Genomic DNA, 106,430 nt, shown 5'->3' with positions numbered 1-106,430 from the left:
CCTCTTGTTATGAAGGCCAGCAATGTATTAGCCTTCTTCACTACCTGCTGTACCTGCATGCTTACCTTCATTGACTGGTGTACAAGAACACCCAGATCTCTTTGTACTGCCCCTTTACCTAAATTGATTCTATTTAGGTAGTAATCTGCCTTCCTGTTCTTGCCACCAAAGTGGATAACCATACATTTATCCACATTAAACTGCATCTGCCATGCATCTGACCACTCACCTAACCTGTCCAGGTCACCCTGTAATCTCCTAACATCCTCCTCACATTTCACCCTGCCACCCAGCTTAGTATCATCAGCAAATTTGCTAATGTTATTACTAATACCATCTTCTATATCTGGGGGTTCAGGTGCATAATTCTTTGAAGTTTGCATCACACATAGATAGGGTGATTAAGAGGCATTAGCATGCTTGCTTTCATTGCTGGGGCCTTTGAGTATAGGAGTTGGGACGTTATGTTGACATTGTATAGGATGTTGGTGAGGCCTCTTCTGGAGTACTATGTCCAGTTATAGGAAAGATATTATTAAGGTGGAGAGGGTTTGGAAGAGATTTATCAGAATATTGCTGGAAATGGAGGGTATTCTAATCCAATTTAGTCCCATTTGCCAGCACTTGACCCATATCCCTCTGAATCCTTCCTATTCGTGTCCCCATCCTGATGCCTTTTAAATGTTGTAATTGTTCCAGCCTCCACCGTTTCCTCTGGCAGCTCATTCCACACAAGCATCACCCTCTGCTCCTTGGATCCCTTTTAAATTTATCCCCTGTCACCCTCAACTTATGCCCTCTAGTTCTGGACTCCCCCACCGCAGGGAACTGTCCTCGTCTATTTACCCTTTTCATACCCCTCATGATTTTATAAACCTCTATAAGGTCACCCCTCAGCCTCCGCTGCTAGAGGAAAAACAGTCCCAGCCTATTCAGCCTCTCCCTACAGCTCAAATCCTCCAACAATCTTGCACATCTTTTCTGAACCCTTTCAATTTCACAACATCCTTCCTATAGGAGGAAGACCAGAATTGCACACATTATTCCAAAAATGGCCTAACTAATGTCCTGTACATTGCAACACGACCTGCCAACTCCTATACACAGTGCTCTGACCAACAAAGGCAAGCATGCTAATGCCTTCTTCATTATCCTATCTAGCTGGAACTCCACTTTCAAGGAATTATGAACTTGCATTTCAAGGTTTCTTTGTTCAACAACACTCCCTAGGACCTTACCATTAAGCGTATAAGCCCTGCCCTGACTTGCCTTTCCAAAATGCAGCACCTCATGTTTATCTGAATTAAACTCCATCTGCCACTTCACAGCCCATTGGCCCATCTGATCAAGATCCCATTGTACTCTGAGGTAACCTTCTTCGCTGTCCACGACATCTCCAATTTTGATGTCATCTGCAAACTTACTAACTGTACATCCTATGTTCACATCAAAATAATTTCTAAAAATGATGAAAAGCAGTGGATCCAGCACCGATCCTTGTGGCACTCCACTGTCACGGGCCTCCAGCCTGAAAAAGGGCTTTCTAATGAAGGGCTTTTGCCAGAAACGTTGATTTTTCCTGGTCCTCGGATGCTGCCTGATCTGCTGTGCTTTTCTAGCACCACTCTAATCTTGACTCTAATCTCAAGCATCTGCAATACCCATTTCTGCCTCCAGCCTGAAAGGCAACCCTGCACTACCACCCTCTCTCTTCTATCTTTGAGCCAGTTCTGTATCCAAATGGCTAGTTCTCCATGTATTCCATGAGATCTAACCTTGCTAACCAGTCTCCCATGGGGAACCTTGTCGAACACCTTACTGAAGTCCATATGGATCACGTCCACCGCTCTGTCCTCATCAATCCTCATTGTTACTTCTGTAAAAAAAACTCAACCAAATTTGTGAGACATGATTTCCCATGCACAGAACAATGTTGACTATCCCTAATCAGACCTTGCCTTTCCAAATTCATTTAAATCCTGTCCCTCAGGATTCTGTCCAACAACTTGCCCACCACCAATATCAGGCTCACCAGTCTATAGTTCCCTGGCTTGTCCTTAACAGCTTTCTTAAGTAGTGGCACCACGTCAGCCAACCTCCAGTCTTCCGCCACCTCACCTGTGACTGTCGATGGTACAAATATCTCAGCAAGGGGCCCAGCAATTACTTCCCTAGCTTCTCATAGAGTTCTAGAATATACCTGATCTTGTCATGTGTACTCAAGTACAAAAGTACAGGAGTACAATGAAAAGTGTACAATGTTGCCATACAAGGCCCCATCTTAGGTAAAAGTATTAGGTACAGAACCTTAAGAACAGGGTAGGAAGAAAGAAGAAAGTTAAATGTTAAACATTGCAGTTATTATACTATAGTGTAAAACATATAAAGCACGGTTAAAAGTTACACATTGCAGACCTTCTTAGTTTTAAGTTGAAAATAACAAAATAAAGTTGAAAGTGCAAACTTTGCAGCCTTTCTTAAGTGCTTAGCCATGGAGGGACTGCACATCAAGGAATTACCTGGAGACTGGAAGTCCATGCTGAGACCACGCTGAGTTGAAAGACCACTATATACTGCTGAAAAACTACAATGCTTGGCTGAGAGATTGCCACACTGGGCTGAGAGACCACCACACCGGGCTGAGAGATTGCCACACTGGGCTGAGAGACCACCACACCGGGCTGAGAGCTTGCCACACTGGGCTGAGAGACCACCACACCGGGCTGAGAGATCTCCATGCCAGGCCGAGAGTCTACCGTGCCAGGCTGAAAGTCTGCCATGCCAAGCCATCTATTTATCCTGCGTACTTCTGTTAGATTTCTATGTGTGCACAATGATGACCACATTAATATTGATCCACTATCGTTCTTCCCAAGAGTGCACATGGGTGCTGCAAACAGCATTTCAGAGTTCTACAGTCACCCACATCACGTGGAAAAATGGGTTCTAAGGAGCCAAATTATACTGATCAAGTGCCTTATTAGCCTTTCCAGATGCAAGAGAATTTAATTGCTACACGAATGTTCCTAATATTTTCTCTTTGACCGGAATGAAATTATGTTTATCATAGTCAGCTAAACACTCCTGTGAAAAGTTCACTGTTTCATCAAAAATTACCGAAGCATGTGTTTGCAACCAAAATTTGATGAATGGAAGAATACAAATCCCCATGGCCCCAAAAGCAAAAGGTTTTATCACTTTTTCTATGTAAATTTTATATCTCTTTAAGCTTTCCATATGTTAGTGTTTTTTGTTGGCATAACTGTTATTTGAAATCTGCGATAATTATGAGCTTATCATCATAATCACTTAAACGTAATATTGTCTGAAAACAATCCATCACTGAGATAGACCTGGTTCTATTCGAACCATTGTAGATCATTGTAGATTCAGCCATCGAGCTGGTAATATACTCAGACCTCTGAAATGGATAGTTATGAGTTCAAGGCTCTCTCCAGGTCTTCAGCACATCCTATCTGCAGTATTGAGGAAATGCAGTAGTGCCAATGTCAGAAGAGCCACCTTTCAACAAAGTGTTAAGCCCTCTCAGGTGATCATAAAAGATCCAATGGCACTATTTCAGAGAAGAGCCTGAGAACTATCACTGGTCAATAGTTATGTTCAATCAACTTTAAAAAGCTGACTGTCTGATCATTATCACATAGCTGTTTGTGGGAGCATACTGTGCCCATGTTGGTATTGTGTTTCCTGCAATACAGCAATGACTATGGTTCATAAATACTTCATTGACCGTAAAGCACTTTGGGATGTTGTGAGGTTATGTAAGGTGCTATATAAATGCAAGTAATTTCCTTTACAATATGTTGTTGACAGTCACTTTTTCACGTAATCTTCAGGTGCCACCTTCTCATAATGTATACTTTAACCATTCATGACATCAGCATAGGACTGGTTTTCATGACAACTAATAATATCAAGTCCGCCATTTTCACATTGACCACCAAAATGATCCTCTTCAATTCTCTAACATATACATTAATTCTGCCTCAAATTGATCGGCTTCCCCAGCTGTAATATCAGGCAGAACCAAAAAGTGCAGAATTCTGGCGTACGCCTCCACCTCAACGGAATGTTGCAGCTTCTCTCCTCATTGAATCACATACTTGCCTGTTGCTGCTGCATGTACACCAAGCACAGCCAGAATTCTGTCTGTGCCTGGTAGCTACCACAAAAAAAGTCAATCATTTGTTGATTGCTTTCATATTTCACAGTGAAAGCACTTCTTGTACATATTATCATCTCCGCTTCTCCTTCTCAGCTGCCTTACACATCCGCAAAACTCTATAATAGAAGCATACACTTACTCATTTAAATTCTTTCATGAAGAATGAGATGGGTCCTAACTGCTGAGAGAAGACCAGAACTTTCAGCCTTTATTTCAGCACATCTCTAGACTGGAGTGGAAACCCTGCTGATTCTATATGTTGGCAGCAGAAGGAGCAGCTGGTGACCACCTACAACAGGCTGTCTGCCTATTATTCTTACCACTTCAGTTTTCACTTGGAAACCATTACAACCTGGTAGAGTAATTCCACACTGGTATCACCTGGTGGGCACAATGTATTTTGCCCCATAGTCTGTCAAGCAACATTTGAAAAACAATTCAAATATGTAACCAATTCCTTTCTTCCTTAAGAGTGGGAAGGTTTAAATAAATAAAAAAAATGGGCTAGTGGCATCCACTTCTACCTTACCCCATCCTGATTGGAATGTCCACTATCTATGATTTGCCACACTGGTTGTCCATTATCTGGTATTTGGGGTGGCAGAAATTTTCTCCAGTTAAATATGAGAAGACAAAAGCTATTCTGTTCAGATTCTGCGACAAACTCCATTCCTTGGTCACCTGTTACATTTCCCTCACTTAAAACATCCTGAGTCTGAATCAGACTACTCCATTCAGAAACTCAATATCTATTTTGAGCAGAATGCCTGAACACATAGCCTTCTCCATCACCAAGATCTGCATTATCTATGCCTGTTATAACCTGCTATCATCACTTTAACTTATCTACCACAGAGGTCCTCATCTTTGTCTTTGTTACCTTTAAAAACTATTCAAATGCTTTCATGACTAGGTTCTCATCTTGTACCTTCCAAAAATATGTGCTCATCCAAGACTCAGCCTGCACTTCTGAAGTTGCAGCGGTTTCTATTTACAATTACCCTTGTGGTCAATGACCTATATTACCATTCAATTTTTTAAATACTGTATATTTAAAATTCTCATTCTTATGTTTAAATACATCCAGCATGTTTCTCCACTGTAATTTATACTCTTGCTACTGCTTTCCAAGAGCTCTGTGTATCTCCAATTCTTGTTTCTTTTTGTGCTAGTTTTCTCCAGCTTCCTTTGATCCAGCATCAGTGTCCATTCCTTCAGTTGTCTCAGTCCCAAACTGTGAAACATCTACACCCCCCCAAACCTCAATCTTATTTTCCTTCTTTAGGTCGTTGCTTAACACCAGCCTCTATAACCAAACATACGTTCATTTTTTCTGAGTAGTCCCTACCTGATTTGGTATCAACATTTTTCTGATGATGTTCCTGTTGAGTGTTTTGAAATGATTTATTGTGCTAAATGTATAAGGACCTGAAGCATTTTTTCCTTCCAGCAGTCATGTGATTGTAGTTTGGTGTGGAAAGAGTGTGCCAAAATTTCTGGCACTTCCACTGCGACATTGAGGAGGAAATCAAGAGCTTGTTCAAGGGTTTCACTCTTGATTCGGGGGTTATGGGTCTGTTTTGCACATCATCCCACCACCCTGGCATCTCCAGATTTCACCATACCATCTATTCTCACAGCAACATCAAGCTTTTCCCCTTTTTCATTTATCAAGGCCTTTAGCTCCTCCAGCTCCCTCCCTGGAAATTCCTCATTGCTTTGCTGAGGGGTTGGGGTTGTGTAGGGTAGAGCAGATCACAATGGAAACTCTCTATGGCAGATACTACGGTACTCCTCCTGAGAATTCCAGCTCAGGCTGTCGAATCTCATCTTTAGAAATTGCTGAAGGGGAACAAATGCACTTGAATTCTGATATCTGTGAGTGATTGAGGATCTAAGAGTCATTGACAGCTTCCTGAAAAGTCAGTACACATCTGAAGGATTTATTTAGTGTGCTCATATACCCACCCCACTTTGAGTAGACTAAAAGCCTTTTCAGTTTATGAAGGCTGATGGATGATGCCAGAGGGTTATTAGCCCAGAATTTAGGCAAATAAATGTCCCCTATAGCTGTGGAGGTCCAGCAATGATAGCAAAACTCCCAGCTTTGGCTGTCTGGCTCTCAGGATCTGTGATGAAACACACAAAATCATTGACTCCTCTAATGGACTTTGGTGACCTTCCTGGTGTATTTGAGGGTGGCTGACTGTGAGGTGCCCATGTTTCCAGTGGAACCTTGGAGTGGTCCAGTGATGTAGAAATTCACCACTGCAGTGACTTTTAAAAATACTGCCATCGGATTACCTCCCAGTCCACTGAGAGGTGGGTCCTCCTGAAGCAGCTGAGAAAGGTGAGTAGCAATATCCCTTGACATTCTGAACCACATAGCCTCCATGACATTTGCAGTTATTTCTATCTCTGGTATATTCAATAAAATGGCAATGCTCAGTAACTGACTCCTGATTGCATAAAGGAAATTGTGGACATAAGACAAAGGTCTGGCAAGCACAATCATAATGTGCCCCTCCTGATCTGAGACATTTTGTCCTTTGGAGAGCCTCATACTTTGCATCAACTACACCCTGGTCCCTACACACCCACTGTTTGCCTGTACTTCAGAGCCATCTTCATGTTGTCACCGCTATGTCTCTGGGCATTCCCACATTGACTCTGGAGTGAAGCCATCAGTCTGCACCCTCCTCTACATATTTTTGACCTTGCCTTCATCAACCTTGAATTTCATTACAACAGCCTCTTTATTGACCCTCATGTTTCTTTCCAGCCCCTTTAGTTCACTGGAGAGTTGCCTTCAACATTACCTATTGGTGTCCAGCACTTTGGCCTTGCTTTCCTTCCCATTTCCTTGATGTGCCATCCTTTATCAATAAACTTCCATCATCGTTGATCTACCCTCTGCTATCCCCGACTCTCAGAAACTCACGAGTAACCTGGATCCCCATTCCTGATAAAGGGCTTTTGTCCGAAATGTCGGTTTTCCTGCTCCTCGGATGCTGCCTGTGCTTTTCCAGCACCACTCTAATCTTGACTCTGACCTCCAATATCTGCAGTCCTCACTTTCTCCTGGATCTCAATCCTGCCAATCATGTTTTACTTCCCATCTGTAGATATTCATCTTCCATAGAAAACATTGAAACATATAATATAGAAGCAGGAATAGGCTATTCTGCCTTTTGGGCCTGCTCTGCCATTCAATATGATCAAGATTGATCATCCAACTTAGTATCCTGTTCCAACCTTCTCATCACATCCTTTTATCCCTTTACCTCTAAGAACCGAATCTGACCATATCTAATATGAAAACATGCAATGGTTCAGCCTCAACTGATTTGCCATGACCCATCTGCCCACTACCAGCAAACCAAACTTTCACTGCCAAAAGCCAATATCAATGCATCAATATCTCCTCTCCCAAAGTCCAACGAAGCTTCCCATGAAAGAAAAGCAGCTACTACTCAATCCAAATCCACCAGGCAAACGATTTCACTTGCTGTCCACCACCTTCTAATCATGAATCTGAGAGCACATGTTTTTGGTTCACTGGAGAGTTACTTGCAAAGTTGCCATGTAATCTGGTGATATTATGTTTTCATGAGCACATGTGAAATGTTAATGAATTAAAAATAGGCTCCCACTGCTTGTTGTTGGTGAGCTTGATCTGCCTTCAATGTACCTCAATCTTAATTCCTTGCTTTCATCCCAACCTCATAAAGCTGACAATTTGCCTTCTATACATTTAACTCCACCAGCCCATCCCGTTTGTTTTCCTGCTGCCAGATTTTAAAACAGTTTTATATTTATAATATCTAATATAAATTATAGGCTAACTAGTCTACAGAGGACCAAACTGAGGAGCAGTATTTTCTCGTTCCTATTATTTCTCTGAAAACTCATATCGGAAGTCAGCTCAATGTAGATAAGCTGTCTAGAACCTTACCAAAGTAGCCATTCATTAGATACTTGACAATCAGTAACCACAGCCAATTTGATCAAGGAATATTTTTAATCAAAGTATGATTCTGTTCTCATGTTATGCTCACATATATGCACTTCCTATTATTTTCTATCGTGATCTGATTTTTTTCTTAATCCAAGTTCACAAAGGTCAATTGTAAGACTCAAGCTATTGACCTGAATGAAATCAGGGGTGAAATATAAAATTTCCTAGTGTGCACTGCTGTAACTGGCAGCATCATCAGCCTGTTAGCCATCAGGGAAACTCAATTCTGATTCTACTCATTGTGATAGAGAAGGAACGTTGAATTAATATTCTGGTGACATGCCAAATGTTCCATAAATCATCTTTCATTGCCAGAAAGGAAGATTGTCAAAGAACAAAATTAATATACGTGCAAACAAGTTACCCCAGAAGCTGTTATTCAGAAATGTGAACAAAGGGGACCAAATTACATTGCCATTGTGAAACGTTTCACTGAGCTTTAGGCAAATACAAGCATACATGTAGAATTTCACTCAACAGCCTTTGACTGCATCTGAAAAAGCAATAGGTGGTCCACAAAATCTGGCAAGAATTCTGCCCACACAGGTCATCTGAATGCCACATATTTGCACTTGCATAAGATGTAGAAGGTGGGTGCTGATATAGGCAAATGGATTACACATATTTTTTCATACCAACAGATGCATAACTCTATCTGCATGCATATGGCTATAAGCAGCAACAGTGAGTGTACAAGTAGGTAATATATTAAAGTCAAAGCCTTTGTAAGGAAGACTGCTGGCAATATAGGGTATGAAGGCACAATGAGTGGGGACCAAGAGACTGGAATGACCCTTCACAATTATGGTAATTACCTTCCTTTTGTTTTCATTCTTTACTTCTTTATTCATTTGCTCATTCATTTTGTAACATACAAATAGAAACTGTAATACAACAACTTTACTGAAGGAGGAGATAAGCCAAATAGATAGTATCAGTAACATACCTCATCACACTGTTTGATTATCTTTAACTGGGAAGGGAGGAGCACTTTGTGTGTTGCAGCTGGTAAAGTACAACTGAGAGGAGCAAGGGGAATTAAAAGGTGAAGTCTTTTGGACAGAGAATTAGCTTAAGGGCTTTAGCAGCTGTTGACCCCAGAGCTTTTGAGGTCACAGACTTGCCCTCAAGTTGGTAGGTCAGCATCAGCAGTGACTTTTCAATAAGTTTGGAGACAACTGTCCAACTATGGAGGAATCCGCAACCCCTGCCTGATCCCCTCCTCCACCACTTTTGTTGTTTCCCCACTCTCCCTCTGCCGCTTACCTTTCCTCCTGCCTCTGTTGGCTGCTGCCTTAGGCTGATTCTGCTTGTGGCTTTTTCTACCAATGTCATGGCAAGACCTCATTTACAGCAAGCATAACAATCAATTTGGACACTTTAGTCAATCTGTCCTATGGTATACCCTCAGTTCATTCCAAGAATCTAAATTTTTACTTCAGAGTGCCAATGGCTTGCTCTATCAAGATTCTGGTATCAGCTTGCCCCATTAATTAAGTTCATACCACACAACACCAGAAGGAGCCTATTCAGTCCATTGAATTCATGCCAGGTCTCTGTAGAGCATCTAATCAGGCATATCGCCTCACTGTGTTCATGTAGGCCTGCAAATTCCTTAATTGGATGAAGATTTTCCTACTATATAGTAAGAACACAGCTGTGAGTCTATGCATGTAGTGTTATATTTTTGAGATTGATTGGCCCCTATACACTACTTGCCAGTGCTCTCATCTTGTCTTCAGTGTCTTGGGAAGCCTTCAAAACTTGAGGATATTTTGTTAAAACAAAATTGAAATATTATTCTAATCAAGCAGTTACCATATGTTAATAGGTAACTTTTCTCTCTCAAGGAGATCACATGCAAACAACCTGCCAGCCCAGTTTGAATTGCTGAATTGAAACTACCTTCTCAGCATATTCACATTTTCACCAAATGTAACTATCCACTAAGGTATTTGTACCTGAATGACTCAACTGTGCACTGCAACCCTGAAGATCTTGCAGAGATTTTGCGATACTGCCTTAGAGTGGCATGAACGTTCAGTCCACTTTTATTTTCTGAACTAGATAGTAATCTTTGTCCACGAGTGATTTACAGAATGAACAAGGGCTATGTAAAGTTCAGCGGCAGTTTCGATAAGTAATCATTGCCATTACAAATGTGTTTGAACATAAATAGGGACAATTCTTTGCCTCAGTACACATCCACTGATACACATCCCCTATTTATTCCAGGATGTCAAAACTCTGGAGGTATAAAGGTGAGTCTTAAGCGAATATCTAAATTGAAAACACATTTGCCTGGCATGTTATATGTGCATACCTTTCCCTCCAACTTGTCCAAAAATGGGCAAATACATCTTCAAATTGGAAGGAAAATTTGCAATGCCAGCCAATGGTGCTTAACTATAGGAAATTGTGCGTTTAATAATGTGGTGGAAATAACTAAACAGCAAAGAGCACAAAATGAATGAGAAATATAAATATGAAGTACAAAACAAATCCACTCATAGAATAAAGATCCAACATAATGGAATGGAACTTTCACGCTGTGTCAATTTTTATACTTGCTGAGCATTTGAAGTGCTTTCCGGTGAGCAGGATAAACATATTCCTGTGGCATAAATAAGGTGGGTTTCTCATAAAGTATATAGGTACTTTGTGCGGGAAACATTTCCAGAGTGCATTTTGCCATATTCTGCACAAAGAACACATGGCATTAGTAAGTACTTTGTAAACTCTTAATTTGTATCAGGTTAAATATTTCGATTTTTATGTTAGCATCAAGGATTAAACGAATATATTTTGTTAACCAGTGCTCCTACATATCCCTCAGATTCTCTGAGATTAGAAAATAACTATCCAACGCCCTAACCCCACTAAGTATTCATTTGCCCAAATGATTGCAAAGGGAAAACAAAGCACTATCATAAATTTTCTTTTGAACTGAAAATTATGGAAGAGAATTCCATTGGTATGGAAAATTGTAATATCTTAATTGAGTGACAAAAAGCCCTTCAGCAGGTCAAATCACCCAACAGCAATATTCAAGAAGCCTCATTCAGCCTGGTTATATATTACATTTGCTGACACCTTGAAGCAATGATTATCCAGAACACAGAGCGGTTATCCAGAATGTCATGGGAAAATCAATGGACCATGGTGACCTTACCAAACACCTCAACAAAATATGAGAATCATTTTTTAAAAAATGTTAACGAATTATTTTCTTCAAGTAAAATGAAGTGGGTAAAACTTTAGCCCATGGTTTCCTGCCATTAGTTGTAATATTAACAATACTGTTCAAGCTTTGTTGAATCAATGTGCCCACATTAGCAGGATGACCGTGCCTAATTCTCCTCTATGCACGTGATTGTAAATTCCGAATCGACTGTTCATTCAGATATTGTCACTAACAACAAAGCCCCCTGTAATAACGGGGCATGAGGGGATATCTTAAAATAAACTGTGTGCAACTGGACTTCATCACGGAAAATATGGAGACTGCCTGAAGTGAGAATGCAGAGCGCGTCTGTGTGAGGGAGAAAAAAAGGCTTCGACAGTCCGACTGTGAAACGAAAGATGAAGGCAGTCAGTGTGTGGTGGCTGTGTGTTGATGTGTTGTTTGCTCATTGCAGAGGCTCAGCCCGATCGATGCTCATTGATTGTCCCTGACGAGCTGCTCCAGTTTCCAACCAATGTCAGCGTGTCTCCGGCTCGCCAGGATGGGGAGAAATGAAATTAAAGAAAATCTCTGCCGCTCTGGCAGCGTCGTTTCCACACACTTCACTTGGCAGTGTGCCAAATGCGAGGAGAAGCACATCGAAAAGGTGGACTGGTAATCTGCATTAAGGATCAGAAACGCTTCAACTGTTCTCCTGAACTCCGAGCCACGCTTTCCACACACTGGGAATGCTTCACTGGCCTTCCTGCTAAACAGATTGATGGAATGAAATGTTCCCAAAGATGGTGTTTCTTAAAATCAGGGAAAAAAAAACTCATTTCTGGACAAACTTCTCCCGCTAGTTTTTTTTTTGTTTAAACATTTGAGCGATTCTGCAAAACTGAATTACATGTTTGGAGGCGCGGTTCGAACCGAGTAAAATTGTTTCCACTGGCTGCGTCGGATTACGTGTCAGTTCAAAAGGTTGGGTCTTCGGTTCACGGAGATCCACTTCGGTTTTTGTGGCAAGCTCCAAAATTGTATGAAATGTATTTGCATGTACTTCCAGAGCGATCTGGGATGTAGAGGAAGGCTTGCAGGAATCGGAAGGTTGTAGTCTTCTCACTTTGTGTTATTGAGTGAGTTTTTGCAAGACCGTTACCTTGTTGCAGAGTTTTGCACGGGATTGTTGTTGCTGCTTTAAAGTGTGATTGTGATCTGGGTCTCTGGGTTTGTTTGATCCTCAGTGCTGCAGCTGTTAGACACTGGCTGCTTCAGCACATCCCTCCCTCTGTTGGATCTGCCTTTGGTAGGTGCGGGGGAATAAAAAAAAAGGCCTGTGTTTGCAAATATGCAGATGTTATCATTGCTGAAATCTTAGTGCGCTGTGGTGGATCAGAGGCAAAAAAAAATGCAATTTTTTGGATGGCCGGTGGGGAAGGAAAGTAGTTGTTTTCTAGCGGATATTGGTTGTATCGTGGCGGTGGTCGCTGTAAACATACGGGTTTCAGCTCATTGTTGGAAATTAAGCAAAAAAAAAGAGAAAGTATTTGATGTGAAAATGTGCACTCTGCTAAGCTTGTAACTCGTTTAGTCTGACGAAGGTGTGTTTACAATTTGAAAAAACAATGTTTGCATCTGCTTCTTTTTCACTTCGTCTCTTTTTTTTCTTTTATTTTCTACCCCCGTAGAGTTTATCGAGGGCAGTGTTTTCCAGCTCCACCTTCTGTTAAGCGAGGCTTTCCTTTCAAATCCGTGTTAATCAAGAAGTTGCGGGTTTTGTCAATGGGGGGAAAAAAGTCTCCGTGCTCGTTTTATTTTCTTCGCCAGAATCACCATGTCTTTCTGAAACTAGTTGTTGGAATGCTGTTGTGGTTCAGTTCTACGGGATAAATAAATTAGCCGGTAGTTTGCTGAACATGAACAGTGCGCGGGATCAAAGCAGAGCTTGCCTAGTGGTTATGCAAAATGTTCTCGGCTTCCTTTTTAATGGACAACCTTTATGTGGATCGAGTGCTATAGCAGCGATCATGTGAAGTTAGCATGAAACGCTTGAAGAAAATTTTGGAATAAGGAAAATAGGATCAGAATGCAATGGATATTTATCCCATATTTCTGAGCAATATTTTATATAACACCTCATTCTTGGAAACAGAAATGGGTAGAATTTCTGACCGGTCTTAGTGGCTTTTTTGGGTCCTTGAATCACGATTGTATGGAGCAGTTGTTAGGTGCGAACAATTGGCAACATGTTAAGATCTGCAAGATAATGAGGTGGATATCACGGTACATTGAAACAGTTGGTCGGTGCGAACAGTTGGTAAAGTGCAGGGGTTTACCAAGTAATTAGGTGCAAAAAAAATACTTATTTTTCCTGGTTCATAAAGCAAAAAAAAAGTTAATACAAAAGTCAAAATTGAGATCCTACATGATGATGTTAATACATATTTTGGTGAGTTACCTGGATTATTTTAGAACCAATTAGGATATTAAATATAACTGTTTTAAGTCATGCCGGGTATCATATATATGTGTTGAAAATTTACCATTAGTTATTACATAGTGTAACATCAAAAAAGAAAACATGTTATAAAGTACTGATTTATGACAGTCTTCAGTGCGTGAGAAAGTAGTTATGCTTCATAGTCCATTGAGCAGACAAGAAAAGTATGACTGGAATGCTGGTCTGCTTAGTTGTTATCAGTTGGCCCAGTAGGAGTGTCATTATTGTCCTCTGGGAAGGAGAAAAAAAGAGAGAAAAAGGAGAGTCCCCATTTCTTTATCTGCCAGATAGTTACGTACTTCATAAAACATTCGATAATACCAAGAGGGAATAGAAGCACACTTGATGGTATCCTTTATCCAGTGATAGTATGGCTTATCAACATCTAGTGGTAGGTGAAGAGTATTTATTTGGCTGAGGTTTCGGAAGACAGTTGGGGCCCATGTGCTCCTCAATGTGAGCCATTGCCTTCAGGAAGGGAGAAACTTGGGAACAAATTGTAATGAATGTTTTTGTATCTCAATAAAATATATTGCAGTTCAGATTTTTGCATCTGGAAGTGTTAATTTTGGCTCACATGAGTAATTCCTTCGCATGTAAAGGCAAAGAATACATGGCAAAAAAACAAAGCAACACCTCTGTGGAGGGGAATGAAGCCTGGCAATAGTGGATCAAATGTTTCATATGTGCAATTCCCAATTTTCCCTTCCATCGATTTCAATCAAAAAGAGTTTGACCTTCACCACCAAAACTAAGATATTCCCATTGTCTTTAAGCAACAGGACAATTGATTATGCCCTGTTCATTTCAGTAACAGTAATAATAGTCTTTAGAACTCATCTCAAAACTATGCATCAATGTCTGGTCTTTAGTTATCTGGAGAACCTTATGCTGCTGTTCTGTAGTGGGCATATGCTTGTTGAATAACTACATATAGTGTGATTAGTGGAACCTGCTTTTGCTCTGTACTAAATCCTTACATTTCAATGTTCCAAGGAGTGGCTAGCCAGAATGGGTAATCATTCGATTTTTGGGTTATAAGTTTAATTTTAAGATAAAAGGTTTTGTTTGGTCAATTGGAAACATGTAATGTAATCTTAACCTTTTTTTATACTGGGAGATGAACAGTCCACACATGTATTTAGTTCATATCAATTAAGATCACATTTATAGTGTCTAATTAATTATACTTGTAAATAAAATATATTGCTGCAATCTTTTAGTTTGCATTGATTTTTACATACCATCTATCCTTTATATACACTTCACTTTACTGTGACTGCACAGACGTCTCTCCCAATAGCTGTGATTCAGCCTTCACTGATCTCCACCACTGATTAGTTCGGTCTGCAGCAGAAGGAACGTAAGGAGGACTCTTACCTCTCATGTTTTTTCACAGGACTCGGGGCTAATGATTCTGGTAGTTCAGTGCTAATACTGGATGAGGCTTTTTTCCTATTTCTAGAGATTTGTTATGGGCCTTACATGACAAGGATACTTAATTACCACTTAACATTAGTGGCTCCACTTTTGGCCCTTTCAAATGAGTATTTTTAAAGAAACAAGGAATATGTTTAGGCAGAGATATCAAGCAGATAATATTGCTGAAGACAAATAGCTGTATTGTGAAGCGTTTTTGGAAAGTGTATGATCAAGTATCTGAATGAAAATAAAGAACGTCTCTAGTGGAAGAGGTACATGTCTAATGATTTAAGTAGTACACTTCCCTAATAGTCCTCCTCCCTTGCTAGATGCAGTCGCCCCTCCTTGACTGTGGTAGCAGTTTCAGTATGAAACCCAATACACTGTCAGAAGAAGCATTATAACAGCTTTTTTTTTCTCCTTGCCTTTATTTGAACTGTTATTCATTTATTAAGTACTGAAGATTACTTTGAAATACAGACACAATTTGAAATTAATTTTGATTGTGTTTCTCAAATGCCTAATGTTTGCTGGAATTTGTTAGGAATATTATTAATTTAAGTGTTTTGGTAAAAGTAGAGAGAATTTTTATTGGTAAAAAATATTTTAAAAGTGTTAACTCTTGATTCCCTTAAATGTCTGTAATTGTTACTTAGAAAATGTTTGAAGGTAGAAGAGAAAACAGTTTTTCCAATCATTAAATCTAGGAATTATCAACAGTGTGCCGATAATACAGTATTTTCTCATTTATTTATCACATGCATGTTGCCCTTTTCTTATTGACGACAATGACTTTGTTAACACTATTTTGTTAAAATTAGTATATTTTAACAGTGCAATCTATCTGTTCAGAAATGTATCAATATTCCAAGTGCCACAGATAAAGTTTCTCTTAAAACTGTCAACATTTTTGTTTATTCATAGAGCTCATTAGTGAGGAAGAAATTGAAAATCCTAGGCTGTTATTTTTAAGCTTAGAGTTATTTATATAATACTGACTTTGTGTTTACAACATAAACGGAGTAACCTGCAGGTAATGGTTTACAGTCAAAAGTATATGACAGATTTTTTTGGTAATTAGTACTTGTTAATTAATATGTAATTATAAATATTGTGAATTGAAAAGATACTATTACAGAAATAAACATGTTGAAATAGCAACACATGACCTGATGTATGATTATTGCAACATTAAAATATTTGTACACTGGTAAAATAACTGTTTAAATTAAAGCGAAGGTGCAGCTTGTAGGCAAGGAAACATTTTAGTTAAATATATGAATCAGTTGTTCTTTTAACATGAGGAGATCAGTAAGTATGTAACTCCTATTTTTACACAACTCTGAGAGGGTGTACACCTGATAGTCCATGCAAACTTGTAGTGAAATGCTAAGGTGATGTTTTTATTTGAGTTCCTTTTTGACTTCAGCCCTGCTTGCCTACCCTGGTCAGGTGAGAGAGTACCATCCAGTGTAGCTCCCTCGCTTCAGCAGACTTGTTTACTCAGTGAGTCTTCACCCCCTACATTGTGTGTGCTTATGTAAAGAAGTGCCTTGGTTCTGAAGGAGCCAAGTTGCTGAGGAAGTTTGTCTTCACTACAGCTTGGGGAGAGAAGTCTACCCCTCCAGGCCCATGTCATCATATTAGTCAGGCCTGTTAACACATATGTTCCATTTTTGCCTGACAAAATTACAATCTTAAATGTAATCCCAGGTGGCTGCCAATGTATTAATGATATGTTAATAAATGGAAAACAGCAACCCAATTTTGAAGATCAGGAAAGCTGTCCAGCCTAAAAGTTGTTGAAAACTTAACAGCAAGACTTTGCCCCAACTTTTACCTGCTAACCAATTAAATTCCCTTACTTGTCCTTCTAAAAGCAGCAGGCAGTTGCATCCATTATTTCAGTTTCTCCCTCTACAAATACTGCCAGATTGTCTGACTATTTGAGCATTTTCTGATCTTATTTCAGACTTCAAACATTGTGTCTTTTTACTTTTGTCATAACTTTACACTTTGATTCAGTTCTAGATTTTCTGCATTAAACATGGAAATCAAATCTTGCCAGATAATTTCTTTAATCAATAGAAGTTGGGAAAAATGTAAAACCAATTTACATCTGAGGAAAAAGGGCTGCATTCGTTAAATCATTTTCTTCAGTCAGTTGCCTCTGTTCTTCAGCCAAGACTTGGGTGACAGCTCAGAGATTTTTTCATAATCTTTTATTTTTCACTGGTCCAACCTGTATGGGTCATTGGCTATTGCATCTTCACTTCTTGTCTCATGACATGACTTGTTTTATATGTATTTAGTGTGTTGTCTGAAGTCAGAAAATAAAATTATGTGTATTGAGTACATGGTAGGCACAAGACCTTTTGCAGAATATGCTTAGTTTTGCTTTGTTTGTTTGTCCTGACTGAAGTAATTAAACATTACAGAAAAAACCTATTCCTGATGTTTGTAGATACCTAATTAGCTGTCCAGGTTGCATATGTTGTCCGTTTATCCATTGTTAATACTGTTAGCACAGTAGACAATTTATTCCTCTTTTCCTCTTTTGAAGACATTAATTTCTGCAATGAGTGATTCTGTAGATCTCAGTCCTTTATCTAAGTGTGTTTTTTTTTAAATGTAAACCTAGATTATAGTTGTTGCAGGGAATGTTCCACCATGGGACATCTACAGAAGACCTGAATCCAACCTCAATCAATGCCCACATTCACATTCTTAACCAGAGAAAAATGATAGCAAGATTTCTGCTCTTGATTGCTGACTTTAATCTCCTTAACTGAATTGTGATTCCTCCTGTAACCAATCAGGCACAGATTGGCTAGTTCAACCAATGCTGTTCTTTAAGACAATTTACTCCTTTAACCAACTGAGACTATGGTGCAATTTTTATGTGGAGCTTGTGAAGAAAATCGTTCCTTTTACTCAACCATGCCAACTTCACAGTAAGACTCACAAAATAGTTTATTTTATGGAGGGAAATGTGTTCTTAAAGTGTTTGGGCGGAGCTAATAACATCTTTGGTGTTCAGGTTGGTGCTTGTTCTTCTTCAGTAGAGAACTGTTAAAGAGAAAATTGAGTATTGTCTGTGTTAACAAAAAGGAAAAATCCACCATGATTTAAACTGGCAAATCCCAGAACACAGCAGAGAAATATGTATGCAAGTTAATAGAAAATAAATATTGTTCTGGTCCAACTTAATAGACAAGTGGAACAATTATTATCGTGGCTCAAAACTTTCTCACCTAATGCTCAATTAAGCAGAAAATTAGAATGTTGCTTTATGCATATAAAAAGAATAGAACAAATGGAGGCAGGATTTTCCTTTCAGTATGATCATATTGTTTCCTGACCTGGACCTGATCCAGCCTCTGGGTGGAGATAGTGAAAACCCCTGATTTTATAGAGAGTGGGATTGGTGGCATGTGAGTGGCTACAGTGTGAGTGAGTTTGAAAGAGTGCTATCCTTATTTAAACCCACTCCAGCAGCTACCCTTGTGGCTGCCATTTCAATCCATTATTTGATGGGTTAAAATGGGGCAGCACTGATGGATACTTGGAACTCAAGCTAGAACTAGTCCTCACTTTGTGGACATAGATTGCATCCATGGTCATCCACAAGATTCTCTAGACTTTGGAACAGTTTTCATGGATCACGCAGTGGTTAATGTAACCCCACTGTTTAAAAGAAGGAGGTAGAGGGAAAACAAAGTTTTTAGACCAGTTAATCTGACATCAGTAGTGGGGACAATATTAGACTTCATTATAAAAGATTTGATAGCAGACTACTTGGAATACGGTGACAGGATTGGACAGGCTCAGCATGGATTTATGAAAGGGAAATCATGTTTGACAAATGTGCTGGAATTGTTCAAGGATGTAACTAATGCAGAAGGAGAAACCAGTGGATATGACTTCTCAGAGCTTTTAGAAGGCTTTTGATAAGAACCCACATTAGACATTAGCATGTAAAATTAAAGCACATGGGACTGGGGGTTGTGTACTGAATGGATAGAGAACTAATGGCAAAGAGGAAACCGAGTGGAAATAAACTGGTAATATTCCGAGTGGCAGGCAGTGACTAGTGAGGTACTGCAGGAATTAGTGATTAGACCCCCAATAGTTCACAATATACAGTAATGATTTAGATGAAGGAACTAAATGTAACAACCCTTAACTTTGTAAATGACATAATACAAGGTGGGAGGGTGAACTGTAAGGAGGATGCAGAGATGCTTCAGTGTGATTTGGACAAATCGACTAAATAGGCAAATGCATGACAGATGAAGTCTACTGCAGATAAATATGAGATTATCCACTTCAATAGCAAATACAGGAAGGCAGATTATTATCAGAATGGCGATAGATTGGGAAAATGGGAGGTGCCATGAAACCTGGGTGTCTTTGTACATCAGTTGCTGTAAGTAATATTGCAGATGTGGCAGGCAGTGAAGAAGGTAGATGATATGTTGGCTTTCATAGCAAGAGAATTCAGCTACAGGAGCTGGCATGTCTTGTACAGGGTCTTCGTGAAACTACACCTGGAGCACTGTGCAGTTTTGGCCTGTTTCTCTGAGGAAAAAATGTTCTAACTGTGGAGGGAGTGCAATAGACCATTTCTTGGGATAGCAGGACTGACATATGAAGAGAGACTGAATCAGTTAGGCCTGTATTTACAGGAAGTTGTGATTTCATAACTACGTCTAAAATTCTAACAGAACTGGACAGGGTAAGCACAGGAAGTGTGTTCCCGATGACCAGGGAGTCTGGAACCAGGGGTCATAGTTTAACGATACTTTTGTAAGCTAATTAGGACTGAGAATGAAATATTTTTTCACCCAGAGAGTGGTGAACCTGTAGAATTCTCTGCCACAGAAGGTGGTTGAGGCCAAAATATTTTGTTTTCCAGAAGGGGTTAGGCATACAGGTCATTCTTCTATAATGTGACAGTTATGTTCCTCTGCAATCTCCTGCTATAGAAAATCATGCTATGTGAAACCACGACTGAAATCACACTGTGGAAGGTTGCGTTATGGAAAACCCAGTACACCTGTTCAGAAAATTTGCATTATACAAACAACGTCCACAGTTTATGTATCACATTATAGCTAATTTGTGCTGATGAAACGCATGTTATAGAGGAACTATTGATAGTTCTTGGGGCTAAAAGGATCCAAGATTATTGAGGAGAAAACAAGGAAAGGGTACCAAGTTGGATGACCAGCCAATACCATACTGAATGGCTGAGCAGGCTCAAAGGGCTGCTCCTATTTTCTATGTTTTCAGACCTATGTGATCTCTTCAGTGAAGGAGCAGCAGGTGGTAGGAGGAGATTAGCCCTCTTAGACCCAGCAGGCCGGATGGAGGCTGCTGCCGCAGTTAGCAGACCATCTGTGGTGCACAGGAACTGAATCAGTTGCAGGAAGAGGTTCAATATCTTTATTCGTTCTGGCACTGAACGTTCAGGACAAACTTTGCAGACACCCTCCTGTAGACAGTCAGGAGCCTGAGATCTAATGCAGCTCCTGAACATGGGAGGTATGTGCAAGAGCCCTTACCATATAAACAAAGCTCAGAACCTTCATGCTGCTGAGATCCTACCAGCATTGATATTTGCAACTTCTCATCTGTATGAGCTGTTGGCATTGGCCAGAGAGGCCAGCAATGCCTTATCTCTTTCTCTTTTGTTCTTTATAGGAGAAAATTGGCACATAATATCCATGAGTGGGCCCAGGTGGGCAGAAATATTCCCTGGCTGTCAACTGGAAAAGGGAACAATGGAGATGCTAGGGCTGCTGGCGAAGAACAAGTTGGGGAAGGTGAGAAGGGCTTTCCTCATTACAGATTCCAATGCATTCATTAAGTGGTGCATTATATCATTTGTCCACCTGACAGTATGTATTGGGAAATATGCACTGTGCAGAGCTTCTGTTCTTGAAGGCTAGCTCTCATGGTTTCTTGTGTCTCCCGTAGGTTCTGACCTGAGGTGCCACAGCAGACTCCTTCACCAAGTCTGGGACAGCCAATGCCAGAGTAGAGCTCAGTCTAAGCACTAACTCATCTCAAAAGTGCACCCTCCACCTGTGCAGGTTCTGGCTCTTTGGAGGTCCTTATATGTGATTACATAACATGGCGCTGGGTGATGAGTGAGCACTTCATGGATGAGCAGGAAAAGGTAAAAGTGGCAGCAATGGGCAGTGCCCCCTTTGGAGGATCGAGGACAAACAAAGCTCTGGTCAGCTGAATGCAGATGCATGACACAGGGAGTTGGAAAGGATGCTACAGTTAGATTAGCTGTAAGAAAGGTACTCCTACAGGTTAGACGTCCCAATGGCAGTGAGCAGACATGGACTCAGTGTTGAGGAATCGATCCAGCTCATGTGTGCCATTGTAGCCAATGGGATTTGACTGTATTAACTCTTCATGGAAAGAGTGACCAATTTCATGGGGAAATCATGTGTGGCAGCATGTGCAGTGCATGCAGGAACTGGTGCATTGATGTTCGTATGCCATGCTTAGGCTCTGATTGGTCTGTGGTTCTAATGGTGGAGAGATACTTGGAGGAAATGCCACTTGTACCTCAGCTGGTGCTCTTCTGTGGTAGTCTGGAGTGCTAGCCAAGAGCTGAGGCTGTCACTGAGGAGAATGAGAGTGCCATCCTCATGGGGCACAATCATCATTGGCCCCCTTGGGTCCTCTGATGGAGTATCCACTTCTCCCTGCAGTCATGTCAGTGCAGTACACAAGAGAAGTGCATTCATTCAAATTCTCCTTCCACACTGCGAGGTCCACATTGGGAATGACTGCCACATGTGTTTCAGCCAATTGAAAAAATCAGTGAGCTGGATGACCCCACCAGATCTAATGCAAAACTGGGAACACTGCAGAGAAGGTGCTGAAAGCAGAGACCAGTATATATTGCAGAGCACCAAGTGGGTTATTGTGCAGTGTTTGCCTTTTTGAACAATGTGTAAATATTGACACATGAAGCCAAATGTGTGTGAGCCTTTTATTAATGATGTTACGTTGAAGGAGGGATAAGGGTCTGTGATTAGTGACATTGAAACTTCTGGACAGATGTGTTTTAATCATTGTTGGTAGGAGTTAAAGTTTCTTGCAGATATGCTCTCATAGGCATCTTAAAGTGAGTTCCATCCAATGTTTGGGTTGGAGGGGTCTCGGCTGACATGTGCCTGGATCAGATGATCCTGAATGCTAATGTTGTCCTGATATCACTTTCAAACCTTGTTTACTTTCCTGTGCAGTCAGGAAATTTCTTCCTTCTCCTCATCCTTCCATCAATGAGCTGTGTCCTTTGAATGTTTCAGTGTCTTCAATCTGGAGAGCTATGTTTGGGGAGCTCAGCAAATCACCACTGTACATGAGGGCTTTACAGGAGTGTACTGTCAGGTACCATCTGACCAGTCCAGGCACTGAGACCACACCTTTAGAATCCACATGGCCTACTGGTTAATGCTTTTGAGATGATGACTTTTAACATCTCAGTTTTGAGTTCTCGAAGAGGGGTGAGTAATCATCTCTTTAACAGATATCTCCTAAATCTATCAGTTGTGTTTTTGGGGTTGAATAAAGAACTAGAGCACCTTGGGCTGCCATTGAGTGAAGTGATCATGGCTGCAGTCAGAAAGGTGAACACTCAGACACAGGAAACTCTTGTTGTGGTCACAGACCGCTTCAACATTGAGACAGTAGAAGACCTTCTATTGATGAATCTCATCAGACATTCAGATAGTGTCTTAATGGTTACTTCGGTGCAATTGATACAGTTCTGCATCTGGGGGAATTCAGAGATGGAAACAGAACGCACTGACCGATTTGGTTTTGAGGTCCAGTTGTCTGGAATTGTATGTACTGCTCAGATTTCTTAAGACAAACGGGCATTTATGAGATCTGCAGCTGATCCTCGGAAGGAGCCAGACCAGATGAGGTTACTGGCCACAGTGACTGGCAGCTTCCAGTGCAGAGCAAGCAGTGCTGTTAGGTGTGAGGTTTTCCACAATAAGGGAACACATTTCTGTGACTATCTGCCTGGAGCGTTGAAGTGTCCTGCAGTGCTGTGTTTTTTTTTGGTTTTCTGCATGTATCTCTGTCTTCAACTTCCTATCTGATGCTGAGGAATGGTCCTCTTTGCCTTCCTATCCCCTGTCATTCTTATCTACCTGCATGATGCCCAGGAGGATGTTGCTTCTTATCAAAGTTAGAGAGTGGCACATCTATTTGGCAGCTGCTGTTTTCTTTTTGTCTGGGTGGCCTCTCAGTTATGTTTGAAAGCCTTGCCCCCTCCTCTTATGCCACCGTGGTTCCAGCCCAGCAACAATCTCATGCACTGCCCAAGTGCTTTCTGATGACTCTTCCTGCACTGTGCCAATACTAAATCTGCCTTTCTACCATTCCAGCTTTCACCTGATTCTCAGAGCTTGCTATAACTGGCTCCCCACTGTTTGTCTGGCTTCATTTACATAGTCTGCCCGAGCAGACAGCTGCTATCAACATCTGAAAACTGTCCTGAATGAGCTTTCAGATGAGCATAACTGCAATTATTGCCAGATTAGGAATGTTCTGGGGACCACCCTCCTACTGCATGGGTGAAACATGCTGGTGATGGAAAACCAGCACATCATTTGATGGCAGTAGTTTCAATCACTATTCAGTTACTTTCCTATTCAGTGCTTTTTATTTGAACAGAATAGAACACTCGAGCATTATTGATGTGCAGAGAAATATATTTTGAAATTTTGCAACCATCAAGAGTGGTGTAGCAAATTTTAAAAGTGCAGTGACTTATATAACTGCTAAATGTTTGAATTTGTTTATATAAGCTTCATACCCTAACTGTAGAGCCACAGCCTCATATTTTAATATATTCATTATATTATCCAAACTGTGGTTTAACCATTAAATAAAAACTTCCAGACAGTCATCAGAAAACTCTCTATCAAGGCAGTAATTGAATCTTAAAAATACGTTTTTCATCTGTTAAAGATAAAATATATTGTTTTTATTCAAATCATGGACAGGTTGTTTGAATATGTTAGCATATTACAAATTTGTCAATCTTCAGATGAATTTTCGGGAGAAAGAATAATAATTTTAATGAAGACTTCCCATGGGAAAGATTGCAAGTTTAAAAAATAATGCAGCTGCCAGCGTTTTAGAAGTTATCCTACTGCATGGAAGTTACCACTGACACTTGGGATTATTTTGAGTAACATTTGTTTGTTACTTACTCGTTGCTTAAACAAAATAAAACTCATCTTAAGCAAAATGAATGATTATTCTCATTCAGTTACTAAAAATATAGTGTGAATGTTTGTTAGGCCTTTTAAATAGACACTGGTTGACTGATATTATTCTGTAGATTTCAATACAGTAATGTAGAATTGTCAACCTTGCTAAAAAGCTACCCTAGTTTTTTTTTATACCCTGTTCTACTGGAGAAAAATTCAAAATTCTAACATATCACATAAAAATTGAAATATGACATCTTGTCCAAATTTATTAACTTTCATGTAGTTCCTGTACTGATCAGGATTCCATGTTGACTGATTTCATTGGATATGTGTGTGTATGGGTGTGTCACTGGCAAGACCAGCATTTATTGCTCACCCCTAATTATCCTTGAACTGAGTGGCTTGGTAAGCCATTTTGGAGGACATTTAACAGTCAGCACCATTACTGTGGATCTGGAGTCACATATAGGTCAGACCAGGTAAGGATAGCAAATTGCATTTCATAAAGGACAGTAATGAACCAGATAAGTCTTTACAGCAATAGCAGTGGTTTCATGGCTGCTGTTAATGAGATTGGCTTTCAATTCCAGCTATTATGTAATGGAGATCAAAGGAGTTGCATCCTTGTTTATTTTTTCTCCATGCTTTGTCAATAAGAATATGGTTTTTGCAATGTCTTTAGCAGAAACAACAATACAAGGTACTTCACAGAAACATAATCATAAAAGGAAATGCAAGTTGAAATGTAGAGGGAAGGAAATATTAGAAGTGACTGAAAAATGAGTTAAAGAAATGGGTTTTCGAAAGGTCCTGAAAGTGAAATGAATATAGGAGAGAATTTAGAAATTAATCTGAAAGCAGAATCCAGAAATAAATTAAGATTTGGCAGTGTGAAGCATGCTGAAGAATAAGGGATTACAGCAAGCACTTTTTCAGAATTTCCTTTAATCAATTATCTTTTCCTCCCTTAAGCAAAAGGAACGATTCTGCTCATTCAGTTACTAAAAAGATAAAGTGTGAATGTGTGATAATAAACACTGATCTATTAATGTATTGTAATTCTGTATGTTGTGGACACAATAATGCAGAATTGTCATCCCTGCTGAAAAACTAGTCAATTCATGTGGTACTAAAGCTAAATAAGTGAATGTCGCCATAGTCCCAGAGGCTGCTTTTTCATGAGAAAAAAATGATTGGCAGTGACTTTAACCTGAAGGTCACCATGCCCCAAGCAAGAGGTGAGATTGCGAAGGTGGGACCCTCATGGTGACCTCAGGTCTTACAGGAATTGAACCATATTGTTGGTATCTCTCTGCATTCCAAACTAACCAAGTAATCCCAAAGCTAAAATTCGTTTTGTGAGACAATAGTTTGTCCATCAAGAGAAAGTAGTCTCTGGATACTTTGAAAACCAGCAGTTCACAACAAGAAAGAGGTTGAAATTGAATTAAGAAGAGCTGCAAATTGGTTACCAAATTCAGGATTCATTATACATTACAACCATTTTGCTTTCCATTAAAGCCAGCTCGGATTGTGTAATGGACAGGGAATGCATTACCAGCTGTGGTGTTCCACTGGCCAAAGTTGGATTTCACTGCCACCTGTTTTCTTTTTCTATGCTAAGGTCTGGGGATGTCCTAATCAAAAAAAAATTAATGATTTATTTTATTTAGGATTGAGATAACAGGAGAAAATCAGCCAGAAATTAAACACATTCCAGCCCTCTTTTGGAATTGGTTTCCTTCCATTTCTCCTGGTGTCACTGGCTCATACAAAGCTATAGCCAGGAAATAGATGACCTGTTCCAAGGCCAGCACCAGTGTATTTGTGAACATGTTGCTGGTTAAACAAAAAGTACTTCCAAAATGCAGTTTTCATTTGCCTCCATTGCCACATGTTGTGGGGAGAAACTAGGCTGTGCCCTGTAACTCAAATAGCAACATGGCTGAAATTGAGAATTCGTGACTGAAGAATTGAGTGTATTTCCCCCTGACTCTCTAAGCCCCTATATTGGTGATCTCAGATTAGATGTATTTATGAAATCTGCACTTAAGTAAAACAAGTAGCTAGTGACAAGCGTTCACGAGTGTCTCCAGCATGAAATGATTGAGTGTCGAATGAGTGCTACAATAGTTGCTTTGAGGTAACAAATGGAGATAGTAGTTGAATATCTTCACAGAAACTTTTCTTAAATTTTTGATTTTGAAATTTAGTTTGTAGCACAGTTATTTGTAATTTAATTTTTTAAACTAATTTCATACAGCATTTGTTGCAAAGTTATAAAAATTTAAATGCATAAATGTGTCAGGAGTTCTGAAATATATGAATTTATAGGATGTTAAAAATGGTCATGAAATTCTGCAATCTCTTTGCATATCATTTCAAAATTATGAAACATTTGGAAAATTATTTTTGTAATGTCTTGTTTTATCTAACAAGTAAGATGACACATTAGTAAAGTTTTTTTTTTAAGATTTGCTGTAAAGGTAAGGCCAAGGATAACTATTTTTTATTTCCTTTATTTAAAGAGCCTCGTCGTCCTTTGGGTAACTGCAGAAGGTTCACAGAGGTTCTCGAATCAGCTGTTCAGTTAGTGAAGATTTGCAACATTTTTCCAGGTGAATTTGGTAACCGAGAGCTGCTTCACATAGATACTTCATAATTTTGGTTTTCAAAATACTTCCGAATCTTTAATGATGTCTAATGCCGGCAAACTTACTGAGCAACAGATCTCTCAGACCATAGATCCTTTGGAAAAAGATAACTCTAAGGATGATGAACTTACTGCTGAATTCGAAAAAAGGAGCAGAAGTGGTATAATAAATGAGCCATTAAGCAAAGTTCTAAAGAAACCTCGTACATCAACTCGCTTTTCTACATTTGGCAGTACTAGCTCAATGATTGGGCAATTGCAGAATGGAAGTATCTTAGTACATGGAAAAGAATCAACTGTTGTTCCAAACAGTACTACCTCAAAGCACAAAAGAGTCTCTCACTTGCTAGACAAATCTGACAGGTCACTGGAAAGCTCATCAGAAATACAGAATGAAGTGCACATTGCTTCTTCAGACCTTCAAAAGCAGGTAGAACCTGAGCACATTTTCCTCTCTAGTGAGCGAGAAGCTGGGATTTCTGACATGGAGGTGGTATCAGCTGCCGAAGCAATCAGCAGTCCTGTTGATCTACCCTTCATGGGTGGAATTCCCTTGAATCCTGGTGTTTTTATTATGACTCCTGCTGGGATATTCATGGCAGATAGTGCACTTCAAATGGCCGGTCTGGTAGAATATCCATTGCAGAATGACCTTGCTTCAGCCATTCATTCTGGGAAAAAGAAGAGAAAGAGATGTGGCATGTGTGAGCCCTGCAGAAGAAGATTAAATTGTGAGGAATGCAGTAGCTGTAGAAATCGCAAAACCGGCCACCAAATTTGCAAACTGCGAAAATGTGAGGAACTTAAAAAAAAGCCAACAGCGGCGTTGGAGGTAAGGGTAACTCGAAAAAGATTTTTGATTAAGTTATTTTCTTTTCCCCCATGTTTGGAAAAAAAAACTGGGTGATTAAATGGTGGTGCTTGAATGATTCACATAGTCATCAATGCATTGAGATTGTTTTTGATATCTCTGCTAATTATACAATAATATTTATTCTATAGAATTTCCCTTTCAGGAGCACAAATTCTGCTTCAGCAAAAATTTCAATGTTTCTGCATTTGTGCAAATGACAATATGTTCTGTTTCTAAAATTGATCCTCAATTGTTGTAAAACCACCCTCTTCTTTTTTAAAAAAAAATATCTGCAGTCTGGACCTTAATTCGCAATTATTGATCCACAGTCACACACGATATTATTAAAAATAACCCCTGAATGTTGTAAATATTTGATCTTTTAAAGATGTGGGTTTTACTGCGACACCACCTGTTGGTTTGTTATAGTGTTATACAGCATGGAAATAGACCCTTCAGTGCAAGTTGTCCATGCCAACCAAATATCCTAATATGATTTAGTCCCATTTGCTAGCATTTGGGCCTTGTCCCTCTAAACCCTTCCTATTCATATACCCATCCAGATGCCTTTTATATGTTGTAATTATATCAACCTCCACCATTTCCTCTGGCAGTTTGTTCCATACACGTACCACCCTCTGCATGAAAAAGTTGCCTCACCTAGGTCCCATTTAAATCTTTCCACTCTCATCTTTTAAACCTGTGCCCTCTAGATTTGGACTCTTCTCCTCTTAGGGGAAAACGACCTTGGCTTCACCCAATCCATGCCCCTTATGATTTAAAACTTCTATAAGGTCATCCTGCATCCTCTAATGTTCCACGACAATGGCCCCAACCTATTCAGCCTCTTCCAATAGCTCATACCCTCTAATCCTGGCAACAAACTTGTAGATCTTTTTCTGAACCCTTTTAAATTTCACAACATCTTTGCTCTGCAGGGGGTGGGGGGGAGACCAGAATTGAATGCAGTCTTGTAAAGGTAGCCTCACCAATGTCCTGTACAGCCACAACATGACATCCCAACTCCTATTCTCAATGCACTGACTGATGAAGGCAAGTGTGCCAAAAGCCACCTTCACCATCTTGTCTACCTGTGATTCCACTTTCAAGGAACTATGCACCGGTACCTGCACCCCTAGGTCTCTGTTTGGCATTGCTCCCCAGGACCCTACCATTATCTGTATAAGTCCTGCCCTGGTTTGCCTTGTTGCTACTACATTACTAAACAAAAAGATAGTTAATAGTTTTCTTTTCAATGAACATACCATGTTTTAACTTTTTTTGTATTTGCAAGTGTGTAACTAAAGATTAATTTGATATGTGTAATTCTGTTACTAACAGTGGAAAAAATTAATTCCAAGAACAGAAGAGACATGTAGTATGTTGGGGAAATGTATTTACGATTACAACAAAAAATGGTATGGACGGGAGTAATTTTAAAAACGTTAGCTGGCTTATTAATCTCTGTCTTCAAGGCTTACAATGACTCACATTGCATAGATTTCTGTACCTTGGCATTTTTGTCATTCAAGTTTATGTTTCACTTTTCCATTGGAAACTTAGGTGTTTGGTCTGTATCTTCTAATGACATACTTTCATTTGGATTCTGATCATAAGTAAATAATTATAACTTTTTGACAACAGAATATAACAACTGATGCCTAACATCTATGCTGATACCTCCAATAGGATTGTAGTCAGTGGAACTGAAAGTTGGGATAGGTGTGGAAATGGCACAGTTTTCACTACTGCTTAGAGTCATCTGATCTAATAACAATCTTTTACGAAAGGAATTGTGTCATCCTTACCTAGTTGCCCTATATGTGACTCCAGATCCACAGCACTGTAGCAAACTCTTACCTGTGCTCTGGTATGACATAAGAAACCACACAGTTATGCAAATTGCTCGTGATAAAACATAACAAAAGGACAGACCAATCACCTTTTATACACGGGCATCTGATTTGGATATAGTAAAGGTGCACTTTGCCCAATAGACCCTAGGAAGACTTCCTCACTGATACATGGGAACTTGTACCAAAATTAAGAGATCTGACCTATAGATCAGGCAACAACTTGACAGACAAAAGCAAAATATTTCAGATGCCTGTTGGAAATCTAACATAAACACAGAACATGCTAAAAATACTCCTATCAGGGGAGAGAGAGAAGCAGAATTAATGGGAGATGTTTTGTGATGGAAGATTGAAGAGCTGTTTTATTGACCTGAATCTGCTGAGCAGTGGCTGTCTATAGTGCCAATTTGGTAAGGATTACACCATGCAGCTCTCAGGAACTCTGTCAACGTTGAGTGGAATTGGGGAAAGAGTGGAGGCTCCCTCTTTTTACAGCAGTGACTCTGTTTTTAATATTTAAAGGCCCTTTTTTTTTAATTAATGGAATGCATGAATGTTTGTTAAGTGGATGATGGGAGGGTAGATAGGATAGGCATGTGAGCTGGATAGGTGGGTGAATTAGGTATGAAGTTAGAAGGATGAGGAAATTAGTGAATTGGGGAGTTCGGTTGGGGATATTCAAGTCAAGTTGGATGGTTAGTCAGGGTAGGGAGATGGTATGGTCTAGTCAAGTGAGCGGACTGGTGTTAGTCAGATCTTCACAAGATAGTTGGATCCAGTTAGAAAGAACTAACCATGGGATACTCAAGTGGTTTCAGTGAGGGACTGTAGCCAGGCTGTCACATGGATGTATGTGAGGTTAAGGAGGGTGTGATCAATGGCAGTGGGAAGGTGTTTGAATTATTGAGAGACGGAGGGTATGACTGGGTGTCAGTTATGGCGTTACCTAGGTGTTTGACTAGGACATGGATTTTATTGTGGAGGGTTGGATGACTCCGCCCACTTGAGCTAAAAGCCTCTGGCTGGGAGCCAATAGGGAATCCAGCTGCCCCACAGTGATCTTCTGCCAAGAGGGTCAACCTTCATTGTCTGAGAGTGGAACATTTGCATCTTGGGGATCATAAACCCTATTCTAGAGAGCTGCGAATAATGAATATATAAAATTGTCCAGCAATAGTATCAACAACCTGTGCTCCAGAGCTAACCACGTCCTTAACCAAGCTGTTCCAGTGCAGTTACAACACTGGCATCTAGCCAGCAATGTGAAGAGTTGCCCAGGTATGACCTGTCCATAAAAGGAAAGACAAATGCAACACAGCCAGTTACCACTATCAATTTACACTCAATCAGCAGCAAAACAATGGAAGAGGTCGTAGACAATGCTCAAACATCAACAAAGCTGAGCTCAAGAGGGGAAGTGAGGGCGGCTGCTGTTGACATCAAGGCAGCATTTAAGCAATTATGGTATCAAAGAGACTTAGTGAAACTGATGTCAGTGGGAATCAGAAGAAAGCTCTCTGCTGGGTGGAGCTATACTTAACACAAAGGAAATAGGTGTAGGTGTTAGTCCCAGGGCATCACGACAGGAGTTCCTCAGGGTCATGTCCTAGGTCCATTCATCTTTAGCAGCTTCATCGATGACCTTCCCTCCGTCATAAAATGGGAATGTTGGCTGATGATTGCATGATGTCCAACACCATTCGTGACTCCTCAGATACTGAAGCAGTCCATATTGAAATGAAGTAAGATATGGATAACATCCAGCTTACACTGATTATTGGCAGATAAAATTTACATCATAGAAATGCCAGCCAATGATCTTCTCCAACAAGAAAGAGTCCAACCATTCTCCCCACTCTTTCCCCTCCTCCCCCCCCCCCCCCCCCCCAACTGATGTTTAATAGTGTTATAATCACTGAATCACCCACTATCAACATTTTAAGGGGTTACCATTGACCAGAAACTGTGGCTACAAGAACAGGTCAGAGCCTGTGAAATCTGCAGTAACTCACTTCTTGACAAGTTTTGAAGTGTCAATCATTCACAAAACGCAAGTCAGGAGTATGATGGAATATTCACCATTTTCCTTAATGAGTGCAGCTCCAACCACACTTAATAAAATTGACACGACCTGCATCAAAGAAACATATTCACCATTCACTACCGTTACGGATGGATTGTGGCAACAGTGTGTATCATATAGAAGATACACTGCAGCAATTCACCAACCCTCCTAACCTCTGACTTTGACCTGGTAAGCGGTATAAAGTTAGCTGATATATGGAAATACCACCACCTGACAATTTCTCTTTAACCCACACCCAACCTGATTTGGAACTAATTTGCTGTTCCTTCCATGTCACTGGGTCAACATCCTGGAGCTCCCTCTCTAACAGCACTTTGGCTGTATCTACACCACTTTGAATGCGAGAGTTCAAGAAGGCAGTGCACCACCATCTTCTCAAAGATCATAAATACTGGTCTTTCCAGCAATGCCACATTCTATGAACAAATATTTAAAGAAACACTGAATCATAGCAGTGTCATGGCACTGAAGGATGCTATTTGGCCCATCACAACAGTGCTGTTGGGAATACTGGCAGAACCTGAGAAGGAACAAGGTATCTCATGGTCTTGAAGGAACGTTTGAGCATTTTAAGTGGAATGGGATTGGAGACTCAAGTGAGCTGCAATGGGTCTAGTTTTAGAGGGGGAAGCATGAAGGAGTGCAACCATTTCTGGGCAGAGATGCCCTGGATGGACAATTAAACCTCACTTCCTTCCAACAAATAAAAGTGTGGATGAAAGTGAGTCACCCTTTTCTTGAGGACTGAAAGTTGGCACTTTCCTTTCACCTCCCAACTGCATATGTTAAAGCAACAGATGCAGAATGAGCTTGTCAAATATCTCTATTGTCATTTAATTTTCTCAGCAGGGCTAGGGATGGGTGGGCTGCCTAATGCATTGTTGACTACGTGTCGTAAATGTCAAGGATCAGTGGAAAAATGGTAGCCTGGCCACTTGCTTTATGTGATCACCCTCCACCTCCAAATATGCCGGCGGAATGCTACCAAATTGACTTCCAAGTTTTAGGCTGTCTAGTATTTTCTGGGCAACCATCCAGGTAATTATAGTAATCTTAGAATCAGAGACATTCACATAGGGTCCTGGGCAGAGGGGCAATTGCCTGTCAGAAGTTTAAGCTTTGCAGGTAATTTCCTTGTAAGTTCACACTAAGAAACCTTCTACAAGGTCTTGATGTGCATCTTTCATCATCCGACCGGTGTCCAGTGATTCAGAGGACAGAAGATTTTGGCATACATTGTGTTTCTCTCTCCAAAGGTGCTGCCGGATTTCCTTAACAGTATGGATTAGAGTGGTGCTGGAAAAGGGTCCCAGCTCCCAGCCCTGCCGGGTTGTCACCATCCCTCCAGACCTCCCCCCTCACTGAGGAAGAACGATCAGTCCTCAGCAAAGGACTCACCTTCGCCCCCCTCCGCCCACGCATCAATGAATTTAATACACACCGTGACGTCGAACACATCTTCAGCTGCCTCTGCCTCCGAGCTTACTTTTGCAATCAGGACTCCCACCCATCTTCTGAGGACTCCTTCACCCGGCTCAAACACACTGCATCCACCTGGACACACCGTGCTGGCCTATTACCCACCCTCGACCTCTTCATTTCCAACTGCCGCCGGGACATTAACCACTTCAACCTGTCTACCCCCTCACCCACTCCAACCTCTCACCCTCACAACGTGCAGCCCTCCACTCCCTCTGCTCCAATCCCAACCTCACCATCAAACCAGCAGATAAAGGGGGTGCAGTGGTAGTTTGGCGCACTGACCTCTATACAGCTGAAGCCAGACGCCAACTCGCAGACACCCCCTCCTACCACCCCCTCGACCATGACCCCACCCCCAGTTCTACCTCCTTCCCAAGATCCACAAGCCTGACCACCCTGGCTGACCCATTGTCTCTGCCCCACTGAACTCCTCTTTACCTACATTGACACTGTCCTATCCCCCCTAGTCCAGGAACTCCCCACATAAGTTCGAGATGCCACCCATGCCCTCCACCTCCTCCGAGACTTCCATTTCCCCGGCCCCCAACATCTCATCTTTCCAATCCCTCTACACCTCCATCCACCATGACCAGGGCCTCCAAGCCCTCTGTTTTTTCCTCTCCTGATGTCCCCAACAATACCCTTCCACCGACACTCATTCGTTTGGCTGAACTGGTCCTTGCCCTTTACAATTTCTCTTTCGAATCCTCCCACTTCCTCCAAACTAAAAAGGTAGTCAGGGGCACCCGTATGGGCCCCAACTATGCCTGTCTCTTTGTTGGCTACGTAGAACAGTCCATCTTCCGTAGTTACGCCGGCACCACTCCCCACCTGTTTCTCCGCTACATTGATGACTGCATTGACGCCACCTCGTGCTCCCGCGAGGAGGTTGAGCAATTCATCAACTTCACCAACACATTCTACCCTGACCTTAAATTTACCTGGACCATCTCTGACACCTCCCTCCCCTTCCTGGACCTCTCCATCTCCAATAATGATGACCGACTTGACACCAAAACTTTTTACAAACCCACCGACTCCCACAGCTACCTGAATTACACCTCTTCCCACCCCACCTCCTGAAAAATTGCCATCCTATATTCCCAATTCCTCTGCCTCCGCTGTATCTGCTCCTAGGAGGACTAGTTCCACCACAAAACACACCAGATGGCCTCCTTCTTTAGAGATCGCAATTTCCCTTCCCACGTGGTTAAAGCTGCCCTCCAACACATCTCGTCCACATCCTGCACCTCCGCCATCAGATCCCACCCCTCCAACTGTAACAAGGACAGAACCCCCATGGTGTTCACCTTCCACCCTACCAACCTTCGCATAAACCAAATCATCTGCCAACATTTCCGCCACCTCCAAATGGATCCCACCACCAGGGATATATTTCCCTCCCCACCCCTTTCCGCTTTCCGCAAAGACCATTCCCTCCGTGACTCCCTGGCCAGGTCCACGCCCCCCAACAACCCACCCTCCCATTTTGGCATCTTCCCCTGCCACCACAGGAATTGCAAAAGCTGCACCCACACCTCCTCCCTCACCTCCATCCAAGGCCCCAAAGGAGCCTTCCACATCCAAAGTTTTACCTGCACATCCACCAATATCATTTATTGTATCCATTGCCCCCGATGCGGTCTCCTCTACATTGGGGAGACTGGACGCCTCCTAGCAGAGCGCTTTAGGGAATATCTCTGGGACACCCGCACCAGTCAACCACACCGCCTTGTGGCCTAACATTTCAACTTCCCCTCACACTCCGCCGATGACATGGAAGTCCTGGGCCTACTTCACCGCTGCTCCCTCACCACCTGACGCCTGGAGGAAGAATGCCTCATCTTCCGCCTATCACCTCCATCCCCACCCCCATTCACCTATTGTAGTCTATGCTACTTTCTCCCCACCCCACCCTCCTCTCATTTATCTCTCCACCCTGCAGGCACTCTAGCTCTATTCCTGATGAAGGGCTTTTGCCCGAAACGTCGATTTTCCTGCTCCTCGGATGCTGCCTGACCTGCTGTGCTTTTGCAGCACCACTCTAATCTAGAATCTGGTTTCCAGCATCTGCAGTCATTGTTTTTACCTTAACAGTCTGGCATAGTCATACTCAGAATGACATAACTTTCAGACAATGTCTCAGATTCCTCTGATCACTGGGTCTATCCTGTCCTATCAACACTACAGACTCACTGCAACTGGTGGCCCAATGGTAGACATAGTGAGGGTGGGGACTCCCCAGTGTAGCTGTGTACCTTATGAAGTTCCAATGTATCATATCAAAAATGGACAAGGCAAACTGCCGATTACCACCTATTTCTGTCCCTCAGCCGTTGAATCAATGTTCCATTATGTTGCCAACAACTTTGAAGAAGTGCTGATGACAAGAAAGAAGTAGCGTAACAAGGATGTCAAAGTCCATCATCAAGGGTGGCTCAGTAGTGCTACTGACCAAGCTGGCTGAGTTTGAGGGCAAAAATTGGATCTGTGGCAATTGGTGAGAACCAGAACAAGGGAAGAAAATTGACTTAACCTTGTCCTCATTGATCTACATGTTGCAGATGCATCTATCCATTATAGTTGTGACAGGAGTGACCACTTTGCAATCCTTGTTGAGTCCAAGTTCCATTTTCACACTGCAGGCACTCTTCATTGTGTTGTTTGACACTAACATTATACTAAATAGAATAGATATGAAACAGAACTATTAACCATAAGGCAATTATGCTTCACAGCAATTTCTAAGCCCAGGATATCCCTTACTTCAGCAGTACTGGCAAGCAAGGAGACAAACCTTCATTCAACAATGAGTGTAGAAGATTATGTCAGAGATGGCACTCAGTATTCTTAAAGTTGAGGTTCAGATCTAGCGAAGCATTACGTAAGTGTTAAGCTATAGAAGCAACATGCTTTTTCTTAGTTCAGTGATTGCACAACCATCAAATCAGTAGATCAGAGCAAAGCTTTGCAATTCTGCCACATCTAGTCATGAATTGGCACTGAATGATTAAATAATTAACAGAAAGTGGAGATTGTATGAATATTCACACTCATTATGATGCCAAGGCCTAACACAGCAATGCAATAAACGAAACTGCGAAGTTTGCATTCATCTTTAGCCAGAAATGCTGAATGGATGATCCAACTTTCCCAACTCCTTCGAATCCCACCTTTATCAAAAGTTGATTTTCAATAATTCATTTCATACCACAGGACAGCTAGAAACAGCAAAGACTGTCTAGAGACTGTGATATTTCAACGACTATTGGTCTTCTTGATTTTCTGGCTCAATGTAGTAATTCCACAGCTAGCTATGCCTCTAGCCAAGCTCTTCCAGTACTGTTTGACATTGGTATCTACCTAATGACAAAAAAAATTAGCTAACTTCTATCTGTTTGCAAAAGCAATATTAAATTAACCTAACTCGACTAATTACCACCTCATCTGCCTATTCTCAGCTATCAGCAAAATGGTGGAAAAGATTGTTGACAATCAATTGACCTTTATTAAAAGAATACTTAGTTTGGTTTCTGTCAGGTCCACTCAATCCTGGTCTAATTTCAATTTTAGTCCAAACTGGACAGAAGAGCTGATTTTCATTGGCGATATAAGAGTCATTTCCCCTGGTGTCAAGGCAGCATTTGGTTAAGTATGGTCCCAATGAACTTTATTCCAATGAATTGTATTCAATGGAAATTAGAGTAAAACTCTACTAGTTAGAGTCATCCTCAATATAAAAGAAGATAGTTGAAGTTGTTAGAAGCTAGTCTTCTCAATCTGTGAAAATTACTTTGAAACTTTACTGCAGCAATGTTCTATGCCAGGCAATTTCATAATCTTAATCAATGGCCTTCCATCATTAGGTCAGATGTATTTCCTAATATCAGCGTAGTGTTTAGTTCCATTCAGAACACCACAGACAATAAGAAGCAGTCCATGCTAGCATGAAACAATACCTGAATAACAATGATAAATGGCAACTAGCATTGGTGCTGTGCAAATACCAAGCAATGACCATCTTCAAGAGAGAGTCAACTTGCCCTTTACATTCAATGGTTTGACATTGTTGAATTCCCAATCATCAATATACTAAGGGTCATCGTTGACTAGAAACTTTACAGGATGAGCAATGTGAGTACTGTAGTTACAAAAATAAGTCTGTGTCTTGACATTCTGCAGGAACTAACTTACCTCCTAACTCACCAAATCTTCCTCAGAGTCACAAGTTAGGAGAGTGATGGAATATGTTCCACTTGCCTGGGTGATTACAGCTCCAAGTACATTCATAAAACTCAGCACTATCCAAGGCAAAGCAGCTTGTTTGATCACCCAATCCATCACCTTAGTTTTTCATTCCCTACACCCTCATGCACCATGTCTGTGGCATAACTCATCCAATGGAAGCACTGCAGCAACTTTCTATACCTTCTGTAGCACCTATCAATCCCATAGCCTGTGCAACTTGGAAGGATAAGACACAAGATGAAGTCCACCTTCTGCAAAATCTCTCCAAGTTTCTAAATGCTAATGTTGCTAATGAAGTACATGAATGAAAAAGATTGTTGTCCCCAATGAGTGATAATATTCAGATACAATAATAGTATTTCAGTTAATGCTGTAATAAAGTAATAAGTATTATGAATTACTAATTCACTGTTTTGTAGGTATTATAGCATATTTTTGATAGCATAGCTTAGGGAGTAAGATGATCTTACTAAAAAATTAAAGTAGATGATATGTTGGATTTTGCTAATATTGTTTGCTAATATTGGCAGAATACATTGGAGCAGTGACATGCAGCACTATGCATGATTAGGACAAGGATTGTTTAAATTTCTCCCAATTAGAGGGCTCAGTAGGTTCACTTATAGTGATATTAAATGCAGTAACACTTCCAGAAAAGGAAAAAAATGGGTGAGAAGTGCCTAAGTGTTAAGGATGTGGGAGATAATTTTTGGATGTGTGTCCATGCATATTATTGGCGATGTAATATAACATTCTTGCAAATCAGAGTGTAAAAATATCTGTAAATGCTTTAATGTTTACTCATATGAACATAAATGTTGGTTTTAACACTGTTTTGGATTACAAGTAAATCTTTATTAATGTTTTAATTCCAGTAATTTTTTTGAGATTAGATTAGACTCCCTACAGTATGGAAACAGGCCATTTGGCCCAACCAGTCCACACAGACCCTCTGAAGAGTAACACACCCAGACCGATTCCCCTGCTGTTATTTACCCCTAACTAATGCTCCTAACACAATGGCCAATTCACCTAACCTACACATCATTGGACTGTGGGAGGAAACCGGAACACCCGGAGGAAACCCACATAGACACAGGGAGAATGTGCAAACTCCACACAGTCGTCTGAGGCTGGAATCAAACCTGGGTCCTTGGAACTGTGAGGCTGCAGTGCTAACCACTGTTGAGGAAAATTCTTCATATTTTTCACTGATATCTGTGTTGACTGCAATTCAATAATTGTATGTATGGTAGAATTTCTGCTTGGTTTTGGTCATTAATTTGGATACAGATTATGCCCGACAGTGTGTTACTTTTGAGAATTTCTTCTCCAGTTTCTAATCAAATCTATTTGTATGTCACCCAAATGTAAAATTTACCATGAAACAGCACAATTGGGAAGTATTTAGTTTTATTTTTAAAAAGTTGCTTTAAAACCATTGTTTCATTATTTGAGTGGTAACTTGGTTTAAGTTGATTTAATACAGATGGATATGTGCTAATCACAAATAATCATAATTTTTCATCAATGTTTAGCCATAACTTTTAAATAATCCAATTTTAAATACCTGGTAACGGTTTAAAATATACAGAATAATTTGTTAGCAATAATGTCTACAGTAATCAGTATCTCGTCAACTTAAAAAGGTGGATTTCTAGTCAGAAGCTTAAAAGCTTAATTTCCAGAACCTCCTTGAAAGTTTGGAAACTAATATTTTTTAGCAGAAAGTAGCAATTTTGATAAATTCAGTTTAAAAGCATGGCCAGTTTTGAGGACAAGGTTGGCTTCTGATGCAATCATTTTTAAACTGTTGAAAAATGTTGCAGAAGCTGTTTACACAAATGCAATTGTGCTTGATATTCCGCAATCTTTTGCACTGTTTTGGTTAACTAAGGGTAAATTACACTGACAAAACATCCAGGCCCTTATCACTATTGGTAGAAATTTAGTGGGAGTTGTAGAATCACATAATTATGCCATGCTCAATCAGAGTTTTAAAACAAAAAAAAGAGGTCTTTAAGTGTAATTTTGATATTGGACTAATAGACTGAATAATTCCTCTGATCTATGGAAAGATGCTAATCACTTTATATATAGATTATATCTTTGGGAAATCCTATAATAATTACTCAGTACTCTGCATTCAGAAATTACTATGTTTCATAATCGAGCACTTCCTTGTTTCAAACTGAAATATTATAGTGCTTCTATTATGGCAGTAAAAAAAGGCTAATAATTGTCTCCAAAACTTGTACTGTTGAACCTAATGATATATATGTTAGAGGAGGATGAAACTTTTTAAAAGCAAAAAAAAAAGTCAATTCTGGAGATTTGAAATAAACAGTGAGGGCTGAAAAAAATTCAGCTAGTCTGGCAGTATTTGTGGAGACAGAAGCAGAGTTAATGTTTCGAGTCTGATGTGACTTCTTCAGAAATAAAACTCAATTGTTGTTAAATATGTCATTGTTTTATTTTCAATTGTCATGAGAAGCAACTGAATTTTATTAATGACTGAGTTTAAATACTTTCATAATCCTACCATGTACTATTGTAAGAAAACATTATTTCATATATCACTGTCTAAAATGTAGATTACATTGTGCATTCTTAGAAAATTATTCATTTTCACAAAGCATACCTTCAATGTCTAATTTTGCATCCCGCAAACTGTAAATAGAATCGAATTCTGGTCTTGATAAGTTTATTTCTAATTGTCTTAATTGTAGTAGTTTTGTTTGAACATTTGCTTGGGGCCAGTTTACCTTACGTTAAAAACAACATTGTCAGGCTCTGTCAGTGGCACATTGAGCACCTGAGACAAGGAAACTGAAAACCATCCCTAATCTATGCTGAATTGTGCTGCTGGTAACTGCAACAGCCTTGCTTAGATGTAGGAACTCAAACCTCTGGGATTGTATGTGGCTGGATTTTAAGTAAGATTAAGATCTGCGTTGGTACATCTCATGATTGAATACTCGACCAGCATTCACTGTTAAAATACATGCAGAAATAATAGTCACTTGGACAAGTTGCTAAGGGCAAAGAGAAGTCTGCTCTTGTGGAACCCTTTGGACTCATCTCTTTCAAAATGGGGAGGGGAAAATGTGAAGAAAACATTTTTAATGAGTATTGCTTGCCAGCTGATATCTTTAGCATCCTAAAATTTATGTTCTGTGAAATTTATTATGATTAGGCTTAAATGAAATTATATTTTATTTCATTACATTGGAGAAATGATGTTGTTCATGGTGTGGCACACCATGCCCCAGAAATGTTATTACATTGTTAACTGTATCTTTAATATCTTTTACACTGCAATTAGAAGGGAAAATGTTGAAGTTTATGCAGCAATACGTAAACATCAGATACAGTTTGCTCTGCTATAACGCGGTAGATGTGTTCTTGTGAGACCTCGTGTTATAGGAAATGGAACAATTGAAAAAAAAAACAGGGTTGGGGCAAACCACCACAAATATTAGTAAAAATTAGAACAAAAATTGTAGTTCGCCTGATACAACTGATAGCACAGACTAAGTAAAAGGTAAAATTGTACATTTTAATGAAATAATGCCATAAATTTAACTTCAAGGGGTTTCTGAATTTGCTGAGTTACAGTACTGAATTAAGACAGAGGCTGAGGGTCATCATCAGCATCATCGCCACTTTCAGGTGCAGTGCTGGGTGCACGGTTATGATGAAAGAGAATATTTCGTCCAGAAGTGGATGACTTTGGTTTATTGTCCTCAGACTGTTTCATGAGGGTTGGCTTAAAATAGGCATCTAGTTTTTTTTTGCTGCTTTGCCATTTTTCTTCTTTCATGAAAAAGTTGTTCGTAGGGTGCCAGATAAAACTTTATGCCACAAATTACTCTCCTGCTGCGTTCGGCATTGTAGTCATTGTCTTCTAAGAGCTGCAACTACTTCTCATCTTCCCTCAGATAGAAGACAAAAGAGAAGTGGTAAGTTCTTGTGGTGTGCAACCTGGACCTTTTCTTCTTCATCTCAAACTTCAATTTCCCCCGCAGCAAGGAATTGTTGTAGATCAGTCTCTGCTTCTTCAAATCCCAACTTGCTTTGCAAGAGCGACACAATGTTCTTTGATTGCTCGAAGCTCCTCTGATATTTCAACGCCTTTGAAATCATAAAGAAAATCTTGGAGAAGTTTTCACCAAACTGCCTGCAAGCAGTCCTTACTGACGTCACCCCAGGCCTCCACAATGATGTCAATAATGTTAAAGCTCTTCCAAAATTGAAGAACGCTATCCGGATTATCCACCTCAGTAGCTGCAATCAGCTTCCCAATATGCGCCTGAAATAATAAGCTTTAAAAGCTGCCATTGTACCCTGGTCTGTGGGTTGAATCAGAGAGGTTATTTTCATTGGTAGAAATAGCACTTTGATGTTTTCAGAAAGCTCAGCAATGGTGGGAGGATGGCTTGGTGCATTGTCCAGAATGATGAGAATCTTGAAATCCAAATCTTTTTTCCTGCAATAATTTCTAACAACATCCTTGAAAACATTAACAATAAAGTCATCCAACCTCTTTAACTTGACCTGAAGTAAACATCCTGAAGTTGACTGAAGGTAACCAAGGGTGGAATCGTGTAAAAGCCAATGGGAGCTCATACTTTATAAAAATCGTTCCCCAAGTCACCAATCGCATTACAGTCAAATTGCATTTACGAAATGTGCATTATAGGAAGACAACCTGTACTTTAAGAGTTTTCCTTTGTGGCTAACTTTTCTGACTTTGAATAGCATTTCCACAAGAGGTGTTTCCAGAAGCTTGTGGTAAAAGTGGTGATGAAGGCTCTTCTTAATAAATGGTGAATGGTTTCTATGCAGTTTCCAATAAGATCAACTGTTTTATTTATGGTGAGAATGCTGCAGCATGAATGAATTAATAATACAATATTTTTATGATACATTGGATATGTTTGACTAAATGTTCAACTTTTAAATGTGCATTTAATAGATGCAGAATGCAGCATTTCAGAAAATGAGTCTAATGTTACAATCAAAGCACAAGTACAGTTTGATATCAAAGTATATTTCATTCTCTTGCTTATTGATAATCTGGACTCACCTCTATGAATCAATTCATCATCAGCAGGGAGGAAGAAATAGGCCAGTCTATTTCAACACAGTTTACAGATAACAATTGATATCCATTAGTCTGCTGTTGCCTAAAGAGCAAGCTTCCTATTAAGGCAATTGAAGGCTGGACTGCCAAGGTTCTGGCTTTGTCCTTGACCAAAGTGATATCAGCTTCACACATTGACATCCAGCATAGTGTTTTAATGTGTTTTTAAACAGTATTGTTTGACAAACATTATGAATTTGGAACAACTTAGTCCTAGAATTTAGCGTCCCTCACAGAATATAAATGCCTTCACCAGTGTAGTTTTGTCCCCTATCGAGGGATCACCTTGACAGATTATTACTTGGGTGAGTACAACTTTTATTGTTGCATAACTACCATTACAATTTGAAGAAAATCCCATCAGAAGAAAAGAAGCAGATTATTCATTGTTTTTATAATTCATTTTAATTCCTCTGTGAATTTATCATTTTACAGCTTCACCATGGATTGCAATTATGTTTGACAGTTGAACAATTTATTTCAAACTTCTGGATGTCCTATTAGTAAATCTTTTGTTGGATATGCATAGATAGCAACTAACAAGGATTATTACACCTGACAACTACAGTTGAAACTATATTTAAAAAGAAAAGCTGTTTTGTATCGTACTGTGATGAGTTAACTATTCTACTGTGGTTAGGTGGCATTCCTAGAATGAAGAAAGGAAAATTAGCCTGGATTCTTACTAGCGTCTTCAGATTCAAGTGTGGATGTATAATTATTAGCTTTGGAGAAGGTTGGTGAGCTCAACTGTGATTGCTCCCTCTACTGTAGATACCCACCGACTAAGCTCTTATATGAAGTATTATTGTAATGACAGGGTGCAGGGCTCCTATCTTCAATTTTCATGCCTCTCTCTGATATATAGATACAGATTTCTGCCAGAAAGAAAAGAGGTAACTAGACTGGAAGACTCAAAATAGAAAAAAAAGTATTGCCACAGTACTCTTTTTGGCGGATGTTAACATCCTTTCTTTCAGCAAACAATCATTTTAACAGTTGGAACTCAGAAAAAAGGAATGCAAGTTAGATGAAGGACTGCTTCGCTATCTGGTTTCATACTTGTGACATTGTAACAGGCAAGTCGAAGCTGATCTTCACAGCGCAACTGATGAACAACTCGGGACAAGTCGAGTCTTTGTGGCTTTAATTGGATAGAAGGCCACTAAACGGTGTATAACCTTATGACTGGACATATATATTTAAATCTAGATTTTTTAAAAAATCACAACTCAAAACAAAATATGCTGCACCAAATGTGCTGAAGTAGCATTTTCTTTCTAGTGCAGATATAAGAAAATGATTGGTACAGTCTGTTTTTCAGAATATAGGTGGAAAATGTGATGCTGAGGAGAGTTCTATTTAATTGACAATAGCAGAAATGACACAAAAGATTTGCTGTCCATTATAGAGTATGGGTTCCTATGTACCTCTTGTAAAATCTGAGTGGTTATCCTAAATAGTATAATTAAGCCTAATTTTGTTTTAAAAAAACCACATCCTTAAGGTATTAAACATAACAGAATCTTACTTTACTATGCTGGGGATATTGTATGCAGACTCTTAACAGTTACTACGGATTAGTTGTTATATTAAGTACAATAAAACTTTCCCTTTTCTTCTGTTTTCAGAAAGTGATTCTTCCTTCAGGAGCAGCATTTCGATGGTTCCAGTAGATGTGAGCACGCAATTCCCAGAGTTGTGTCATTAAGTGCAATGTGTCTGCTTGCTTGTATTGTCTCAGGCAAACATTGTTGGCTGAAGTAAATGGACGCACCCTGTGTTTTCTTAGAACCAAAACTCTCTTTCTGCAACTTTCATTCCAATTTTTATGGAGGTGAATTTTATGTTGTAAGAATGAATATCTTTAGTCATTGTACAATGTGTCAGTGCTATTACAACAAATCTGTAAAATGCAGTACCAAGACAAAATGGGCACAGTATGGACAATCAGATTTTATTTGTTTGATGTTGATGTCTGTTGCGTATATTGGAAAGTGCTAGGAGTGTTTAGAAAGTTAATTTTACAGATATCTTTTAAGACTAGTTGACTGAACACACTGTTCTAGACATAGCACAATGGTTAAATTACATGCCTTTTCCAACCTACCTTTATTCAATATTTTAATGCATATTTCCCCAGCTGTCATTGAGTTGATTGTTGTATCATGGCACTCTTGACATTGTAGTCTTGGACACTTAAGTAGGACATTAGAATATAATTTTCATAATTTTGTTTATAAACATTTTTGTAAATTGCTGAAATAACATCACTTCTGCGGTGGCCATTAAGCCACTGGTTTTCATGTAAAATCACCAGCTTCACACCTATTGCATGGTGCATTTCGTAATGATTTGGCTGTTTTTGGCTGTTTTGTGTAGAATATTAGTGTTGTTTCTTTTGTGTGTGTCAAATTTCAATTTGCAGCTCATAATCTTGCATGTGGCACTTGGCATCCTTTAATGATGAGCAGACTGATTTCTGGAAATGCTTTTTAGGGAGGTTAGCTTTTTATAAGCTAGCAAACTTTATGTTGCTTCTAATACAATGATACACGTAAGACCCTTGTTTTAATTGCCTGCCAAAGAAAATCAGTGCCCCAGTAATATCTAGGCATGGAGAATCATTGGACCCCCTTGTTTGTGAAATCTTCCAAACGTAATTGCTGTTGAATCACAAAATATGTCATTTTAATTACACAGTATATTACAGAAACCTTTTAAAGATGAATAAGGAATCAAGGAGCTATACTTGAGAGGAATAGTCAAAATGTTTGTCAGCAAGCAAATACCTTTCCTTTCAGATAAATTTTATTTTGTTCATTAATTTGTATTTTGTTGAAAGATAAACAGAGAGAATTGTATTTATATTTATACAACTTACATTGAAAGGGGAAAAAACTACAGTACTTTGAAACAAATTATGCCCACCTTGGCTATAAGAATACTCACAACTTAATTACACCCCATCAAATTGAGCACTGAATCTTTACTGTACTGCTAGTCCTCTCCACATAAATGTATGTAATAAAACACAGATGCGAAACATAATTTTAAGTAAAATAGCTGATTTAGGGTGTGTTCACACACCTAGTGTAAGATCCAAGTGATCTGTTTTAAGCTTCAAGCAGCTGTCTAATTTTAAGTGTAAATCCAGAGTCGGGGTCCAATCTGACTCATCAACAATGTGGATTTAACAAGTAGTCTCACAGTTGATACCTGTGGAGTGTAGATTCAGTGCAATAAATCCCGAGGACTTTGTAAATCAATTTACCTCAGTTGCAAAGTTTAGAGAGAGATTCCCCTCCTTACTTCCTTGACATTGGAATGACTAATTCTTGTGGGAGAACTCTGGACATGTGACTATTCAGACATGCACTGTTCTCTCTCTTATACAGGACAGTTGATATTTCAGTCAGGTGGAAGCCAAGCAATGTAAGCCAGAAGTGTGAACAAGTGTGCATGCTGTAAACACACCCATTAATGCACGCAATTGTACTGTTTAAGAACTGGAGCCAAAAATTCCTTGATTAAAAAGCACTGATATCAGTAAACATCGCCTTTTTGAAACACTGGTGAGGTTGGTGGATTAAGAGAATCCCTTTGGAAGATAGCACAAAATAGCCAATAACAGAGGGATTACAAAATTGGGCAGAATGGAAAATTGCCTGTTTGATCCATCTCCCAAGAAAAATTGTACCCACAAGAAGTCTCAATGGATGACATCAGTCATCTTTATTTGGTATGTTTAAAATAAAAACAGATCTCTGTCTGACACCCATTACAAATGACTGCTAAGCTGAACTGGTAAAATTAGTACTGATAAGAGCCAGGGTCTAGAAACAACCTGTGATGATCCCAATATGATTACTGTGCCATGTCTAAAATGTATACTTTGTTTTTTTTTAGTTATACTTATTGAATAATATATTGGATACCAAAATATGGTGAAATGTGTTTGTTTCCCAGGAATCACAATGAAGTTTTTAAAGTCCTCAAAAGACTATGAAGAGAGAAATAAAATGATTGTTGTAAAGTCACAATTCTAAGTATGTACATATTTGTCAATGAATCAATATTGGTTCAGGGTGAATCATGATAATGTGCAAGAATATATAGCTTTATGGAAAGGATTCAAACTACTTCAAAATAATCACTGTTTAAGGGCCCTTGGCTGTTTTGTTTCATCTTGAGCACTGATTTTTTTTAATGTTAATTCAGAAAAATGCCTTCCAGATATTGAGAGAGATAGCAATGCAAATGATTTGCAAAGAAACACACAAAATATATGGATATAGTTTTTTTTCCTAGTTATGTAATTAATTTCAGTGTTGTAAACTGGTCTTAAGATTTGTTTGGTATGTTTAAAGCAAAAACAGCAAAAGGAAATGGAACAAATTATATGCATCAGCAATATGGTGTCTCGTCTGTAGCAATTCTGTATACAAATAAACTAAGTACTGTAAAATTTAGGTTTCTCATTTTTGTTTTCATATTGTTTTAAATTCAGTGCTGAATTAGTGAATGCAATATAATGAGTGATAATCATCAAATACTGGTAATAAAAGCAAATAGCCATTGAGTTTAGTATGAATACTGTATGCATGAAAATGGCTGCTTCTTCTGTCTGGCAGTGATCTTGTTAGGGTTGTTTCAGCTCTGGCAAACAACATTACCAGGGTGATAGGGTCTGACATGTTTTTTCCCATAGTTATGCTTTCCTGAAGCATTAAATATTGTTTGCAGTTCTGTAAATGTCTCATGTCACTATGGTTTGCAATTAAACGCCTATTTACAAATTTGTAATAAGGGCTTCTATTACAGAAAGGTCAGGTCAATATACAGTGCCTTTACTTTTTGTCATTTCCTTATTCCACAAAAATAGCTTTATTTTTGGTAGTGGAAAATGAATAACAACATAATTACCACATTCCTAAATAAAAGTTGGTAAGTGATCTTGAAGTAACTGATCTGATAAACACAATACTCTTCTGGCTTCCCCTCAAATTGAATTTCATTGGGGGATATTCTAACTCTACATTCTCACCTATCATGTCTGTGCTCACTGACTTAGTTTGGTTTGTGGTCTGGCCACACTTGTACTTCAAAATTTTCATCCTTGTTTTCCTTATTCCTCCATATTGCTGTAATTCCTAGAACCTGCTGATAGCTCTGTACTTCCCTAATTCTAGCCTCTTTTGTATTTCTGATATTGATTACTGTATCATCGAATGTACCATCAACTACATGAGCTCTAAACTAAGGAAATTCCTCCCTAAACATGTGTCTCTTTAATTCTCCTTATAAGATGTTCTTTACTACGTTAAAAAGTTTTATATAAATGCATTTTGTTATACGTTACTTCAGGCAACATTACTTTAAGTATTACAAAAGGACTTAATTAGCTAAAATGCTTTGGGATGTCCTGAAATTACAAAAGGTGCTATATAAATGAACATTATTATTTTGCACAATATCTGCTTTTCATTTAATTTGTGTGTGATTGTATTTGTGAATCAATTGGATAGAATTTGACACAGCTAGATCAACCAAGCCAATACCTGAGGGTAATGGAATTTCCAATTTATCTATGATCATTTAGTGTCAGTGTAAGGTTTAATAGAACATAATCTAGTCACTTGGTAGTGCAGAATTTGAGTATTGTTGAAGAGAAATGCTGTTGAAACACATCAGGAGAGACACAAGAATACTGTATTTCAAAGGGATGAGAAGAATTTTGCTGAATTGTAGCAATGTGATTCACTGACACTTGCTAGAAGTTACATCTGTTTAGACACACACCCTTTCCCTCTTCAAACTGAAAGAGCATCATCAGGTATTATGCATTTTTCAGTCAAATAGAAGTTTTGGGGGGGGGGCGCAATTGTTGCTGGTGTCATTTATGTAGCCCATTTAATGTAATAAAACAAGCAAAAGTGCTTCACAGGAGCATTAGGAAATATAATACTACCCTGAGTCACATGAAATATTGGAGCAGATTGTAGTGGGTGCTGGTGAAGTGCACTCCCACTTTTTGGGTAAGCGTTATTGAAGTTCAGGTAGGGATGCGGGTTGTATTATGAACAGATGAGAGAATGAGTTTCAAGAACAATAATGGAGAGTAGGTCAAGATTAGCAATTCCTCAAAGAGTCAGCTTTTTAAAAAAGTTTAAATATATCATTAGGGATCACTGTTCTCTGTTACATCTTCCGTGGAAACTACTGGATCAGAGTCATCTTGCCAACTAATCAGTAAATCTTTTTCTCCTGCAGTAGAACTTGCATTTCTCTTTTAAATATAGTGCTTCAGATAACCCCTACAATGATCATGGCAACGACTAATTAGTCGTTGAGTATGAGTTCCCTTGGTAACAGGCAATGGCCTGTCCAGCTGAAACGGAGTCCTTAATAAAACAGACCTAATTTGAAAATAAAAAAGACCCAGCTGGAGTGGGGACCATATCTGTGGACTATCTGCGTCCCTTCCACAGTTAGTATGATTGGGCTGTTACTTAGAAAATGTTATTTCTGGTAAAGAACAAGTAAACATGTAGAATTTATTTTAATTGTATGGGTTGGGAATTGAACATGTGCCTGTGATAGTTGAGTGAGGTGATTTGCAGTAAAAGTTAAAATGAATTGTAATAAGGCTTTTGTTATCATGTGCGTTATGGAATGGAGATCAAGATTTTATATCACCTAGAAACTGGTGAACTTCAGAAAAGAGGGATGAGAGTACAGAAAATTGCGGAATAAGTTCTTGTTCTATGGGGAAATAGAGATGCTAAGAAAGTTTTTATTTAATGATTTATGTAATTCTCAAGAGTTAGATTTTCTGTTCCAGTATGACTGTGCAAAGGTTGGTGAAGAGTTGGTTGACCTTTAAAGAAACTTAGCTTAAAATCACTTGGATCCAATCAGGAATTGAGTATACACTATTTAGGTAAAAACAATGACTGCAGATGCTGGAAACCATATTCTGGATTAGTGGTGCTGGAAGAGCACAGCAGTTCAGGCAGCATCCAAGTGCTGTGCTCTTCCAGCACCACTAATCCAGTGTACACTATTTAGCCAATCCAAGATTGACCATGAACTATTTATGCACTGATAAGCTAATTAAAAATGAGTTGATCAGTCACAGCGGGTTCTGGCTGGCAAGGACTAATACAGGTGTGGAACTTTAATGGTTCAATGTAAAAGAAGGAAAGGAGAACTTCAGTTAACAGATAAGAACAACAGCACTGTCACCAGTCCACCAGTGCTGCGCAATGATGTACTGAAGTGGACTGACTGACCGAAAAACCACTGTGTTTATTGAATATTATTTCTTTTGTGTTTTGATAAATTTAATGAGCCAGACTTATGCAATGTAATTTTACCTTGAATGGATCTTACAATAAATCAGTATCAGTAAACTTTAGATTGGCTCTTTCAAACTCTGTTCTTAACTCTAACTTTAATTGTAAGATCCAAATCAATTAAGGTGTACCCAAAACTCTTAGAAGGTGGCCAGAAGAATAGGTGACTGGATTATTTACTGGGATGAGTTACATCGGTGAAGAAGAGTTTCAGATGGGATGTTCTGAAATAGTTTTCCCCCAGAAATTGTGGAATTTTAACTCCTTTGGCCTAGACAGTTTCCCAATCAGTCAGCCTGATAGATAAAGATTAGCTTCCAAATAGACACGGAAGATGTCTGAGCAGGCTGTAGGACCAGGTAGATCCTAGCAAGAAGGACTAGGAACAGAGGTAATGGGGATGGAGGAGCCTGTCTGATCCCGTAACTGGAAAGTCTACATACGCTCAGGATCTTTTGCTGGAGGGAACCTGATAGTGGCACATTGCTTCAACCTTCAGCTGAAACAAGGCCTGGGAGAGCCCCCGGCCTTCAGGAAAGCCTGCAGAAAAGATTAAATCAAAGACATCCAGCACCATCACCATATTGAAAATGTCAACCCACCTCCTCTAAATGGGTTGACTGACTATTACTTGTTGTATACTTGTAAATCCTGGACATCTAAAGACAGTTTCATGATACATTCAGACATTTTATCCATTTCACCCTCACAACTTAATCCCACAAGCTGATTGGTGTAAAAAAAAATTGAGTTTGGAAAGCCATGAGTAGAGGATCTAACTATAGATACGCTGAACTGGCGCAGCCATGAGTGATTTTATGATGGCGAAAGTGGGTGCAGTTTGTGATGGAGAGGATATAGATTCAGAAACTATGTTCAGGGCCAAGTTGGATGAGGTTGCAAAGTATGGCCAGTGAGGAGATTTTAAAAGTATTTGGGAAGAGGGCATCATAGGTAAGCATTTATTACCCATCCCAAATTGTCCAGAGGGCAGTTAGAAGTCAACCACATTGCTGTGGGTCTGGAGTCACATGTGGGCCAGACTGGGTAAAAATGTCAGATTTCCTTCCTAAAGGACACTACTGAACCATGTTTTACTTTTTAAGGGCCATCGACATTGCTTACATGTTGCCATTAGGCCATCTTTTGAATTTCACCATCTGCCATGGCTGCCGGCAATAGCCTTAGCCTTTGTTTAACCAAAGGACATTTCTACTGGATGGTAATAAAGATGAAATAGAGGAGGGGTCCAAAAATAAAGCCTTGGTGAACTGCAGAGGTCTGGCACAGGGGTGGGAAAAGAACCTATTGCAGGTAATGCACTGGTTATGTTTGAATTGATAATACTGGAACTGGACAAGGGCAACCCCACTTCACTGGATAACAAATTCAAGCCATTGGAGGACGACTGATTTGGTCAACTATTTCAAAGACTGGAGAGTTTGAGTTGGACAAGGCAGCGTCTACCGGGGTATCTGTGACTGATTAGTCTTGTAAGAGGAGAGGTGGTGGGTGTCAATTAGCTTAGTTGGCTGGTTTGCAATACAGAGAGATGCCAACAGAATGGATTTAATTCCTGCAGCGGCTGGGGTTACCATGAAGAAGGCTCATTCTCTACTTCTTTCTTTGCCTGAGGTGTGGTGGCCCTCAGGTTAAACCATCACCCGTCATCTCTCTTTAATGAGAGAGCAGCTCTATGGTCTAGTATGGTAACAGGAGTGAATGCCAGGTTAGAGAACTTCAAACAGGGAAGTAAATGGAGTTGGGAAGTATACATCCTTCAAAGAATTCATAGGGGAAAAAGGTCAGTGATTTGACAGTAGTTTTCAAAGGAACAGGGGTCAAATGAGACATTGATGGGAGTGTTTTGTACAGGAGAGGGACAGTAGTTAAAATAGAACTTTCCAATGCCAAAATCAGTATAGCTGGTATTAAAAGATCAATATGTGTATCAAATCAGCAGTTGACAAGTAAACACAAAGCTTCGGTAGAACTGATTTTTTTGAAGCCTGGCAATCACCAATGACAGACCATAACACCTCAATTTGAGCTCATTTCCAAACGGAGTTAGAAAAGAGCTAAAATTTCACTCCAATCTGATATACACGAAAGGTTTTCTGGACACTCGATACTACAACCTGAGGTGATGCTAATTTGCCCCATTTTGGTGCGTTGCAAGCTATCTTGCCTCAATGCTTAGTTACCGAACTAACCACCCACCCAAAGCTGCTGAGTTTTTTTAAAAGCAGTTTTATATTGAGTCCTAAGCTTTGTAATCATTACTGCAATTATTACTATGTAGTCTCTGCTGGAACTGAACAAAGTTTTCTGCCAGGTCAACCAGCAACAAAGTGGACAGGAGTCAAAAGAAATCAAAATAAATATTTCATTTTAGTTATGAGATCAACAGATCTGGAATGCCAACAGTGCTTTCATCTCCTCTACGTGATCTCATCCTCTGCCCAGGAGATAGTGAGTCCATCAACACAGCCTGGCATCTGACACTCTCTCCACCGTTCAGGTTATGTTTCTGTCACTTTCTTTCTTAGAATGGACAAGATGTCAGCTGGTGGGATTTAATTGAGACCCAAATTATGAATTCGGTTGGGACTTATACAAGGTCGGAAATGGAGGTTGAGTGATGTGAAATTTCTGGATGCTTTGATTGGCAGCTGGTTCCTTGCTGTGGTTCACACTCTCAACCATTTCCCAGAGTGGGAGAGGCATGGCAGCTGCCAATTTGTGAAAGTCAATGAAGGTAATTGATTAGAGGCTAAGTGGACTTTTCCACTTTTAACTGCAGGATCTGTGCTGTGTCCAAACTGCAACAGATATTTTGAGGTGTCAATATGGAGGCAGACCTTGGGTATGGGAGATGGGTCCATATTCCAGGATCTCTTACCTAACTGTAGCTGTGGCCCCCAGCCACCCAGCAAATATCTCCCTTCCATTTCAGTGGTTTGGCAGGTGCGGCCCATTTTAATTTTAAAAAATAACCTATTTTTCTCATCAACCTTTTCAGCAATGTTATTACACACTTCTGGCACTGGAACCTGGGGCCTTCTAGTCTAGGGGTAGGGACACTACCACTGCACCGCAAGAGCACTTGTTCTATGGCTAATTTTATGTTACAACTATATGCTGAGACAATGCCTCAAATTGGAATTTGCAACAACTGGACTTTCAGTACGGGGGAACCACCTCATTGAATGATGAGTGGCCTTCTCGCCAGTGATTTATCAAACATTGAATTGTTACTTCTGATATTGTATGTAGTTGGGACTAGCATTAGTCCCTGACGGCGAGACCTGACCTGAAGCAAAAAGTTCTCCTGCCCAGGTCTCCCTTGCATCCGAATGAGTTTTGTGCAAAACTACTTGGTATTATTGTCGAGAAATATCACTTTTTACTTTGAAGGTATTATGCATATACTGTACCAGATTTTGACCTATTTGCTTGGTTCCATATTTTTTGTCCTTATTTTAAAAAGTAGATTTTCTTTATTGAACACCATTCTGTCCACTAGTAAATGTGTTCCTGTTGTGAGAACAGCCTTCTTCACTACATTTGTCTCAGTTTATTGTTAAGATAGTTTTGACAGGCCTGTCAGAATGATTTAGTGTATTGTCTTTTCATTGTGAAATGCTCTGAATTTCCTTAGGGCTACTAGCCACTGTGCAACTAGGATCTGATTAGTTTTGTTAACGGAGTTCTTGACCAGAAATGTGTGAAATGCTTCTGTCATTGTACTGAAACCTTTCCTGACAATTGTCTATTATGGGAACTGTATAAAGTACATTTATACTCAAAGCAAACTCCAAGCCTATCTATGTCATCATTACGGTTTAGGTTGAGGCCCTATATATTTTACTAATTATTTGTGGGATCCAGACAGGGTCTTACAGAATTGCACTAGTCGCACTCTCCTGACATCACCTTGCTGTCTTACATTTTGACCAGTGATCATTGCTTTCTTGGAGGGTCTATATCTTTACCACAGCTGTTTGGTTGTTAAGAATATTCAAGACATAGATTTTTAATCAGTGAGGGAATGATTAAAGGATAAAGGCAGAAAAGTGGAGTTTAGGATTATCAGGTCAGCCATGATCCTGTTGGAGTAGCAGAGCAGTGTTGATGGGCTAAATAGCCTACTTCTGCTCCAAATATTTTGGTCTTCTGGTCTTGTGTTGAACTGTGTGGCTTATATAGTCTGCAGTCCCATCATAGTTGAATATCTACCAACATATATATTACAAGACCTTTAGAGAATTAAAATTATACTTAGTACAGAGCACTAGTTGGCTTGGTGTGGCCACCTGACTTATCTCTACCATAGTTGCCTTTATGTGTAGTCTACACAGATGCACTTCACTTGTATTATAGTGTCAAAGTGGTGTAGCTGGAAATATTTGGATCTTCAGAGCTGCAACAGAGAAAGTTGCTGAAAGGAACAGCAAGGAGAAAGCAAGCAAACAAAACAATATTCTGCAGTTTTGGGTGAATCAAAATAGTCGTACATTTTCCATTCCATGTTGCTGTAGAAATGAAAGGAGATATGAAACAGAAGTTTTTAACAATTTCAGGCTAAATGAGAACAACCGACTGAAAGAAAGGAAAACATTTCTGCAGAACATCCAGCAGAATGACCAAGGTCAGAGGATAGGATGTAAGTATTTTGAACAGTAACACACAAAAGTAAAAGATAGTCTGGCTAGCATGGAGAAATCAGTGCTCTAATTACAAGAAACTACATTACATTGCACAGAAGTGTTTAGCTGGAAAGAAGCAAAACAAGCCTATAAATATGGCTACTGGAGAGATATCAGCTGATGATTCACTTTACACTATGCAACAGATTGATATCATCATGTCTAAAGGTGAAAAATGGTCTGTGACTGTTCAAGCAATGATAGCAGAAGGAGAACATTAAGAGAACATAAAGTATCAGATAGACACTGCTGCATCATGAGTGTTGCAGGCCTCGGTGAAGTGGCTCAACCTGGCAACTCACAAACAAAACCATCAAAAATAAGATTGAGGCTATTGATGGAATAATACTCAAACCAAGAGGATGAATTAAGCTGAGAGCCAAATGGTAAGGGAAGATGTTAGGCAAAATCCACTAATCTCAGCTTGAAGCAAGTCTAAAACCTGAACTAGCAAGAAAAGATTTGCATTTCCATTACATCATTAACTGTTGAATAGATCTTGGAAGATTACAAAGATATCTTTGCGGGATTTGGATGTTTTACATCTGGAAGTATATCAAGTATGCATTCTACTTGACACTTGCTAGGGAGAATTCCAGCTGCCGTCAAGACTAGCCTGAAAAATAATATAGAAGAGCTGGAAAAGAAGGGAGTAATTAAGACAGTGGCAACTCCTACAAACTGAATTAGCAGTATGGTAGCTGTGAAAAGCATGTGGAATTATGTATAGATCAAAATGATCTCAATAAAGGAGATCTTACTATCCAAGGGTATCAAGTAATTAGGAAGGATAGGCAGGGAGATAGAGGAGGTGGGGTCACATTCCTTAATTAAGGCTGAGATTAGGGTGATAGGAAAAGACAATATATGATCTAAGGAGCAAAATGTTGAATCAATTTGGCTGAAGATCAGGAATAGTAAGGGGAAGAAGTCACTGCTGGAAATAATCTATAGGCCACCCAATAGTAATGCTACAGCTTCACAGGCGATCAATCTAGAAATATCTGATGCATGTAAGAGTGGAACGGCAGTAATCATGGGGGCCTCTAACATGCACATTGATTGGATGAATCGAGGCGGTAGAGGCAGTTTTGAAGTGGAGTTCATCAAACCCAGCCGTGATAACTTTCTTGAACAGCATGTTACCAAACCTACAAGGGAGCGTGCAATCTTAGATCTGGTCCCATGTAATGAGACCGGTAAAATTAATGATGCTGTTGTTAAGGATCCTCTTGGAAAGAGTGATCACAGTATGATTGAATTTCAGATACAAATGGAAGATGAAATAGTACCATCTAAAACCAGGGTGTTATGTTTAAACGAGGGAGACTATAATGGGATGAGGAAGGAGTTGGCTAAATTAGACTGGGAACACAAGTTACATGGTGGAACAATGGAGGAATGGAACAAAGGAATCGGCTAAAGTGTGTCTACTTTAACGCAAGGAGTGTCAGAAATAAGAGTGATGAATTTAGAGCATGGATCAGTACTTGGGACTATGATGTTGTGGCTATGGGGTTTCACAAGGGCAAGAATGGTTGCTAGATGTTCCAGGGTTTAGAACGTTTAAAAAGAACAGGGTACGTGGAAAAAGAGGGGTATAGCATTGCTAATCAGAGAGTGTATCACAACTACAGAAATGAAGATTGTTGAGGAAGGTTTGTCTATTGAGTCAGTATGGGTGGAAGTTAGGAACAGCAAAGGAACAGCCACCTCATTGGGGGTTTTCTACAGACCCCCTAATAGCAGTAGGGAGGTTGAAGAACTCATAGGCAGGCAGAGTTTGGAAAAATACAGATGTAACAAGGTTGTTGTTATAGATGACTTCAACTTCCCCAATATTGACTGGAACCTCCTTAGTGCAGATGGTTTGGATAGAGCCATTTTTGTCAGGTGTGTTCAAGAGGGTTTACTTACTCAGTATGTAGATAGGCCGACAAGGGGTGATGTCATTTTGGATTTGGTGCTCGGCAATGAGCCAGGACAGATGTCAGATCTCGCGGTGGGAGAACACTTTGGTGACAGTGACCACAATTGCCTCACATTTACCATCACCTTAAAGAGGGAAAGGAGCAATTACCAAGGGAAGATATTTAATTGTGGAGAAGGAAATTATGACGCTATCAGACAGGAGTTCGGAAGTACAGATTGGGAACCATTGTTCCACAGAAAAGGCACCGCAGACATGGGGAGACTGTTTGTTTGTTTAAGGAGCAGTTGTTGCGAGTGATGCACAAATTTATTCCTCTGAGACAGGCAAGAAAGGGTAAGATTAAGGAGCCTTGGATGATGAGAACGGAGGAGTTTCTCATAAAAAAGAAGGCAGCAGCTTATGTAAGGTGGAGGAAGGAAGGATCTAGCACAGCTTTAAAGGATTACAGGCTTACTAGAAAGGAGCTCAGAAATGGACTGCGGAGATCTAGGAGGGGGCACGAAAAAGGCTTGGCAGGAAGGATTAGGGAGAACCCAAAGGCATTTTACTCATACGTGAGGAATAAGAGAATGATCAGGGAGAAGGTAGGGATGGTCAGGGATAGCATAACCAACTTGTGTGTGGAGTCTGAGCAGATAGGGAAAGCCCTAAATGAGTTTTTTGCTTTGGTTTTAACTATGGAAAGGGACCTTGTTGTGAATGAGAACTTGAGGAGCTGGGAAACAGGCTTGAACAGATCAAGATTGATGAAGTTGATGTGCTGGAAGGTTTGGCAAACATTAAGATTGATAATTCCCAGAGCCAGGCCAGATTTATCCTCGGTTGCTCAGGGAAGTGAGAAAGGAGGTTGCTAGACCACTGGCGAAGATCTTTGCTTCCTCACTCTCAACGGGAGACATACCAGAAGTTTTGGAGGGAGGCGAATGTTGTACCTCTTTTCAAGAAGGGGAATAGGGAAATTCCTGGCAATTACAGACCAGTCAATCTTACATCTGTGGTCAGCAAGGTTTTGGAAAGAATTGAGGGATAGGGTTTTTGATTATTTGGAAAAGCATAGTGTGATTAAAGGCAGTCAGCATGGCTTTGTGAGGGGCAGGTCATGCCTCAAATCTTATTGAGTACTTTGAGGTGACGAGACAGGTCGATGGTAGAGCAGTGGGTGTGGTGTATCTGGACTTCAGCAAGGCATTTGATAAGATTCCCCATGGTAGGCTCATTCATAAAGTCAGGAGGTATGGATTACAGGGAGATTTATTCATCTCTATTCAGAACTGGTTGGCTTACGGAAGGCAGAGAGTGGTTGTAGATGGAAAATATTTTGCCTGGAGGTCAGTGGTAAGTGGTGTCCCGCAGGGCTCTGTTCTTGGACTTCTGCTCTTTGTAGTTTTTATAAATGACTTGGATGTGGAGGCTGAGGAGGGGTTATTAAATTTGCCAATGACACAAAGGTTGGAGGTGCCGTTGATAGTATTGAGGGCTATTGCAGGCTGCAACATGACATTGATAGGATGCTGAGCTGGGCCGAGAAATGGCAGATGGAGTTCACCCTGGATAAATGCAAAGTGATGCATTTTGGAAGGTCGAACTCGAATGCTGAATACAGGATTAAAGACAGGACTCTTGGCAGTGTGGAGGAACAGAGGGATCTTGGTGTTCAAGTGCATAGATCCTTCAAAGTTGCCATCCAAGTGGATAGGGTTGTTAAGAAAGCATATGGTGTTTTGGCTTTCGTTAACCGGGGATCGAGTTTAAGAGCCGCGAGGTTTTGCAGCAGCTCTACAAGTTCCTTGTGAGACCACACATGGAATATTGTGTCCAGTTCTGGACACAATAGGAAAGATAGGGAGGTTTTGGAGAGGATGCAAAGAAGGTTTGCCAGGATGCTGCCTGGACTGGAAGGCTTCTCTTATGAAGAGAGGTTGACTAAGCTCGAACTTTTCTGTCTGGAGAGAAGGAGGAGAGAGGTGACCTGGTCGAAGTGTACAAGGTAATGAGAGGAATGGATAGAGTCGATAGCCAGAGACCTTTCCCCAGGGCAGAATTTATTGGCATGAGGGGTCATAGTTTGAAGATATTAGGAGGAAGGTGTAGAGGAGATGTCAGAGATAGGTTCTTTACGCAGAGAGTTGGGAACACATGGAATCTGTTGCCAGTGGTGGTGGTGGTGGAAGCAGAGTCATTAGGGACATTTAAGAGACTGCTGGACATGCACTTGGACAGCAGTGAATTGAGGGATGCATAGCTTAGGTTATTTTATTTTAGATTATGAATAATCCTCGGCACAGCATTGTGAAACAGGAAGATTGGGGAAAATTTAAGCAAAGACCCACGAATCAAGCAATAAAGAAAGAAAAGATAGATTATGAATGCAAACTAGCACAGAATATAAAAACATGTAGAAAACGTTTTAAATAGATAGATATATAAAACTGAAAAGGGTGGCTAAAGTAGACGTAGGTCCCTTGCATGATTAGAAAGGGGAATTAATATTGGGTATTGCTGAAACAGCAGAGGCCTTGAATAACTATTTTGTGTCCATCTTCACAGTGGAAGATGTGTCAAACGTGCCAAAGAATGATGTGAGGGATATGATGGGAGGTGAGGACCTCAATCAATTATCACTAAAGGGGTAGTGTTGAGCAAACTTGAAGGTCTAAAGGTAGATAGGTCCCCGATCCTGATGGAATTCTTCCTAGGGTACTGAAAGAAATGGCAGAAGTTATAGTAGATGCTTTAGTGGTAATTTACCAAAACCCATTGGACTCCAGGCAATTCTTGGCAGTTTGGAAGACAGCAAATGTCACACTGCTGTTTAAAAAGGGTGTAGGCAAAAGACAGGTAACTATAGGTCAGTTGGCTTAACATCTGTAGTCGGAAAGATGCTGGAGGTTATCTTTAAAGAAGAAATAGTGAAATACCTGGATTGAAAGAGTTCCATCAGGCAAACGCAACATAGATTCAGGAAGGGAACGTCATGTTGGTAAATTTACTGGAGTTCTTTGAGAATGTAACAAGCGCGGTGGATGGAAGTGAACAGGTCAATGTTGTATACTTGGATTTTTAGAAGGCACTCGATAAGCTGCTGCATAAAAGACTCATCCATAAGATAAGAATGCATGGAGTTGCGGGGAATGAACTAGCATGGATAGATGACTGGTTAGCCAATAGAAATCAGAGAGATTGGATAAATGGGCATTTCTCTGTTTGGAGATCAGTGGTGAGCAGGGTGCTGCAGGGGTCAGTGTTGGGTCCAAACTGTTCATGATATATATATATATACACTTTGGAAGAGGAGACCAAGTGTAACATATCCAAGTTTGCTGATGACACTAAAGTAAGTGGAAAGGCAAACTGCAGAGGATGTGGAGGGCCTGCAGAGAGATTTAGACAGATTAAGTAAGTGGGCAAGGGTCTGGCAGGTGGAGTACAATGCTGGTAAATGTGAAGTTATCCACTTTGGAAATAAAAATAGTAGGTCAGAATATTATTTAAATGGTGAAATATTGCAGCATGCTGTTATGCAGAGGGACTTAAGAGTGCTCAGATATGAATCGCTAAAAGTTGACTTGCAGGTGCAACAGGTAATCAGGAAGGCAAACAAAATATTGCCTTTAATTACTAGAAGGATTGAATTTAAAAGCAGGGAGGTTCTGCTACAATTGTACAAGGTGTTGGTGAGGCTACACTTGCAGTGTTGTGCTCATTTCTTGAGGAAGGATATACTGGCTTTGGAGATGGTGCAGAGGAGGTTCACCAGGTTGATTTTGGAGATGAGGGGGTTACCTTTGAGGGGTTGATCTGCCTGGGACTGTACTCACTAGAATTTAGAATGAGAGGGAATCTTATAGAAACATATAAAATTATGAAACGGGTAGATAAGATAGAGGCGGGCAAGTTGTTTCCGCTGGTGGGTGAGACTAGGATGAGGGGACATGGCCTCAAGATTAGGGGGAGCAGATTTGGGACAGAGATAAGGAGGAACTGCTTTTCCCAGAGAGTAGTGAATCTGTAGAATTCACTGCCCAAGGAAGCAGTAGAGGCAGCTTCATTATATAAATTCAAGACACAGTTGGATGGGTTTTTGCATGGTAGGTGAATTAAGAGTTATGGGGATAATGCAGGTAGGAGGAGTTAAGATGATGTATTGATCAGCCGTCATCTTAATGAATGACAGAGCAGACCTGATGGGCCTACTCCTTCTTCTATTACTGTTATGAAATCTCATGGTAACTCCCATTGAAGAATTTTTGCTGCAACTTGCCAATTTAAAAGGTTTGCTACCCTTAGCTTGAAAAAGTTATTGGCAAGCTAAGCTGGATGAAAGCAAGATGTAGCCAAGTTGTGGAAAGCAACTGACTTGAAAGCAGTGTCATGACTTGTTGGACTTGTGAACTACTTGGTAAAGCTTTTGTATAATTTGTTATCAAAGTATGAAATGCTATGTAAACTAACTATCAAGATTATGCATTGTATTGGGGCAGGGAACAAGTAGCCTTCACTAGATTCAAACAACTAGTGACAATAACACCAGTGCTGAAGTATTAAGTCAATGGGCAAGTCACCTTGTAGTGTAGTGCTAGCAATATAGAATGTTTGAGCAACTGTTGTGCAGCAGGAAAAACAATTTGCATATGTATCCAGGGCATTTATACAGCCAAACGACACTACACTCAGACAGAAAAAGAGGGCCTGTCTTTTGTCTTTGCACATGAGCACTGTAATCAATACCTGTTTGGGAGAGTTAAAATGTCAGCGCAGTCAGACCACAATCACTTCAAAGCACCATTTTCAATCCACTTCTATCTGCTCCTAGAGAACTGCAAAAGGTTCATATTCAGAGGTATCAGCTGGACATAACAAATGAGCAGGAAAAACAGATGTACTTTGCTGACATGCTGTCAGAGCAGTATTCCCCATGAAGAAAGTTGAGGATGCTAAGACCAGAGTGCGCCATAAACCAGATTCAATGAAATGCAGCAGCTCAGCATGCTCATTAATACAGCAGGAAGGTTCCATCTGAAAGATGAGTATCTTGCTCAAATCAAGCCAACCATGCAATAAGATACAACTCTGCAAATTCTACAGGTGTTGGTGACAAAAGTATGGCCTGAAAGCACCAAGGACACACCTGTTGTTAGAACAGAGTTTGGGGCATAAAGAAATGAAGTAGATGCCCAAGGTGGTGCATTGTGCAAATTAATTAGAGCCAAAATCTAAGGAGATGAGAAAAGGAAAAAAAAAGGGCTGAAATACATCCCTGGAAGCCAATCAAAGAATTGAGTCTAATCTGAGGAAGGCAACAGAAGTGCTCCACTGGCCAAACAGGAGCAAAGAGATGAAGGCTCACATGACTCACTGCAGTGCTTCTAATGAATACAGTCAAGCAGGTTAGAGAGCTGCTTAAAACATAGGGCATCCCAGATAGACCATTGATGAAGCTTGGAGTAGACCTTGTCACTCTTACAGGAATTGATTATCTTGTTACTGCTGACTGCTATCTGACTGCTGCGAGTTAGACCAGCTAATATCAATGACCGCTAGTGAGAATGTAGAATGCCTCAAAGCTCACTTCAGTCATTATGTCATTCCACACATTGTAATGAGTGGAAATGTCCTAAAATTTACAAGTGAAAAGGAATGGTCATCCTATAGTCCCCTTCAAATGGGAAGGCAGAGGCAGCAGTGAAATTGTCAAAGAAATCAAGAACGTCCAGCAGAGATTTGTACAAGGCATTCCTTGAGTGGAAAAATAATCTACTGAAGGTGTGGAAGTAATACATTTGCAGTGCACACAAACTGTTCTCCCAATAGCAAAAGCAGTACTGTTGAAGTAACAACAGTTCTGAGTGATAAAGTCAATGTGAAATCAGAAGAAGCCATATTTCACTTTGACTAAACTGTGAATTAATTGCTAGAGTTGAGCGTTGGAGAGCCTGTTGAAGTACAGCAATGTTCTCAACAAAAGTCAGGTGTGTACTACATGTTATCATCATTTGGGAATTTGGATTGTGAAAACAGAAGTAGATAGATTTTGTTTTCAGTTCTGTAAATGTAACTTTTTTTCTTTAGAGTCCACCAAGCCATTTAGAAAAGTAACCTAAAGACACAATGTCTAAGAAAGTGACTCAGTAAGTGCCTAGTCAAATCCTATGAATTTGTTAATTGATGAAATATTTACTTGTTTGAATTTATGTTATACAAAAAAGCAAATTACTGGGGACATTGGTAGTTCAGTTTCAGATCAGTTCAGAAGGATCTGTTTCAAGTTTCTTCCTACCAGAATAATCAGTATTTAAGTTCAGGAGAGAAGTTTGGAGGGTAGTTTGTTAGGATTACAGAATCTCCAGATTGGGGATTTGTAGAAATCTCTTGACTATCAAAACTGAAAAGGAATCCAGGATATTTAAACTTTAAGTCTTAAAACTGTTTCAGCAGCATGGAAAGGAAAACAGGCAGGAGTCAGTTAAGTAGGGATTTAAAGAGTTAATGTTTCTCCTGGACTGAGTATCTGGAAAGGGATATTACTGGGGAAAAGATTTAATCTTTGTTGCTGATTATGATCTTTGCAAATTGACTTACATACACACATTATATATATCATTTGTTTTGGAACAAACTTGTGTTCTTGTGTTAAAAGAATACTGACGACCTTGTGTGGGTATATTTAATGACTAACTACAATAGTAACAAAGTTAAAAATCACAACACCAGGTTATAGTCCAATAGGTTTAACTGGAAGCACTAGCTTTCGGAGCGCTGCTACTTCGGATGATTGTGGAGTATACAATTGTAAGAAACAATTTATAGCAAAAGTTTACGGTGTGATGTAACTGAAATTATACATTGAAAAATACTTTGATTGTTTAAGTCTGCCATCTGTTAGAATGACCATGATAGTTTCACTTCATTTTTATGTAAATCACAAAACTTTAAAAAAAAATTACATTCTCAGGTTAACTGTAGCAATTGGTGTAGGCCAGATAGGATGTTAAGATGTTGAAAGTGCTAGCCCCCTGTGTTATGTTGTCTGTGCCATAATGTTTAGACTGATTCTAATCTAAAAAGTGAGTTAACAGAGTCTTACATTGATTCATGCAGTTTTTGAGCAAAGTACAATGTACTGAGAGAGAGTGTATATGAGGGTTAAGTGGTCTAAGTCTGCGAGAGGTGCATACATGATTGTGGGAGTGTGTGTGTCTGTAGGACTGTGTCTGTGTATAGGTGCGTGCATGTGTGTGTACATATAGTGCAATGGTGGTCACCTGTAGTGTGACAGGAACCCAAGGCTGGCTGAGACACTTAACAAACAATCAAGGTATTTTTCAATATATAATTTCAGTTACATCACACTGTAAACTTTTGCTATAAATTGTGTCTTACAATTGTGTACTCCACAACCACTTGAAGGAGCAGTGCTCCAAAAACTAGTGCTTCCAATTAAACCTGTTGGACTACAACCTGGCGTTGTATGATTTTTAACTTTGTACACCCGAATCCAACACCGGCATCTCCAAATCACAATAGTAACCATTTACAAAAATAAAATCTATCAATTGTGAGGACATTTTCATTTTGAGGTAGATTGGCAAGTTATGAGAGACAGGAAAGGGAGAAGAACAAAGTTCCCAATGTCAATGGCATATTCAAAATCAAGTGTTCTGCTTGTTTTTGAATGCAGGAAAGGAACTGGCAAAATGAATGATTTTAGAAGAGCATTACAACAGGTAATAGCTGAGTGTAAGAAAAGTCCAGTGCCGAGTAGCGAGTTCGAGATGTGACTATCAAAGTAGTAAAAAGGCAGACAGGAAGGTGCACTAAAGAATGTTACGATGGCTTAGAGGGATGGCATGGTGGCTCAGTGGTTAGCATGCTGCCTCACAACACCAGAAACCCAGGTTCAATTTCACCCTCAGGCAATTGTTTGTGTGGAGTTTGCACATTTGCCCTGTGTCTGCATGAGTTTCTGTCGGGTGCTCAGGTTTCGTCCCACAGTCCAAAGGTGTGCAGGTTAGGTGGATTGGCCATGCTAAATTGCCCATAGTGTTAAGGGATGTGTAGGTTAGGTGTGCTATGCAGGTAATGTACGGTTACGGGGATGGGTCTGGGTGGGATACTCTGATAGTAAGTATGGACTTGTTGGGCTGAATGGCCTGTTTCCATACTGTCTGGATTCTAATGAAGACTAGGTAAAATGAAGGCTGTAGAACAGTTTGACAGGAACAATAATCGGAGTCATTTTGCCAGGATGCAGAAACCAGTGTAGATAGGTGACAAAAGTCTTAGTGTGAATGATAATGTAAATTCAAGATTTGCGGAGAGGTTTAACTTTGTGAAGTAGGATATCAGTGGAAAAAAAAAGAATTTAGCATCAAGACAGTGAAAGGAGGAATGGTTTTACAGCATTTTCTAATATCTGAGCTGATCTGAAGAGGATATGTCACCATGCTTGTCCTGTTCACCAGTCTCATTAAATTATCTCTGAAACATGAAATGTTGCAAAAGAAGTCAGTGATCACTATCCCACTCTCAGCATCCAGTCAAGTGTTAGTTTGGCACACCAATTATATTACACAATTTGTGCTGGCAGAAGTCAATTTCAGCTTCACATTGATGCGACCTTTATCGTGTGACTCCTCAGGGCAATGTCATTCAGACTGAATTCTGACAAGCAGAGAGAAAGCAATATTAGTTTGTGATACTGTATTTGAGTAATCATTTGCTTTGTGAATCAGACCCTCTTGAAGCTTTTTAACAGTTGTATTAGTTGCACAATCCTAAGCCAAGGAGTGATCTAGAATTGCCAACATGGTCGCTGGCATTCCTGCAGGTCTGATCATGTGACATTTTGACTGTGAGATGACGTGAATGTGTGACATTTAATCACAAAATCTGAATATCATCGATTGGTTTCCATTATTCTGTAACCATTCAGTTTTTCGTGTCTGTACACACAAACTTCAAGGATTCATTGTTCCAACCAAGCAAAGGGTGTAACACCTTCTTGGGTCTACTTCTGGGAAAACAAAATGTGACAAATAGAAAAATAACACATTTGTTGAAACTTTACATTTTATATTCATCAGGACAATTCACAAGAATACCTATGTAAAGGGAAAACAATATTTACACGGCATGAGAGAAGAATGCTGATCGATTGGCAAGTTGCCTCTGATTCCTGCACCATATTAAAAGACCACAGTGTACTACCCTCACGGGCTCACCATTGCCACAGCATTAGTCCTCAGGACCAAAACTTGGGAAAAGGTCAACAGGCAATATGGCATACACGCCAGGTCTCCCTTCCTCATAAGGAGACAAGGCATTGCCATGTGACACCCAGTTGGTAGAAGAACTACACACAGGCCCTTTAGAAGTCTCTCAGGATACTCCAGAGTTTGCTTGCCTCCCTCTCACCTATGGAACTTGAAGCCAATGATGGTCCACTAGGTTCTGGCAAGAGGATCTCAGACACAAATACCCTAGGATTGCATGTCAAACCCCCAGGCTATTGGGCTCCACCGTTGTGCAGGATACCTCTACATTAGCTACAAAACTATTGTCTACACTTAGATGTAAGAGAGGAAGCAGAAAAAAAAAATCTATTCAGGTCAGTTTGGTGGTATAGGTGAAATTGCATTGGGTATAAATTCTCATGTTTCTGTAAAAGTAATCATTTTGGCCCTAAACCTGTTTATCTGAGTTGTTACATCAAAATCCTGAAATTGCCTCCCGAATGGTGTTGTTGGTCAATCCACAGCAGGAGGACTCTCGAGGTTTATGAAGGCAACTTCCTACAATGGCAACGAGGAATAGGTAATAAATGCTGGCCAGCCAGCAACTTTTTAAAAAGATCTCTATGTAGCCCCACATGTAGCTTCCAGCATGATGTCTAATGTCATGTCTACATGGAATGTAGCATGGATCAATGTTTGGCAGCTACATGTGGAAGCAAGATAAGCAAGGTGTATACAAGGCAATGGGTTCTGCTGACAACATTTCTCCCTGTCCTACAGTATTCCTATTCTTTCCCTGGTGTGTCAAGTGGTGTTATTGTGAATGAGTTCAGAGATGTCTGAGGCAAAGTTCATAATATTACAGGAAGTACCAGTGACCACCTGACACTTTGTTTGTTTGGTGCTATCATTCTGCTGTACTCATTGTAATAGTTACAATCATTTTCCTGTTTTAGACTTGATATAGCCAACCTGCTGTCAGGTATGGAGTAAATCATTTGGGTTTTCATCCTAGAACTCTCTAGTACCCATTCTTCATTTGTCTGAATTGTCATCCATCATCTCTTCGAAATGACTCAATAATCTTTTTGAAGATTTTTGTTCTGGTTCTTCGATAAGTACACAAATTGTTTCCACTTCTCAGTTTTCCCCATTCTGGGCATGCTTTCCTTTGTTTTATTTGCTCACCTTCAAATATTTGCCACTTGTTGTTTAAACCCTAATCTTTCTATTGGCCTTGCTCTGGACTTTTGTTTTTTTTCTTCTTGTTTGGAAAGTCTAGGCTACTGTTTTGAAGAGGACATCTCCAAACTGCTCATCAAAACAGTGCATACATTTGAACTGCTTCTCCATAATGTTGTCAGCCTTGCCTCTCTTATGTCTGTGCCATAGCTATTCAGTTGCAAGCTCAGAGCTTCTGCACACAACTTCTTTGATAGTCAGATCCTTTTCTCATGAGTAGCACTGTCATAGTAAATCTCTTATCAAAAATAGAATTATTTTAGCCATTAAACCAGCTTTCATTTGTCTGAATTCATGTGTTTCTTCAAACCATGTTAATGCAATCATATACCCATCATCAGGCACTTTTTAACATTGAGCTATAATATTGGAACTTATACATTCGCTTGGAGTTCAAAATGACAGATAGCTTTCAAAATTTCTGTAATACGTACTTTTCAGTATTTTCAGTGCGACTTAGGATAGAATACACATTGAAGCAGACTCTTCCTATTGGTGTTACAAGTGTGGCTGTGCTTAGCTGCTCAGGCTTATTAATTAAATCTGTCACGATCTGTCTGTTCTGCACAGCAAAAACAAAGCCAGTTCTGCTTCAGATCATCTTTCATTTTGGCCAGAGTTGGGGGAGGAAATGTTGCAGCCATTGTTAGTTCATCCAATGTTTCAGTTGTGACTTAATTTTGTTTTTTCCCCATTTGGGTTTCAGTGTCCTTTGTCAGTGCAAGCTGCACTCTTGTGTTCCACTTTCAGAAGCAGTGTTTTTATATAGTTCTTAACATTTAATCTCAGTTCCCACTCCTAATACCATGTTCTGTGTTTGTAGGAAAAATGTAGTGTCCTTATTGAAGTGCTTATAAGATGGCTGCTCCCAGTGTACACGGTAGAGGTACCATGATGTCAGCAGACCAGGAAGGACATTTGTACATTTCAAAACAAACACCCTAATTCACTCTAGTTAGGAGGAGGAACAAAGTCCATGGGATGGGCTGCTATAAGGAGTAGATGTCCCACACTGGAGTCTAATGGAGGAGCAGTGCTTCATAGAGTTGAAGCTTGGAGGCAATGACACAGGTGTACACTGTCTGTGTGCAACCTGCAAGAAGAGCAAACTATCTCAGTAAATAATCTCGTGAAGGTCACCACTGCTGTTAATTTTTATGCCGGAGGGAACCATCCAACATCCAAGATGACAGTACAGAAGTCAATAATTAAGCTATCCATTCCTGTGTTAAAGCACAACAGAATCACTTTTTTAAACCACAAAATAAAAGACGTAATTGAGATATTTCCATTAAATACAAGATATTAATGATTGCATGATTCATGCACCAAATCAACAATCCTGTGGCATTCCTAAATCGGGATGGAATATTTATCCACCATCAGGCAAATAATCTTCAATCACTGACAGAGAATAATATGCATCGATACATGCTTCAAGGAGGGTGCATGACGTTTTCAATCTTGTTACAATCTTATAAAGCTTAAAAGTCATATTTGGAACATTTCTTTAATTTGAAAGGAAACTGTGTTAATGGGGTGAAGTTGTAAGTTGTTCATTTTATTTGCAAAGTGGAGAGAATAGTTTGAGTTCACAATGGACCAACTTTAGTCTGGATTTTCTTGGAGTCATGGAGTCTCCATGTCACATGGAAAATGGCAGATGGACCTAAATCCCACAGAAACCATTTTAGCCCATTGGGAACACAGACAGGATGTGACTCCCACGTGTGGGGAACTCACATGCAACAGAGCCATTTATATTCAGTGCCAAGTTCAAACAGTCCCCATGCCTGGTTAGTGAAAAAAATGAAATTGATAGCAATAAACACAGTAAGGTCAGGTGATGTAGAATCTATGTGGGTAGAGTTGAAGAACCACAAAAGGTAAAAAAAAAATTGTAATAGGAATTATCTACATGCCTCTGAACAGTAGTCAGGATTTGGGGCAATAAGATACACCAAGAGGTAGAAAAGGTGTGTAAGAAAGGCAAGGTTATAGTGATCATGGAGGATCTGAAATGCAGGTGGACTGGGAAAATCAGGTTGGTAATGGATCACAAAAAGGAATTTGTGGAATGTCTGCTAGATGGTCTTTTGGGGCATCTTGTGATGGAGCCCACCAGGGAACAGGCAATATTGGATTTAGTGTTGTGCAAGGAGGCAAGGGAGCTTAAGGTGAAGGAACCCTTAGGAGAGGGTGACCATAAGGTGGAATCAGATGTAACAGTATTGAAGTTGAATAAAGACAACTATAGAGGCACGAGGGAGGAGTTGACCAGAATTGACTAGGAGAGGAGCCTAACAGGAAAGACAGTAGAATAGCAATGACAGGAGTTTCTGGGGGTAATCTGGGAGACACAGCAACATTTCATCTGAAGGAAAGGGAGGATGAGGCAACCATGACTGACCAGGGAAGTCAGGGACAACATAATAGCAAAAGAGAAAGCATATAATATGGCAAAGGGCATTGAGATTGAGAAGTCTACAAAGACCAACAGAAGACTATGACAAAAGAAATAAGGAGGGAGAAGATTAAATGAGGGTAAGCTAGCCAGTAATATTAAAAAATACTGCAAGCGTCTCTTTAGATGTATAAAGGGCAAAAGTAGTAAAAGTGGACATTCGGCAGCTAGAAAATTATGCTATAGAAGTAGAAATGGGAAACAGATAAATGGCTGAGGAATTGAATAAATACTTTTTATTTGTCTTCATGATGGAAGACATGAGTGATATCCCAAAAATTCAAAGGAGTCAGCAGGGCAGAGGGGGCAGAGATGTGTATCGTGGCCATCACCAAAGAGAAGGTGCTGGAAAAATTGAAAAGTCAAAAAGTGGATAAATAAACTGGACCAGATGGGCTACACTCGAGTTCTGAAAGAGATAGCTGGAGAGAGATAGTAGAAGCTTTAGTAGTGATCTTTTCGGGATTAGGTAAAAACAAGGACTGCAGATGCTGGAAACCAAAGTCTAGATTAGAGTGGTGCTGGAAAAGCACAGCAGGTCAGGCAGCATCCGAGGAACAGGAAAATTGACGTTTTGGGCAAAAGCCCTTCATCAGAAATAGAGGCAGAGTGCCTGAAGGGTGGAGAGATAAATGAGAGGAGAGTGGGGGTGGGGAGAAAGTAGCATAGAATACAATAGGTGAATGGGGGTGGGAATGAAAGGTGATAGGTCAGAGAGGAGGGTGGAGTGGATAGGTGGAAAGGAAGATAGGCAGGTAGCACAAATCATGGGGACAGTGCTGAGCTGGAAGTTTGGAACTGGGATGAAGTGGGGGAAGCGGAAATGAGGAAACTGTTGAAGTCCACATTGATGCTCTGGGGTTAAAGTGTTCCGAGGCGGAAGATGAGGCGTTCTTCCTCCAGGCGTCGGGTGGTGAGGGAGCGGTGGTGAAGGAGGCCCAGGACATCCATGTCATTGGCTGAGTGGGAGGGGGAGTTGAAATGTTAGGTCACAGGGTGGTGGCGTTGATAGGTGCAGGTGTCCCGGAGATGTTCCCTAAAGCGCTCTGCGAGGAAGCGTCCAGTCTCCCTAATGTAGAGGAGACTGCATCGGGATACAATAAATGATATTGGTGGATGTGCAGGTAAAACTTTGATGGATGTGGAAGACTCCTTTGGCTCCTTGGATGGAGGTGAGGGAGGAGGTGTGGGTGCAGGTTTTGCAATTCCTGCGGTGGCCATAAATAAGGTTCAAGGTCGCAAGAGTGTACCAGCAGGCATGAAGGTGGTTTGAAGTGTGTCTACTTCAATGCCAGGAGCATCCTGAATAGGTGGGTGAACTTGCAGCATGGTTTGATACCTGGGAATTTGTTGTGGCATTTTGCAGACATGACGAGAGCAGGGACAGGAATGCTTGTTGCAGGTTCCAGGGCTTAGATGTTTCATTAAGAACAGGAAAGGTGGTAAAAGAGGGGGAGGTGTGGCATTGTTAGTCAAGGACAGTGTTACAGTGGAAGAAAGGACATTTGGGGACTTGTCTACTGAGGTAGTATGGGCTGAGTATAGAAACAGGAAAGTAGAGATCACCCTGTTGGGAATTTGTTTTTTTAATATGCCTCCAAAAAGTTCCAGGGATGTAAAGGAAAGGATGACAAAGATGATTCTGATAGGAGTGAAAGTAAGTGTAGTTATTATGGGGCTTTAACATTTCCAGTCATTATTTGAAAAGTTATGGTTTGAATACTTTAGATGGGTTAGTTTTTGTCCAATGTGTGCAGGAGGATTTTCTGACAGTATACAGATAGAGCAACAGGAGGCAAGGCCACATTGGATTTGGTACTGGGTAATGAATCAGGCCGGGTGTTAGATTTGGAGGTAGGCGAGCACATTGGTGACAGTGACCACAATTTAGCTACATTTACTTTAGCGATGAAAAGGATAAGTATATATCACAGGGTAAGAGTTATAACTGGGGAAAGGCAGTTATGTGATTAAGCAAGATTTAGGATGTATACGATGGGGAAGAAAACTGCAGGGGATAGGCACAATGGAAGTGTGAAGCTTGTTCAAGGAACAGCTACTTCATGTCCTTGATAAGTATGTACCTGTCAGGCAGGAAGTGTTCGAGCGAGGGGACTGTGGTTTACTAAAGAAGTTGAAATTCTTATCAAAAGGAAGAAGGTGCCTTATGTAAAGATGAGAAGTGAAGGCTCCGTTATGGCACTTTAAAGTTACAAGTTAGGTAGGAAGGACCTAAAGAGAGAGCCAAGAGCAGCCAGGAGGGAATAGGAGATGTCTTTGGCATATAGAATTGCCCTTGATCCTATCTACCTGTGACTCTTTCAAGGAGTTATGAACCTGCACTCCAAGGTCTTTGTTCAACACCACTTAAGTGCATAAGTCCTGCTAAGATCTGCTTTCCAAAATGCAGCACCTCTCATTTATCTAAATTAAACTCCATCTGCCACTCAATCCATTGAGCCATCTGATCAAGATTCCATGTAATCTGAGGTAACCTTCTTAGAGTAGTGAAAATGGCGTTTGGTATGCTTTTTCTCTACTGGTCAGAGTATTGAGTACAGGAGTTGGGAGGTCATCTTGCAGCTGTACAGGACATTGGTTAGGCTGTTTTTGGAATATTGCATGCAATTCTGGTCTCCTTCCTATTGGAAGGACGTTGTGAAACTTGAAAGGGTTCGGAAAAGATTTACAAGGATGTTGCCAGAGTTAGAGGATTTGAGCTATAGGGAGAGGTCGAATAGGCTAGGGCTGTTTTCCATGGAACGTTGGAGGCTGAGGAGTGAGCTTAGATTTATAAAATCATGAGGCATTGATAGGGTAAATAGACAGTCTTTTTCCTGGGGTGGACGAGTCCAGAACTAGAGGCCATAGGTTTAGGGTCAGAGGAGAAAGATATAAAAAGAGACCTAAGGGCAACTTTTTCCACACAGAGGGTGGTGTGTATATGGAATGGGCTGCCAGAGGAAATAGTGGAGGCTAGTACAATTGCAACATTTTGAAATGCATCTGGATGGGTATATGAATAGGAAGGGCTTGGAGAGATATGGGCCAGGTGCTGGCAGGTGGGACTAGATTGGGTTGGGATATCTGGTCCAACTCATCCATGCCAATCAAAGGGTCCAGTTCCATGTTGTACATCTATGACTCTAAAACCCTAAAGCTTTTTATAGACACATCAGGAATAAAAGAATGACTAGAGTAAGATTAGGACCAGTCAAGGAAAGTAGTGGAAGTTGTGTGTAGGAGTCTGAGGAGATAGGAGAAGCACTAAATTAATATTTTTCATCAGCATTCACACAGGATAAAGACAACATTATTAAGAATACTGAGATACAGGCTATTAGACTAGACAGGATAAAGGTTCATAAAGAGGCAATGTTAACAATTCTGGAAAGTGCGAAAATAGAATAGCCCCTTTGGCCAGATAGGATTTATCATCTGATTCTTTGGGAAGCTAGGTAGGAGACAGCAGAGCCTTTGGCTTTGATCTTTACGTCATTATTGTCTACAGGAATAGTGCCAGAAGACTGGAGGATAGCAAATGTTGTCCCCTTGTTCAAGAAGGGGAGTAGAGACAACCCTGGTAATTATAGGCCAGTGAGCCTTACTTTGGTTGTGGGTAAAATGTTGGAAAGGAATATAAGAGTTAGGATTTACATTCATCTAGAAATGAATAATTTGATTAGGGATAGTCATCACGGTTTTGTGAAGGTTTAAAAACCTTCTTAAGTTCTTTTGAGAAGGCGACCAAACAAGTGGATGAGGGTAAAGTGGTTGATGTGGTGTATATGGATTTCAGTAAAAAGCTTGATAAGGCTCCCCATGGCAGACTATTGTAGAAAATATGGAGGTATGGGATTGAGGGTGATTTAGTAGTTTGGATTAAAAATTGGCTAGCTGTAAGAAGGAGAGGTTGTGGTTGATGGGAAATGTTCACCCTGGAGTTCAGTTAGTAGTGATGTACTGCAAGGGTCTGTTTTGGGGTCATTTTTATAAACTACCTGGATGAAGCTGTAGAAGGATAGGTTAGTAAATTTGTGGATGACACTAAGGTCAGTGGAGTTGTGGATAGTCCAGAAGGATGTTGCAGAGGGATTAGACAAGCTGCAGACCTGGGGTGAGAGGTGCCAAATCAAGTTTAATGCCAAAAATGAGGTAATTCACTTTGGAAGGAGTAACAGGAATAAGAATACTGGGTTAATGGCAAGATTCTTGGTGGTGTAGATGAGCAGAAATATCTCAGTGTCAAAGTGCATAGATCCTTGAGAGTTGCCACCTAGGTTGATAGAGTTGTTATTGTGTACAGTGTATTAGCTTTTGTTGGCAGAGGGATTGAGTTTTAGAGCCATGAGATCATGTTGCAGCTTTACAAAGCTCTGGTGCGACTACTCTTGGAATATTGCATATAGTTCTGGTAACTGCAAAAGGATGTGGAAGCATTGGAAAGGGTACAGAGGAGATTTACCAGGATGTTGCCTGGTATGGAAGGAAGATCTTAGAGGAAAGGTTGAGGGACTGGAGGCTGTTTTTGTTAGAGAGAAGGTTAAGAGGTTACTTAGAGACATAGAAGATGATCAGAGGTTTAGATAGTGTTGACAGAGAGAGACCTTTTCCTTAGATGGTGATGGCTAGCATGTGGGGACATAGCTTTATATTGAGGGTGATAGATATAGGACAGATGTCAGAGTTAGGCTCTTTACTCAAGAGTAGTAAATCAGGGAACACCCTGACTGTAACAGTAGTAGACTCGCCAACTATAAAGGCCTTTAAATGGCCATTGGATGATCATTGAATAGCGTAGGTTAGACAGACTTCAGATTGGTTTCATAGGTCGGCACAACATCAGGGCCAAAGGACATGCCCTGCACCATTATGTTCCATGTTCAGGGAAAGTCCCAGATGACTGGAAATTGCTAACATGATACCCCTGTTAAGGGAGTAAGGTAAAAGGAAATTATAGGCTGATGACCTCAGTTGTTGGCAAGATTTTGGAATACATTGTGAAGGATGAGATTTCTGAATACTTTGAAATGCATGGTAAAATAGGGCAAATTCAGCATGTTTCGGAAAGGGGAGGTCATGTCTGACATATCTGTTAGAATTCTTTTGAGTAGGTAATGAACCAATGGATGTTATCCATCTTGACTTCCCAAAGGCTGTTTTAAAAAAAATTCTCAAGGTCAGGTTCGTAGGAGAGTAGTCTGACACAGAACAAACGACCAAGAGGCGAGTCTGCTAGAATATGGGCATTTTATTCCCCGCACCGTCGCCACAACCAACGGGTCTGGCTTATACTCACTACATGTTACCGGAACTGGGAGCCGTCAGTTCTCGTAGAGCGGTTGCCAACAACCCACGCTCGGCGGTTAAACGTAACCCCGGAGCAGACTCACCGAACTGGAGACTTTTCCAGCTGATATACTCTTTTCCAGATATAAACATTCATGTGAACAGCAGAGCAAGGCTAAAAAACACATTCCATTCTGGTTACATACAGATAAGAAGATTCACACGGGGAGGTGTGTAATAAGATTCACACGGGACTAAGCAACACCTCCATTCCGGTTAGATTCACACATGTATTGGGACATAATTTTTAACCGTTTCACCACATTCCACTGCTTGGAATTTTACACCACAAAGGCCTTCCATAAGTTGCTACATAGTAGGCTACTGAGCAAGATAAAGACCAATCATTTTAGAGGCAAGAAGCTAGCATAGATAGAAGATTGGCTGTCTGGCAGAGGGCAGAAAGTGGGGTTAAGAGAATCCTTCTCAGGATTGAAACAGGTGACAAATGGTGTTCTACAAGGGTCAGTATGGAGACCACAGCTTTTCACTTTATACATTAACAATCTAAATTTAGGAACAGAGGGCATTCTGGCTGAGTTGCAAATAATACTAAGATAGGTGGAGACGTGGGTAGTATGAAGACAGCAGGGAGACTGTAGAAAGATTTAGATAGTTAGGAGAGTGGGCAAAGTGGCAGATGATACAATGTGGGCAAGTGTGAGATCATGTACTTTAGAAATAAGAGGAATGAACTATTTTATAAATGAGGAGAAAATTCAGAAGTCTGAAATGTAAAAGGGACTTGGAAGTCCTAGACCAGGTTGCTCTTAAGGTAAACTTGCAGATTGAGTTGGTAGTTATGAAGGCAAATACATTGTTGTCATTCATCTCGAGAGGACTAGAATATAAAAGAGGGATGTACGTCTGAGATTTAAGGTTCTGGTCAGACCACATTTAGAGCACTGAGCACTATTTTGGGCCCCATACCTCAGGAAGAATATACTGGCCCTGGAGCAGGTTGAAAGGAGGTTCATGAGAATGTCGCAGAAATGAAAAATAACATGAGGAAAGTTTGAGGACCCTGGAACTATACTCTATAGAGTTTGGAAGGATGAGGGGGCATCTAATTGAAACTTTGAGAATACTGAATGGACTGGACAGACTGGATGTTAGGAAGATGTTTCTATTGGTGGGAGAGACAGGACCCAAGAGCACAGTCTTTGAGTAAGGGAAGGCCCTTTAGAACAGAGGTAAGGAGAAACATCTTTAGCCAGAGAGTGGTCAGTCTATAGAATTCATTACTGCAGAAGGCTGTGGAGGCCAGGTCATTGACTATATTTAAAACAAAGTTCTTGATGGCCAAGGGGATCAAAGGTTACAGGGGAAAAGTGAAGCAAACTCAATGGGCCAAATGGCCTAATTTCTACTCCTATGTCTTATGGTCTTATTTTCACTGGAGCATGCATGTTTTCCTCCTTTGTGTGAATTATGCATTTTTAGTCTAAGCTAAAATATCCTTGGTGGATAACGTGTGCATAACTGTCAAGCTATCAAGTTATTTAAATACCCCACCCTTTACAATTTTAAAAAAACACCTGTCAGTTAATAAAAATAAAATCTAGTAGTTTCAACTGCTGTTTATAACTTTATCCCCACTTATCATTTACTGCGTAGAGTCCAAGAGAGAGAACTATCCAACTGTTCTTCTCCCTCTTTAGGCTCTATCCCCACCTAATTTTTTTTAGCTTCTCCACCCAACTTATCTTCTGCACATAGCTTCCATCAGATCTGATGAAAGTTCACTGTACCTGAAATGTTAACTCAGATTTCTCTGCACAGATGCTGCCAGACCTGCTCAGCTTTACCAGCTATTTCCTTTTGGTATGTGGTAATAACTGTCCATTTACTTTGATGAAAAAATGATGAGTAGCTAATCAGCATTTCTCATTGGATGAGAGACTAATATTTGACATCATCATGGGAAAATGTGCAATGGAAGCCATAAGGTACAGGTTGCCCTATAAAACTCAGACTGCCTTAGACAGGACAGTAGGGTTTAGTGAAGCCAGAAAAGGAAATGGTCTACTTGGGTTTGCAAACTGCCACAGCTGCACACAAAAGTGACAGGTAGCAGAACCACCTAAGAATTCCAGGAGATTTGTCCTGATGTGCCAGTGGGAAGGAATCAGCAGGACTAACTTTAGTGCTGGTAGTGGAAGTGTTCCAAAAACTAGATCTGGTACCTGGAGGCAGTCAGTTGGAGATACGACTTGGCCAGCAAGAACTATAAAATCATTGCAAGCGGAGAGCAACTTGAGTTAACTGTGGACTTTTTGCACTCTTCACAGAATTATGGTCTCCGCCAGCAATATGTAGTAAGCATAAAAGAAGAATATACTTTTTTATATGTACCTTTGCCTTTTTGTAGTTTAAACTACAAGTTGCCCACAAGAAATAGATACTATCAAGTTTATAAGTCCTTTTTAATAATAAAATCATGGATCCTGAAATCTTGTTACTATTAAATGACTGTTGAAATTTATTTTTAAACATTAGTTGCTATCAGAATTGTAAGATTCTGACATCAAATGTAACAGAACTGTATAAAGGAGAATGTGATTAAATACTGACTGACAAAACATGCCTGATCTGTTAGAGGAGAAAGTGAGGACTGCAGATGCTGGAGATCAGAGCTGAAAAATGTGTTGCTGGAAAAGCGCAGGTCAGGCAGCATCCAAGGAGCAGGAGAATTGACATTTCAGGCTCATGCCCGAAACGTCGATTCTCCTGCTCCTTGGATGCTGCCTGACCTGCTGCACTGATCTATGTTGCCAAGCGTAACATGTCTGAGCATTGTTCCCCCTTGCAATAACTTGCTCTATTGTTAGTGTTTGGTTTCCTTTATTCTGCTGGCCTTGAAAAGTGATTATAGTTGGTCCAGTTTACCATAATGACAGTTCACTTTGAAAAATGCTTCTGTTATTTCAAAATTGCTGATTTTTTTTAAAAGTACAAAACACACAATAGGGCTACATAGCCACAAACAGCAAACTTCTTGAAGGAAGCATGCTAAAGATGATGTACCTGTCTGATTACTCCACATTTCTTGCCTGCAATAGTTGCCAATTTGGAGTTGTAAAATCCCATATTACACAGTTATAAATCTTTCATCACTACATGATGGCTCAAAGTATTCTGCTGCCAGTGAGGTACTTTTAAATCAATGTCAGACACATTATGGCCCAGGAGGCCATTCAGCCCAACATGCATGCATCAGCTGATTAAATAAACATCCCTCCCCCAATCCCAAACACCTGCTTTTTCCTCATCCAGGTATTTTTAAAATTCAAAGCCTTTTTAGATGCCTCACTTGTGTGCTTCCATCTCACATTGAGTGCATTCCTCACCTTCACTAAATTGCTGAGTGAAAAAGATTTTTCCTCACTTCACCTTGCTTCATTTTCAGGTTACTCAAGTTCATGCCATCTTGTTTTTGGTCCTTGAATGAGAACAGTTTCCCCCTATCTATCCAACCCACTCATTTTGAATACCTCAGGATTTCCTCTTTCGACTTCATCAGTCCCAACATTTCAATCTGTCCTCAACTGGAATCATTGTCAACTACTTCTATTCATAAATAGACCAGATCCCTCTGCTCCCATGCCCTATTTAGAAGTGTACTTTTTTGTAGTCTTTCAATGTCCTTCCTACCAGAAATAATTGGACAAGACTCCAGTCACTGAGTCACCCTTTGTTTGGGCACAATCAATCCTCAACTGATAAGGATTCTAATCTCTTAAGAATAAAAATACAGCTAATAAACAGAAAGCAGCAGTTCACAAAAATATATAAAAGGGTAAAGAACAACAAAGCCAAACCCCACCATCCAACCAGTTTTCAGGGAGATGAGGAGAAACCTCAAATCCACTTCCAATCATCACTAAGATAACAGACAAGACTGTGATCAAATCAGAAACTGTGCATAGAACAAATCCAATATAGCTATATTTAAAAGAGACAGACACCCATCCACACCACATACTGGTCACTGCCCTTGATTGGCCTTCCTGCCTTCTGGTCTCTGGCCACCCTGCACACTGATCGACCCTCCCCCAGGCCTGTCAGCAGCCACCCAGCTCCCAGTCACCCTGCATACTGACTGGACTACTCCACACTGCTTTCATATGAACTGGCCGTTGGCCTTCCAGCCACCCTGCATACTGACTGACCCTTTCCCTGGACAGCATTCCTGCTGACTGGCCATCAGCTATCCTGGTCCCAGCCTCCCTGCATACTGACTAGCCTGCCCTATATCAGCTTTCCTGCAAGGACACAATCAGTTGCCTGCATATCGACAGGCTCCTCCTGGCCCACTTTCCTCCAGGTGGGTCATCAACCCATCAGCCCCCAACCAGCCACATACCAACTGCCCTTCCCTGAGGAGCTTTCCTTCGGCTGCCTAGCCCCCAGCCACCCTTTGTACTTAACAGACCGCGCCGCCCCCCCCTCAAGTCATTGACAGTCCAGCTCCTGATCCCCCGAAGGCAGCATCCAACTGAAGGCAGCAAATGCTCACCTCCCAGCATGCACATAAACACAGGTGTTCAGTCTTTACAGAGGCCTAGTCCACCAACAAAGGTCAGGCCTATGCACAGGAACAGCTCATCTGGAAAACCATTTTCTCAAGGGCTCAGCCCAAACACCAAAACAAAAAACAAAACAAAACTGCTAGGGCTAAGACCTGCCACAAAAAAACAACATTGTCCTTTTCTTAAGAGAAAAGAGTAACAGGCTGTAACCAGCCAGAGAAACAACAGTTCCCTAATGAGAACTGAGTTACACCTGAAACACATTGACTGTATAGATCAGGCAGTTTAAACAATCCTCAATAAAAGAACACCAGTTAACAAACTGGCTAAACAATTCAGCTAGTTCAGGAATCAGGTTTCAAAAAAAAGCAGAAACCAGCAGCAGTAACATAGTGTAGCACCAGTCAGCACTCTAAACTGAAGGGACTCCAAATCTCCTGATTTTATTAAACAATAGTTTACAAAACTGTAAACATTAACAGCTGTATACAGAGAATCAGCAGTTTTACAAGGGAGAGGAATGGCAAAGCCAGGCCCCAAACCCCATCATTCAACCAGTTTTCAGGGAAATGAAAACAAGCCTCAAATCCCAGTTTTAATCATTACAAAACAGTAACAATGACATTTGTACATGCAAGACAGTCCAATGACTATGCATACAATACAGACCCCCAGAAACCCAGCAAGTACCCCCATCCCTCCCAACATCTGGCCACTCTAAGGCATCCCCCACCCCTACACACCTTCTAGTTCTGTCTACCCTACATCCCTTCCAGTTCTCAGTCCGCCCCTAACACCTTCTGACCACCTCTAGGACAGCTCATCCTGCTTCCCAATTCCCCCCAGAATAACCCCAGCAGTCAGGATGGCCTACCCACCTTCTGGCTTCCCTAACCACTCTTAGCACCTTCCAGTCACCTCTAGGACAGCCCACCCCAAGTGACTGCACTGAGGACAGACTACCCACCTTCCAGTTCTCAGTCTGCCCCTACATATGATTGAGCTCTCACTCATCCCAATGCACCATCTGGCCAATGGGCCACCCTGACACCTTCCAGCCATCACTTGGCTAGCCCATCCCCAGGACAACAGCATGCAGGCCAGCCCACAAGCCATCTGGATCTCAGCCTCCACCTATGCACTCTGCTCTCAGCCACTCCAATACCTGCCGACCACTTCTAGGACAGCCCATCCTAATTACCCCTTCTCTGAGCACTGTTGTCCTGAATCTCGGCAGAGGCCACACCCCTCCCTGGAGAACTAGACACACTCACAGGAACACAGTACATTATAAACTCAGACTTAGTCCACTCCCAAAGGCAGGATCTACTCCCAAACTCCAGGATGTAGCAAGTGCTCACCTCCCAGCACACACACAGGTGTTCAGTCTTTGCAGAGGCCTAGTTAACAGGTCAGGCCTACCCACAGAAACAGCTCATCTGGTAAGATATTTTCTCACAAGGGCTCAATCCAAACACCAAAACAGTGAAGACACATACAAAAAACAAAAACTAGAGTCTAAGGGCTAAACTCTGCCATAAAATCAGCATAGCCCTTTTCTCAAAGTGGAGAGAAAAGTGGAACTCACAGGCTGTAACCAGCCAGTGAGACAACAGTTCCCTAACAAGGCCTGAACTACACCTGAAACACATTGACTGGGTAAATCAAGCAATTTAGAAATCAGTCCTCAATTTAAAAAAAAAAGTTATCCATTAACAAAACTGGCTTTATAAACCAGCAAAAGTAACACACTGACTGTGGCCCAGCCAGCACAGAGTCAGTCCCCTAAACAAAGGAGATTCTAAATCTTCCGGTTATATTATTTTATTAAACAAATTACAAAAACAGTTTACAACAAACAGCTACATTTACAGCTGCATACAAGAGACAGCAATTTTACAAGGGAGTGGAGCAGCAAAGCCAGGCCCCAAACCCTAGCATTCAAACAGTTTATAGGGACATGAGGACAAACCTCAAATCCCAGTTTCACAAAGATATAAAGAGACAACAGCAATGACAGTTGTACATTAGACAGTACTGTTACATACAAAAGTGCAGACAATACAGACCCAGCAAGCCCCCATCCCTCCCACCTTCCGACCACTCTAAGGCAGGGTTATTTTTTTTATATTATTTTATTAAACAAATTACAAACCAGTTTACAAAAAACATTGACAGCTGTACACGAAAGACAGCAGTTTTACAAGGGAGGGGAGCAGCAAAGATAGGCCCCGAAACCTACCATTCAACCATTTTACAGGGAGATGAGGACAAACCTCAAATCCCAGTTCCACGTGTGACAAGACAGTGACAATGACATTTATACATTAGACAATACCGTTACATACAAAAGTGCAGACAATAGACCCAGCAAACCCCCGCCCCTCCCACCTTCCGACCGCTCTAAGGCAGCCCACCCCTACCCACCTTCCGGTTCTCGGTCCACCCCATGCCCCTTCCAGTTCTCGGTCCGCCCTGACACACCTTTCGACCACCTCTAGGACAGCCCGCCCCAGTACCCGTCCAGGGTGACAGCAGTCAGGACGGCCTACCCACCTTCCGGCTTCACTGACCACCCTCAGCACCTTTCGACCACCTCTGGGGCAGCCCGTCCCCTAATCTTCCGGTTATATATTTTATTAAACAAATTACAAACAATTTACAAAAAACATTTCGACCACCTCTGGGGCAGCCCGTCCCCTAATCTTCCGGTTATATTGTTCAGCCAGGGCTTTCCTGATTGTCCCAGGTTAACAACCCCAAACAAGAACCTCATAATTAATGAGCTCCATCTGGTTTCAATCACTACACGACCCAAATGCATCAGGTCCCCTTTGATGTGAAGGGCAGTGTTTGTCACTGGCCACCCGGGTGTTTTCCTATCTTCCTGGTGGTGGAAATTGAATAAAGATTCGTGCACTTTGTGTCTTTCACTGTGTCTCACACCTGCACACACACACACACACCATGGGTGCTGGGGATAAAATAAGCACTACCGCACTTAGGTAGTGTGGGGGTTAATAAAAGAACAAAAATAAATAAATAAACAGGAGTGCCTCTTTCACTGTGTCTAGAAAATAAAAAAAAATGCATCAAGTCACACAAAATGAAAGCACTAATTTTTATGTAGGAAGTACAACAACCTTTCACAATGGTCGCTCAGTGGTTAGCACTGTTACCTCACAGCACCAGGGTCCTTGGTTTGATTCCAACCTCAGGTGACCGTCTGTTTGGAGTTTGCACATTCTCCCCGTGTCTGCATGGGTTTCCTCCGGGTGCTCCAGTTTCCTCCCACAGTCCAAAAATGTGCAGGTTAAGTGAATTGGCCATGCTTAAATTGTCAATTAGTTGCATTATTCAGAGGGAAAAAAGGTTTGGGTAGGTTACTCTTCGGAGGGTTGGTGTGGACCTGTTGGGCCGAAGGGCCTGTTTTCACTTTGTAGGGAATCTAATCTAAATGGCAAAGTGATAATCTGTTTCTATGATGTCGATTAAGGGATAGATATTGTCCAGGACACTGGGGAGAACATCTGTGCTTTCCTTCAAAATAACAAAGTGGAATCATAATGTTCACTGGAGAGTGAAGATAACACCACAATTTAACTTAAAATCCAAAAACAGAAACTCCACCAATGCACCAGAGTGTCCACTAAGATTTCTGTGCCCAGCTCCTGGTATGGGACTTGTACCCATAATTTTATGACTCAAAAGCATGAGTGTTATTAACTGAGCAGAGGATTACTTCATTGTCTGTGAGTTATGCTCATTTTCAAAATACTATTTTACAATTTTAATGATTACAATTCATTCATTGTGGTGCAATAAAAACAGATTGACGGGGTTAAGTTTGTGATTTAAAAATAAGATAATTCTATAACTAAATACAAACCTGATTTCGAACAACAAGGCCCTAGCTTCATATCCTGACTTCTGTTTTGAGCTATTTGAATATAGCGTCCGAAGATTAGACTCAATTTCAATTAAAGAGAAATATTAGGCAAGATTGCCATTCCTGATTGAGATCCTGCAGGCAAAGGTGTGTGTGTACATATGTGTTTGTGTCTGTATGTATATCTGTGTTTGTATGTGTCTGTGTTTACACATGCATCTATTTGGGCAATGAATAATTAGCTTCAGCTGTTGCTTTTGCTTGAATTGCCATCAGCGAAATCAGTCTCTGAGCTCATACATTAAGAACAGTCTCCTGGGCGATACTGAAAAGCTGTCAGCACCCGTAGAACAGAACTCCAGCATTAGTCACTGCCTTCATGAAATGGAAAACAAGAGTCGAAATAAATGGTTGAATGTTGTTTTTCTTTTTCCTCAACTGATATTTCAAAGACCAAGGCAAGTTAGACACTTAAAATGTAATTCATGTTGGTATGGAATCATTGAGATTTCCTGTTCGTGGTGTGACAGGGGAAATAAAACCTTCCTCATCTAAATAAGTTATTTACCAAAAAGAAGTCACTGACATGGATTTCTCTTCCCCATTTATTATTTGCACTATTATCCCTGTCTCATTTTCTCTAGTCAAGATAACCTAGAGCTAAACTGAAATTGCCAGAGCCATTTACTTTACTGTGCCCATGGGGGGGTGTGGAAATTGCCACAGTGTCTTGCTCATGCATTTGCAAACCCAACTCCCTTTGTTCTCCCTGTTTCTAGTCTTTTAGATTAAATTAGATTCCCTATAATGTGGAAACAGTCCCTTCCGCCCAACCAGTCCACACCGACCCTCCAAAGAGTAACCCACCCAGACCCATTTTCCTCTGACTAATGCACCTAACACTATGGGCAGCTTAGCATGGCCAATTCACTTGACCTGCTCATCTTTAGACTGTGGGAGGAAACCGGAGCACCCAGAAGAAACCCACGCAGACACAGGGAAAGTGTGCAAACTCCACACAGAGAGTTACCCAAGGCTGGAATCAAACCTGGGACTGTGAGGCAGCAATGCTAACCAATGAGCCACCGTGCTGCTTCATCTTGATATAAGTGTTCTGACTTGCATTTCAAAGGTCCAAAGTTGACAGCCTCACACTTCAGATTGAATTACACCTGCCGCAGATAAATTTGATAATGTTCTGAATTCTGCTCCCATCTACCCAACTTAATTATTCCATAACTTAATGTCATCTTCTTAAATGTACAAGTGTACCTGCCTCCACCACCCTCTCAGGTAGCACATTTCATACTTCTACCACCCTTTGGATGAGAAAAAATTCTTAATCTTCTCTAAACCACTTGTTCTTCATCTTAACTTATGCTGTCTGGTCTGAGACATATTTGCCCTGGGGAAGAGATTCTCATGATCCACTCTGTTATGTCTCTTGTAATTTTGTATGCCTCAATCAGACCTTCAGACTCTTCTGCTCCAAAGAAAACAAACTCAGCCTATCCAGCCTCTCCTAGGCTTTTCATCCTAGGTAACATCCTGGTGAATCTCCTCTGCACCTTCTCCTGTGCAATCTTGTCCTTCCAATAGTGTAGTGTCCAGAACTGCACATATTATAACATCTGTAGCTGAGCCAATGTTTTATAGCGTTGCAACAAGACTTCCTTCCTTCTTTATTCTACACTCCAGTTTATGAAGACAAGCATACCATAAGCTTTCTTCACCACCCTGTCGACTTGCGCTGACAATTTCAGGGATCTATGGACCTGTGCACAATATTCCTTTGCTCATCAGTACTTCCCAAGTTCCTACCATTTATTGTGTATATCTTTGCCTTATTAGATTTCCAAAAATGCATCACCGCACATTTATTGGAATTAAATTCCATCTGCCATTGCGGTGCCCAAATTACCAGCTGATCAATATCAGACAGTAGCCGGAGACTATCCTCCTGTTATCGACCGCACCACTAATTTTTACATCATCTGCAAACTTACTAATATTCTTTCTACGTTCCCACATCCAAGTTGTTGATGTAAATAAATATTACCATTTGCCACAAGCAGATCACATTACCTATATCCTTACTCTTGCAGGTTAACAACATATTAGAGGGAGAAAGTTCAAAGGAGATGTGAGGGGCAAGTTTTTTTACACAGAGAGTGACGGAGTCTGGAACGTGCTGCCAGGGGTGGTGGTGGAGGCAGATATGATAGGGGCATTTAAGGCAAGCAGACCAATATGCAAGGAATAGAGAGATATGGACCAAGGGGAGGTCAAAGGGATTAGTTTAATTTGGCGTCATGTTCGGCACAGCATCATGGGCTGAAGGACCTGTTCCTGTGCTGTACAGTTCTATGTTCTATTACAAGATTACCCCCAACTATGTGCATGTTGTTTAATTCATTTGTATTTACACTTACGGGGAAATCTAAGTCCACAAACTCCATATAAATAGGTCAAAAGGATTCATGTAAAATAACAAACATTTGATGTACAATATACTTGTTTTCCACTAGAAGCATTTTAATTTTATCCTGAACATGGGCCAGCCCAGCTTCTAACCCAAAAGCTGAGTGAGAACAAGATGGGTGAGCAGTCAAAATTGTAAAATTTCCCCAAAAATCCATTGCCACCATTCTAAATGTTACAAACATTCCCAGCAGAAAAACAATTTCCTCAAAATTATATTCAAATGGAGGGCTTACGGTATCATTGTATCCAGACTTAATTTCGACATGGCTGGTCAGAAATTTCACCCAGTGACAAAATTGTTGAGTAAAACCAATGGGATTAGCTTCACATCATGCATAGAAACATTATTTTTAATACAAAACCTCACTTGCAAGCAATTCATGTTATTTGGAGCTTTGTGGGGTTGTGAAAAGTCAACTTCCAAGCCATTTCTGAGTTTGCAGTTTGCTTCCAATCATTTTATACTTCTTTAGCCTAGTTAACCACTGACCGTGTGGGTGGGGACAAGCTGCCAGGGATTGGTTACTATACAGGCACTAATGACATAGGTAGGAAGAGATGTGAGATTCTGCAAAGGGAATTTAGGAAGTTTGGTAGAAAATTGAAAAGCAAGACCTCTGGGATTGTAATCTAGGGATTATTCCCTATGCCAAGTGCTAGTGAGGCCAGAAATAGGAAGATAATACAGTTGAATGCATGACTAAAGAGCTGGTACAGGAGGAAGGGCTTCAAGTATCTGGATCATTACAGTCTCTTCTGGGGTAGGTGGGACTTGTATAAGAAGGATATACCTGAACTGGAGTGACACCAATATCCTTGCAGGAAGGTTTGCTACTGCTACTTGGGAGGATTTAAACTACTGTGGCAAGTGGGTAGGAATCAGAGCAGTAGGTCATCATTTCCAGTGATTGAAGACTGCAAGTTAAGTCAAGTAAGTCTAATAGGAAGAACAGCAAGGTAATGAAAATGGAAGGATAGGCAGTCCATGGGTATTTATTTTAATGCAAGGAGTATAATAGGTGAGGCAGATGAACTGAGAGCCTGGATTAATACATGGAACTACAATATTGTAGCCATTACAGAAACTTGGTTGAGAGCACTGCAGCATTGACAGCTCAATGATCGAGGGTTTAAATGTTTCAGGTGTGATAGAGAGAGATGTGAAAGGGGTGGGAGAGTTGCGTTACTGGTGAAAAGAATGTCACAGCTGCACTAAGAGAGGATACCTTGGAGGGCTCATCCTGAAAGGCCATATATGTAGAACTCATGAATAAGAAAGGTGTAATCAGTATGATGGTGTTACACGATAGGCCACCCAATAGCCAGTGTGGATGGAGGAACGTATACGTAAGCAGAGAATGGAAAGATATAAAAACAATTGGGTTGTTGTAATGGGTGATTTGAACTTTCTCAGTATTAACTGGGACTCCCTTGGTGCTGCCTTAGAAGTGGCAGAATTTATTAGGTGCATCTAGGAGAGTTTCTTGAATCAACATGTGGTTGCCCACTCAGGAAGGAGTTATATTAGACTTTGTATTGAAGAATGAGACTGGCCAGGTGATCAAAGTTTCAGTATGGGGAGCATTTTGGGAACATTGATCATAATTCTGTAAGTTTGAAGATAGTTATAGATAAGTGTAAAACTGGACCTCATGTGAATGTGCTAAATTGAGGGAAGAGTAATTCCAACAGTACTAGGCATAAACAAAAGAAATTAGATTGTGAGCATATGTATCGATAAACATTTGGATGTAGATGGAATAGTGTAGGATAGATCGGCTTCCGATCTGTTCCATAGGTCGGTGTAACATCGAAGGCCAAACGGCTTGTACTGTCCTGTAATGTTTTATGTTCTAGCGACTGTTTAAGAGTAAATCCACATCTAACTTGTGGGAGTCTTTTAAAGGCCAGTTGATCAGAATTCAAGACAGCCTGTTCCTGTGAGGATGAAAGATAAGGATGGCAAGATTTGGGAAACTGGATGAAAAGAAATATTGAAAGTTTTGTCAAAAAATGTCTCTAATGCATCTGATTCCACTACCACTGCTGGCAGTGCATTCCAAGTACCACCTGTCTGTGTAAAGAACCTACATGTGACATCTCCACTAAACCTTCTTCTAATCACCTTAAAATTATGCCCCCACGTGATAGACATTTCCGCCATGGGAAAAAGTCTCTGCCTCTCATCATCTTGTGCACCTCTATAGAGTCACTTCCTATCCTTCTTCACTCCAATGAAAAAAACCCTAGCTCCCTCAACCTTTCTTCATAAGACATGCCCTCCAGTCCAAGCAGCATCCTGATAAATCTCCTCTGCATCCTCTATAAAGCTTCCACATCTTTCCTATAATGAGGCAACCAGAACCGAACATAATATTCCAAGTGTGGTCGAACCAAGGCTTTGTAGAACTGCAGCCTAACCTTGCGGCTCTTAAACTCAGTCACCCTGCTAATGAAAACCAACACACCATATGCCTTCATAACAACCCTATCAACTTGGGTGGCAACTTTGAGGAATCTATAGACGTGGACCCCAAGATCCCTCTATTCCTCCATACTACCAAGGATCCTGACCTGTATTCTGCATTCAAATTCAACCTTCCAAAGTGAGTGACTTCACACTTTTCCAGGTTGAACTCCATTTGCCATTTATCAACCAGTTCTACATTCTGTCAATGTCCCATTGCAACCAACAAAAGGCCTCCACACGCCACCAACCTTCATGTCATCGGCAAACTTACTAACCCAACCTTCCACTCCCTCATCCAAGTCATTTATAAAAATCACAAAGAGCAGAGGTCCCACAACAGATCCCTGTGGAACACCATTGGTCACCAAGCTCCAGGCTAAATACTTTCCATCTAACAGCACCCTCTGTCTTCTATGGGCCAGCCAATTTTGTATTCAGATAGCCAGATTTCCCTGTATCTCATGCCTCCTTACTTTCTGAATGAGCCTACCATGGGGAACCTTATCAAACACCTTGCTAAAATCCATGTACACCACATTCACTGCACTACCTTCATCAATGTGTTTTGTCACATCCTCAAAGAATTCAATAAGGTTTGTGAGGCATGATCTGCCCCTCACAAAACCATGCTGACTATCTCTAATCAAACTACAGTTTTCTAAGGAAACATAAATCTTGTCCCTCAGAATCCTCTCCATTACTTTGCTCACCACAGACATAACACTGACTGGTCTGTAAATCCCATGATAATCCCTATTCCCTTTCTTGAACAAGGGAATAACAGTTACTGCACTCCAATCATCTGGTACTACTCCAGTGGACAGTAAGGATGTAAAGATCATCGCCATAGGTGCAGCAGTCTCTTCCCTCGCTTCCTTTAGTTACCTCGGGTATATCCTGTTAAGCGCAAAGGGTTTATTTATCTTTACGCATTTCAAAATTTTCAGCACATCCTCCTTCTTAACATCAACCTGTTCGAGCATATCAGTCTGTTTCACAGTATCCTCAAAACATCAAGGTCCCTCTCAGGAGTGAATACTGAAACAAAGTGTTCATAAAGGACCTTCCCTACCTCCTTTGACTCCAGGTGCAAGTTCTCTCCATGATCCCTGATCAGCCCTACCCTCAGTCTGGCCATCTTCTTGTTCCTTGCCTTAGTGTGGAAGGCTTTAAGGTTTTCCATAATCCTCTCCACCAAGGCTTTTTCATGCCCCCTTCTACCTCTCCTAAGTCCATTCTTCAGTTTCTTCCTGGCTATCTTGTAACCCTCTAGAGCTCTGTCTAACCCTTGCCTCCTCAATCTTAAGTAAGCTTCCCTCTTCCTTGTGACTAGATGTTCCACATCCCTTGTCACCCAAGGTTTTTTGAACCTATCATCCCTTCCTTGCCTCAGTGGGACAAACCTGTCCAGCACTATCAGTAAGTGCTTTCTAAACGGCCTCCACATTTCAGTTGTGCATTTTTCTGAGAACATCTATTCCCAGTTTAGGCACCCCAGTTCCTGACTAATAGCATTGTAATTCCACCTCCCTCAATTAAATACTTGCCCATGCTGTCTGCTCCTATCACTCTCCATGAGCATATTAAAGGTCAGGGAGTTATGATCACTATCACCAAAATGCTGTCCCACCATTTCTTGCACGGTCTTCATTTAAACTTTGCTTATATGACAATATAGTTCATCTGATGATTTTGTGCTTGGATTCCTGCATATGTTTGTGAATAAGGAGATCAGAGAAAGGAAAAGCTTCATGGTTCACCTTTCCTCACACCATCCCATTACCAACGATTTCTAATGTGACCTTTTCAAAGCAACTTTTCAGTTTGTATAGGGCTCACGTGTCATGTGTTTAGATCTCTCTTGTTATGATCCAATTTGTCCTGAAAGAAGATAAATGAAGTAATTCATATTATTGAAGAAAAAATATTTTAGAAAATAATGGGACTAATTAATCTCCTGGACCTGATTGCCTATAGCCTAGAGGTCTAAAATAAGGGGCATTAGAGATAGTTGTCAGACTTTTAACATCATGGACAATGAGAAGATTTGTAGCAGAATGAGACAAGATGTCTCAATACATAGAGTGTAGGGGCATTCTTAAGAAAGAAATCAGGAAAGCAAAGAGAGGATATGCAATAGCATTGGCAGAAAAGGTTAAGGATAATCCAAAGAGATTGTACAAATACATTAATGGTAAGAGGGTAATTAGAGAGAGGGTAGGGCCCCTTAAAGATCAAGGAGGTCATTTTTGTGTTGAACCCTAGGAGATGGGAAAGATACTAAATGAATATTTTGCATCAGTTTTTACTGTGAACATTTAAAAAAAAGACATGGTGGCTAGAGAACACAGAAAAATACATTTTAATTTTTTAAAAATTGTTCACATGATGGAAGAAGAGGTTCAGGAGGTCTGAGAGAATATAGAGTCAGAGAGATGTACAGCATGGAAAGAAACCCTTCGATCCAACCCGTCTATGCTGACCAGATATCCCAACCCAATCTAGTCCCACCTGCCAGCACCCAACCCATATCCCTCCAAACTCTTCCTATTCATATACCCATCCAAATGCCTCTTAAATATTGCAATTGTACCAGCCTCCACCACTCCCTCTGGCAGCTCATTCCATACACGTACCACCCTCTGCATGAAAAAGTTGCCCCTTAGGTCTATTTTATATCTTTCCACTCTCACCCTAAACCTATGCCCCCTAGTTCTGGATCCCTGACCCCAGGGAAAAGACTTTGCCTATTTACCCTACCCATGCCACTCATAATTTTGTAAACCTCTATATGGTCACCCCTCAGCCTCCAACACTCCATGGAAAAAAAGCATACCAAATGCCTTCTTCACTATCCTATCTACCTGTGACTCCACTTTCAAGGAACTATGAACCTGCACTCCAAGGTCTCTTTGTTCAGCAACACTCCCTAGGACCTTACCATTAAGTGTGTAAGTCCTGCTACGATTTGCTTTCCCAAAATGCAGCACCTCGCATTTATCTGAATTAAACTCCATCTGCCACTTCTTAGCCCATTGGCCCATCTGGTCAAGATCCTGTTGTAATCTGATGTAACCCTCTTCGCTGTACACTACACCTCTAATTTTGGTGTCATCTGCAAACTTACTAACTATACCTCTTATGCTCGCATCCAAATCATTTATGTAAATGACAAAAAGTAGAGGGCCCAGCACCGATCCTTGTGGCACTCCACTGGTCACAGGCCTCCAGCCTGAAAAACAACCCTCCACCACCACCCTCTGTTCTCTACCCTGGAGCCAGTCTGTATCCAAAGGGCTAGTTCTCCCTGTATTCCATGAGATCTAACCTTGCTAATCAGTCTCCCATGGGGAACTTTGTCGAACGCCTTATTGAAGTCCATATAGATGACATCTACTGCTCTTCCCTCATCAATCTTCTTTGTTACTTCCTCAAAAAACTCAATCAAGTTTGTGAGACATGATTTCCCACACACAAAAGCATGTTGACTCTCCCTAATCAGTCTTTGCCTTTCCAAATACATGTACATCTTGTCCCTCAGGATTCCCTCCAACAACTTGCCCACCACCAACGTCAGGCTCACTGGTCTGTAGTTCCCTGGCTTGTCCTTAACACCCTTCTTAAACGGTGGCACTGCGTTAGCCAACCTCCAGTCTTCCGGCACCTTACCTGTGCCTACCGATGATATAAATATCTCAGCAAGAGGCTCAGCAATCACTTCTCTAGCTTCACACAGAGTTCTCGGGTACACCGAGGTACATCAGGTCCTGAGGATTTATCCACCTTTACTCGTTTCAAGACATCCAGCATTTCCTCCTCTGTAATATGGACATTTTTCAAGATGTCACCATCTATTTCACTACAATTTATGTCTTCCATATCCTTTTCCACAGTAAATACTGATGCAAACTACTCATTGAGAATCCCCCCCATTTTCTGCGGCTCCACAAATGGCCGCCTTGCTGATCTTTGAGGGGCCCTATTCTCTCCCTAGTTACCCTTTTGTCTTTAATGTATTTGTAAAAGCTCTTTGGATTTTCCTTAATTCTATTTGCCAAAGCTATCTCATGTCCCCTTTTTGCCCTTCTGATTTCCCTTATAAATATACACCTACTTCCTTTATACTCTTCTAAGGATTCACTCGATCTATCCTGTCTATACCTTACATATGCTTCCTTCTTTTTCTTAACCAAACCCTCAATTTCTTTAGTGATCCAGCATTCCCCATACCTACTAGCCTTTCCTTTCACCCTATTAAATCTCCTGGAACTGATCTAATGTACCCCAGAAAGTTTTGGTTTGTAAGGGAGGAAATTGCAAGACCCCTTGCAGAAATATTTGCATCGTCTCTTAAAACATGTATGGCACTAAGAATAGTTTATCTTGCTACTTTCAATCTTTTAGCTCCAATTATAGTGAAGCTTCCTCAAACAGCCAGTGATGTAAAATGAACGTATATTTACTAATGTGATGATATATTTACATAGACCTGTGTCAGCTATGAGTCCCCAGAGCCCTTTTCCTCCCACTATGTCGAGGTGCAGTCCAAGAACTGGGCTGGATGGAGTTTGGCCCTCCAGTGGAGTCTGTTGGCCTTGAGTTGAGCGTGGGTCAGCCCAGGGTTGAACTTCCACAGTATTGGGGATTGCAGGAAGAATAGATGTCACAGGAACCAGACATTTCTGAAGAATTCTGAGAGGAAATTTGGGGATTAGGGGTGTTGACGTGCTTGTCTGTGGTTTCTTGTCCAGCTGGGTACCTACTGGTACTACCCTTGCGAGGAAGGGGCACCTGGAGTGAGGTCAAGGTCCATGTCCCACTGTTGCCTCGCCGTTGATGTTGACCAGCAATGCAGTGCAGTCTGTACGTATATCCAACAGATATCGTGTGTGCTGGACAAGTGTCAAGCTGTTCATGGAGACAGCCAGATGCCAGAGCCAGCACTGTACTAATGGCATTGGTGGACTCCTCCAAACCTTGATCCAGTTTGCCGAGTACCTCTGACAAAACTTCCTGCTGCTCATTTGACTGCTTCTGCATTTTAATGAAGTAATGAAGAGCTGACACCATTGGGTCCCCTCCTGGTGCTAAGTAGGTGTTTGGTCTTTGGCAGTTGACTTAGTGCCAATGACCTGCAGCATTTCTTCTTTGACTAACTGTAGAGATGTGCCAATGATGTGCTCACTAGCAGGTGCTCACGGGTCTATGTTCAACAGAATACCCACCAAGGTATCAGTATCTGAGCTACTGATGATCAGTGGACATATGGTAAAGTCATGGGGCTTGTGCTTCATCAGTTAGGAAAGATTTTGTGGTGTCCCAAGTGATTAAGTAGAAGTACACAAGTAAAGAAAGAAGAGTTAACGTATTGTGAGGATGGGCTGGGTGGGAATAATTGAGGGAAAATGCCATAAGAAATATTGAAAGTGGGTGACCAAGAGCCTTGATGGGAGGTGGGTGCAACAATATAATTACAGTGAGTGTGAGGTAGCAGAAAGAAGATGCGAGTATCTACCTTTGCAGAGCACAAAATGTCATTAAACTTCCTACATTCCGCGGACGCTGCACTGACCCAGGTGGCTACTTCAGATCAGGCTGGTAGTGTTTGACATATTGCACAACTTGGGGTTTAAAGATGACACCTGTGCCATGAATGTCAAAAGGTCCTGGTGCCAACAAGCATTTTGCCACTGGTAACCACAAAATAGTGTGACAGGAGCAACATGTAGGTATGGGGCATACTTAATTAGGTAGGCAGTTGAGAATTGTATAATAACTCACAGTTTCTCTCAGTGAAACTCCTGAAATTGACAATTGAGTGATTTTTGATCAAATTCAATGTTCAGTTACACATTGCAAACTCTGAAATGTAAAAACAACAAAAATCACTGAATCCTTCATCCACATAGATACATACAAGTTAAAATAGATTCTAGAAACAAAATATATGTTGAAGTTATTTACAGAAATGCAACAAATAAATCGCGTATTCCGATATCAGTCCTTTGACAGAGAAACATTGGTGGCCTGGTTTTTCTCTGTTTTTTTTTGCAGAAGAATGGAAGTTGGAAGTCTCTGAATTTCCAAATGTAGTCATGGCTAAATTTCTATAGAGGCAAAGCTTTGCATGGGAAGATGCATTAGTTTTCCCTGGCACTGCCTGAGTTGACTAATGTTAAGACAAGGTTATGTTGAAAGAATGATCACTTTTAACCTGTTGGTTTGCAGGGTGACTCTTCCACCCATTGCAATCAAGTCATTTCTTGTCACATACAGCCAGTTTTTGTCACATGATCAATGTTTCTAATGTCCACCGAGATTGCTTTGGAAGTCAGAAACAATTGCGCACCATGGAGTAGGGGAACAGTTGTCAAGAACTGGAAACAGACCCTTCAGCCCAACTCATCCATGCCAACCAGATATCCTAAATTAATCTAGTCCTATTTGCCAACATTTGGCCCATATCCCTCTAAATCCTTACTATTCAAATACCCATCCAGGTGCCTTTTAAATGTTATACTTATACCAGCCTTCACCACTTCCTCTGGCAGCTCATTCCAAACACACCACCCGCTACATGAAAAAGTTGGCTTTTAAATCTTTCCCCTCTCATCTTAAACCTATGCCCTCTAGTTTTGGACTCCCCTCCCCTGGGGGAAAGACCTCAACTATTCACCCATTCCATGCCTGTCACAGTTTTATAAACCTCTATCAGGTCACCCCTCAGCCTCTGATGCTCCAGTGAAAACAGCCCCAGCATATTCAGCCTCTCCCTGTAGCTCAAACCTTCCACCCCTGGCAACATCATTGCAAACTTTTCCAGAATCCTTTCATGTTTCACAACATCTTTCCTATAGCAGGGAAGCCAGATTGAATGCAGTATTCCAAAAATGGCCGAACCAATATGACAAACTAGTTTCTGCACAACTTTCTGTTAAGTTTTGAACTTGGAAACTTTGAGTCTGGATTTGTGTCTTGGCTAAGTTCATAAACACAGCAAGGTGTGAATTCCATAAATGTTTTTATTTTGGAATCCAAGGGAGAGACTACCCAACCATTCTGAGTCTGTACAGATTTTGTAAAAGTGAGCTGATCCTCAGCTCCCATTTTAGCAGTATTTCAACTTCCATTTTAAAATACAGTTAATTCCAGAAAATTATAGAATCATAGAATTTGGAAAATTGCAAACCAAGATTTTTAAGGTTATGAACAGAGGTGAGTAAGGATTCCACTGTAATTCAGATGTGAAGCTTCCAGTTTCGTAACCTTTCCTTTCTTCTCCTCTCCATCCATTAGATAAAATATTCTGTATTTTTTAACCATTCTGTGCATGAATATCATTCCACAATTTGGTATCATTTTTAATGACCTTGGCGTGTTTAAAGTACTTTACAACCAAGTGAACATCTATACTCATTCTTGTAATGTAAGAAATGTGGCTTCCATTTTGTGCTCAAACTCCTACTAACAGCAATGTGATAAAGATAGATAGCAAAAAATGGTGATGCTAAAATTATAGCCCATGACACTGAGGATAACTCTCCTACTCTCATGCAGAGTAGTGTCGTGGGATCTTTTATGTTCATGTGAGAGAACAGACAGAGCCTCAGATGTCATCCAAAACCAACAGTGCTGTACTCCCACGGCATGCACTGCAGGGACAGCTTAGATTTTATTTCTCAAGTCTCTGTTCTGGGACTTAAACCCATAACCTTGTGATTCAAACAGGAGAATACCCACTGAGTCAGCGCTGATACTAATATTATCAAGTATAATTTCTAAGCTAATATCTCTAATATTTATGTTTTAACACTCAGTATTAATGATCTAATTTATTGACTTCAAGGTATTGCCCCCACAATGTGTATTAACTGAACTAAGACACAGCTGAAATAACACAACTGCTCAAATACTCTACACTGATAATGAAACGCAAAATGGGAAATCTCAGAAATTCCTCTGAACCATTACCCTGACCGTGTCATTAACATCCATTGTCAAAGCCAAAAAAATTCATAAATTTGCAGAAAGTGGATTTAAATTGACATTACATTTTAATCCTTCTTTTAATCTGTCTGGTATTTCAAAATTTTACTGATTGCAAACATTCCCCTTTAAAGCTGTACTAACTTAAAAATGTAGATACTTTCCATCAAATCAAGGCACGAAAGCAATATTTCTGGGCAAATAAACATTGAGACTGCCACAGTGCAACTAGCCTCAATACGCCATCCAGTAACACAGTTGTCATAGCAACACAAGTAGATGTTAGGTGTTGTAGGTGAAGCAAAGGCTACTCATGTAGCTCAAGGGAAATGGCAGCAGCAACTAGACTGTTTGCATTAACTCTCCCATGAAAACACAGCTGAAGTCTTTCGGTCATGGTGTCAATGTGTTGGCAAATATCTCTGTATTTGTGTTACACATTAATCATTCTGAGCTGTATGGTTTACCTGTTACTCTTCACGAGCTAGATAAGCATTATGCTTAGTTGAGGGAATACTGATTGATAAGTTTTTACAACCATGAGGTGTGTTCAACCTTTTAAAAAAATTATTAAAGCCTCTCCAAATGCATTGTTTTTATTTGGGGGAAAAAAACAGACATTTAATTGAAAAAGATCCTAAGTTCTTTTTTTCTGGTTGTTGTTACTGTAATACTATCTAAAGTAGCAATAAAGGCACTCAGTAGGCCTTGGTTAGGGAGATAAGGATCGGCAGGGTTCTTTCTCTTCATCGCTGTTGGAAATATGTTTGTGTCAGCATTTGGGGAAGGTTGCAAGTGATACCCGTGCAGTTGTACAGCCGTGAGCAGCACATTGCATAAATTCTGGTCACTTGGGAGCCTTTAAAACCAAATCCAGATGCCTCCAGGAAAACAAAACCTACCAGAAAAATTTGTTGATGACTCAAATTTATTTCATGTAAATATACTCTTAGTTATAATCTTGCTATGAAAAAGAAGATAGCTCCGACGACTAAATACAGGCGAGTTCCTGCATTGCTGAACCAACATTCTTAGGGTATCTGCAATATTTTTAGAGAATTGTCACTTTTAACTTATGCTGGGGTCAGTGAATCCCAGAAAAACCTAATGCTATGGCAACTTGGCATGCCTGCTGAGTGCTGTCCATTCCAGCATATTTAATTTCGAAATGAGGAGATTTTGTTATCTAGTGATACTCAGCTATTCCCGAAGCATAAGATGAATAGTGCACGTGATTACAGGATAGAGAAAACTTAGGACTGGGTGTGGAAGGTTGGGTAGGGTGGCTGCATCAGTAACTTCTTGAAGAAAGGGCTATGGCGATCAAATTGTACATCGTAACTGCTACAGCTTTGAACAGCTGCCAGATGATAACACAGGGGAGTATGGGAAAGCCAGAAGACTGACCCAAGAAAAGCTTAATTTATTTTTTAAGCTTAAAAGGAGGGGACCCAGAACTGACTCTTCAGATGCATATAAACTGAAAAACAATGCTGAAAGGGGAAAAAATCAAACATTGCTTCAAATTCAATTGTGAGAGGAGGACAACGAGGTACTGGACAAAAGTAGAAAAATTCAAGAGTTTAGTCAGGTAATTTATCACATGGAGGGATCAAAATATGATGTGGACTTCTAGCAAGAGTAAGGGAGACAAAAAAAATGTCAGTCACATTTTTGGTGGGGGCAGGTAGAGATAGCAGTGGTTACATGAACAAAATGTCTTGCCTCACTTGTAACAATCACGTCTTGAAGAAATTATTGGTTACAATTACATTTTACAATACATTGGAAATCCATAAACCTAATTGAAATTATTCTGTCAACTTTATCAAAGTGTTCAACCTAGTTCAAAGAAATATCAACTATTTTTAAAAAATTTGAATACAAAGGAATAACTCAGCATGACTACTCGCAGAAAGTATAAAGCCATGAACTTTTCATAGCAATGCATAATTAAACTGACCACAACTTGCTAGTGGCATTCAATCCAATGATAAGTAGATTTACAAAGCATCTGATAGTGGACCAACAGTCATACTTTTTTCACAAATGGAAGAATTTAGTTTTAAGAAATTCATATTTTAAGTGACTGAGTCAGCCACTGCAACATTAAACTTTCTCATCCTCAGAAGTTGCAGAATTCAAGAAAACAGATGACAAGAACACTGTACTTTAGATTTTATTAAATAAAACAAACTAATTTCCATTGAAACATTTTACACCAGACGAGAGTCTGGACCTTTGTCATGATGGAAATATCTCTTAGTGCATTAGATTTCGAAAGTCTGGATATGCCTTTGGAAAGTTGAGGAACTGCTGTGGATCTAACCAGGACAACTTAAAGGTAGAGATTCATGAATCCTTTTAAGGTGAGGATCAGGGATCTTTTGAGAAGGTCAGAAACTCTTCAGGATTGTTATCTATAGAGACGCCTGTGCACAAAAGATGCCTGAACCCTTTGGAACTGTCTTAATTGTCCATACCTCTCAAAAAACATTAAGGTGTAGCAAGGTGTTAGGAAGAGTTAAATCTCAAGAAGTAACAAGACATGTCAACAGTGTATTGACATATCCAGGAGGTTTGAACTGTCAAGAAGTTTCGAAACCTTTCAAGAAGTGTCAAGACTGGTCAAGATGAGTTTTTATGACCAAGAGTACTTTTCACAATAAACTATACTGTGCAATACTGAACTTTACCATTGGTATTGTGCCACAAACTGCATGCATACACAAGGCCCAAAGCTGAGCTGATATATCTGGCAACAGCTCACAAATTCTATGAAGACGTCATTCAAAGGTCCATTGGAACAAGGTAAATTGAAACCCCATTTATATTTGTAAGTGCAGATTATTCTTTTTGCTGTTGACAGCAATTGTATAATGGAAAATAACTCGACATTAACCATAGCAGTTAATTATTTTCTCTGTCGCGATTATTGATGGAGCTTTCCCTTTTACAGTTAAAATACGTTGTTGTGAGAGTTTCATGACTTCCAGACTGTCAGGATTCAGAGCAGCTTTTCTCTTCCATAAACCTCTGCTTTTCACCTCATGGATTATGCAACTAAGCTCTTGGCCACTTTTCTCAAGGGATTACATAGCCAGAGAGTGGAATCATTTGCCACTGAAGGGATGTTCTGCGCAGATGTCTCTGACACTTTATTTAAAGCCTAGCACTGCTTCAGATACATCAAGTCAGGAAATGGAATTCACACTGTGACGTTTGGTCATTTTGACAGAACTCTTAGCCTAGTGTGAAGGAAATCTCACTATCTGCTCTGCAGACAGGGAGCTGGAGGTGTCAGTGGATAGATTGGTGGAAAATAGGGCAGTCCTATTTCAAATGTCACATGAGTCGCTGAAACCAGACCATGGCAGACTAGACACAGACTACAGTCCATTTCAGTACTAGGTCTCAGATGGAGGGGAACGCCCAGCAGTTCCTGGCAATAATACCTTAGCTCTGATAGGTAGGTGCCAGCATCATCCTTCTCATTCTCACTGTGCCATTATTCACTCTGACCCTATCACTGCACCTACTCTTCAGCAAGGATCATGGACGATAACTCTCAGTATCATGTCCATTTAATGGCTCTCGTCCACTTCCTCCTCCAAAAGTACGAGCCCTTCCTGCATCTTGCCCTTTCTACTCAGTCACTGGGCAGACCTCACCATCTTACCTGTTCATGCATCATCTTCAATCCCTTCCTTTTTCTCATTGCTGTAAAAATTGGCCTGCCCTGTGACTGATGGTTCAGCAGCAGCCCAACTGACCTGTACTTCCTAGACTGCTTGAACTTGGCCTCAAATACTGAGCATGGCTCAACCTGTGGACTGCATAGACATGAAGCTGCAGAATCTGCTTGACTGACCATGGCCAGTGTGCATTGTAATTGAACAAATCCCATGACTGACTGTGGTGGTACGTATCTGTCTTTGGTCTCCCTTCCCTAAGGACTACTCTGCTTTCCCTTTCACATGTTGACATTTGATTGAAGCATATGCAGTGTGATTGTCATGTTAGTTGCTGACACATACTGTGAGTCTGATGATCACATAGCACAGTGCTGCACAACGACTTTTCTACCTCTATCTGAGTGACTGTTCTGAGCTCCCCCACTTCAAGCTGCCTGCCCTGCCCTCTCTGCTAAAAAGCTGTGTATTTCCACAGATGCTGTCAGCATGTAACTGAAAGCTAAAGAAAGCAATGCAAGCCACATTGGCTGACAGCCTGTAAATTGCTGTTGAAGGCAATAAGTGTGCAACAAGAAAGCAATGTGCAGTATATGGAGGCTAGCTGCCTCTGAGTGAGTGATAAAGGAAGTGAGTGCTAGGAAAGTAAATTAATAGCCAGAAGGTGCATGTGTGACCCGGTGCACAATGTGGTCTGGCCTGTGAGTCATTAGTGTCTCTGAGCTTCAAAAGTTAAATGTTGAAGTACAGAAGTGGTGTCTGAGTTGATCCTGCAGTAGGCAGGTGGATGTGCTGAGGCTGGTAATTTGCCAATGGACAGCGACATGGATGATGATTCAAGATGGATTATGACCATGGAGCATGCAGTGGGCATGTTTTTCTGAAAAGACAGTTGCAAGATGGTCAGGTTGAGCATTTGGCAAGCTGCCACTGCACAGTACTGGCTCAGAGTTACCTGTTGGGAACTTGTCTTGCTCCCCAGTGAAGGAGGTGAGAATTTAAATTAGCATATAAATAAGGTGAGATGGGGCTTAAATGAGGTGCAAATACTTTGAAATAAGTTTTTTGCTGCACAATGGCAAAATTCTGAATTCGTTATTTGCAGCTTGAGGCGAATATCAGGAAAATTTCTTTCCATCAAGTATCAGATATTTTCACTTTTACCTTATCTTCCCACCTTTCTTGCCAATACTTAAACCATGCAGAGTGGAATATTCTGTTTGTAAACTTGTTTAATTTTATAGATCATAGAATCCCTTCAGTGAGGAAACACTTCGGCACAACAAGTCCACACTGATCCTCCGAACAGTAACCCATCCGGATCAATTCCCATACCCTACCACTCTACATTTATCCCTGACTAATGCACCTAACCTACACATCCCTGAACACTATGGGCAACTTAGCATGGCCAATTCACCTAAACTGCATATCTTTGGATTCTGGGAGGAAACTGGAGCACCCGGAGGAAACTCATTGCAGACACAGGGAGAATATGCAAACTCCACACAGTCACCTGAGGCAGGAATCGAACCCAGTCGCTGGTGCTGTGAAGCAGCAGTGCTAAGCACTAATCCCCCTAAATTTAAATTTATTTTTCTCAATTGTCTTTACTGAAGTTGCTGTTTATAGTTCCACAAGAGCTGGCAACTGTCTACCGGATTAACCCAAATATTAATTGTTCTGATGTGAGTCTGTGAGATAAATGTCAGCTGACTGCATACCTCAGGAGACAGACATCAACATCACCTGATATTTACACAACACTTTGCTGAAGGGAACAAGAGAAAGAGCTTTAGAATATATTTGTTCACTCCATTCAGCATGGATAGGATAAATAGACAAGGTATTTTCCCTGGGGTGGGAGAATCCAGAACTAGAGGGCATAGGGTTAGGGTGAGAGGGGCAAGATATAAAAGGACTGAAGGAGCAACTTTTCACGCAGAGGGTAGTGCATGTATGGACTGAGCTACCAGAGGAGGTGGTGGAAGCTGGTACAATTACAACATTTTAAACTGGGTTTATAAATAGGAAGGGTTTAGAAGGATATGGGCCGAGTGCTAGAAAATGGAACTAGATTAATTTATGATATTTGGTCAGCATAGACGACTTAGACCGAAGGGTCAGTTTCCGTGCTGCACATCTCTATGGCTCTACGACTCTATTTTCTCAGGAATACAGAAGTCAATCATAAAACCGCCAGATCGCGACTTCTTTTATATATTTCAAAAAGGATGTGGCCTTGGCACTTGCAATGTAATATTGCAGTTGACAAGTTTCTCCCACTCCATTTAACATTGCCCTGCACATCAACTTTAAACTCTTCCCTATGGTTCAGCCTGAAATTATATAGTACATTGACATACTGAGCCATTGAAGCTTTTTTTGTTAACATTTTAAATGTATATTATTAGTGACCATTTCAATTAAAATTACAGTGATGTAATTTTCACCTCTCTGTTGGTGAAATGTTATGAGATTCTTAGCAGCCATGATCCAGGCTTTGGAATAACATTAATAATCAAGACTTGGAGATGCCAATGTTGGACTGGGGTATACAAAATTAAAAATCACAACACCAGGTGATAGTCCAACAGGTTTATTTGGAAGCACTAGCGGCTCCCTCATCAGCTAGTGCTTCCAAATAAACCTGTTGGACTGTAACCTGGTATTGTGTGATTATTAATAACCAAACCTTACCTCAGTAGTGGTTTTTATAATTCATACTCATTATGCTTAGTGCAAAAATAATTGCACATCATAACTTTTATTTAACATAGAATATTTTTCTAATTGTACAGTTGTTTACTATTCAATAAATCGTGTAATTAGCGAACAATGATTATTTTACATAAAAACAATTTTTTAACACTAAGGACATGTAATTAAGATGAATTATAAAGTTAAAACAAATGTCTTTTAGCTAAAAGGAAAGATTGAACGGGCATTGCTGGCTGGAACCTTTCTGTCAGTAAGCTCAATGTGATAATAATAATGACACAGCTTAACAATTGCTATTCCAAGAAATTTAATCGCAATTTATCTATTCTTTAAATTATGAATCAGAAAACTTTCTTACCTGTTTTTCATTCCTGTTTACAACCCCGGCCACAGTTTTCATATCTCCTATGGAAAGACCTCCCTCTTTATTATACTGAAAAACAATTAAATTCTGACACCGTTTCTATTTCTTCAATCCATCGTGTCACAATACCAACGCACTCATTTTTCTTGTAGAAACTGGGACAGAGATTCTTTTCAGAGTCATGCCTTGAGAAACCAATACTAATTAGTTTTCAAAGCAGGGCAGGTTCCATATCCAGTTGAATATAGGAAGGACAATAGCATGTTGAAAAGGTTGGTTTGACATTAGGTAAAGCTCTTTCCCCTTGTGGAATCATGTAAAGAGGCTATAAATAGTTTACTAATGTGTATACACCCTTTTAGATTAATTTGGTGCAGTGTTGGGGGTAACAACATTTCCCAGTGGCGTTAAACTGCTAGAAACTTTCAGAAGCAGATCTGTAGGCAGAATGTTGAAAGCGTTACTCCAGTAGGTCATTCCGAATCACTCAAACTCTTAATGTGCATCAAACATAGAAGCTTTTTACTGCTGCTTATCTCAATTGGGCTTTTCAATAGCTGCATCTTTTAACATTCATTCTAACTTACCAGAAATGCATTACCAGCATAAAATGAGTAAATGTGAGACAACAGTACTCACAAGTCTCATTAGCATGGATTATAATGAGCTTGCAATTTCTTACTCATCTGGTAGATCATAGGAAGGGCCGAATTACATTCAGGAAACTAAGAATACCACCAACAAGTAATGGGTCTTGTGCCACAGAGGTCTAGAAGCTCTGGGTTCAAGTCCCATATGTCCTAGAAGTGTATCATAACATGTCACATACAAGTTGATTAAAAATACATAGAGTTAATGAATTGGAAAAATGATGGCAAAGTTTCTTCCCCATTTTGTTTCTCAAAAACTAACTGATGTCATAAATTTACACAGACTACACGCTGAGAAGGTGTATGGAAGTTCAAGCCACACCTACTTCAGTTTTGGGCTAGTTTCTGTTATGGATAGTGAAAGTTTGTGGTAACATTTGAAAAATAAGTCCATAATTTCCATCTCATAAGAACATTGACATTGGCATTAATATTGGAATTTTTTTCCCATCATTGTTTTTAAATTTCAGGTAGAGGGGATTCTAGTACAGAACTGAAATTCAAAAACAACTCATAATAATGGTTGCAACAGACAGCTATCCTAATGTTGTATTGTTGTACAGAAAGCAGACCAGACATCAGTGTACCTTTAAGACTATTGATGATGTCACAACATGCAACTTTCCAGCAGAAAGATAATCAGCTCCCTTCAGTAGCAGCAGTTGTTGTATCACTGCTAAATGTAATTAGTAAGGACAGGACCTAGCCTATGTGTAAGTTTGGGGCTTTCATAACTTCATAAGGTATAGGGGCAGAATTAGGCCATTCATCCCATCAAGTCTGCTCCTCCATTCAATCATGTTGATATGCTGCTCACCCCCATTTTCCTGCCTACTCCCCATAACCTTTCAACCCATTTTCAATTAAAAGAAAGTCTTAAAAGAAAATCCTCCTTAAATCTACTCACTGTTCCAACATCCACCGCACTTTGAGACAGCAAATTCCGCAGATTCACAAACCTTTGGGAGAAGTTGATTCTCTTCAAATCTGTTTTAAATTTACGACCTTATCCTCAGACTATGACCTGTCATCCTAGAATGCCCCACAAGAGGAGGCATCCATTCCACATCTATTTTATTCATACATTTTATCAACCTGAATACCTCAATTTGACCACCTGTCATTCTTCTAAATTCCAGAGAGTATAGGCCTGAATCGTTCAATCTCTCTTCATACAACAAACCCCTCATCTCTGGGATCAATGTAATGAATCTCCTTCGAACTGCCTCCAATGCCAATACACTTTTCCTCAAATAATGGGACCAAAACTGTGCAGAATACTCCAGGTGCAGTCTCACCAATGCCTTGTATTGTTGCAACAAATATTTGTTCTATTCTATTATATTCTATTATATTCTATTCTTTATATTCTATTCTTTTAGCTATAAAAGCCAACATTCCATTTACTTTCTTTATTATACGCTGTACCTGCATGCTAGTTTTATGTAACTCATCTTATGGTAGTGCAAAGTTAATGGTGTTACTCTTTGTGGTATATGTTACAAGAGTAAACATGTACAGAACACTCAGACCATATTAAACTGGCAATGGTGTTTTACCCAGAAACCAAATCACCTAGCTCAAGAAGCTCATCAGACTCCATTTACTTTCTAAACACAAAAACAACACAAGATAGACCAAGACAAAATATCTTTGAATCTTTTAGTGTAGAATTTACTGTTCCAGATGTGGAGTTAAAATAAACACATAAACAGCAACAATATCTGGCGTTAACATGTCAATGCGTACTTTTGCATGAAAGTGGGACATTTCCAGAGAATATACAGAAGTAAAAGACAGGCATTGAAACATGGAGATTAACATCTTACAACAGGCTTCTTTGGAAGAGGTCCCAGAATACAATGATATACCTTCATTAGAACACACGATCTTGTATGAGATGTCACCTATGGAAGATACAAAAGAAGATGATTAATCTGAATTAGATATGACACATTAGATTATATAAACAGGCAGCCAAATATTTCAGATTGATACCAGGGCAAATGTTACTGTGTTAACTAAAAAAATCCCTGGGATGAAGAGAATAAAACAATAACAATTTGACACACAACTACATGGTGCAGATAGAACACTCCTCAAAATTAAAGGAAGCAGAGAGTACTCTAAAATACAGAGACCATTGTGGAACAATTACACAACATCGGAAAGCAACATGAGCAGAAATGTTGTTTGTGTATTAAAATTCTATAGTATGTTGAATTACCTCATCCAGGTCAGAAAATAAATACCAGTGATCAACATAACTTTTCTTAGTGAAAAGAAGACTTTGTAGGTCTCAGACTAATGTTCGCCAAACCTAAAAGAAAAACATTCCACAGATGATTAATGACGTAGCTTTTAAACATTTCTTCACACCTGAGAAATCAGAAGATACTACAGATTTCACTGATTTGGTGAATTATTCAGCTATATTCTAACTATAGTTGAATTGTCAAGATCTGCTCATTGGACACT

At 40.4% G+C, this 106,430-nt stretch overlaps 1 protein-coding gene across 13 annotated transcripts; it reads left to right on the top strand.

Annotated features, from left to right (window-relative positions):
- The first annotated feature begins 8,550 nt into the window (after nucleotides 1–8,550).
- cxxc5a (CXXC finger protein 5a) lies at nucleotides 8,551–47,344 on the top strand. Of its 13 annotated transcripts, XM_043703664.1 has the most exons (6): nucleotides 12,359–12,506; nucleotides 20,999–21,120; nucleotides 21,275–21,476; nucleotides 22,630–22,827; nucleotides 27,081–28,037; nucleotides 44,508–47,344. In XM_043703664.1, exons 5-6 carry the CDS (start codon nucleotides 27,246–27,248, stop codon nucleotides 44,550–44,552), a joined length of 837 nt encoding a protein of 278 aa, XP_043559599.1. In that variant the 5' UTR covers nucleotides 12,359–12,506; nucleotides 20,999–21,120; nucleotides 21,275–21,476; nucleotides 22,630–22,827; nucleotides 27,081–27,245; the 3' UTR covers nucleotides 44,553–47,344. The 13 variants fall into 13 exon arrangements, with proteins under 13 accessions (XP_043559603.1, XP_043559599.1, XP_043559601.1 ...); XM_043703668.1 differs by lacking the exons at nucleotides 12,359–12,506; nucleotides 22,630–22,827 and adding an exon at nucleotides 8,551–12,351; XM_043703666.1 differs by lacking the exon at nucleotides 22,630–22,827 and having other exon boundaries at nucleotides 12,359–12,477.
- Nucleotides 47,345–106,430: the final 59,086 nt, after the last annotated feature.

This window comes from Chiloscyllium plagiosum, chromosome 14 (genome assembly GCF_004010195.1).
Source record: "Chiloscyllium plagiosum isolate BGI_BamShark_2017 chromosome 14, ASM401019v2, whole genome shotgun sequence".
Taxonomy (NCBI): domain Eukaryota; kingdom Metazoa; phylum Chordata; class Chondrichthyes; order Orectolobiformes; family Hemiscylliidae; genus Chiloscyllium; species Chiloscyllium plagiosum.
The sequence above is the reverse complement of the archived record's forward strand: the minus strand, read 5'-3'. Positions and strand labels throughout refer to the sequence as shown.

What these genes read in the sequence shown, in the direction of transcription:
- cxxc5a (XM_043703668.1), top strand. Translation starts at nt 27,246, where the DNA reads ATGATGTCTAATGCCGGCAAACTTACTGAGCAACAGATCTCTCAGACC. An exon ending in AGCCAACAGCGGCGTTGGAG is followed by an intron (nt 28,038 to 44,507) that starts GTAAGGGTAACT and finishes TTCTGTTTTCAG; the next exon opens with AAAGTGATTCTTCCTTCAGG.